The sequence below is a fragment of the Crotalus tigris genome, unplaced genomic scaffold (assembly GCF_016545835.1).
Source record: "Crotalus tigris isolate CLP2741 ecotype Arizona unplaced genomic scaffold, ASM1654583v1 scf7180000021329.891317, whole genome shotgun sequence".
In the NCBI taxonomy this organism is placed as follows: domain Eukaryota; kingdom Metazoa; phylum Chordata; class Lepidosauria; order Squamata; family Viperidae; genus Crotalus; species Crotalus tigris.
The window spans coordinates 348,171-492,349 of record NW_024098456.1 but is presented as its reverse complement, the minus strand read 5'-3'; the positions used below and the strand labels follow the sequence as shown (position 1 = coordinate 492,349).

The window sequence follows — 144,179 nt, the reverse complement described above, 5'->3', positions numbered from 1 at the left end:
GTATTATAAATTGTACTAGATAATAGTGGGATAACGAAAGGTACAACTCTACTTGTAATTTTATTTTTTAACATTAACCCTAAGAATAACGTTCTATAAAGGTATTATAGTCATAAATATTGATACATAATTATATATATATATATATATATATATATATATATATATATATATATATATATATATATATATATATATATATATTTGGTTGTTCGGGTTTTCTCCCGCATAAAATTGGAAGTGTCTTGGCGACGTTTCGACGAAGTCCCATTCGTCATCTTCAGGCTGGTGTTTTCAGCTTCGTGCTTCGAGCAGCAATGTGTGGTCTTAGCTGTTTCTTCCTTTTAACTGCCAGTGGGGGTGTGAACTGATTGGGTGGGAGCTTGGCTGTGTTCTGATTGGGTGGAGGTCTGTTCTGATTGGTTAGGGGCTTGGCTGTGCTCTGATTGGCTGGGGGGTTGGCTGTGCTCTGATTGGCTGGAGGGTTGGCTGTGCTCTGATTGGCTGGGGGAGTGTTCTGTTTGGTTGTGCTCAGGTTAGTCTGAATTGCAGAGGGGTTTAAGATTTTGGGCTGCCTTGCTATTTTTTGGCTTCGCGTTCGTGGTCGTGCCTCCTCTTCATGGAGGGTGTCAGTTTGCTTCATGTATGGATTGGAGGGGTTTAAAGTGGCTAATGATGCAGCTGTGGTCTGGCTTCTGGTTTGTGGTCGTGCCTCATCATCGGTGTGGCTTTGGGTTTGTTTTTTGCGTCGATGTGTGGTGGTGACATCCTGTGTGGTTTTTGTGAGTGTGGGTCTGGTATCATTTTTTGTGTTAGGGAGTCGTTTGTCAATAAGGGCGGGTTTCCAAATGGCTGGTAGGTGGGAGGTATCATCATATATATATATATATATATATATATATGTTTTCTGAGGTTTTCGCGGGTATTTATATAGGTCTTTGGTTGTTCGGTTTTCTCCCGCGTAAAATTGGAAGTGTCTTGGCGACGTTTCGACGAAGTCCATTCGTCATCTTCAGGCGGGTGTTTTCAGCTTCTTGCTTTGAGCAGCAATGTGTGGTTTTGCTGTTTCTTCTTTAAAAGGAAGAAACACTAAAACCACACATTGCTGCAAGAAGCTAAAAACACCAGCCTGAGATGACGAATGTGACTTCGTCGAAACGTTGCCAAGACACTTCCAATTTTACGTATATATATATATATATATATATATATATATATATCTGAGATTTTCGCGGGTGTTTGTATGTAGGTCTTTGGTTATTCGGGTTTTCTCCCACGTAAAATTGGAAGTGTCTTGGCAACGTTTCGACGAAGTCTCATTTGTCATCTTCAGGCTGGTGCTTTCAGCTTCGTGCTTCTAGTAGCAATGTATGTGTCACATGTTCCGACTAATGAAGCACTTCAAAGAACTTTCAGGCATGTTTCCTAAAGTCTTTATTTGCAGAGCTACAAATTTTGCCGGTCACCATGTTGGACTAATTGGTGCCAGAATCTGAACTTCCGGTCGCTGGCATCAAGCTTTCCTTGCTCAACCCCTCCCTTCTCATGCAGTCACAGGTCACATTATCCAATTAGTGAGAAGGTCAAAAGTTTACTTCCTCTTTCTTTCCCGGGCTTTTTCCCCCGCCCAGTCTAAGCTAAGTATTAACAATATGCAAACAGTTTTGCATATTGCCAAAGCAAGAATATACAGTATTTGCAGCATTGACATCCGGCCCCCCTTACAAGAAGGACAGAACCTGTAAAGTAAACAAAAGCATATGTTAAGGGTTATCTTTCGGTTTGTTGGGGTGTTTCACATGAAACCTTTTGTTCAATCTGTCAGCGTTCACTTCACTAGATTTCACCCATGTGGCTTCAGACAATGGGTCTCCCTTCCATTGTACCAAGTACTGCAATTCCCCTACTTTCAGGTAGGTCCACTATAAGGTCCATAGCTATTTCTTCCCAGGGTTGAGAAGGGTCTGCCACAGGTTGCAGTAACCCAGGAGTTTTCCCCGGGATTCTTTTCATTGTAGCACGTACAGTACAACTTTTTACAAAGTTTTCCACGTCCTTTTTCAGCCCCGGCCACCAAAATTGCCGGCAGGTGAGGTGTAGGGTTTTCAAATATCCAAAGTGTCCAGCCTGCTTTACATTGTGGCTGTGTTTGAGAGCATTTAGACGGAGCGCTTCTGGCAAATATAACTTCCCCCCTTTCTAAGCCAAGCCATCCCTGCATGTTAGGGACGCTTGATTATCTTTGAACCATTGGTCAGTGAGGAGCTCTCGTTTTATTTTCTTCACTCCAGGGTCATCCGGATTGGGGACCCTGCGAGGTGTAAGTTGAGTGACAGTTTGTGGATTGGGAATAATTGCCTCGTTAACCTGCTCTCGTTCACTTTTGTACTGGGGTAACCGGGATAGCGCATCAGCTAGAAAGTTCTTTCCTCCTGGTATGTACTTTAGAGTGAAGTTGAAGCGGTTAAAGTACTGTGCCCACCGTACTTGCTTTGGTGACAATTTGCGAGGAGTTTTCAGTGCCTCTAGGTTCTTGTGATCAGTCCATACCTCAAATGGCACCTTGCTCCCTTCTAGATAGTGTCGCCAGTTCAATAGCGCCCACCTAATTGCGAAGGCCTCTTTCTCCCAGATTGCCCATCTTCGCTCGCTCTCAGTGAATTTCTTAGAGGTGTAGGCACAGGGTTGCAGGATCCCATTTTTGTTCTTTTGAAGTAACACTGCTCCAACCGCCACATCGCTGGCGTCGGCTTGAATCACAAAGGGTTCCCCTGGGCAGGGGTGCTTTAGAACCGGTTCAGCGGCAAATAGTCTCTTTAAATTCTCAAAAGCTGTTTGACAGCTCATTGTCCATGCTAGTGGTTGGCCCGGTTGTGGCTTCCCTCCTCCTTTTCCTGTTTTGAGTAGATCTGTAAGAGGAAGGGCAATCTCGGCAAAAGAAGGGATGAATTGACGATAAAAGTTGGCAAAACCCAGAAAGCTTTGGAGCTGTTTGCGAGTCCTTGGGGGTTGCCATTCGATTATAGTTTTTACCTTGGCCGGATCCATTTCAATACCCTCATTGGAAATTCGGTAGCCAAGATAGTCTAATTGGGTTCGGTGAAATTCACATTTTGACAATTTGACATAAAGCTTGGCATTCAATAGTTTCTTTAACACTTCTCTCACTAGTTTTATGTGATCATTCATGTTTGTGCTGTATATCAGGATATCATCAAGATACACCAAAACCCCTTTGTACAAGTGATCATGTAGAACCTCATTAATCAACTGCATAAATACGGCTGGGGCCCCCTGTAGTCCAAATGGCATGACTTTGAACTGATAGCTCCCCATAGGGCAGTTGAAGGCAGTTTTCCACTCGTCTCCCTCTTTTATTCTCACCCAGTAGTATGCCTCTCTTAGGTCTAACTTAGTGAAGACACTCCCCTTAGCCAGGTGGGTCAATAAATCCTTTAGGAGGGGGAGGGGGTATTTATTTTCCACACTTACAGCATTGAGTCCCTTGTAGTCTACGCAGAGACGAAGAGACCCATCTTTTTTCTCTTTGAACAACACAGGGGCTCCCACGGAAGATTTGGCCCGTTCAATAAACCCCCTCGCTAGGTTCTTGTTCACATATCGCTGCATCTCCTCCATTTCGAGGGGGGACATAGCATACATCCTCGGACGTGGGAGTTTGGCTCCGGGCACCAGTTCGATGGAGCAGTCATTGGGTCTGTGAGGGGGTAGGGCATCACATTCTTTTTCACTGAACACCTCCGCCAGGTCCAAGTATTCTTTGGGGATGACTGGTTCACCTGGGGTCAGTGAGGCGGCCATGTGCGCTCGCTCATTGGGTGGCCTAAGATGCCCAGTAACATCTGTTGAATCAGTGGGGGGATCAGGTCCTATAGGTAGTCTCACAATTCTCATTCCTTTCTCCCACCAGATAAACGGCTTCCATTTGTCCAACCAGGCTAGTCCTAGGATCACTGCCTCGGTCATCTTTGGAGCCACCAGGAAACGAATAAACTCCCAGTGTGCACCTATTTCTAGGTGTAAAGGCTCAGTTAATTGTGTAATAAGAGTCCCTCCCATCAGGGAGCCATCGGCTTGCTCAAATCTCATCGATTTGGAAAGCTGTTTTGCCCTTATGCCCATTTTCATGGCAAACGCCAGACTAATAATGCAGCGGGTACATCCCGAATCAATTAGTACGTTTAAGTCTATTTGTGCCCCAGACTTAGGGATTACAAGTTTGGCGGGCAGTGAAAAAGGCAGGATTTGTTGACTCACCATTGGGTCATTTTCTCCTTCTTCGTCGCTATCAAAGAAGGGAAGAGCAGGGGCAGGTCCACCTGGAGTCTTGGCATTCTCCTGTGTGTGGGGTGTAACCTGGGCGACTGGTTCTTGCGTGGGTCGATTAGATTTTTCTCTTGGTAGCCGTTGAGCAGGTTTCTTTTGCATCGCCGGTCCTGGCTTGCTCTGCAGTCGAGGGTAGGGGACTGGACAGGTGGCCGCTCGGTGTCCTCCTTGTCCACACCGGAAACACTCGAAGGAAGGGTGTGCAGGTGGCCTGGGTCTCTCAGCCCTTGCAGTGGTTGAAGGCTTTCGTGGGGGTGATTGCTGTTCAGGTAGCTCTGGTTGCTGTTCGGGTTCCTGTGGGGGAGGCTTTTTATAGCGAGAGAGCTTAACATCCAGCTTCACGGCCGTCTGGTACCACTCCTGCAGCCGATCAGGTACTTCTCGATAGATGCAAGCCTGGGAGAGGTGATCATCTAATCCCTCGATGAAGTGATGGATGAGGGACTGCTCAGGCCACCCCTCTATTCGACCTGCCATCTTGCGGAACTCTCGCACGTACTCTAGGGCAGGCCTCCCTGCTTGTTTTATCTTGTGAATTTGTCCTGCTGCTTTGAGGCCGATGGATGGGTCTTCAAATCGTTCTCTCAGTCCTAAGAGAAAAAGATGGGGATCCTCCAATTCGAGGGCTTGCTCGCTATATAGATTGTTCAGCCATTCAGATGCTTCTCCCTCCAGGTTGGCCCCAATGATGTCAACCATGGCCCCTGGTTCCGGATAGAGATAGGCCCAGCGATTTAAATGAGAACGCACTTGGTTGAGGAAAAAAATCAGCTTCTCTGGGTCCCCATCGAATGTTGCATTGAAGGGTGGTGCAAACACAGGCTGCTGTGGCCCCCACTGGGGCTGGTTCCATGGCTGCTGGCCAGCGGGGTTGGATGGTACCCCCTGCTGCTGTAGGCCTCCCAATGGTGGCTGAGCAAGGGGGGTTGTAGTGGTCTTCTCTGTTGTTGGACTGCAGGGGGTGGTGGTGCCCTCTGCTGCTGCTGATCATTCATCTGCTGGGGAAACCCATCTACCCATTGCTGCAGATGCCTCAGACTGGAACTCACCCTCTCTTCAGGGTTGGGGTCTCTGGCTGGCAAAGGCAGGGTCTGACAGGCTTCCTGCTGGGCTCCCCATCGCTCTTGTGGCCACCCCAGTTGCTGTAGGCCCCAACCTGGCTGCAGATTTATGCCCAGGGGTTGCACGTTTGGGGGCTGTGGCCAACCTCCTTGCTGTGGCTGTTCTCCCCCCAGCTGCTGATTTCCTGGCTTCTGTACCACCCCAAGACATTGCAAGGCCTCTATTGGCTGTGGTAAGTTCAGAGGACATGGATCAGCCACTTGCTGGGGAACCCAATTTCCCCTTTGTTGCAGAGGATTCAAACTGGGATTCTCTCTCTTAGGGATGAAGGTTTCACTTTGTAGGGACTGTTTTCTGTTTCTCATTTCTAAGTTTTGAAATCTTTCCAATGACTCACCCATAACTGTGTTATCTGTCCATGCTGCTTTTGAAGTCTTCGCTCTCAGCTGGGAAATCTGCCAAATTTCTCCCTCCCCCGGCTTGCTGGCTGTCGCTTCCCCCCCCCCCGGGGAAACTGCTGCAGCTATGGGGCTGGTTTCAGGCAATTTTTTTTTCTCCATAATGAGATCTCCCCCGAGGCTGCTGTTGATAAATCGGGACGTAGATCGTTTGAAAAGAGTGTGGATTCTGGCATGATGTCACATGTTCCGACTAATGAAGCACTTCAAAGAATTTTCAGGCATGTTTCCTAAAGTCTTTATTTGCAGAGCTACAAATTTTGCCGGTCACCATGTTGGACTAATTGGTGCCAGAATCTGAACTTCCGGTCGCTGGCATCAAGCTTTCCTTGCTCAACCCCTCCCTTCTCATGCAGTCACAGGTCACATTATCCAATTAGTGAGAAGGTCAAACGTTTACTTCCTCTTTCTTTCCCGGGCTTTTTCCCCCGCCCAGTCTAAGCTAAGTATTAACCCAATAAATGCCAAACAGTTTTGCATATTGCCAAAGCAAGAATATACAGTATTTGCAGCATTGACATCATGATTGTAGCTGTTTCCTCCTTTTAACTGCCAGTGGGGGTATGAACTGATTGGATGAGAGCTTGGCTGTGTTCTGATTGGATGCAGGTGTGTTCTGATTGGTTAGGAGCTTGGCTGTGCTCTGATTGGCTGGGGGGTTGGCTGTGCTCTGATTGGCTGGGGGAGTGTTCTGATTGGGTGGGGGCTTTGTTGTGCTCAGGTTAGTCTGAGTTGCAGGTGGGTGTGAGATGGTGAGCTGCGTTGCTGTTGTTTGGCTTCGCGTTCATGGTCGTGCCTCATTTTCATGGTGGATGTCAGTTTGCTTCATGTATGGATTGGAGGGGTTTAAAGTGGCTAATGATGCAGCTGTGGTCTGGCTTCTGGTTTGTGGTCGTGTCTCATCATCGGTGTGGAGTTGGATTTGCTTTTTGCGTGGACGTGTGGTGGTGACCTCCTGTGTGGCTTTAGTGAGTGTGTGTCTGGTATCATTCTTTGTGTTAGGGACTCATTTGTCAATAAGGGCGGGTTTCCAAATGGCTGGTAGGCAGGACGTATCATTTCATTTATTCATGCTGTGTGGGCATTTTTCTATCTCGATGGCTTCTCTGATTATTCTGTTATTAAAGTGTTCAGTTTTGGCGATAGTTCTGGTCTTTTTAAAGTCAATTTCATGTCCTGTGATTTTAAGGTGTTGGACCAGGGAAGAAGTTGGTTCCTCTTTTTTGACTGAGTTCTTATGTTCTTCAATGTGTGCACTTATTCTTCTGTTGGTTTGTCCAATATATGTGGTGGGACAAGTGGTGCAAGGTATTTCGTATACTCCTTGATTTTCTAATTCAATTTTATCTTTGGGGTTTCTTAGGATGGTGGATATTTTTCTGTTTGGGCAGAATGCTGTCTTAATGTTGTGTTTGTGGAGGATCTTACTGATTCTGTCTGTGGTGCCTTTTATGTAAGGGAGGAGGGCTTTGCCATTTTCTTGTTCTCTGTCTTGGGTTTTAGTGGGGGTTTCTTTTTGGATAAGTTTGGTAATCTTATTTCATTGGAATCCATTGGATGTAAGTACATTAGTGAGAGTGTGTAGTTCGGTTTCTAGGTGTTGTTCATCAGCTAAGTGTTTTGTTCTAGAGATGAGTGTCCTGGCTACGGAGTTGATCTGTGCTGGGTGGTGGTGTGAGAGAGCATGCAGATAACGCTTTGTGTGTGTTTTCTTCTGGTAGATGGTGTGTCCTAGGGAGCCATTGGATTTCTTGTAGACTAAGACATCCAGGAAGGGAAGTTGGTTGTTAGCTTCTGTTTCCATGGTGAACTGTATTTTGGGGTGTAGGCTGTTGAGGTGTATGAGGAAGTTGTCCAGTTTTTCTTTCCCATGTGGCCAGATTATGAAGGTGTCGTATACGTATCTGAGCCAGAGTTTGGGTTTGTGATCCAATTTTTCTAGAGCTTGGGTTTCAAAGTGTTCCATGTAGAGGTTTGCAATGACAGGTGAGAGGGGTGATCCCATGGGTGCTCCCTCTATCTGTTTGTATTTTTGTCCATTATAGATGAAGTATGTGTTGGATAGGCAGTGGTTGGTCAGATCTAGGATGTGTTTGGGGGGATTATATTTGTTTTGGATAGCTGTCAAGGCTTCTTTGATTGGCACTTGGGTGAAGAGGGATATGACATTGAAGCTCACGAGTAGGTCGTTGGGCTGTAAGTTTTGTTTCTTTATGATCTCTAAGAAGTGGAATGAGTTTTTTACGTGTGAGGTGATGGATTCTGCATAGGGCTGTAGTTGTTTGGCGAGAAATTTGGATAGGTTTTGTAGAGGTGAGCCTATGGAGCTGACTATGGGTCTAAGTGAGGTTCCTTCCTTATGTATCTTGGGGAGACCATAGAGTTTGGGGCATCTGGATGATTTCTCTCTGGGAATGATTCTTTGCTGGATCTCTTCACTAATGGGGAGGCTTTTATTTTGGATCTGGTGTTTTTTTCCAGGTAGGTGGTGGGATCTGTGTTAGGGGTATGTATGTGGAGTCTTGGAGTAGGTTGCACCAGCCTGAAGATGACGAATGAGACTTCGTCGAAACGTCGGCAAGACACTTCCAATTCTACGTGGGAGAAAACCCGAATAACCAAAGGCCTATATATATATATATATATATATATATATATATATATATATATATATATATATGGTTTTCTCCTGCATCAAATTGGAAGGGTCTTGGTGACGTTTTGACGAAGTCTCATTTGTCATCTTCAGGCTGGTGTTTTCGCCTTCGTGCTTCTAGGAGCAGTGTGTGATCGTAGCTGTTTCTTCCTTTTAACTGCCGGTGGGGGTATGAACTGATTGGATGAGAGCTTGGCTGTGTTCTGATTGGATGGATGTGTGTTCTGATTGGTTAGGAGCTTGGCTGTGCTCTGATTGGATGGGGGGTTGGTGTGCTCTGATTGGTTGGGGGACTGTTCTGTTTGGGTGGGGGCTTGGGTTTCAAAGTGTTCCATGTAGAGGTTTGCAATGACAGGTGAGAGCGGTGACCCCATGGGTGCTCCTTCTATTTGTTTGTATTTTTGTCCATTATAGATGAAGTTTGTGTTGGATAGGCAGTGGTTGGTGAGATGTAGGATATGTTTGGGGGGATTAGACAGATGACTGTACGCTTGGACCTTTGTATTCTTAATGGCTCCACATGGGATGACTACCCAGCAGATTATACTTATCAGGGAACAAGAAGAACATCCACAGTTGATTATTGGATAACATCATACGGCCTCCTGAAGTTCCTGGCGAACATGGAAGTAGACCCGTGACTGGAAAGCGATCATGATCCACAAATCCTTACTTTTACATTACATGAGAATCTGTAAGGGCTTGCTCAACCTATCTATCTAGGTTAGAGAACCAAAATACCCAGATAAAAATTAAATGGTCAGAGAAAAATGCAAAGGAAGTTACTGAATGGATGTTAGCCCTAGAAACCATAGAATTACATACATCTCTATTAAGGAATAAATTTGAAGGATCATACTTAGAGGGTTCTGAAACTTTAATTTTAAATTTGAAATTGGTTCTCATTAACAGAATACTAGCTCACCCCAAAAAGCCGGTTTTAAAGAATAAAAAGATGGTTTGACAGGGATTGAGTGCAACTAATATATATATATATATATATATATATATATATATATATATATATATATATATATATATATAATGCTGTATGTTACACCCTGTTGCCCAAATATGGGAGAAAGAAATCTTTTGCCTTGTATCAGCTCAAACTAGAGCCATCCACAGGCAGCAGTCACAACTGTGACATCATATACATTTCTAAAATTTGGAATGCTAGCAAAGAATTAAGGGAGAACTGGAATAGCTATTTCGAACTCTTTAGCTCTTTTCAACCAGACATACCCTTCTGAGATTCGAACCTGGGCTGTCTGCATGTTAGGCAGCTGTATTAAACCTCTAGGCCACAGGCTCTTTCTCACTTTTGCCAGCTGTGTTAGGGAGGGAAGAAACAGGGGAGGAGTTATCTAGAATGTTGTATGTTACACCCTGTTGACCCAAATACGGGAGAGAGAAATCTTTTGCCTTGTATCAGCTCAAACTAGAGCCATCCACAGGCAGCAGTCACAACTGTGACATCATATACATTCGAAATAGCTATTCCAGTTCTCCCTTCCTTAATTCTTTGCTAGCAATCCAAATTTTAGAAATGTATATGATGTCACAGTTGTGACTGCTGCATATATATATATATATATATATATATATATATATATATATATATATATATATATATATATATATATATAAAAAACAAGGAATACAGAAAAATTAAAAATGCCCCTTCTGAGGATCACACTCACTGCTTAAAGCAGTTGAAGGCACAATATAAGTTCTAAAAGAAAAGAAAAGGGTGGCTCTGAAGGAGCATAGACTAATTGTATCAGTCAGGACAAAAAATACATCCCTTTTTTGGCACACCCTACCACCAACTAATCAGGTACTGATTGATGCCTGAGAAGAATATTTTAGAGAGCTATATGCAGACCCTGACTATGTAACTAATGAGAGCCAAATTAATTTGGACCAAACTCCTTATTGCCCCCCTGTTACACCAGGCAAGATATCCCGATTGATTGGAGCCCTCAAGGCTAATAAGGCACCAGATGCTGACAATGTCCTGCCAGAAATAATAAAAAATAATTCCAGTTGGTGGGCTCTACTTTTAATATCTCTGTTTACATTTATAGATAGAACAGGTCATATGCCAAGAGATTGGGGATTAGCAATTATCTTACCAATCTATAAAAAAGGTAGTAGAAATGACCCAGGAAATTATAGATCCACTAGTCTTCTGAGTGTTATTAGTAAAATGTATGCCAAACATCTAAGCTATAAACTTCAGGATTGGCTAATTTTTTGGGGGGGGATAATTAAAGATGAACAAGCTAGTTTTAGAGAAGGAAGATCAACAGTGGATCATATCTTGGTACTTCACCATCTAGTACAAAAATACACATATAAAAAAAAATCCTCTCTGTTTGTGGCCTTCCTCGATTTTAAACAGGCCTTCGACTCAATATCTGGGAACACCTTATGGGAGAAATTAGAAGGCACTATTATTGATAAATGCCTCCTTTTCTCATACAAAAATTGTATGTGAATTCCACCTTAAAAGTGAGGTGTAATCCCCAAGGGACTTTAACCAGCTTAGTAAGGGTGCAAAAAGGGGTACGGCAGGGTTGCATCCTGTCTCCCTCCCTTTTTAACTTCTATATCAACCCCCTGATCAATCTCTTACAGAACCCTGATCTGCATCCGCCCAAATTAGCACATCACAAAATCCTATTCTTCTCTATGCTGATAATGCGGTCATTATTTCGCAAACTCCTGTAGGACTGAAGAGAGCAATTAGACTGCAGACAGAACAAGTTGGTCCTTAACTTTGATAAATCAAAAATTTTACTTTTTGCTAAATACTCCTGGAAAATAGGACATAGTTTAGAACAGGTTAGAACATTTAGATACCTTGGGGTGGTTTTCCACTCGCAAGGGACATGGAAGACACACCTGGATCATACATTGCAAGCAGCCAATAGGTCCTTAAATGCAATCAAACATTACTTTTACACATGCAGAGGTCAATTAGTACCTGATGCCTTAAAACTTTTTGAGGCCAAAACATTGGCGCAAATTCTATATGGGGCACAAACAGGAATCCTTGCAAAGAAAAACTTGCTGGAAACCATACAAACCAAATTCATGCAAGCCATCTTAGCTGCATCCAAAGGAACCCCAAATGCCCAATTAAGAATTGAGACAGGAATACCCCAAACCCAGGTAAGAGCCTGGAAGATGATGATCATTCACTGGCTTAAAATGCATTTCTTTCCAGAGTGATTGTCCCCATTAGTGTTAACTGACAACTTTCCTTCCCCCTGAAAGCAGGTGATAGATCATAAACTAGGCTCTTATGGGCTCTCTTCGATATTCTTAATGTCCCTAGGCTTTGACCAAGCAAATCAAGTAATATCCAATAGAATAAAGGACATGGAGTTCCAAGAAGAACTAAATAGGTTGCCTTGCCACAGTAGAGATAGAATCAAACAGGATATGTGGGAATCGGCAAGATATCTGAATGATCTGACCTTCCCAAAACAAAGAATAGCTTTTTTCAGAGCCACATTTAACATTCTTCCTTCAGCACTCCTACAGGGCAGGTATAAGAGAACACCAATAGCAGAATGCGTATGTATATGTGGTAAAGGAGAAGTCGAAGATATCTCACATGTTTTATTGTGAGTTATACCAATTTTATAGGACAGCATATATTCTCACCTTATTAGAGAGATTGCCAGGGAGGGCAGACAATTTTTATGTAGGCTTTCTCCTCCAAGATTCAAACCCTTCTATCATGCATGCAATGGCAAAATACTGTGTTGAGGCAATGTCCACAAGAAAAAAATTAGTTACAGATTTATAGTTGTCAACTTGTGCCAATTTTTTGTAGATATCTCTAATAATGTTTGGAACATTATATTTACTCACACATTAATCGGCTATCCACTCATGTAAACTAGGGAGTGACCCTAACAGTTTGAGAACATGTATTTCCTTAACAGGGATGTTATTATTATTTATTATTATTATCGATCATCGCACAGTCAGCCAGATGTTCAGACTGGATTTGGCATTTTGTCTACCTATCGAGTCCTTACCCAGGACCTGGGATAGGCAGATGTGGATGTTTGATGGTATTACAGATATCGTCGCAGGATGGAAGCAGTTCCTAATAAGGCCGCCTTTTGCAATTGACTAATAGCGAATTTGTCAATGCCAATGGTGTTCAAGTGGTGCTCCAGTTGTTTTGGGATTGCACCCAAGGAGCCTATGACTATTGGTACTACCCTTGCTTGCTTTTGCCACAGTCTTTCTATTTCTATTTGTAGGTCTTTGTATTTTGTTATCTTCTCCAGTTCTTTCTCTTCTATTCTGCTATCTCCAGGCACTGCCACATCCACTATCCAGACTTTTTTGTCTTTCTTATCGACAATTGTTAAGTCTGGGGTGTTATGTTGCAGGTGCTTGTCTGTTTGAATTCTGAAGTCCCAGAGCAGTTTAATTTTATCATTTTCTATGACTTTCTCTATTTTATGATCCCACCAGTTTTTGCTTACAGGCAAATGATATTTTTTGCAGATCTTCCAATGCACCATTGTTGCTACTTTGTCATGCCGCTGCTTGTAATCAGTTTGTGCAATCTTCTTGCAACAGCTTACCAGGTGGTCCACTGTTTCTTCAGCTTCTTTGCATAGGCGGCACTTACTGTCTGTTGCTGTCTTCTCAATTTTGACTTTGTATGCATTTGTCCTTAAGGCTTGGTCTTGTGCAGCCAGAATTAGTCCCTCGGTCTCTTTCTTCAATTTTCCTGCTCTTAGCCATTGCCAGGTTTTATTATTATCTGCTTTCCCAGCTATTTTTTTCATGTATTGGCCATGTAGTGCTTTGTCTTCCCATGCCTCTATTCTGTTCTTCATTTGGTCTTTCTTGTAGGCCAGTTTGGTCTCTCCAGTAGTTAGTAAGCCTTCCTGATATACTAATTTCAGTGCATCTTCATCATTGTTCTTCAGATATTCTTCCAAAGCCATTTTTTCTTCTTCAACCATCTGATGTACTTGTAGCATTCCACGCCCACCTATTTGCCTTGGTAGATAAAGTCTATCAATGTCACTGCGTGGATGAAGGGCATGATTCATTGTCATTATTTTTCTGGTCTGCCTATCCATTGCTTTTAGTTCTGCTTGAGTCCAGTCCACTATTCCAGCTGTGTACTAATGACTGGGATTGCCCAGGTGTTGATTGCCTTTATGGTATTTCCTCCATTGAGTTTGGACTTTAAGATCTTCTTCACTCTCTTGATGTATTCACCTCTAATCTTTTTCTTGACTTCAGTGTGCTTGATGTTGTCAGCTTGAAGGATACCCAAGTATTTGTAGTAATCTTCCTCATCCAGACTCTTAATATTATTTTCGTGGGGCATCTTGATTCCTTCAGTTTTCACTATTTTTCCTTGTTTGATAGTAAGTGTGGCACATTTGTCCAAGCCAAACTCCATTACAATATCTTGGCTATATATACGGACAGTGTTGAGCAGCGATTCTATTCAGATGATGTTTTTCCATACAGCTTCAGATCATCCATGTAAAGGAGGTGGGATAGTCTGGTAGATGTTTTTGATGTTTGATAGCCATGTCCTGAGTTATTCAGTATTGTTGACAGAGGAAACAGTGCAATAACAAATAGTAATGGTGATAATGAATCTCCTTGAAATATTCCTCTCTTGATATTAACCTCTCCCAGCCTCTCACCATTGATCTGCAACTGTGTCTTCCATTGTGCCATCGATCTTTGCACAAATTTTCTGATGTTTCTACTGACTCCTGTTATTTCTAGGCACTTTATTATCCAATCATGTGGCAGAGAGTCAAATGCCTTTTTGTAGTCAATCCATGCCACATTCAGGTTGGTCTTCCTTCTCTTGCAGTTTTCCAAGATCATTTTGTCTATTAGGAGTTGATCTTTTGTTCCTCTGCTGTTGGGGCGGTTTCCTTTTTCTGCTCAGGTGGAAAGAGATTGTTTTCAACTAGATGCTGTTGTACTGCATCAGCTACCACACCAGTTAGTAATTTGAAAGTTGTTGGTAAGCAGGTAATTGGCCTGTAGTTACCTGGTGTTGCCCCTTTTGCTGGATTTTTCATTATTAGGTAGGTTTTCCCAGTTGTTAGCCACTTTTCAATTTCTCCTCCTTGTAGTATATTGTTGAACTGCTTGGCAATGAGTGGGTGTATAACAGTTAGATGTTTCAACCAAAACCCATGCAGTTCATCTTCACCTGGTGCTGACCAATTTTTGATTTTCTTTGCTCTTTTTTCTACCATTTTTGTTGTTATTACTAGTTCTTTCATTTCAACTTCTGTTTTATTTTCATCCACCTCTTTTAAACCAAGCCGCATCCTTGTTGTATTTCTTTGGGTTATCCCATATCTGCTTCCAGAACTGCACTGTTTCTTCCTTATCAGGTACTGACTGATTCTTTGCAGTTTCTCCATTGATGGATTGGTAGAAACGTTTCTGATTGGATTGAAATTGGAGGTTCTGCCTATAGTTTGCAATTCGAGCTTCATATCTACTGATTTTCCTGGCTATAGCTGTTATTTGTTGCTTTATTATTTCCAGTGCTTCCTTGATCTTCCTTGTTTCTAAGTGGTATTTCTTGATTAGGTATTCTTTGGTCTTCTTGTTCTTCAGCTTCTTTTCTTTCATCTGTTCTAGCTTGCTTGCATGTGATCTTAACTTGCTGATCTTATTTTCTAGTCTAACCTTCCATTTTTCTGGTGCACTGTTTGTTTGTTTTTCTTCTTTGTTGATTTTGCATCCCAGGTATTCTGTTATAACTGCAGCTGTGCTGTACATTAGTTGGTTTGTTTCTTGCAGTGAATTGGTGCTTATACTTGATATTGCAGTATTTGCATCTTTTAATGCTTGTGCTAGCTGTTTCTTTGGAACAAGCTTCAATGCAGGTAGCCTTATTCTGTTGTTTTTGTGCTGTTCTAGATGCTCAGTTATTCTTTGTTTCAATTCTTTTATTTCTTTAGTTAGAGGGTTTTGTTCTTCCTGAGGTAGAAGTGCCTGGTTTCCAAATGAGAACAGTTGTATATCTCTGCTGGATTCCTTCACTGCCAACTCCCCCTGGTTTGCCTCTACATTCTGAATTACTTCTGGTAAGGCTTTGATTTCTTTGCCCTGGGTAAACCTTTGCAGTTCGTCCAATTCTGTTTCTGTGAATATTTTATTTCGTGTTATAAATCGGCGTTGATCTGCTAGTCTCTGTTCTGTTATTTCTGATTCTGGATGTTGTTCTTTCCAGAACTGGTGCATTCGTTTTAGATATCCTCTTCTTGTTGGACTTGATCTGTAGTAACAGATCATTATTTCTTTGTTTTCAATCACTGTGTATCTGCGACGGGTAAACACTTTTCTTCCAGTAGTTCTGCAGCTGCTGGCCCTGGTTGCTCAGCCAACAGTCCTGAGTCCTGTAACCCATTTTTCACCAGATATCCAGGAACTCCAATATCTAGTGCGGACCTTGTTAACCCGGGCGACGTCCGAGCCGGTATGGCATTCTGAAATTTACGTCTCACCATATTTTTTATGGGAGAGACACTCTTTGTCTGACTCCTCTGATGAGACCTGTCCAGTATGGTTGAACCTCTGGCATAGCTCTCATCTTCCTCAGAGTACACAAGCCCCACAACCACGTCAAGGTAGTGCCTCACTGGGGGATTATTATTATTATTATTATTATTATTATTATTATTATTATTATTATCATCATCGCACAGTCAGCCAGATGTTCAGACTGGATTTGGCATTTTGTCTACCTATCGAGTCCTTACCCAGGACCTGGGATAGGCAGATGTGGATGTTTGATGGTATTACAGGTATCGTCGCAGGATGGAAGCAGTTCCTAATAAGGCCGCCTTTTGCAATTGACTAATAGCAAATTTGTCAATGCCAATGGTGTTCAAGTGGTGCTCCAGTTTTTTTGGGATTGCACCCAAGGAGCCTATTACTATTGGTACTACCCTTGCTTGCTTTTGCTTTATTATTATTATTATTATTATTATTATTTAATATATTGTAAAAAGTGATGGCTATTGCTGGTCTACGACCGTAATAAAGTTTATTATTATTATTATAAACTTCTTACATTTGAGAATTATGGAGGCCACTATTCTCTTGGGACCTTCAGTGCAGCAGAAATTTTATTGTAGCCTTTCCCAGATCTGTGCCCTGCAATAATCCTGTCTCTGAGATCTTCAGGCAGTTCTTTTGACCTCATGGATTTTGCTCTGCTACAATATGCATTGTCAACTGTGAAACCTTCTATAGAGAGATATGTGCCTTTCCAAATCATGTCCAATCAATTTAATTTACCACAGGTGACCTCCAATCTAGGCCCAGAAACATGTCAATGATGAGCAAAGGAAATGGGAGGTACCTAAACTAAATTTCAAGTATTGTTGCAAAGGGTCTCAATACTTAAGCAAGTGTGATACTTGTTTCTTTTAATAAATTTATAGACATTTTGTCATTATAGGTACTGAGGGTAGTGAAGGAAAAAATGAATTTCAACAACTGTAGAATCAGGCCATAGTATAACAAAAGTGACAAAAGAGCTGTGGATACTTTCTGAATGTACTATGTATAGGAGGCTATTTTTGACTCCCCAAGTCTGCATTTTGTCATCCAGCATTAATGTATGACAACATAAACAGATAAAGATTTTTTGAACAATGCTGTTCAAATAATTCTCCTTGACACAGGGGAAGAAATATTGCCACTCTCCCATGACAACAGAATTGCTGCACATGGGCCAATATTTAAACATTTACATTGTGAGCTCAGAGAATTCAGTGGTTGAACATAAGAGAAGATGACAAGGAGCCTGTTTCATCCTCTCACACCACTACAAGTACAAGAACAGCTAGTTTACTTCAACCATTTAATTCTGATATTTTCCCTGGGACAAAGGGAAACTCTGATGGGCTTTCAAGATTCTGCTATTGTGCTTCAGAAAGTAGAATTTCTGAAATTATTGTGCATCTCTTTTCTTGATGGTTTAACTTGCAGGGATAACACATTGACTGGGTTTTTGTTTGGTTGTTTTGGATATAAAAAACATTACAGGTTGCTTATCTTCATGGTGGGTGTCAGTTTGCTTCATGTATGGATTGGAGGGGTTTAAAGTGGCTAATTATGCAGCTGTGGTCTGGCTTCTGGTTTGTGGTCGTGCCTCATCATTGGTGTGGGTTTAGGTTTGCTTTTTGGGTTTAAAGTGGCTGTGTGGATGTGTGGTGGTGACATCCTGTGTGGTTTTTGTGAGTGTGGGTCTGGTATCATTTTTTGTGTTAGGGAGTCGTTTGTCAATAAGGGCGGGTTTCCAAATGGCTGGTAGGCGGGAGGTATCATCTCGCTTGTTCATGCTGTGTGGGCGTTTTTCTATCTCGATGGCTTCTCTGATTATTCTGTTATTAAAATGTTCACTTTTGGCAATGGTTCTGGTATTTTTAAAGTCAATTTCATGTCCTGTGGCTTTAAGGTGTTGGACCAGGGAAGATGTTGGTTCCTCTTTTTTGACTGAGTTCTTATGTTCTTCAATGCGTGCACTTATTCTTCTGTTGGTTTGTCCGATGTATGTGTTGGGACAAGCAGTGCATGGGATTTCATATACTCCTTGATTTTCTAAGTCAATTTTATCTTTGGGGTTTCTAAGGATGGTGGATATTTTTCTGTTTGTGCAGAATGCTGTTTTGATGTTGTGTTTATGGAGGATCTTACTGAGTCTGTCTGTGGTGCCTTTTATGTATGGGAGGAGGGCTTTGCCGTTTTCTTGTTCTTTGTCTTGGATTTTAGTGGGGGTTTCTTTTTGGATTAGGTTTGTAATCTTATTTCTTTGGAATCCATTGGATGTTAGTACATTGGTGAGAGTGTGTAGTTCAGTTTTTAGGTGTTGTTCGTCAGCTAAGCGTTTTGTTCTGGAGATGAGTGTCTTGGCTACAGAGTTGATCTGTGCTGGGTGGTGGTGTGAGAGAGCGTGCAGTTAGCGGTTTGTGTGTGTTTTCTTCTGGTAGATGGTGTGTCCTAGGGAGCCATTGGATTTCTTGTAGACTAAGACATCCAGGAAGGGAAGTTGGTTGTTAGCTTCTGTTTCCATGGTGAACTGTATTTTGGGGTGTAGGCTGTTGAGGTGTGTGAGGAAGTTGTCCAGTTTTTCTTTCCCATGTGGCCAGATTATGAAGGTGTCATCTACGTATCTGAGCCAGAGTTTGGGTTTGTGCAATGACAGGTGAGAGGGGTGATCCCATGGGTGCTCCTTCTGTTTGTTTGTATTTTTGTCCATTATAGATGAAGTATGTGTTGGATAGGCAGTGGTTGGTCAGATCTAAGATGTGTTTGGGGGGGGTTATATTTGTTTTGGATAGCTGTCAAGGCTTCTTTGATAGGCACTTGGGTGAAGAGGGATATGACATCGAAGCTCACGAGTAGGTCGCTGGGCTGTAAGTTTTGTTTCTTTATGATCTCTATAAACAAAAATCACATTGATAACAGCAGGTATAAAGTAGTCAGTCTCCCGACAAGATTTGAAAGTTGCGCCTGTCAGCTGTTAGGCGCGTAAGCCCAGTCTCACTTATCAGCTGTTAGGTGCGAGGTTCTCAGGTCTCTGCATGAAGTCTTGTGCCAGCTGGATTCTTTCCGTGAAATGCAGCTTGGATGTTCATCTCGCTGTCTCACGTGCAGGTGCTTTGGAACCGGATCTGCAGGGAGAGAAAGCAGATGACCTTGTGGGGCATGTAAGTGGTTTGCCTGCCCTTGGTCCCCCTTTTTTTGGATGCTTTGAAATCGTAACTGTTTAGGAGCCAGTCTTTTGGATTTTATAGTTTCTTTAGTGCAAGGTTGCTGTGTGTGTATGTCCTGTTGGGTATAATCGTTTGGAATGTTTGTGTGTGGTTGTTTGTTATGTTTGTCAGTTGTGGGTGGTTTTGTGGGATTTTGGAATTGGGCTATAACAGCTTTTTTAATTGAATGTGATAAATCATGTTTTATTTCAGGAGTCAATTTTGGTCTTGGTCTTAATATTCTGTTATTACTCAGGTGTTGTGTATGTATGTTTTGTTGTGTGCGAGTGTCTTGTGAGATTGTTGAATTTGTGTTTTGGATGTTTGTGTCATGGATGTTGTGGTCAGGGGTGTTGTTTCTCTGTGTGAGAATATCATAAGGTGGTGTGTTGGTTGTGTGAGTCATCATGATTGTGATAGAGTTGTGTTCTTTATTTATGTTTGATGAAAGGATGTCTGTTGAGTTGCTTTGGGGTTTGGTATGTGGGTGGGGTGGTGTTTTTGGGTTGTTGTTGGTTGAGTTGAAATGTTTAGGTATTTTGTGTTGTTGTAAATGTCTTTTTAGGGTTTGGTAAGGTGGTAGTAGGTCAATGTGTCTGTTAATAGAATGATAGTCAGAAAACCAACCTTCTTTTAAAAGACGGCTGCTTTGGTGAAATCTTGAGCAATGACTTTTGCTCCTTTAAAGTTGAAAGTGTGGCTATGTTTTTGAACATTGGAATCCCGCGTATAGACATTGAAATGATAAAAAACAATGAACTCCGGGATGTAAGGCAAAAGGCTTTTTTTTAATTGCTAAGCTTTCATTAACAACCTGTTAACATCATCAGAGCGAAGGGCTAAATGACAAGGGAGCATGTGCATAAATTTACATAACAGTTAAAAGCGGCTGCAGTGGTAGTCAACCTGGTCCCTACCGCCCACTAGTGGGCATTCCAGCTTTTTTGGTGGGCGGTAGGGGTTCAATCGAGCCATTTAAATTTTCGGATCCATTGAGCCCTCCGATCGGCTCACAGAGCTTTCCAGCAGACGCGGGGTGTTAGCCTCAGCTGTGCGACCACCCACGGAGCTCTCGGAGACCAGAGAGCCTCGCCAAAGCATGCCGTCATCACGAGGCTCCCATCGACTTTCTCGACAATCCGGATCGCAGCAGAGGCTGCACAATGAGATAAAACTGCAAGTGCCTCATTTTCGGCTCCGGGGGGTGGAAATTAAAGGCACAACAAACAACAAGCTTCCCCTTAGGGCCCCTCAAGGCTGGAAAGGCCCAGCCCAAATACAAGCGGCCGCTAATTTTGGCGCGGCCGCCATTTTGAGAGCCGCACAGAGCCCTCAGTCATAGAGATTTCATCTCTGGCAAGAACCAGGCTCTCTCTTCATCCTGCTGTGACAGGCACGGATCGGGGGCAAACCAGACTCCACTGGGCATTCCCTCAAGACCAAGGTAGAGGCCATGTCTCAAAAAAAGAAATACGCTCGTGGCTATTTGCCAGAGTATCTGAAGATGGGTTTCATAGAATCTGTTGTAAATAAAAAACACCCAATGTGTCATAAAACATTATCCAATGAGGCAATGAAGCCAAGTCGATTGCGAGAACATCTTTCTACAAAGCATCCAAACGATAAGGACAAGCCCATTGAATATTTTCAGGAAATATATAAAAAATTTCAAAATCATTCAACAATCGTTGCATCATTTAAGAAACAACATGCAGTGAACGAAGATGGATTAATTTGCGCTTATCGCATTTCACAATTAATTGCAAAAAGTGGTAAAAGCTTTTTATAATATTGGAGAAACAGTAATAATACCCTCTATAAAAGAATTTATTTCAACAGTAATGCATCCGGATATACCTGAAAATTTAAAAACGTTGCCCCTAAGTGATAGCACAGTAAAGCGATGAATTGATGAAATGGCAGTTAATGTTGAAAAAAAACTGATAAGTATTCTCCAAAACACTTCATTTTCTATGCAATTGGACGAGTCTACCACTGCAGATAATAATGTTTTATTGATGGCATATGTACGTTATTTTGATGAAAACAATACATTACAAGAAGAAATGCTATTCACAATAAATCTCATTACAGATACAAGAGGATTATCTATATTTAATACTGTGAAATCATACTTTACAAAAAATAATATTCCTTTGAATAATATTGTTGCATGTGCTACTGATGGAGCACCATCAATGGTAGGTTGCTATCGTGGATTTGTTGCTTATTTGAAGGAAGAAGTGCCAAATGTTTTATGTATTCATTGTGTGGTGCATAGACAACATCTTGTAGGAAAATATCTAAGTACAACTCTCCATTCATCATTAAATATAATAATTCAAGCCATAAACAAGATCAAATCCAAACCAAAAAACGATAGAATGTTTTGACAGCTTTGCCAGGACAATAATGAAGATTTTATTACGTTACTTTTGCACACAGAAGTTCGGTGGCTGTCAAAGGGTACATCTTTGGCTCGTTTTGTAGCATTATATGATAGTGTCATACAATTTTTTGAAAGTAATAGCTGTCAAAGGACACCAGAAACAAAATTGTAGACCTGCACCAGGCTGGAAAGACTGAATCTGCAATAGGCAAACAGGTTGGTGTGAAGAAATCAACTGTGGGAGCAATAATTAGAAAATGGAAGACATACAAGACCACTGATAATCTCCCTCAATCTGGGGCTCCACGCAAGATCTCACCCCATGGGGTCAACATGATCACAAGAACGGTGAGCAAAAATCCCAGAACCACACAGGGGGACCTAGTGAATGACCTGCAGAGAGCTGAGACCAACGTAACAAAGGCAACCATCAATAACACACTACACTGCCAGGGACTCAGATCCTGCAGTGCCAGAAGTGTCCCCCTGCTTAAACCAGTACATGTCTGGGCCCGTCTGAAGTTTGCTAGAAAGCATTTGGATGATCCAGAAGAGGACTGGGAGAATGTCATATGGTCAGATGAAACCAAAGTATAACTGTTTGGTAGAAACAAAACTCGTCGTGTTTGGTAAGTAATTATTATTATATGCTTTAACTTGCTATAACTCTGCTTTATAAATTTTATAAAGTAAAGTTACTTCCCTACTTTATAAATCACCATTATTGTGGAATCGGTGGGCGGTTAGAAAATTTTACTACTAACAGAGATACAAAAGTGGGCGGTAGGTATAAAAAGGTTGACTACCCCTGGGTTACAGTGTGGCATTTTTGAATATTAGAATCCCAGGAATAGACATTTAAAGTAAAATGATAAAAAACAATGAACACACTCACACACACATGCATACATGATGTACACAGTGTGTATATACATATAGACATAAACATGTGTGTGTGTGTGTGTGTGTGTGTGTGTGTGTAAAACCAAACAAATAAATGTGAGCACCAGGGAGTGCTAAAATTTTTTAATAAAATTTAGTAAAATGTCAATAAAATTTCAATAAAACCAATAAAACGACTAGCTTTTGTCAGTAACTGCTGACATCATCAGGGCTCAAAATGCCTGTCAGTAGGAGAGTCCTCTTTATAGATTGGCCAGAGTCTGCACCCGGCTCCTAGATCTTGTCATTGGGCCTGATGGAATAGGCTGTTTCCCGGTTGCCGGTTTCTTATTAGCAATAATTGCTTTCTTGCATTTCTTGCTTGTATAAATGTCATCGGGTGTTTTCTCTTTGCCAAATTCGGGGTTTGATGGAACGTCCCCCCTCTTTTTTTGCTTTATTGCCACACCCACTTTGTTTAGTTGCACACCTCCATCCCCCCTTCCCCGCTCCGTTCTGATTGCCCCGTTGCAATGCACTGTCTCTTATTTTCCTTGTGTTTTCCCCAATCATGGTCTCCGCAGATGTTATTCAAGTTAATTGCTATCACATCCCCTGTTTCCTCCTTGCTCCTTGCTTGCATGGTGCCGTCTTGAGGTTCTTCCATGTTGCCTGTTGATTCGGGCAGATCGGCATTGCGAGGTGGGGTGGGCGGGTCGTATTCACCAAACATGCTAATGAGGCTGTTTCTCCCCTTTTCGAGTACGATCTGGTAGTTGTTGCTCCCAGGCATCTCCTCTCTTTATCTCCGATTTTTATACATCCCATCCTAGTTTTAACTAATTCGCCCTGGATGTTCTCTATATGACAGTCAGGGACATCAGCCTTCACTGCTCTCTTCCCTCCACTCTTGGTGTTCCTCCCCTGTGCATCTTCATCGGGGTCACTCCACACTTCCCGTTGGCGCATTCGGGTCGGTACTGCTGAACGGGGTGATTGAGTTGTTACAGGCAGTGGGGCTGGAGAGGCTACCCTTTCCCCTCCCAAATATGGCAGGCAATTCAATGCCCCCGCCAAGGGTGTTTTAAATATGGATCTCTTATTAGGCGATGTTTTCCCCTCTGGATATCCCGGAGTGTGTGTGCAAACCTCTAGTCCACACATTGATGTTCCTGCATCTCTCGACACTCCTTCAGATGCTCAGAGATGTCTGACCATTTTGGGAGGGGGGGAGGTTTCAATCGTTGTTTGTGTTCCATCTGGATATTCCCGGGCTGTGGATGGTAAGAGGGGGAAGTCTTCTCTATAATTCTCTCCATTGATATATTCGGTGTTTCCTTAGGCTGTCTCCAATGGGCTCCAAGCTCTCAATGTTAAGTGGGCTGGGCAAAAATCGATATGCCGATTAATTGAGTCCTTATTGGATAGCCATGCCTCTTTAAGCAAGCAGCCCCCTTTCGTATTGTCACTGGTCAAGACATGTACATTTTCAAAGTCAAAATGGTGGCCTGATTCAGTCATATGTGCCGCAATCTGAGAGTATTGTTCACCTCTTTTTACTGCTAATTTGTGTTCATGGAGCCTGGTTCTTACTCTCTTGGTGGTCTCCCCAACATAGTTACTGGGGAAGTCCTCACAGTCAATTCTGTAGATGACTGCTGACTTATCCATGGTGGGGAGTGGGTCCTTGGGGTGCATGATTGCGGCACGTAGCGTCTGATTGGGTCTATGGGCTACCTTAACATTGTATGGTGCTAGTAATATAGCAGTGGAATCATGAGCAATGACTTCTGCTCCTTTAAAGTTGAAAGTCTGGCCATGCTCAGCTATATGGGTCCAGACTTGGGAGCATTGTTCTTGTCTTCTTACTGCCAAAATATGCTCATGTATTCTGGTTTTTAAGTCTTTTTGATGTTTCTCCAATGTTGTTACATTGGCATGTGTTGCAGTTGATCTTGTATACGGTGGAGGACAAATCACTGGTTGGTAATGGTTCAACATCCTCAACCTCTTAATATACCACACAACCCAAAAGGCACGACATCGCAAAACAGAGACACTTCAAAGAAAAACTGAAAGCTTAATCACCTCAAACAAGAAAGAAGTCCTTGAAAAATTGGTACACAACCTTTCATCTAGGACCTTGACCAGTCAACAAACTTCACTGTTACAACATGATGCTGGTACCAACCTTAAGGATGCCAAATACCTTGATTTTGCAGCTTCATTTTAACTAATCATTCACCGCATTGAAAGCAGTGAAGACATTAAAAACACCATCAGACAACGAATATCAGGACTACTTATCAACCACAGAACATACCACATGTTACCAAAATCTGAAAGCAGAGCTTTAGAGTATCTAAGAAAAGACAAATCCATCATCATCCTCCCAGCTGATAAAGGTAGATCTACAGTAATTTTAAATAAACATGATTATGACCATAAAATCCTTGATCTACTTAATGACAAAACTGCATACCGCATCACCAACAAGGATCCTATGACATCACTCACCAATAATTTAACAACACTTTAAACAGACTCAAGAGGTAAAACAGAATAAAAGACGAAGACCACAGATTCATTCAAGCCAGAGACATGGCCATGGCACATATATATGGGCTCCCCAAAATCCATAAGGTAGCAGTTCCTTTAAGATCTATCGTATCTTTCAGAGGTACACCCACCTATGGCCTAGCAAAGTGATTAAGCTTAAAACTCAAACACCTGATCAGCGACTCCCTAACCACGGTAAAATCCTCTGAGGATTTTTTGATGAAATTATGTACATTAAAGATTAGAGATGATGAAAACATCATCTCATTTGATGTAGTATCCCTGTTCACATCCATTCCCCAAAATCTAGCCATCTCTATTTTTAGAAACCTTCTGCAAAAAGGAGGAAAACAACACCCCAATTATCTTAGCACAGAGGACTACATACAATTACTGGGTTTCTGCCTTCAAACTTATTTTACTTACAAAGACACAATTTATGAGCAAGTGAAAGGCACACCATGGGGTCACACATTTCAAGCATCATTGCTGAAGCAGTACTGCAGGATCTAGAACGTGTTGTCATGGCTGATTATCAACCTAGTTTTTGGGTTAGGTACGTGGATGACACCTTTGCAGTCATTAAGCGATGTGATATCACCAAATTCTTACAGAAACTGAATTCATTCCATCCAGACATCTAATTAACAGCAGAAGAGGAGGACAACAACACCTTACCCTTCCTGGATGTCTTGATCCATCGCCTTCCAGATGGCAACCTATCAACCACCGTCTATCGCAAAACCACTTATACTGATAGAATTCTCCACTACCAAAGCAATCACCCTATATCACATAAAATCAGCTGTTTAAGAACTTTATTCAAAAGAATCAAGACCCACTGCAGCACAGAAACAGCAAAATCTAAAGAGAAAGCATATCTTCTCAGCATATGCAAACAAAATAATTACCCACCAAGCTTCATCAAACGTTGCTGCAAAGATAAAACTACAATGCTCCAACTTATACAACTTGGGCAACAATCCCATACATCAATGGAGTCTCAGAAGCAACCACCAGGATCCTTGCCCCATACAATATCAACATAGCACATAAACCCAACCAAACGTTACGTTCCCAGTTGATGTGACCCAAAGAACCATTACCAACCAGTGATTTGTCCTCCATCGTATACAAGATCAACTGCAACACATGCCAATGTAACTACATTGGAGAAACATCAAAAAGACTTAAAAACCAGAATACATGAGCATATAGCTGAACATTGCAACACTTTCAGCTTTAAAGGAGCAGAAGTCATTGCTCATGATTCTACCCAAGGAGGCCATCTTTTAAAAGAAGCTTGGTTTTCAGACTGTCATTCTATTAATAGAAACATAGACCTACTACCTCCTTACCAAACCCTAAAAAGACATTTACAAAAACATAAAATACCTAAACACTTCAACCCAACCAATAATAATACAAAAACACCACCCCACCCACTTATCAAACCCCAAACCAACACAACAAATATCCTTTCTACAACACAATCCTTTTCATCAAACCTAATTAAAGAATATAATTCTAACACAACCATGACAACTCACACAACCAACACACTATGTTCTGATATTCTCACACTCAGAAACAACAACCCCCCTGACCGCAACATCCAGGACACAAATATCTAAAACATAAATCCTGCACCCTCACAAGACACTCACACACAACAAAACATACACACACAACACCTAAGTAACAACAGAATATTAAGACCAAGACCAAAATTCCCACCTGCAATGAAATATGACTTATCACATTCAATGGAACAAAATATCACAGCCCAATTCCCAAACACCACAACTAATAAGCATAACAAACCCCCAAGCTACACCTCACGGAAGGAATCCAGCCGGCACAAGACTGAGCACAAAGCCCTAAGAACCTCGCGACGAACAGCTGATAGACACGACTTTTGAAAATAGTCTTGAGACTGCTCTATGCCTTTAAGAGCTTCTTAAGCACGTTATGTGCACATGCCTCACTGCAACCGTTTTTTAACTGTTATGTAAATTTATGCACATACTCTCCCTTCTCATTTAGCCCTTTGCTCTGATGATGTTAACAGGTTGTTAACAAAAGCTCAGCAATTAATAAAAAAGCCTTTTATCTTACATCCCAGAGCTCTTTATTTTTATCTGATTGACTGTGTGTGTGTGTGTGTGTGTGTGTGTGTGTGTGTGTGAATGTATAGTTATATATATATATATGAAAATTAGTTTCAATTGATACTTATTAGTATTTTACTGTTTGGGGAAATAAATTAATACAGATTTTCATATTCAGATAATACTGGTTTGTTCCCCCATTCTAAATCATTTGAAAGGAATCTTAGATACTTTTAATGATGTATAAATGGGCACAGATCTGAATATAAATGTATAAGGCCAAATTTGTTGGGTTTAGAGGAATAGGATAATGAACAATGGAAAATTATAAAAAAAATAATGAAACTCAGAGCAACTTGATTAATTTGTGTATTTTGGTAGAATGATAATTAGAGATAGGAGAAAGTTGAAGTATTTTTGAGTAACACAAATTTTGGCAAAAAGAGACTGAGTAATACATGGTCATTCATGTATGTTTATTTAAAAAAATAGAAATGACAGTTTATAAGAATATTGTCTTTCATTAAAGGATGCATTTTCTTAAATGTAATCTTTATTCATTTGGGAGTCATTAGAAGCTTCTAGAGAGTGTATATTTCAGAATGAGAAGAACTGCTATAGGACTTGGTTAAGCAGTATACGCTTTATTGTGTTCTTCAAGGAATGACTTTCTAAAACACAACAGAAAACAGAGAAGATGCAATGTCTTCCATTTTTGTAGCAAAGGTATTTTTTTGCAAAAGTCCATTTATTCTCTAGGAGATTGGCAGAATTATCTTGGAAGCAAAATAAACAGAGATAAGTAGAAATATCTATTTACTCATCTAGCGCTCAGCTTTGTTCAGTTACATAAAAAAGAAAAATGTTGAATATCTTGCAGTGGATGTTTATTTTAAGAAAACATTGACATGTTTTGTTTAATATTGCTGGATTAAAATATATTGCACAAATATATACAGAAATGTGGTTACTATAAATTATATTCTAAAATGATACATTTTATTATAGTAATTTCTGACATTTGGGAGAAGATAATATACAAAATTATGGATAGTTATTTATAAAAAGCCTGACAACAGAGCAAATTATCATTTCTAATTAAAGCAGAAATAACCAGATAATTGTTGTGTTAAAAGATTTGAGGAAAGAGAATTAATGGAACAATATTTTTATTTTCAAAAATCTTTTTATTGTCTGTTATGCATTCATGCAGGTTAAAATTGGAATAGTCAGAATGTGATTTAGTATATACACAATTATTTTCAAATAATGACAACAAATTGGTAGTTTATGTTTTTTTTTTCTTGTAATATGTTTCTTTCCAGTTCTTGTAAGTATAAAAATAAAAAAGAAAGTCTGGTTCATTAATGTTGCTATACTATGTGGTACTAGGATTGAAGAAAAACAATTTGAAAAAAAATATGAAACTGACTTGCAGGTCAAAGTTTAATGTTTATGGGGGAAAATCTATTGTTACCATAATTCTGATTGGAACCCTTGGTGGAACATTTAAAGGACTTCCTCAGTACTTGAAATATTGAATTTATCACTCTAATTATTCAAAAAATCACCTTGCTTGGAACTGCTATTTGTTTAGATACTTCTTTAATATATATCAGGTTTTTGGTTAGTATTTCATTTATTAAATTTTCACCAAAACAATGAATTTACCTGTGGATTAACAAGAGAAAATAAATTTGCTTATTTTATGTAATAATAATATTTCTTGAGATAGTCTCAGGCTAACAATTTTAACTTTCATTTGTAATGATGCAACTTGAAAAAAAAATTGATTTTAAGGAAGTATTTTAAGGATTTATCAAATTAATTTAGAATAATTTATTGGACATACTGAGTAAATATTGACTAGCAGAATATGATCCTAAATATATAATATCAAGAAGGGCATATTCTGACATAAAACTAAGATGACTCAGTAAGACTATTATACTCTTTAGTCTGCAATCCTATATTCATTTATCTGTACTGATAACACAACTTTTTCTTCAGGTGTGTTACTTCTATTAATCTCAATTCATAATTTTTTTTTTTCTGCTTAGAATGATTGAAAGAACTAGAATGGCTAACCAGTCCACTGTGATGGAATTCCTTCTGATGGGATTTTCTGATGATCTTGATGTACAACTTCTGCTCTTTTTCCTGCTTCTCTCCATTTACTTAATAGCTTTGGTTGGGAATTTATTCATTGTGTTTGTTGTGATTCTGAATAACCACCTCCACGTACCTATGTATTTCTTTTTGGTCAATTTATCCTTGACTGATATTTGTTATATCACAACCACAATCCCCAAATCAATGGCAGTTTCATTGACAGATAACAAAATGATTACTTTTCCTGGATGTATGGCTCAAGTTTTTTTAATTATTGCTTGTGTAGGTTCCGAGGTTGCCTTGCTCACCATCATGGCTTATGATCGTTATGTAGCTATCTGCCATCCTTTGCGATATAGTCTCATCTTGAACTGGGATGCATGTAGCCAAATGGCACTTGCTTCTTGGATTAGTTCCCTCATTTATTCTATGTTGCTAACCACCATAACTTTTCAATTGCATTTCTGTGGATTGAACATCATTGGACAGTTTTTTTGTGATGTTCCTCAGCTACAAAAGATTTCTTGCACTGATACAAAATTTAATCAAATTCTCATGTGGATAGTTGGATTCATTGTGAGTTCATTTTGTACCGGATTTGTTTTTACCTCTTATGGTTACATCTTCTCAGTAATTTTAAAAATTCCATCCACTCAGGGTAGATATAAAACCTTCTCAACTTGCAGTCCACACTTGACAGTCTATTCTTTATTTATTATCACATCTAGGTTTTCATACTTAAAACCACAAACTCTTTCTTCTCCTACAATAGATTTATTGTCTGCTGTTTTATATGCAGTTTTGCCTCCAGTTCTGAATCCCATAATTTATAGCTTCAGAAACAAGGATATCCAAGAAGCTGTGTGGAAAGTAATGTCAAAATCTGATATGGGACGTTGGGCATTCTGCAAGTCCTGTTAGCCAAGGAATATCAGCTGACTAGAGCTAGGCTTATTTTGCTGCTGTAGCCCTTGTCCTTTGGAATATCCTTTCTTCAAAAATTAAAATGGACCCAATCTTTTTAGACATTTGTAAGGCTTTAAAAACCTGGCTCTGTACATGGTCCTGATTTTACTGACAATCATTAGGGTAATTTTCTTGGCTTACATATATATATATATATATATATATATATATATATATATATATATATATATATATATATATATATTTCCAGTGTTGGAGCATTCACCACTTCTGGAGGCAGGTTGTTCCACTGGTTAATTGTTCTAACTGTCAGGAAGTTTTTCCTTAGTTCTAGGTATATATATTGTACTGTTTTTAATTGTTTTAGAACTGTTAATCACCCAGAGTCACTTGATTGAGATGGGCCAGTATAGAAATTAAATTAAAAAATAATACATTAAAATGAAAATAAACTTCCAGATTTGGTTGATCCATTTTCACTATGAAAGATACTGTGTATTATTAGGTCAATGCGACCTTGGCACAGGAAATCTGAATGATTTCTCTATTTGCATGTTCCTATGGTAATGTTGGTTAATGTTGTGCACCCCTCTGATTGTTATAAGTGATTTACATACAATGCAGGCAGAGAAGTTAATTGAAGAAAAGCATGTGATATTTAATGCATTCATTGAACAAAGTCCTACAGAGTTTATTCTTTATTATTTTTTCATCAATACAATAATTCTTTATCTACTGGAATCCTTTTGTTTCTGTATGATTAGAGTTTACCATTCTCTTCAATTAATGATTTCATTTATTTGCATTTTGATGGTATTAAATATTGTTATAAAATATGTACCTTTGGATTCTTTGGGCCTTCACCAAATGCAATCAGCTACTCTAAGGTATTTGTCTATTTTTATTTATTTATTTTAGGGGGAGAATCAAAGCTGCTGCCAAAAATTCACCTCTTTTCAAAAAGAGCTGTGGTCAAAGACATTCTTGAGATTATGTCCTCAAAATCATTGGATCTCATCCTTCAAAAGAGATTTTATGTATTTCAACCATTCTGTTTCACATATGTATAAAGCTAGCACCCAACCATTTGTCCTTATGGTTGCTCCTTACAAAATGACTACAAATGGCAGGGCTTTGGGAGGGGCTGGACATGAGGGAATTCACCATAATTGCTCCAGCCACAAACAGAACCATTTCAAGGGACTTTGTGCAATTTCCTTACTAGCTACTTTCAGAAGTCACTAATGAACTGCTTCAAAGAAGTTAGACATCTTAAAAGTGACAGGACTGGAAATACCTTGTTAAGTGTCTTCAATCCTTAAAATAAAAAAAAAATGAACACTATTTATAATTATAGTTTATAATTTTTAAGAATTTAAAATAAACAGCAATAAGCAAGGCAAAGTTTTAGTTACAGAAAAATTTAAATGGACTAAGAAAATGTTGGAATACTGTATTTTGAAGATTAAGACTTTGAAATTATTGAGTGGTAACATTATTAGTGGCAGTATCAGTGCTGCTATTAGCACTAATGATGTTACCTAGTTTGGGTAATGAAACATCTGCAAGAAAACAACCAAACTCAGAGAGCACCAAGGACCCCTAATTTCAATCCCTTAGTTACAGATGTTCTCCTTTAATGGTTTGAAATTACTTTTAAAAGATAAAGATGTCCTGTGATCAATAATAATATGTTCTGAATCTTTGTCTTCAGGTCTGAATCTGTATGGAACAAACATATTTTGATGTTCTCATAGCTGTTCCATTTTTGGAAAACATTACTGTCAGGATAATAATAATAATAATAATAATAATAATAATAATAATAATAATAATAATAATAATAATAATAATAAACCCCAGTGAGGCACTACCTTGATGTGGTTGTGGGGCTTGTGTACTCTGAGGAAGATGAGAGCTATGCCAGAGGTTCAACCATACTGGACAGGTCTCATCAGAGGAGTCAGACAAAGAGTGTCTCTCCCATAAAAAATATGGTGAGACGTAAATTTCAGAATGCCATACCGGCTCGGACGTCGCCCGGGTTAACAAGGTCCGCACTAGATATTGGAGTTCCTGGATCTCTGGTGAAAAATGGGTTACAGGACTCAGGACTGTTGGCTGAGCAACCAGAGCCAGCAGCTGCAGAACTACTGGAAGAAAAGATGTTTACCCGTCGCAGATAAACAGTGATGGAAAACAAAGAAATAATGATCTGTTACTACAGATCAAGTCGAACAAGAAGAGGATATCTAAAACGAATGCACCAGTTCTGGAAAGAACAACATCCAGAATCAGAAATAACAGAACAGAGACTAGCAGATCAACACCGATTTATAACACGAAATAAAATATTCACAGAAACAGAATTGGATGAACTGCAAAGGTTTACCCAGGGCAAAGAAATCAAAGCCTTACCAGAAGTAATTCAGAATGTAGAGGCAAACCAGGGGGAGTTGGCAGTGAAGGAATCCAGCAGAGATATACAACTGTTCTCATTTGGAAACCAGGCACCTCTTCCTCAGGAAGAACAAAACCCTCTAACTAAAGAAATAAAAGAATTGAAACAAAGAATAACTGAGCATCTAGAACAGCACAAAACAACAGAATAGGGCTGCCTGCATTGAAGCTTGTTCCAAAGAAACAGCTAGCACAAGCATTAAAAGATGCAAATACTGCAATATCAAGTATAAGCACCAATTCACTGCAAGAAACAAACCAACTAATGTACAGCACAGCTGCAGTTATAACAGAATACCTGGGATGCAAAATCAACAAAAAAGAAAAACAAACAACCAGTGCACCAGAAACATGGAAGGTTAGACTAGAAAATAAGATCAGCAAGTTAAGATCACATGCAAGCAAGCTAGAACAGATGAAAGAAAAGAAGCTGAAGAACAAGAAGACCAAAGAATACCTAATCAAGAAATACCACTTAGAAACAAGGAAGATCAAGGAAGCACTGGAAATACTAAAGCAACAAATAACAGCTATAGCCAGGAAAATCAGTAGATATGAAGCTCAAATTGCAAACTATAGGCAGAACCTTCAATTTCAATCCAATCAGAAACGTTTCTACCAATCCATCAATGGAGAAACTGCAAGGAATCAGTCAGTACCTGACAAGGAAGAAACAGTGCAGTTCTGGAAGCAGATATGGGATAACCCAAAGAAATACAACAAGGATGCGGCTTGGTTAAAAGAGGTGGATGCAAATAAAACAGAAGTTGAAATGAAAGAACTAGTAATAACAACAAAAATGGTAGAAAAAAGAGCAAAGAAAATCAAAAATTGGTCAGCACCAGGTGAAGATGAACTGCATGGGTTTTGGTTGAAACATCTAACTGTTATACACCCACTCATTGCCAAACAGTTCAACAATATACTACAAGGAGGAGAAATTGAAAAGTGGCTAACAACTGGGAAAACCTACCTAATAATGAAAAATCCAGCAAAAGGGGCAACACCAGGTAACTACAGGCCAATTACCTGCTTACCAACAACTTTCAAATTACTAACTGGTGTAGTAGCTGATGCAGTGCAACAGCATCTAGTTGAAAACAATCTCTTTCCACCTGAGCAGAAAGGAAACCGCCCCAATAGCAGAGGAACAAAAGATCAACTCCTAATAGACAAAATGATCTTGGAAAACTGCAAGAGAAGGAAGACCAACCTGAATGTGGCATGGATTGACTACAAAAAGGCATTTGACTCTCTGCCACATGATTGGATAATAAAGTGCCTAGAAATAACAGGAGTCAGTAGAAACATCAGAAAATTTGTGCAAAGATCGATGGCACAATGGAAGACACAGTTGCAGATCAATGGTGAGAGGCTGGGAGAGGTTAATATCAAGAGAGGAATATTTCAAGGAGATTCATTATCACCATTACTATTTGTTATTGCACTGTTTCCTCTGTCAACAATACTGAATAACTCAGGACATGGCTATCAAACATCAAAAACATCTGCCAGACTATCCCACCTCCTTTATATGGATGATCTGAAGCTGTATGGAAAAACATCATCTGAAATAGAATCGCTGCTCAACACTGTCCGTATATATAGCCAAGATATTGTAATGGAGTTTGGCTTGGACAAATGTGCCACACTTACTATCAAACAAGGAAAAATAATGAAAACTGAAGGAATCAAGATGCCCCACGAAAATAACATTAAGAGTCTGGATGAGGAAGAGTACTACAAATACTTGGGTATCCTTCAAGCTGACAACATCAAGCACACTGAAGTCAAGAAAAAGATTAGAGGTGAATACATCAAGAGAGTGAAGAAGATCTTAAAATCCAAACTCAATGGAGGAAATACCATAAAGGCAATCAACACCTGGGCAATCCCAGTCATTAGGTACACAGCTGGAATAGTGGACTGGACTCAAGCAGAACTAAAAGCAATGGATAGGCAGACCAGAAAAATAATGACAATGAATCATGCCCTTCATCCACGCAGTGACATTGATAGACTTTATCTACCAAGGCAAATAGGTGGGCGTGGAATGCTACAAGTACATCAGATGGTTGAAGAAGAAAAAATGGCTTTGGAAGAATATCTGAAGAACAATGATGAAGATGCACTGAAATTAGTATATCAGGAAGGCTTACTAACTACTGGAGAGACCAAACTGGCCTTCAAGAAAGACCAAATGAAGAACAGAATAGAGGCATGGGAAGACAAAGCACTACATGGCCAATACATGAAAAAAATAGCTGGGAAAGCAGATAATAATAAAACCTGGCAATGGCTAAGAGCAGGAAAATTGAAGAAAGAGACCGAGGGACTAATTCTGGCTGCACAAGACCAAGCCTTAAGGACAAATGCATACAAAGTCAAAATTGAGAAGACAGCAACAGACAGTAAGTGCCGCCTATGCAAAGAAGCTGAAGAAACAGTGGACCACTTGGTAAGCTGTTGCAAGAAGATTGCACAAACTGATTACAAGCAGCGGCATGACAAAGTAGCAACAATGGTGCATTGGAAGATCTGCAAAAAATATCATTTGCCTGTAAGCAAAAACTGGTGGGATCATAAAATAGAGAAAGTCATAGAAAATGATAAAATTAAACTGCTCTGGGACTTCAGAATTCAAACAGACAAGCACCTGCAACATAACACCCCAGACTTAACAATTGTCGATAAGAAAGACAAAAAAGTCTGGATAGTGGACGTGGCAGTGCCTGGAGATAGCAGAATAGAAGAGAAAGAACTGGAGAAGATAACAAAATACAAAGACCTACAAATAGAAATAGAAAGACTGTGGCAAAAGCAAGCAAGGGTAGTACCAATAGTCATAGGCTCCTTGGGTGCAATCCCAAAACAACTGGAGCACCACTTGAACACCATTGGCATTGACAAATTCGCTATTAGTCAATTGCAAAAGGCGGCCTTATTAGGAACTGCTTCCATCCTGCGACGATATCTGTAATACCATCAAACATCCACATCTGCCTATCCCAGGTCCTGGGTAAGGACTCGATAGGTAGACAAAATGCCAAATCCAGTCTGAACATCTGGCTGACTGTGCGATGATGATAATAATAATAATAATAATAATAATAATAATAATAATAATAATAATAATAATAATAATAGTTCGAAGGGACCTTGGAGGTCATCTAGTCCAACCCCCTGCTCAGGCAGGAAACCCTATACCATTTCAGACAAATGGCTGTCCAATCTCTTCTTAAAAACTTCCAGTGTTGGAGCATTCACCACTTCTGGAGGCAGGTTGTTCCACTGGTTAATTGTTCTAACTGTCAGGAAGTTTCTCCTTAGTTCTAGGTTGCTTGTCTCCTTAATTAGTTTCCATTCATTGCTTCTTGTCCTGCCTTCAGACTCCTTGGAACATAGCTTGACTGCCTCTTTTTTGTGGCAGCCCCTGAGATATTGGAACACTGTTATCATGTCCCCCCACGTCCTTCTCTTCATTAAACTAGATGTACCCAATTCCAGCAGCCTTTCCTTATATGCTTTAGCCTCCAGTCCCCTAATCATCTTTGTTGCTCTTCTCTGTGCTCTTTCTAGAGTCTCAACTTCTTTTTTACATTGTGGTGTCCAAAAATTTAAAATGAATGACTGAGCTATAAGAATTATCAAGTTTTATTTCTGAGAAAGAGATGGCAATGGATTTAACATGATGATTAGAATTTTAGCATACAAAGAGAGAGAACCTTGTTAGATATTTAGCAATTTTCCAGATCATTATGGTTTGAGTAGCCAACAACTATTCAGAGGAATAAGGTTATTTAGTACAAACAATATTCTTCTGAAGTTTTGAATCCAAAAGACTTGGTAGGGACTATGCAGACAAGTGAAAATTAATTGCACAACTTCATGTTATTTTAGGATATCCATCTTGATTATTATAAGAATTGTCCTGTTGAGGAAGAGATGAAGATGACAATGCTCAGGATGGGGAAAAAATATTTTATAAAGGTGTTTGGATTTTTTGTTTGTTTTTTTTTTGGCAGGGAGAGACATATTCATAATTTATGTTTAAATATGAAAACAGAATATGAAGGCCAATAAAATTTTATTTCCATATGGGCTCAAATTAAATTGAAAAATTATGAAGAAATACTTGCTTAAGAAAGGACAATAATTATTGTTCCTATTATGTTAGTAAAGTACATGCTTTGGGATCTTTAAATCAGAAGCATCTATATGCATCTATGAATACTTGAAAACTATTCCATATTAGCCATTTCTATTTTTCCTGGCTCAGCTTTATTATTTTATTTAAAGTAAAACCCTAAACACAAAACTCAATAAACCCCTATCCCAATTAGTGGGATTAAGATCTTCTCAGCAGTGCTGATATAATTGTTAAAATGGTTCCTATGGAGTTGCAGTTTGGGTATGGCTAATTTCCCACTAGTAGGAATTCCTGCCTCATTAAAATTTTTAGTATGTGAATGACTATTGCCTTGCTGAGATCTAGTTGCTCTAATTTTGTCAGCTCAATTACAATTCCTTTAAATCAGGGGTGTCAAACTCACAATATCATGTGATGTGACGCGACATAGCGTGACTTTTTTGCTATTGCCGGCAATGGGGTGGGTGCGGTTTCACTATGATGCATCCGGCCCGCGGGCTGGCAATTTGACACCCCTGCTTTAAATCAACAACAGTGGCACTGGGCAGGTTCTCTTGATGTTGTAGTAAATTCTGCATTGAGCACAGAGTTAAATAAGATGACTTTTACTATATAAATCATTTCTAAGTTGTTTAAATTAGTCAGCAGAAAGAATGAAAATCAGTGTAAATGTGATACAATGAACCACAAGCTGGTGTCTGAGTACAGCCCATAATATCAATATGAAAGAAATACATCACTGTCTGAAATGCTTTCCTGCTTGAGCAGGGGGTTGGACTAGAAGACCTCAAAGGTCTCTTCCAACTCTATGATTCTATATTATTTTATGGTTTAATATGTTTAGTATTCTAATTGTGCAACTAAGAACCATATATGATTCCACAATGCAACTTCTAAGACCAGTGGGAACAACAAGGCTTCATCATGGAATTGTGATGGTCCTCAAGCAATGACTCTCTAAAGTACTGCAGAAAATAAGAGTGATAAAATATTTCTTGATCTCTGCTACACATGAATGCCCCAATAAGATCACAGCCAAGAAGAATGGTATACTGATCTTCAAAGATAACAAAGGTAATTACAATATTTTTAGTTTATCTCCAAGAATGAGTAGTTCTAAAGGTGTTCAATCTTTTGGTTCTGAGAGTAACATTGAGCTTAAGTAAATTGTTAAGAATCTATATAGTGTATAACTTTAAAAAAATGTTCTCTTTTAAATATGAGTACAATATAATCCATGTATTTTCTTACTGGAATAGGGGTAACCTATGTTATCATTATTATATTTATATATTCCGTTATATATTCAAGATGGACAATATTTAATATTTATTTGCTATGTATATGTAGGGTTGTGGGTCTATACATTCCGCCGTATAAGACGACTTTCTAAACCCTGAAAATCTTCTCAAAAGTCCAGGATCGTCTTATACGCCGGGTAGTAGAAAATAGTAGAAAACAGTAAGCTATATAAATTAAGGACATTACATCTACAAAAAAGCTATATAAATTAAGGACATTACATCTACAACAAAAAAAAAAAACATTTGATTTACTTCTTATACCTATAGCAGCAGTCATGAATATATGGAAAAACTTTTTGATTCAGCAAATCAATTGATTAAGAAAGATACTGGTCAAATTAAAATTAAGAAAATAGATGATGGGATCTACCAGAGAGAATATTTAAAAAAGAAACATTTGTTTGAATATGGTTAAAGAAACAGAAAATATTCTGAATACATATGTCATTTTAAGAGAGATGAATTCCTTAAATAATACTGCATGCTTCCCCCCCTTTTTATTTTATTTCTTGATATAAGTAATATAATACTGCTGAAATGGCCTAGATGAAGTAAATGTTTAGATAATTAAATGTGTCTGAATTTAAGGAAATTATAATGTATAAAAAGGAAAAAAAAATAAGACCAAAAGGATTAGATGACTAGGCACATTAAATGAAATATTTAAAGATTAAATATATTTTATCAAAATAATAAGAACTATATTATTTCAAGGTTTGCAAAGAAGATATTTTTGGGAAAAGGGGAAATCAACTAAATGTACTATGTGGATTATAGATTATAGAAACCAATTGTTAATGATTTTTCTTTACAAATGTAAACCCAGCAAACACACTGTTTACCAACTATTAAGGGATTTATGTTTTAAAAAATCAATAAAATATATGGGGAAAAAATACCAGCTGAGTTCAGGAAGCATTAGGGAAGCAGTGGTGGGCAACACTCGCTTTCTAGCAGCAAAGGAATGGAGCTCCTATTGTACTCATCTATAAACAGAAATTCAATATTGTACCGTATTTTCCAGCGTATAAGACAACTTTCTAAACCCTGAAAATCTTCTCAAAAGTTGGGGGTCGTCTTATATGCCAGTGGTCTTATACGCCGGAATATACGGTATGTTGTTCATAGTATGTTTAGGTATGTGTCATGTATATATTTCACTTTGAGAGCGGGCAAATAAATTTCATTTTTGATGTGTGCCATTGTGCCCACAGTATAAAAATGACAATAAAGGTTATCTTATCTTATCTTATCTTATCTTATCTTATCTTATCTATCTTTATATATTTTAATAGTATTATGATACGAATGTGGACATCTATCTCTGCAATCTTATGTATAGAACTCTCTCAGTGGTGAATTAAAGGCCAGATATATTATCATTTTAGTAGTAGCAGTAGTATTTAATACATTTCGTATCTGTCATAAAATAGTACCTTCAAAGTCATATCTATCTTCATTCTACCTACTTACTCCCTACCTATCTCACAGGAAAAAAAAGAGATAGTAGAAAAACTAACCTGAGAAGCAAAAATAAATAAATAAATAAATAAATCATCCAATGTTCAGAGAAAGCCCAGGTAAAAGACATATTTTCAACAATATGTTTTTTTTATTAAAAGTTTTACAAATTACAATATAAACCCACTCATCCCCTCCCCCCTTCCCCACTTCCTAGAGCTGATTACAGGGTAACAAATAAACAAACATACTCTAGCTAAAATAAACCAACTAAACTATCAATCAAGACCATAATACACTTTAACTCCTTCTCAAAACAAATATTAACAAATTAAGACAAAAATAATAATACCATTAATACTATTAATAATTATCTAAAATCTATTCAAAAGCAAGATAATACTTTTCAGTTTCATACTTCTTCTGAATATAATCAATCCATCTTCTCCAAACCATAATATATCTTTCTTGTGAATGATCCTTCAAATAGGCGGAGATTTTCACCATTTCTGCTAAATTAGACACTTTAAGTATCCATTCTTCCAAAGTAGGCAATAAGTTTTTCTTCCAATATTGCCCCACCAATAATCTTGCAGCAGTTATAAGGTTCAACATCAAATTAGTTTCTTTAACATCCAAATCTACAATAATACTCAACAAAAATAATTGCGGAGTAAACTTTATCTTTTTCTTAAAAATCTTTTGAATATTCCACCAAATCTTAATCCAAAAAGCTTTAATATCTTTACGAGTCCACCAAATATGAAAATAAGTTGCATCTAAATTTCCACATCTCCAACATTTGGGCTGTAAATTCGGATACATGCGGGACAACTTTTGGGGATCCAAATGCCATCTATAAAATATTTTATAAACATTTTCTCTTAAATTTTGTGCTTGAGTAAATTTTACATTTCTAATCCAGATTGTCTCCCATGTATCCAATAAAATTGGCTCTTGGATATTTTGCGTCCATTTAATCATACAATCTTTAACTAACTCCGTTTTAGAGTCCAATTCTTACTCCCTACCTATCTCACAGGAAAAAAAGAGATAGTAGAAAAACTAACCTGAGAAGCAAAAAAAAAAATAAAATAAAATAAAAATAAATCATCCAATGTTCAGAGAAAGCCCAGGTAAAAGACATATTTTCAACAATATGTTGTAATATGTTTCAAAGGAGAGAATCTTCCAGGCTGAGCAATTAGAAGATAAGTAGTGTACTATACTTATGATAAGTTCTCCTTAGATGATTTCAGCAATAAGTACAGTCTATCAGAAATCCTAATCCTAAATTGTTTGAACCATAATTTAACTGTATTCATTAGGTCAGGATCTTTAAAAAGTATAAGGATGTCAAGCAGTTCCTGCCATCCAACGCTGGAATCATAATACAATCAGGTTTCTTATTTGTTTGTTTGTTTTTAAAATGTATTAGCTTCCCATCTTGTCACTAGATAACTCTAGACAGCTTGATAGTCTGTCATTCATACTGCCTTACATCAGAGGTTACCAAATTATTTACCTCATTGACTCCTTCATCGAGTTTCAAATTGTTCATCAATCCCCAAAAATGTATTATATGAAAATAATTTAATAAATGCTATTTTAAGTAATAGTGTCCACTGACAGTTGGGAATCTATCTTGACCTCTTTGGGGAACTCATCTTAAATACTGTAACAAAGCAAATTCTGTCAATTTAAAATATGAAGATCAGAAAGAGGGTGGAGTGAAGATTTTCTTCCTGGCTTCATGTATACTTTAGAAAACAAAGTTGCCATCTGAGTATTTAAAATAACTATTAATGTTTTTGGCAGGTTGGATTGTAATTGATAGAATCAGTGTCACAGGCATAGGTACATCAGTTGTACTCATTTCTTTCAATAGCTATAAGAGTGTCTGAGCCTAGATCTCAATTGATCCATATTACATATTTCAATATTTCACTTTTTCCTACTTAAAAGCAGTAAAGTCGCTAAGGAGATTTTTTTTTAAGAAAATGCTCCATTTCCATAAATCAATGAATTCTGGAAACTTGATTAAAATATGCTAGCTGTGAGAAACATAATATTAATATTCCAATTTACAATATTGTTCGAAGAGAAATGTATAAAATGGTATGGAAAATGTTATAACAATTATATTCTTCAGTAACTCATGTAACTACTTTCCACAGATTCAAATACATGAAATGGCTAACCAATCTTCTGTGAGAGACTTTGTTCTGATGGGATTTTCTGAATAACCAGATTTGCAAATGTTGCATTCTGTGATGTTCTTTATTGTTTACATAACAGTTTTAACAGGGAATTGTCTCATTATAACAGCAGTGGCAGCTGACCACCACCTTCATAGTCCAATGTACTACTTTTTGGTCAACCTTTCTATTTTAGATATTTGTTCCATCTCTACAACAGTTCCAAAATCCATAGTTGTTTCATTGACAAATAACAAGAGGATTTTTTTGGCTGGTTGTATCATTCAGACATTTTTAATAGTTACATTTGTTGGCTGGGAACTTTTTCTGTCAGCCATCATGGCTTATGACTGTTATGTAGCTATTTGTCATCCACAATATAGACTCATCATGAATTGGAATGCCTGCATTCAAATGGTAGCAATCTCCTTTGTATTCAACCTGATCCATGCAGTGTTAGAAACTTGTTTGACTTTTTGATTAAACTTCTGTAAGTCCAATGTGATTCGCCAATATTTCTGTGATGTTCCTCAGTTACAAAAGATTTATTGCACAGATACAAAAATCAATGAAATGTTGATCCTTGTTGGTGGGTTCTTTTTGGATTCTTTTATTTTTGCTTCCATCTTTGCTTCCTATACCCATATCTGCACTGATGAAAATTCCATCAGTACAAGGCAGGCATAAAGTTTTTTCCACCTGCATTCCCCACCTAACTTTTTTTTCTTTATTTATCATCACTGCAGTATTTTCTTATATGAGACTCAAATCACTCTCTATTCCATCTGTGGATTTGCTTTCTGCTGTCTTGTATACAATCTTGCCACCAGTTTTGAATCCTATTATTTATAGCTTCAGGAACAAGGATCTACAAAAGGCCCTCATAAAAATACTTAAAATTAATCATTTTGCAGCATGATTGTAATCACTGATGTCTTTATAAAATGATAAGCATGGTACAATTATACTGCAATTAAGCATTCACAGTTTAATTTCTTTGCATTCATTACTAATGTTTTTCATTGAAACAATGATTTTAATTTGATCATGGCTTCTTTTATTCTATTGGCTTTATAGATGTTTCAACTACCTAGTTACAAAATTATTAAATACCAAACTGGTTCTTTTTGAAATGAAAAATGGTGTGGACAATTACAAGTTATATAAAATGTTGAAAAATTATTAGTTGATTAATGGAAATTCATTTGGCCAAGTACAATCAGGAAGGTTTTTTGGTAACATTCCTCCATTACAAAAAAATATTGCACTGTTCCCAAAAAAATCACAGTTTTTGTCTACATCAATGGATACCACTGTGGATTCATTTTGTATTCGATTCATTTTTGGTTTTACTAGCTACATCTTACCAGCTATGTGCAAGATTCCATCAACTGAGTTCAACTTGCAGTCGTTTTTTTGGAGGTCTTGTATTTATCATCACAGCTGTGATTTCATACATAAGGCCACAAACTTTTTGTTCTCCCACCTCCCTTTCCCTATCCCATCATCGATAGCTTATGGAAGAAGGAAATCCAAAGGAATATAAGGAAAACAGCACCAAAAAGAAAATCCTTAGCCTGACTAATCCATCTTCAATTTGATTTGTGTAACTATAGGTATAACTTTCAGGCCACAAGCAGAATGTGAATGTTTCTCCTTCTGTGCTTTTTTCTGTTACTTATAGACTTCAAGTGGGTCTCTTAGCCCTCCACTCTAGATTTTACAGGTGATTGCATGTGATAGAAAAACACACAACTAAATAAAGTGGGGGATGCAATGAAGCAAAAAAAGGGAGAAACATTCCATCGGACACCGAATCTGGCAAAGAGAGAACATCGGATGCCATTTACACAAGCAGGAAATGAAGAAAGAGATAATTGCTAGTAAGAAACCAGCAACCAGAAAACAGCCTATTCCATCAGGCCTGGTGACGAGATCTAAGAGCCGGGTGCAAACCCTGGCCAACCTATAAAGGGGACTCTCCTACTGACCGGCATCTTGAGCCCTGATGATGTCAGCAGTCACCGACGAAAGCTAGGCGTTTTACTGAAGTCTTATTGAAATTTTATTGATGTTTTAATAAATTTTATGAAAATTTTATAGTACTCCCTGGTGCTCACGTTTATTTGTTTGGTTTTAAATATGGATATACCCAGGGATCATATTTTAGTGTAATTACTAATGTACGTGTGTGTGTGTGTGTGTGTGTGTGTGTGTGTGTGTGTCAAGAAAACTTCAAGGACTAATAGTTTGGAAGTGATTTGGAAACTGCAGGGACTAATGGTTTGGAAAGGTTTGCCCTTGCTTCCTTCCTAGGCTGAGAGTGACTGGTCCACGGTCACCCAGCTGACTTTGTGCCTAAGGTGGAATCAGAACTCTTGATTTCTAGGTACTTGAATACTACACCAAATTGACTGTCATAAAAAAGAATTAGGGTCTGTTACTTTTCCTCAATGATTAGTATGTTTATATAAATAAATAAATAAATAAATAAATAAAATATTTCTTTTGGTTTTTTTTGAAACACCTGGGAAGGAAGCTATAGCTATTTCGAGCTATTTAGCTCTCATCAGCCAATCATACACTTCTGAGATTCGAACCTGGGCTGCTTGCATGTTAGGCAGCCACAGGCTCTTCTCACTTTGTCAACTGTGTCAAGGAGGCAGGAGACCCAGGGAAGAGATATATATTGTGTTTTTCTTTTCTTTTCTTCTTTTTTTTTTTGAAACACCTGGTCTACCCAAATATGGGAAGGAAGCTTTTGCCTTTTTCAGCCCCAATCTAGGAGCTATCCCAGGCAGCAGTTGCTACTGCAACAAATAATTTTTATGTTAAATTTGGATTGCCAACAAAGAGTTAAAGGGAGACTAGTATAGTTATTTCAAGCTATTTAGCTCTCATCAGCCAGACATACCCTTCTGAGTTTTGAACCTGGGCTGCTTGCACGTTAGGCAGCTGTATTAACCTCTAGGCCACAGGCTCTTCTCACTTTTATCAGCTGTGTCAGGGAGGGAAGAGACCCCCCCTTTAACTCTTTGTTGGCAATCCAAATGTAACATATAGCGGGAGACTAGTAGAGCAATTTCAAGCTCCTAGATAGGAGCGAAACACAGAACAGATTGATTTATCCCATACTTGGTAGACCAGGTGCTCCAGCCAACACACGTGTGTGTGTGTGTGTGTGTGTGTGTGTGTGTGCGCATGTATGTGTGTATATATATATATATATATATATATATATATATATATATATATATATATATGTTTTCTGAGGTTTTCGCGGGTGTTTGTATGTAGGTCTTTGGTTGTTCGGGTTTTCTCCCGCGTAAAATTGGAAGTGTCTTGGCGACGTTTCGACGAAGTCCCATTCGTCATCTTCAGGCTGGTGTTTTCAGCTTCGTGCTTCGAGCAGCAATGTGAGACACTTCCAATTTTACGCGGGAGAAAACCCGAACAACCAAAGACCTACATATATATATACACACACACACACACACACACACACACACACACACACACACACATATACATCCTGATAAAACAAGATATCAAGCCTATCTTATAAAGTAGCTGTACTTAAATTTACAAAGCATATTTTTCTGAATTTCACCCATTGAACTATGTGAAGTTTAAAGCTTAATAAATCATAAAAATATTTATTTGATAAAATACATTTCATGAAATTCAAACATTCTTTTCAAATACAGATAAAATTAGTGTCATGCTCTGAAAATTAAGTCCTTTTTAGTCACAATAAGTCTATGAATAAGGGAAACAGAAGAACTTCTCAGCTGGATTATGGATTGAAGTTGAACCTTATCTGCAGCACCTTATGTTTCATACCAACAGAACACTGAGATATGGCTGTGTTTATAGAGATAGCACCTTCCCCAAATGGATGTGAAAAGTATGGCCAGAAATGTACAGTTCATGTCAACAAAAGTAGTATTATATGGTAGTTATTCCATAGGTCATTGGCAGAGGAATGTGATTTCACTGTTGAGAATGAATAAGAAGATAATTAGTGAGGAGGAAAAAAAGGACTAAATTAATAAACAAATAGACAGCTGTACTTAAGAAAATAGGAATACAGCTTTCTGCTTCTGTTTGGAAGTTCAGTCCCATCTTTTCTTAGTAGACATTGAAAGAAAAGGGACACGAAATAGACATCATTCAATTTGAAATTTTATTCAACTGCACTTGTAGTTCCCATTAAGAAAAAAAAATATTGGGAATGAGAAGTAACACACATTTCTGCTCACATCACTAACTGAAATATCAAAATCAAATCAAAACATTGTTTCAAATTTCCCAGTCCCTGGAAGTAAAGAAAAAGAGCACCTGGCTTCAATGTTTTCTTTAAGGAACAGAAATAAGGAAGGGTTAGTTCAGTTTGAACTGAAACCTTCCATTGTGTCTCCAAGGATATATGCCTGAATTATCTTTTGGCTAGTTCAGTGGTTCTCAACCTTTCTAATGCTGTGACCCCATAATACAGTTCCCCATGTTGTGGTGACCCCCAACCACTTATACATCATCATGTGCGAGGGGCATGGCCAAAGAAAAGGGGGAAAAATGGCGGACAGCCTTGTTTGGCGACCCCCGTGAAATGGTCGTTCGACCCCAAATGGGGTCCCGTCCCACAGGTTAAGAAACACTGGGCTAGTTGGTCCTTATTTAAATATATTTACTTAGTGGAGAAAAACACATTATAAAGAATATTTTAGGGAAGGGGACATTTTTATAATTTATGTTCACATGTGAAAACAGAATATTTGTTTATTTGTTTGTTTACTCGGTTTTATAGCCACTTAACTCAATCAAGTGACTCTGGGAAACTTACCTTTCCATGAAAAGCAATACTTTTGTGTTTCCAGATATGTGCCCTCACTGGTTTGAAGTTAACATTTAAAATTGAAAAATTAAAAAGGAACAATGGCTTAAAAAGAAAAAATAATAATAAAAAGCATTGTTTATCTCACTATAGTAAGCGATTTGAGATATTTAAATCAGAAGCATTTATGGACATGTATGAATACTTGAAGTCTATTCCAAATGAGTCATTTCTGCTCTTGAACATGTAGGATCTATTGATGTCGGGTAAAAGACTAAAGATCATAGGTCTCCTCAGCAAAGTTGAAATAATTATTGTACAGCTTTCTCCTAAAGTTTGTAGCTTGGGCATAGGTAATTTCCCACTGACAGAAATTCCTATCCTCATCACAGTTTTCAGCTTGTCAGTGTCTACCTCCTTGCTAATATCTAGTTGCTCTAATTTTCTCAGATTATCACAATTACTTTGTATCAACAACTGTGGCAACTAAGCGTGTTGTGCAACTAAGAAAGCAAGTGGGATTTCATAATCACTCCTAAGAGAACTCCTAAGACCGGTGGGAATAACAATGCTTCCTGGAATTGTGGTGGTCCTTAAGGAATGATTCTCTGAAGTACTGCAGAAAAAAGAACAAAATATTTTCAATTCTTTCTCTAAGATCACAACCAAGAAGAATGGTTCACTGATCTTCCAGGAAAACAAAAGTAAACACAACTTTTTTTTAGTTTATCACCAAGAAGGACCACTGATTTTATAAGTGCTCACTTTTAGTTTCTGGGAGTAACATTGAGTTGAATGAAATTATTTGCAGTTTATGTAACAAGTAAGTGTAAAAATACCTATATTTTAATTATGAATACTCTGTAAGTATTGCATTGTATTGTCTTCTTGAAATAAGAGAAAGCTACAATATGTTGGTGTTAATGTTATATTTATATTGTTACATATTAAAATTGTGCTACATGATAGGGTGTGGACAACTGCTATTTCTATTGTCTTATATAGAGAATTATAATGGTGAAATAAAGGTCAAATACACTATTATTTTTAGTACTAGCATTGGCATTAAGTGCATTTCTTACTTCTTCTTATAAGGTAATACCTCAAAAACATTAAAACTGTATTCATCTACCCCCTACTACCTACCCACTTAACAGGAAAAAAGAGATAGTAGAAAATAACTTCAGAAGTAAAAACAATTCATCCAAAGTTCATAGTAAGTCCAAGTAAAGAGATAGGCCTTCAACGGGATTCGTTAAGATTTAGAAGTCTGGATCTAACATATTTCAGTGGAAAGAAGCTTCCAGACTGAGTAATTGCAAGATAAATAGCTTACTATACTCCTTAGATGATTTCCACAACTAATGCAATTTTTAAGAAATCTTTATCCCATATTGTTTGGACAATAATCTAATTTTAATTTACAATCCTAAAGAATCTAATGAGGGTTAAGCCCTTCTGCCTCTCTTTGATGATTATGCCTCTCTATTAAGATTGCTAGATGGAATTGTAGTAGAATCAGGATTTTATAATTCATTCAAATTGTCTTAAAATAGGAGTTATCAAATCTTCCAACTCATTGACCCTTTCTTGAAGTTTCAGGTTGCTCATTGACCTCAAATATTTATTATATTAAAACAATTTAATCAACATTACTTTAATATTACCTATTGACACTTAGAGATCAATTATGAACAATTTGGGGAACCCATAAACTACTGTATAAACATATTTAGATCATTTCTGGCAATATCTTATATGAAGGAGATGGTTAAAATTGGAAGTGATTAATTAAAACTTTCCTTTCTAGCCACAGAGAAAAGTACTTATATGTACTTTAGAAAACAGTTCTGTCATCTCAGTAGTTAAAATAATTTCTACCATTTCCAGCAGATTGGATTGTGATTGGTAGAATCATTGTCAGAGTAATACTGTAGATACATCAGTTATATTTGTTTCGATGGATAGCTATAAGATTGAATGAGCCATGGTCCAAAAAGAACCATAATACATATTTCAATTTACAGTTAGGAATATAGGCAGGGAGAAGAATTATCTTTAATCTATGCAGTAGATAAATGAACAAAAGTTCATTAGAAATTGCTAGCTGTGGGATCCACACTATTGACATTCTAATCTTGCAATATTGTTATATGAGGAATTTATTAAAAAGTTAGGGAAATATTATAAAATTTATATTCTTCACTAATTGACTAATCATTTAACTACTTTCCACAGATTCAAATACATGAAATGGCCAACCAATCTTCTGTGAAAGACTTCGTTCTGATGGGATTTTCTGATGATTCAGATTTGCAGATGTTGCATTCTGTGATGTTCCTTATTGTTTACATAACAGCTTTAACAGGGAATTGTCTCATTATAACAGCAGTGGCAGCTGACCACAACCTTCATAGTCCAATGTATTACTTTTTGGTCAACCTCTCCCTTTTAGATATTTGTTCCATCTCTACAACAGTTCCAAAATCCATAGCTATTTCATGGACAAACAACAAAGAGATTTCCTTTGCTGGATGTGTTACTCAGACTTTTTTAATGGTTATGTTTGTTGGTGGTGAACTTGCTTTATTAACTATTATGGCTTATGACCGTTATGTAGCCATTTGCCATCCTCTGCAATATAGGCTGATAATGAATTTGAATGCCTGTATTCAAATAGTAGCAATTTCCTTCGTATGCAATCTGATCCATGGGATGTTAGAAACCAGTATGACTTTTCGATTAAACTTTTGTGCATCCAACACAATTGACCAGTATTTCTGTGACATTCCTCAATTACAAAAGATTTCTTGCACAGATACCAAAATCAACCAAATGTTGATACTTATTCTTGGGTTCTTTTTGGATTCCTTTATTTTTACATTCATCTTTGCTTCTTATACTCACATATTCTTATCTGTGATGAAAATTGCATCTGTTCAAAGGAGGTATAAAGTTTTTTCTACATGTGTTCCCCACCTAACTGTTTTTTCTTTATTTATCATCACAGCTGTATTTTCCTATATGAGGCCCAAATCACTCTCTTCTCCTTCTGTGGATTTACTTTCTGCTGTTTTGTACACAACTTTGCCACCAGTTTTGAATCCTATTATTTATAGCTTCAGGAACAATGACCTACAAAAGGCTCTCAAGAAAATACTGAAAAAATTAAACAATTTACAAAATTGATTACAAAAATTGAATTCTTTTTAAAATGGTAATTATGGTACAACTGTGATGTGATTTAGAATTTGCACTTTTATTTCTTTTCATTCATTTCTTTGTATTCATAATAAATGAGATCCCTTGAAACAGACTACATTTGCTAACTAGTGTGTGTCTATTCCTACATCCTTATTTACTTATATCAATGTCACAGAATGAATTAATAATCCCAATATTTAAAATGGAAGATTGAACAAATCCTGCTAACTTTCACCCAACAGGACTCATTGACAATATACAATGTTTCTTTTAAAGAGACTGATTAATTTGGTGGATATTAGGCAGATGGTAACAGAAGAAAAAGCAGGCTTCCAAAAAGAACATAGTAGTACAGATCAGTGTTTCACTTTACAACATCTGATTCACAAATTATCTTCAGGGATGTTTGGAGGAATTTGTAGAACACCTGACAGACAATCAAATCAGTTTGTGGACCAGGTCCATTAGAGTTGCCTAGATAATAGTTTTATCAAGTTAACCTTCAAGATAGTGACGACCATACGGGTTCAGACAGTGAGAAATTCCTCACTGCATGAAGGGCTGTTTCCAGCATTTTTAAATAAGACCTTTGTTCAGCCACTCCTTAAAATAAAATTCTAAATTGTCCACCTATCTGGACAACTTTTGTCCAGTTCCCATCTTCTCTTTTTAGGGAAGGTGATTGAAAAGGTTGTTGCATGGCAGCTTCAGAGGGTCCTGAATGAATCTGGACCCCTTTTGAGGCCTGATTGTGGGACAGAGACATTAGTTACATTTGTCAAAAATCTGTGGAATGAGAAGGATGGGGGTAGTATATCCATTCTTGCTCTCCTTGACTTCTCAGTGGCCTTCAGTATCATCAATCATGGTATCCTTTTGAGTGCTTATGGGAACTGGACTGGATTGGACTCCTTTCTCTATAGCCTGTTCCAATTGGAACTGATAGGATTGAAGGTCCAGACCACAAATATGGCATGTCACAGAGCTCAGTACACATCTCACTCCTTTTTAACATCTACTTGGAGTGCTGTGTGAAATCATTTGCTACCACATGATGAGGTATCATCAGTATGCTGGTGATATCCAACTTTATATTTCTATTCCAGGTAATCCAAATGGTGCTGTTGCTGCTGGAAGATGAGATAGCACTGTCCCAGACAGGGAGTGCTTTTTCCTAGATCAGGAGTCTTTGTCTCAATCACTCAGGCTCCGGTCATCACTTTCCTGGATCAGGAATCTTTGTGCTCAAACTTTTGCCTGGACTATGCAATGCAGTCCATATGGGGTTACCCTCAAAGAGCATTTAGAAGCTACATCTGGCTCAAAATATGACTGTGTGGACAAACTGGGGGTCCCTAGGATAACAAAGTAACATGTCTGTTATGTAAGTTGTATTAGCTGCCAGTTTGCTTCTGAATCCAATTCAAGTTATTGGTTATTACAAGTAGACTCATTTATTGCATGGTTCATGCCTATCTGAGGAACTGACTCACCAATGAGTTTGGCTAACTCCTCTTGTGCCAGCAGAAACAGCATGCTGCATACCTCATTGGTCAAGGAATTTCAGCTGTTGGAGTCTAGGAGATGAGTGTTTTCTGTCATGATATCTGCCCTCTGGAACATCATATCTTGCAAAATGAGTTCTGCCCCCAACTTTATAGCTTTCCTTAACTATCTTAAAACCTGTTGATTGATCTGGTACCCAGACAGGAGTATGCCATAATGGAGGTGGTTACTGGATTAGAAGATCCTACCTGCATTCTATTGTATACCCCCACTATCTTAGCTATTTCCTTGTATTCCTTCCTTATTTTTATTGTATTTTTTCTTACTATTTTAAACTTCTATAATATTGTTTTTATCAGATTTGAAGTCACATGTCAGCAAGAAGGGCAGCAAATAAATTTGTTAAATAAATAAAATAATACATTAGTAGCAGTTGTACCACTATGTCACATCAACCTGCTGTCAGATCTTCCTGTGCACCCTTACCTAGCAGAGTGTAGGCCACCTCAAATACTACTATACTTATGCCCTTTGCAAATTTTAGCCATCTTCAATAGATCTGCGTGTATATAAAAATGGTCACTTTATTGAAGCAAAATGGTCCCATCTTGATGCTTTGTTTGATTCAAGGTGTTGAAGCAGAGAAACTCAGTTTGTCAGAACTCCTGAATGGAGTGACACATTCATTTTGGAAACATTGGTAACACTTGAGTGGGACTTGGAGATGAGAAAGGTCCATGTGAGAGCAATTCTGTGCCTCTTATTCATCTGCAGACACATGTACTTCCCCAATTTCCCTCATCTATAAATATATTTCATAACTGATATTTACATACCCCACATGGAAATTTAAAGTTGATGTACTATATTTGCCCTATTCCAATATATTCTTCTCTGGAGAACTACAGGGTTCTTTGATGAGTTTTAGTCACCTCTCATAAATGCTTGTGATCATGTACAGAAAACAAAGCTGATTTCCAAGATTTAAGGATGGAAATATTGATGGTGTCTTTGTATGTATAGTATTTTACTTTTTTCCCAACTGTTCAAGTTAAGTAAGGCTATTTCACATGCAAGTTGTAATTATAAAAATTGTGGGATACAAATGTATTTATTTGTTAATACATATATGCACACACACACACACACACACACACACACACACACACACATATAATTTCTGTATCATTTATTGATATTAAAGAGAATTCTAACATGCATTCTTCTGCCAATCTGAATCACATTTGAAGGTTAAAAATTAGAGGTTACCTCAGCAGAGAAGGAAGTGATGTAAAATGATTAGCTAAATTGCATATTTGTTAGTAAAACTCTCGATAATGTTGTGAAACAAAGAAAGCCTCCAAGGAATAATTCCTTGGAGAATCACAGAAAACTATTAAGAAATAAAAAAAAATACTGTTTGCTTTAATAAGGGTCATATTTAATCACAGCAATGCACTGTCTTCTAAAGAAAATTTAAATAAGTACAAACCTCTGTATTTTTTCTGAAGAAAGGTAAGAGTGGCTAGGATGCTCAACAAATGAATCAGTTCTAAAGTAAGTGGGGCATTGTGATAAATCTTGTTTTCGAAATGACTGCTTTAAAGTTAAAAGATTTTCTAGAGAGAAGAATGTAATGGTAAAAGGGAGAAACTTTGCAAGTAAAGATTTATTTTGTATTGTAAAATGACAATGAGCTTTGTAGAAAAACCACAAAATATAAGGATGAAATAAGCATGTATTTCATTAAGAAGTTAATGCAAGTCACTAATGTTCTGAAGAGAAAAGTGTTGTTCATCTGATTCCAAGGACGATGAAGACTTCTAGGATAGTAAATAAATAAATAAAGTTCTCCGAAGAGATTGAACTGTAACCAGTATGATATGAAATCCAGTATTACCAAACACTTTTTAAAGGTGACATTTATTTTTCAGATTGGAGAATATAGGACACAATTTAAAAATATATACTTCCTTTTCATGTATCTGGCTTTTAAGTGAACTATGAATAATTCTAAGATAGTCAAAAGTGTAAGTAACTAATATAAAACTTCAGCTGATGTAATATATTGATTATTCTTATTGATCCTTTCATGCCCAATCATTATTGCTTTCTAAGCATTTCTGGAAAACCTCAGAATTCTGTGCATTAGTTTCAAAGTTTTGAAAAAGATCCATAAATTTATATATCACAAATACTATACCTTTCCTAAACAATAAGAACATCTAGTCATTATGTTTTGGACAAACATGGGAATGAGGGAGGGTTGCTTTTTTGTTTTGTTTTTGTTACAAATAAGAATGCCAACATTTTGAAAGCTTAATTTTCAGATGCCGTATATTCAATTTTATGTTTTCTGACTAAGTTAACATATCTTATTGCACTGAATTCCTATTTTGTATGTGAATAATACTGGAAAAATATTGTTAGCCTAGGGTATGGGAACTGTTTACATCTGAGCCTTTGAAGTGTGAGTGGGATATATGGAATATATCATCTTGCAAGGGAATGGGAGGGATATTGCTAAAGGTGTATTCTTCACCTCTCATGATCTTGTAACTTTTTTTTTTTAGGAGTAAATAATTGGAATGACCAACCACACTTCTGTGAGATATTTTGTTCTGATGGGATTTTCAGATGACTGGGATTTGCAATTTTTTTCATGTTGTGATATTTCTCTTTATTTACTTAATCACTTTAATGGGGAATTGTCTCATTATAATGGCAGTGGCATTTGATCACCATCTTCACAGTCCGATGTATTTCTTTTTGGTGAACCTTTCCTTGGTAGACATTTGTTCTATCTCTACCACACTTCCCAAATCAATATCTGTATCTCTCACAAACAACAGGGAAATTTCTTTTGGTGGATGTGTCACACAGACCTTTTTAATGGTCACATTTGTTGGAAGTGAACTGGTTTTGTTAACCATAATGGCTTATGACCGTTACGTGGCCATCTCCCACCCTCTGCAGTATAGGATGATCATGGACTGGAATGCCTGCATTCAAATGGCAGCTGCCAGCTGGATTTGCAACCTGATCCACGCAGTGCTAGAAACAGGGATCACCTTTAGATTAAACTTCTGTGATTCTAATAAGATTGGCCAATATTTCTGTGATATTCCTCAGTTACAGAAGATTTCTTGCACTGATATTAAAGTCAATCAAATTCTGATACTTGTACTTGGGTTCTTTTTGGACTCCTTTTGTTTTGCACTCATATTTGCTTCGTATGGTTATATCTTCTCCACTGTAGTTAAAATGCCATTGGTCCAAAGCCGACATAAAGTTTTTTCAACTTGCACTCCTCACCTGACAGTTTTTTCTGTATTCATAATCACAGCTGTGTTTTCATACATGAAGCCAAGATCACTTTCATCTTCTACGGTGGATTTGCTTTCTGCTGTTTTTTATACCATTTTGCCACCAATTTTGAATCCCATCATTTATAGCCTCAGAAATAAAGACATCCAAAATACTGTCTTGAAACTACCACAAAATGTCATATACAGTATACTGTAGACTGTTGGCAAAGTATCAGGTTTTTATAAAGATTAAGCATATCCTCTTGATTATCATCCCCTGCAGTCCAAGTCCTTCCTAATGATCTTCTGGAAAGCCTTAAACATCTGACAATTTTTCCAGTTCTGTAGCAGAGTGACTGTGGAACTCTTATCATAAATATTTCATGTATGACATGGAGTTTTTTTCTGTCTGATCATGCACTTTTTTTTGTTCACGTGCTTATTGTTTCTTATTCTTTTGTGATATAAGCCATTCTGAGTCATTTTGGAGATGGGTAGATTTAAATATTTTCAAATTAACAAATTCTATCTACACAGATGAGGTAGGATGAATCAAGAATCTTTTGAATTAACACATTTCACAAGTATCAAGATAAAAATGATTTAATTATGTAAAAGTCTTTTTCCAAGTTAAATGTGATTACTTGTCATTATTTTAAACAGTTTCTTTTAAGAAAATTATTTGAGATATATTACCTGACATAAATTCTGCATTTCCTTCACAATGTTCTTCTCATTTGCTACTTGATTAGTTTTTAAATGCTGCGGTCTGGGTCAAGTTAATTGTTCTGCTTGCCCATTGATAAATTTTGTTTCTGAGTAGTATTCTAGGCAATAATATGATTTTGGTATATTTATCCTGAATAGCGTGCTACTAATACACACACACACACACACACATATTTTTTTTTAAAAAAGCATCTGCACATTTGATTTTAGTTTTTCATATTGAAAGTTCTTTTTTCATTTTAATCAAACATAACAAAATATTTTGCACTTGCAATCACATACATTGACCAAATGTTATCTAGCAATTATCATATGAGATAATTATCTTTTCGGAGATTAGAGAAAAACTAAAATATAAGCAATTCTTGACATAAAAATTAAAGGAAAATAAAATATATCTAGTTTTACAACAATTAATTACATAATTATAATTACCTTTTTATTCAATCTGTTGTTATATATAAGAATTAACAACAGATTAATTAACGACAGATTAACACTTTCAGATGTTAATCAGTATTAACATCTGAAAGTCACCTCTTAACTTTATATTCATGAATATTTTCTTGAATGTCCTACAGAAGATCAGAACACAAACTCTCTTTTTTCTCTTTTCTGTTTGACATTTGATAACATTTTGTGCCATCAGACACACTAAGAGATAAGGAATTAGTAGCCCATTGTCTGGTGGTGGGATTCAGCTGGTTTGCACCACTTTGGCAGAACCGGTAGCTATTTTTTTTATTGCCCAGGTCCATAATGAACTTCCAGAAGTGGCATCAACACAGAGAACTGGTTGTTCACATATTTGAATCCCACCACTGCCTTTGTCTCTTCCTTTTAAACCATCAGAAAGCTCCAAATATGATTTGAAATTTCCTGGAATTTCATGTACTCTAGGCAGGTGGCTGAACTGAAGGTTACATGTCATTGCCATGTCAAAAACTGTTCATTGCTTAAATTAGACAAAAGATCATAAAGTTTGTTCAAATTATTATAAAATACAACTTTATGATGTAACTTTACAGAACATCATTGGGAATAGTATCAGTTCCTTTTGCTTTATCCAATATATGCTTTGGTAAATAAAGAACACACTGAGAGATATACTCTCTTCTTCTAAAGGCATTAGATACTGTTTCAGGTACAATTTTAGTACAGATTTAAACTTCTAGATTTTATTTCTAAATAGAAAGGTGTGAATTGCATAACACAGTTTTTAATATTAAGGTATTAGAAATGGTAATAGCTTCCCTGCTATCAGCCCCCTCCACCACAAAGATCCTGCAGGAAAAGGGCAGTGTGGACAACCATGGGATCTGGCAGGGTGAGAGCTGTAAACCATAAACATGAAGCTGGACAACAGATACAGTGCCCTTGCTGACCTTAATAGAGACATTAAGGAGACAGGTAAAGGTATTTGTGATGATAACTCAAATGAGCAAGGGATCGTGTTCTGAGATGAAGAACTTGTTTTCAACAGGGAGAAGTGCGAATCAAGTATTACACAACAGTCATGCAAGAACAGAAAGGCATCCAAAAAGAGAAGCCGCCTTCTGGTTGGTGATTCAATTATGTTGGTGATTCAATTATAAGGACACAAAAGTTTCGAAAGAGGTCAGGTGTCTTCCAGGTGCTACTGCCAGTAGGGACAAAAAGTGTATTTCTAAAATAATCAAGAATTCCAGCAAGGACTGTGATGTGGAGGCTGTTGTATATCTTGGCACTAACGATCTGTCCCAAAAAGATGCACTCTCTGTGCAGAATGATTTTCAGAGCTTGGAGCAGGAACTTAGCAGAATAGGCGGTAGGCTTACTTTTTCAGAAGTTTTACCAGTGTATAAGGAGTAAAATGGAAAAGGCCAACATATAGCAGAATTCAATAAGTGGCTAAAGGAGGTGTAAAGGGGAAGGCTTTGGTTATATTAGTCACAATGTCTGTAGCTGGTCCAATGAAAAAATGTACAAAAGAGATGGTTTGCATCCATCAAAGAAAGGGACTGAGTTACTTGGCAATAAATTCACAGATTTTCTGGAGGAATATTTAAACTAAACAGCAGGGACAGTGAGTTAATTGATACAGAACATCCCTGTCCCCGGCAATCTAAAAATTATAGGGCTATCAGTGTAAGTAATATAGATGTATGTGTGTACAAGAATATCAACCTTGCTGTCAAGCAAAATCAAGCTCTTAATAGTGTGTGCCATAGAAAGTGCACTAACCAAATAGGTGGTTAGAAAATAGGGGAACTCAGGTATCACACAGGTTGTGTAGAAAGTAAACACAGGGTCAGTCATAAAGGACTCAAATGTCTATAAACCAATGCACAGAGTATGAACAGCAAACAGGGTGAACTAGAAATTCAGGTTAAAAAGGGCAGATATGATATTGTTGCCATTACCGAAACATGGTGGGATGAAACCCACAAATGGAACACACAGCTAGAGGGATTTAAATTATTTAAAAGAAGCAGACCAAATAAAAGAGGAGGTAGAGTTGCTCTCTATGTAAGAAATAGCTACATCTCTACAGAAATAGAGCACAACAATGATGAAAACTGTCCTGAATGCATTTGGGTCAATATAAAAGGGGGAAAATGACATTACCATAGGTGTATATTATTGGCCACCCAACCAAACAGAGGAAATAGATGAACTTTTGCTAGTCAGATAACTAAGGTATGTAGGAAGCACATCACAATAGTAATGGGGGACTTTAACTACTCTGACATCAACTGGGAGACAAACTCTGCACCAAGTGGAAGATCAAACAGATTCCTGACAAACCTAGCAGACAACTTTGTCTCCCAAAAAGTAGAGAAGGGAACTAGGGGATTAGCCATTTTGGATCTAATTCTCACTAACAGAGATGAAATATAGAATGTGTTGAAGCCACAGGAACCTTGGGAGGTAGTGATCATGCAATATTGGAATTCAACATTATGGAAGCACAAGCAATAGAACACAATCAAACTAGAGTCTTGGACTTTAAGAGAGTTAATTTCAATGAACTTAGAGAGGGCTTGGGAAGGATTCCATGGATGAGAATCCTCAAGGGGAAAACAAGTCAAGAAGCTTGGGAAATTTTGAAAAGTGAAATAATAAAAGCCCAGTCTAGCACAATAATAACAAAGAAGAAAAATAACAGCTCTAAAAAGAAACCAGCATGGCTCCATAAAGAACTCTCTGATAAATTGGAAGATTAAAAAGGACAGGTATAAAAAGTGGAAAGAGGGGCACATAACCAAGGCAGAATATCAGCAAATAAGATACAGGATGATCTGGACAGATTTGAACACTGGGCGCTATCTAACAAAATGAAATTCAGTGGTGAAAAAAGTAAGGTTCTACATTTAGCCAAGAAAAACCAAATGTACAGGTATAGTATAGGGAGTACCTTGCTCAATAGTAGTAACTGTGAGAGGGATCTCAGAGTCCTAGTGGACAATCACTTAAATATGAGCCAGCAGTGTGCTGCAGCTGCCAAAAGTGCTAGGCTACATTAACAGAGGGATAGAATCAAGATCACATGAAGTATTAATACCACTTTACAATGCCTTGGTAAGGCCACACCTGGAATACTGCATCCAGTTTTGGTCACCACGATGTAAAAAAGACTCTAGAAAGGGTACAGAGAAGAGCAACAAAGATGATTAGGGGACTGGAGGCTAAAACATATAAGGAATGATTGCTGGAATTGGGTATGTCTAGTTTAATGAAGAGAAGGATGAGGGGTGACATGATAGCAATGTTCCAATATCTCAGGTGCTGCCACAAAAAAAGAGGGAGTGAAGCTATTCTCCAAAGTGCCTGAAGGCAGGACAAGAAGCAACGGATGGAAACTAATCAAGGAGAGAAGCAATCTAGAACTAAGGAGAAACTTCCTGACAGTTAGAACAATTAACCAGTGGAACAACATGCCTCCAGAAGCGGTGAATGCTCCAACACTGGAAGTTTTAAAGAAGAGACTAGACAGCCATTTGTCCAAAATTATTATTAATAATAATAATAATAATAATAATAATAATAATAATAATAATAATAAAAAAGCAAGGGTAATACCAATAGTAATAGGCTCCTTGGGTGCAATCCCAAAACAACTGGAGCACCATTTGAACAACATTGGCATTGACAAGTTCGCTATTAGTCAATTGCAAAAGGCAGCCTTACTAGGAACTGCTTCCATCCTTCGACAATATCTGTAATAACATCAAACATCCACATCTGCCTATCCCAGGTCCCGGGTAAGGACTCGATAGATAGACAAAATGCCAAATCCATCGCTGACTTTGCGATGATCCATAATGATGATGATGATGATGTAAGTTTAAATCCATGTTCTTATGCAACTCTGTAGACAATTGCTGCCATATTAAAATAATAGACTTTAATAGATATAACATTTTAATGTAATTTAAGAAATGGAAGATAGATAGGAGAAAGATAAAGAGATTTTTTTCAGTATAGTAAAATATACAAAGAGAGGATGATATCCTGAGTTCAAGCAGCCCATTTACTTCTGCTGCTCTTTCACCAGGAGCCTGACTTTTTCTTACCCTTCTTTAGCACATTACTTCTGTTTTTGCCTATTCTCTTCTGATTTCCAGCTTGATTACCTATGATTAGAAATTGCATGTTCTGGATCTGTGACTTGACATAATATGCATACCCCAGCTCTGATTCTTAATGAAGACTCCTGTTTTGGTGTTATCATAGCTGTTCCATGTTTGGAAGATTTTACATATTACAATCCAGACTCTATTTAAAGGGAATAATTGACTTGCAAGAATGGTTAAAATTTATTTCTGAGAAAGCAGTGTTTAACATAAGGAATAGAATTTTAGTATACAAAAGGAGGAAAGCTTTTTAGACATTTAGAAATATTCCAGAACAGAAGTCTTATTGGGAGAGTAAACAATGGGTGCAATGGCTCAGTGGTTAAAGACTCTGAGTTGTCAGCTGGAAAACGTACAGCCTAGGTTCAAGACCCAAGTGCTGTGTGATGGCATGAGCTCCCATTACTTGTTCCAACTTCTGCCAACCTAGAAGTTTGAAAGCATGCAAATGTGAGTAGATAAATAGGTTCCAGTTAGTGGAAACATGACCATGGAAGTGTCTTCAGACAACACTGATTCCCTCAGCTAAGAAACAGAGATGAGGACCACTCCCTAGAATCAAACATGATTGAACAGGGGAAATCTTTATCTTTAAACAATGATTATTTTTCTGAGGAAAAAGATTACTTGTACAAATATTATAGTTATGCAGTTTGCTTAGTAGGAACCAGGCAGATAAGGTGCAAAGATTTAATGAAAGACAATTGACTTACAACATTGTGATATTTCAGGATGTCCATCTTGATTAAGATAAGCATAGTCAGAATGAGGAAGACTTGTAGATGCCAATACACAAGATTGGATTTAAAAGCAATATTTAGGGATTCCAGCACACTCTGCTCATTCAAAGGGTGAAATAATAGTGAGATTTGTTGACTTGAAGGAAATAAACATTTAGATAGATATCTGAATTGTTGTCTTGGTCATCTCCTAGATTTGGAGGAATTTATGGTTAACTTTGCTTGCTTTAGTGGCCTTTGGAAAGCAAGTAATATTTCAATAAAAAATGAAACTAATAGAACATGTATTTCCTTATCTGTGCCTTCATTAAACTGAAGTAAACTTTTAAATTGAAAAATTAAAAATAAGCAATTGCTTAAGAAACAATAATAATTATTGTTCCTGTTATGTTACTATAGTAATTTTCCACTGCCAGGAATTCCTGCCCTCATCACAGTTTTCAGCTTGTCAATTTCTGCTCCTTGCAGAGATGTAGTTGCTCTATTTTTTTCAGCTCAATCACAATTCATTTCTATCAACCAGAGTGGAGATTCCCTTGATGTTGTAGTAAATTCTGCACTGAGCAGATCTAGACAGGATAACTTTACTTCTTTATTGACAAAATGCTCTGAGGTTGTTGATGCTAGAGAGCAGAAAGAATGAATGTAAATGTGATATAGTAAACCAAAAATTGATGTCTAAAAACAGCCACCCCGTGATATTATTTTATGGTTTAATGTGTGCTATTCAACTAAGAAACCAAGTGTGATTCCACAATGCAAGACTAGAGTGAACAACATCCCAACAACATTCCAAGACTAGAGCGAACAACAATGATTCTTCATGGAATTATTATGGCCTCCAAGGAATGACTCTGAAATATTACAGAAAACAACAATGACAAAATAGTTCTTCTTCCCTGCTAAATATTAATGCACCAGTAAGATCAAAGCCAAGAAGAATGTCATACTGATTTTCGAAGAGAACCAAGGTAAGTACTATCTTTTTTAGTTTTTATTTTTTCTCCATGCTTGACATTTTGGTTCAGTTTAATGTAATTATTAAGATTATACCCGATGAGAAACTTTAGTGCTCTATTTTAAATATAAATAAAACATGAGGCATTTATTGGTTTACTGGGATAGGGAAAATCATTATTAGATTTATATTATTATATATTTAACTGTGTGAACAATATCAGTCTCTGCAGACATGTGCAAACCTGTCTCAAAAGTGGATTAAAGGCCATATACATTATCATTTTCAGTAATAGTAATAGTATTTAATGCATTTCATACCTTATATTATTTCAAAAACTTCAAAATCATAACTATCTACCACATGCATACATACATACATACATAAATACATACATACATACATAAAAGGAAAAAAGAGGTAGTAGAAAAACTAAATTCAAAAACAAGAATAATTCATCCAATATTCAGAGAAAGTCCACATAAAGAGACAGGTCTTCAAAAGGAGTCCTTAAGATTTAACGGTATGTCTCTTATATGTATCAGAGGAGAAAAGCTTGCAGACAACTTACTGTACTAACAGTAAGTACAGTCTATAAAATATCCTGATCTCAAGTTCTTTGGATTTGAATCTAACTGTAACCATGGTTTAAAAAAAAGTGTAAGAAGAATCAAGCATATCCTGCATCCCAATGCTGGATTCATAACACAATGAGAATTATCTAATGATCATTCACACTGCGTTAAAACAGGGATAACTCTTCTGCTCATCAGTCCTTTCAGGAAGTTTCAGAATGTTCATCAAATTCCTTAATTTTATTATAGGAAAAAAATTTAATACATGCTATTTTAATTAATAGTACCCAATGACACTTAGGGATCCATACTGGCCACTTTGGAGAAGCTTGCTTTAAACACTGTCACAAAGCAAACAGATAAGTTCTGGCAGTATAAAATATGAAGGAGATGGTCAGAATAGGAAGTGTAATAGGATGAGAATAATGATTTTGAAAGATTCCTTCCCACCCCTAGAAAAAAATCACTTATATGTACCTTAGAAAACAAAGTGGCCATTTGATTATATAAAATAATTTCTTTTCTTTCCAACAAGTTAGTAATAATTTGTATAATTACTGTTAGAGTCATGGGTACATCAGATATAATTGTTTTCATGGATTGTATGAGTCCAGGTCCAGACTGATCCATATTACATATTTCTTTTTTTTTCTATTTTTTCTATTTACAAGGAGAAGGGTCAACAGGGAGAAGATGTTAAACAATCTATTGCAGTAAACCATGGATTCTAGAAAGATGGATTAGAATTTGCTAGCTGTGGGACCCATATTATTGATATTCCAACCTTGCAACATTGGTAGATGAGCTATTATAAAATTGGATGGCAAATGTTGTGAAATTTATATTCTTCACAAATTGACGAATCATTTAACTATTTCCACAGGATTCAAATACATGAAATGGCCAACCAATCTTCTATGAAAGAGTTCATTCTGATGGGATTTTCTGATGACCCAGATTTGCAAATGTTGCATTTTGTGATGTTTTTTATGGTTTACATAACAGCCTTAATGGGAAATTTTCTCATTATATTAGCAGTGGCAGCTGACCATCATCTCCATGGTCCAATGTATTTCTTTTTGGTCAACCTCTCCCTTTTAGATATTTGTTCCATCTCTACAACAGTTCCAAAATCCATAGCTGTTTCATTGACAAACAACAAAGGGATTTCCTTTGCTGGATGTGTTACTCAGACCTTTCTAATGGTTATGTTTATTGGTGGTGAACTTGCTCTATTAACCATTATGGCTTATGACCAGTAGCCATCTGCCATCCTCTGCAATATAGGCTGATCATGAACTGGAACACTTGTATTCAAATAGTAGCAATTTCCTTCATATGCAATCTGATCCATGGTATGTTAGAAACCAGTATGACTTTTCGATTAAACTTTTGTGCATCCAACACAATTGACTAATATTTCTGTGACATTCCTCAATTACAAAAGATTTCTTTGGTTGATACAAAAATCAACCAAATGTTGATACTTGTTCTTGGGTACTTTTTGAATTTCCTTTATTTTTACATCCATCTTTGCTTCCTATGCCTATATCTTCTCCACAGTGGTGAAAATGCCAACAGTTCAAAGCAGGTATAATGTTTTTTCTAGCTGTACTCCCCACTTAACTGTTCTTTATTTATTTATGACTACTGTAATATTTTCCTACATGAGGCCCAAATAACTTTCTACTCCTTCTGTAGACTTGCTTTCTGCTGTTTTGTACACAACTTTGCCACCAATTTTGAATCCTATTATTTATAGCTTCAGAAACAAGGACCTACAAAAGGTTCTCATAAAAATGCTGAAAAGAAAAGGCATTACATGGCACAATTGCAACTAACTTTTTAGAAAATCATATGCATGATACAACTGTGATGTGATTTTACATTTGCAGCTATGTTTCTTTGTATTCATGACTAACATATTTCATTGAAATAACTTGATTTTAATTTGAGGGTGACTTCTGGTATTCAAAAATTTAATATATTTTATAAATATTTCAGTTGTTTAACTACTAAACATAAACCCCATCATTCTATCAGGAACCGGCAGGTGTCATACATAGTATTTCTGCCTCCTGTTTTTCTCACAAAATCAGTGGTTTTAAGTAGATTTGGGAAAGAAAGAATGATTGATCTGAAGTCACCCAATAAGCTTTCACAAATGAGAATCAATCTGAATTTGGATCTCCCACCTTATCTAACATCTTAATTATTCACTATACTTAAGTTAGTACCTTGGGAACCTCCCTTTGCCTTTGTTAAAAAACTTTTAACAGGTTTAATTATTTTAGCCTCCTTAATGAAATTTATATTTTTAACTCAAAATTTTAACTTTAGCATTTTAACTGTTATATCGTGTTTTATATTTTCATGTTTAATTATACACTGGTCAAATTCTTCTTTGAGAAAAAAGGGGCTATTCAGAAATATAACAAAATATTAGAGAGAGAGAGAAAGGGAGAGAGAGAGAGAGAGGGAGAGGGAGAGGGAGAGGGAGAGGGAGAGAGAGAGAGAGAGGGAGAGGGAGAGGGAGAGAGAGAGAGAGAGAGATGGATAGTTCTGTTCTGTGTTACATTGTAAAAAGATATTTACAGTTCTTAAAAAATGACAGACCTCTTTATGTTTGTAATTCAAATGTAGGGATCTAATTAATATATTAATCTCTCCTTCCTCCTCTCTCTCTTTGTCTATCTATCTATCTATCTATCTATCTATCTATCTATCTATCTATCCATCCATCCATCCATCCATCCATCCACCTACCCACCCACCCACCCACCCACCCACCTATCTATCTATCTATCTATCTATCTATCTATCTATCTATCTATCTATCTATCTATCTATCTATCTCTTTCTCTCTTATGAGAGAATTTACTCATAAGCTATGGAAATATGCATCAACATCTAAAATGTCTTCATATATCAGTAAGATCTGATTTTAGCTTTAATTTTGTCATGGTTTGTTCCCTGTTTGTTATTCACACCATCTTTTATTTTTCAGTTGTTTCTTTTAAAAGTTTTATTGCATGTGAAAAAAGTACAAAATACAAAAAAGTACAAAGTTCAAAAACCAAAAAGAAGCTAAAATGGAAGAAAAAGAAAGGAAAAAAAGCAAAATTGGGGGTGCAATCAAAAAGGGGAAAGAACTTGTAAAAGAGAGTAACGTGACTTTCTTCAGTTCAGATACAAGCAAAAAGTACAATAAACTTCTCAATTAAGTTAAATCATAATGTACATGACCTGTAATCAATAAATGAATCTAGTTATCAAATTGCAAAGTTAAAATTTCATTTCTTTCCATTTCACCCAAATAATCTGTGTTTTCCAGGTAGACATGAAGCTAGAGAGTTGGCATAGAAATTTGACAAATACATTTGATAAACAAATAGAGATATATTTAACCTGATAATCATCTATGGAGTATAATTCAGTTCAAGATTTGCTTCCATATACAGACATAGTTTTTCTTAAAATCAGAGCTCTGTTCTCTTTTTTACAGTAATTAAACATCAGTTTTGAAACTGCTAAACTATTATGAAACTGTTTTTAGAATTGTTTTAATTCAAGCTGATACATAAGGACAAAACTGTGAGGTTTCTTCCAGGCATCTATATTTTCTTTTCATTTTTGTATTATTCAACCAACAATTGCATGAAATATCTGTATTTCGTAATTTCTAACTATTAGTCTTTGTTCTGTTTTCATAGAATGCTAGGATTGGAAGGGACCTCAGAGGTCAGCTATTCCATCTTAAAATTTAAGATAATAAAGTTTTTTTTATTTACTTGGTAATATGTTTCCACTATATCAAGAGTTCCATGGATACATTTTATTGAAAGAGGCAATTCTGAAAATACATAGAAACCAATCTTTTGAGACCTTATAGGTTAAATTCATACTCAGAAACATACTGCTGGTCCAGAGAACTTCATGTAGTCCTTGAATTACAACAGTTCATTTAGTGCTTGTTCAAAGTTACGACATCACCGAAAAAGTAATTTTGACTGTTTTTCACATTTGTAACCATGGTAGCATTCCCATGATCACATGATAAAAATTCAGACACTTGGCAACTGACTTATACTTATGAAGGTTGCCTTGTCTAGGGATCATGTGCTGACAAGCAAAGTCAATGGAAAAACTAGTTTCACTTAACAGCCATATTACTAATTTACCAACTGCAGTGGTTCACTTAATAATGATAGCAAGAAAAGTCATAAAATCAGGCAAAACTCACTTAGCAACAGAAATTTTGGGCTCAATTATGGTCATAACTTGAGGATTACCTGTATTCTTTCTGTAGTTGCCATTATCTTCCAACAGATGAGCAGTTACATTTTGTATAAATTACAGTTGCTGAATAGTGCTCCAAAACATGGGTCATGATAACAGCACAAATTAATGTTCTCTGGATCTCCAGCTCAAGGTATGACCTCAATAGATGCACCAGCCAAAGTGAAAGAACATCCCCATGCTGGTGCCACCACCTGAAAATCCACAATTGTTGTGAGTTCACAATGACTCCCATGTGATGGGCCTGTATTTTTTGGGAATGTCATTCCATTCTGAATTGAAAATGGTTTCTGGTGGAAGAAATTCCACCATTTTAGATATTTATCAATATTCCAGAACAGAAGACTTATTGGGAATGTAGACAAGGAGAGTTATTCAGGAGAAAAAGTAAAACTTTGAACTTAAACATAACTGAAAATTTAAACAGTAATAATTGTTTAAAAAAGAAGAAACATGGATTAACAATAATTATTGATCCTATTATGTTACTACAGTATCTGCTTTCAGATACTTAAATTAGAAGGATTGATATGCACTTATCAATACTTCAAGACTATTCCATTGGAATCATTTCTACTCTTCCTGATTCAGCTCTGCTTTGTGCAATGGGTGATCTATTGATGTTCAACAATAGAGCAAAAGACCTCAGGTCTTCTCAATAATGTTATAGAGGTTCCTCTGAAAGTTTGTAGCTTGGGCATGGGTAATTTCCCATTGGCAGGAATTCCTGCCATCATAGTTTTCATTTTCAGTCAATGTTTACCTCCTTCCTGAGGTCTAATTGGTTTAAACCACACTGGAACCATGTTGGTGCAGTGGTTAGAATGCAATGGTTAGAATTCCCATCCCAGCCAGGAGTTCAGTCCTGACCATTTCAAGGTTGACTCAGCTTTCCAACTTCTGAGATCAGTAAAATGGGAACCCAGATTGTTGGGGCAATATGCTGATATCTGTAAACCACTCAGAGAATGCTGTAAGCACTATGAAGCAGTATATAATTCTAAGTGCTATTGCTATTGCTATTAATTTTCTCATAATTCCTTTGTATCAACATCAGTGGCAGGGTGGAGTATTGTCTTGATGCTGCAGTAAATTCTGCACTGAGCACAAAGTTGGACAAGACAATTTAACTATTTTCCTCATTAAAGCTCTCAGATTTTTTAGGCTAGAGAACAGAAAGAATGAAAATCTACCTAAATCTGATACAATGAAGCAAAAAGTCCATGATATTTTTCATGGTTTAATAAATGTTGTGCAATTAAGAAACCAAGTGTAATTCCATAATGTAGTTTCCAAGACCAGTGGGAAAAACAATGCTTCTTCATAGAATTGTGATGATCCCCAGTGAATTACTCTCTGAGTTATGGCAGAAAAACAAAAGTGACAAAATATTCTTGCTCTCTGTTACATTTAAATGCACAAGTAAGATTATAACAAAAAATGGTTCATTGATCTTCCAGAACAACACAAGTAAGTACAATCCTTTTTATCACCAAGAATGACCAATGTTTAAGGATATTCAACATTTTTTTCCAAGAGTAACATTGAGTTTAATGTAATTATTAACATTTATTAACAGTAAACTTGTAACATTTAAATTTAAAGAGTGCTCTATTTTAGGTATGAATACAATATGAGCATTGCATACTTTTACTGGAATAGTAATTTAGTAATATTTTGTTAATATTATCTAAGTGTTCACTGATTTGTTGTTTGATTATCTTTTCCAGAATCTTCCCAGGTATTGAGGTCAGGCTGATAGGTCTGTAATTTCCTGGATCCATTTTTTTCCCCTTTTTTGAAGATGGGAGTTACATCAGCTCTTTTCCAGTCATCCAGTAGTTCCTCAGTGCTCCAGGATTTTTGAAAAATATAGTTCAATGGTTCAGAGATCACACTTGCAAGTTCCTTAAGAACCATCTGATCCTAGTAATTTGAACTCATCTAGGCTGGACAGGTGCTCATTTACCATTTTCTTACTTATCTTAACTTGCGTTTCTATTCTGTTTTTTATGGCACTATTTTTGGTAGATTGTGTAAAGACAGATGCAAAAAACAAGTTAAATAGTTCTGCTTTCTCCCTGTTGCTTGTCACCTTCTTGCCACTTTCACCCACTTATGGACCATGTATACTGAGCCATATATACTTTTACTGAAATAGGAATAACCTATTTTGTTAATATTATCTGTTCACAACTGCCAATGATAGATAGATAGATAGAGAAAGAAAGAAAGAAAGAAAGAAAGAAAGAAAGAAAGAAAGAAAGAAAGAAAGAAAGAAAGAAAGAAAGAGACAAAGTGTGCATGAGAAATGATGGTTCAAATCTATCTATCTATCTATCTATCATATGAAAGTAAATAAAATTTCATAAATAATATTTAATTAATAGTAACTTTGAAACTTAGGGATAGAAATTGAACACTTTGAGGACCCTTGCCTTAAACAATGTAGCAAAGCAAATAGTCCTGGCATTATAAAATATGAAAAAGACAGTTAGAATTTGAATTATAATAGGATGGGAGTGATGAATTGAAACTTTTCTTCTTGGTCCACTTATATATATAATAGAAAAATTGAGTTGCCACCTGAATATTTAAGTTCTAATCTTTCAAGCAGATTGAATTCTGATTGGTCAAGTATTATACAAAACAATTCTATTGTTTACATCGAAAAACTATAAAATTGTCTCAGCCTGGGGCCAAATTAATCAATATTAAACATTTCAATATATAATTTTATTTTCTACTAAGAAGCAGTAGCGTTGATAGTGAGAAGAACTGTTTTTAAAGTACTGCAGATAAGTGATTTATATGAAAGTTCATTAGAATTTGTTGGCTATGGCAGGGGTCCCCAACCTGTGGGCCGTGGCCACTAGAGGGCTGTGAGGGGTTTGCAACTGGGTTATGGAAATGGCCGGTGAGTGTGTGCATTAGTACATGAATGGCAGGCATACTGTATGTGAATACTGCTCATGCAAATGGAACTGCACATGCATGTTTGCCGGTCTCTTACATGAACTATCCCTGCCAGTCCTCAAAGCTGGAAATGTTGGTGAAATATGGGCTATAAGACACTGACGGAATTCATTGTAACAATGCATTTCATATTACAAAACTACAGAATTAATCAGCAGTAAATGGCAGTGCTTAGCATCTATTTTATAGATCTATGGTTCCTTGATGTTCTGATGAGAGTTTCCTGAGACAGTTGTGAAAGTTAAAAACTGTTAAGATGTAAAGCACATGGTGACTGTACACTGTACATTTTACTTGAGCTCAGTGACTACGTAACTATCTTCTGCTGCAGTTTCTACATAATAAAAAATAGATTTTACATCAGATGCACTATTGATATTCCAATATTCCAAATTGTTAGATGAGAAATTTATAAAATGGAGGGAGAAATGTTATAAAAAATATATTCTTCACTAACTCATTTAACTACTTTCTACAGGATTCAAATACATGAAATGACCAACCAATCTTCTATGAAAGAGTTCATTCTGATGGGATTTTCTGATGACTCAGATTTGCAAATGTTGCATTCTGTGATGTTCCTTATTGTTTACATAACAGCCTTAACGGGGAATTTTCTCATTATAATAGTAGTGGCAGCTGACCACCACCTTTATACTCCCATGTATTTCTTTTTGGTCAATCTCTCCCTTTTAGATATTTGTTCCATCTCCACAACAGTTCCAAAATCCATAGCTGTTTCATTGACAAACAACAAAGGGATTTCTTTCACTGGATGTGTCACTCAGGTCTTTCTAATGGTCACATTTGTTGGTGGTGAGCTTGCTCTGTTAACCATCATGGTGTATGACCATTATGTAGCCATCTGTCGTCCTCTGCATTATGGGCTGATCATGAACTGGAATGCCTGCATTCAAATGGTAGCAATCTCCTTCATATGCAATCTGATTCATGCAGTGTTAGAAACTAGTGTGACTTTTAAATTAAACTTTTGTGGATCCAATGTGATTGTCCAATATTTCTGTGACATTCCTCAATTACAAAAGATTTCTTGCACAGATACAAAAGTTAGTAAAATGGTGATACTTGTTGGATTCTTTTTGGATTCTTTTATTTTTGCATTCATCTTTGCTTCCTATATACATATCTTCTCTGCAGTGATGAAAATGCCAACAGTTCAAAGCAGGCATAAAGTGTTTTCCACTTGCACTCCCCACCTAACTGTTTTTTCTTTATTTATTATCACTGCAGTGTTTTCCTATATGAGACCCAAATCACTCTCTACTCCATCTGTGGATTTGCTTTCTGCTGTTTTGTACACTGCTTTGCCACCAGTTTTGAATCCTATTATTTATAGCTTTAGGAACAAGGATCTACAAAAGGCTCTCATGAAAATACTAGAAAAATAAGAATTAAATGACATTTTTGCAGTCACTCATCTCTTTTTTTAAAAAAAATAACAACTATGGTACAACTATGATTTAGTATTTGCAGCTATGATTTCTTTGCATTTAATATATTTGATTGAAATAACTTGAGTTTAATTGTAGTGTGACTTCTTGTATTCAGAGATTTAATAGTTTTTTTTTAATGTCTCAATTATTTAATTACCAAACTAAACTCCATATGTTCCTGTTTCCCGTTTCCTGTTTTTCCACTCCACAATCTTTGCAGGTAAGTTTGGCTAAGAGAGAATGATTGCTTGGAAGTAATTCAACAAACTTTCCAAATGGAATGAACTCCAATTAGTTCTCCCCAGTTCTGATCTAACAAGTATACACTAGAGATCTCTTTAAAGAAATGATAGATTTTATATTGTACCATAAAAAAAAATCACAGATAGATAGATAGATGGATAGATAGATAGATAGATAGATAGATAGATAGATAGATAGATGGATGGATGGATGGGTGGATGGATGGTCAGAAAGACAGACAGACAAAAGTTAGGTAGACATAGATATTCCTTTTCTGTGAAAGACAGAATAATATCTGCAATTCATAATAATATTAAATCTTCATTTTAAATTTAGTAATCCAAAAATAATCTAATTAACATGTTTTCTATTTAAATCTATCTCTTTCTGTGTGTCTCTGCCTTTCCCTCTCTCACTCTCTTGTAATTGTGTCAAAATATTTAAGTAAATATTGTGTCAATGTATCAATGTTTGATAAAGTTTGAATTCAAGTATATATTGAGATCATTTTGATCAGATTTTTAACTATGCAAGATATGCAAGATAGATTTATAAGATTTCTCCCTGTCATGAATGAATAATATCTTTAAAATCCTGGACCCAATTTATCATTTCTTATTCTGGTCTGCCAATTCTGTAAAAATGAAATTTCAACAACAGTCTTCCAGATTATTATTATTATTATTAATAATAATAATAATGTACATATCATTTCTAAAACACTATCATGATGGACTGATAAAGGAAGGAATGTTGTCCAATGATTTGTGACCATTTTATCATTGGTCAACATAATCAATGGGACACCAGCAAATAGACCCATTTGAGCTATTATGAAAAATATCCAGTTGTTAAAATGCTGACATGCAATACCATTTTGATTAGTTTAAATATGTATATATAAATACCCTGCATTAGTTTTACATATTATAATTGCTGCTATAATGCTTTGTGTTTTTTTTTTTACTTGAAATCAGGCTTAAGTCCTTTATTAGAAGATTGACCTCTTAAAATATAAGAATATGTATCAATGTCTAAAATGACTTCCTGCACCAGAAAAGTCTGATGTTAGCTTCAGTTTTGGCAAGAAAGAGTAAAGACCCTTTCTTTTGTTTCTGTCTGGTTTGTCATTCACGCCATGTTTTACTTTTCAATTGTTAATTGTATTTCTCTTGCTTTAGTTATTGTAAACCACTCAGAGTTATTGGGAATTGGGTGGCATACAAATTTAATAAATAAATTTGATAGATAGAAACAAGTTTAATCTGGAAATTGTCTGTATAGTCTAATTCTAGAGCAAGTCCAATTTGTTTAGATTCCACTTTAGCCTATTTTGTCCTCTTCATTTCCATACACTGTTTCAAATGTAGACCTTGAAGAATCAAGACATGAGTAAACTGGAGTGCTTTTATTAGCATTCCAAATTACTCATGTCTTGATTCACACCAGTATGTTACATCAGCTTTCTGGTAGATCTTCCTGTACATTTTTATCTAGCAGGGAGTAGACCATTTTAAATACTACTATATTGATGCTTAGCTGAACAGATTTCAATGTGCTTCCATACACTGATGTATATGAAAATAGCTATTTTCAATCAAACAATATATATATTTGAATCAAGACATAATAAATCAACTTAGATATATGTATGAGTGTGTGTGTGTTTGCCTGAACTGAAATAAATGGGTTTGGTTTGCAGAAGATATTACTTTTCCTAAACTAATTAGATTACTATAAAATAGAAAATTCTCACGAAGAGCAAATTTTACTTTGCAATGTTTGCCACTTCCAGTGTACACCAGAGATTCCCTCCAGTCTGTGTTAGAACCAAACAACAGAGACAAGTTCTTAACAGCTGTGTGTGTGTGTGTGTGTGTGTGTGTGTGTGTGTGTGTGTGTGTTCAATAGTATACAATCTTCAACTCCGGGAGGAATATAAATCAGCTGTTTATTGCTAAAAAGTTTAAAACAATAAAAACAAATATTTACAATATTAAAACAACCTTAGCTTTTGCTGATCCACTGTCAGCATCTTCAGAGTGAAGTGTTGGGGGTTGGGGAGTTCTCTTATAAACCTTGCTAATCTAGTTGCTTACTCATTGACCATGTGATAGGGCCATTCGTCCTGACTGACCATAATTGCCTTAATATGTTCAGAAAAAGGAGAAGGAGAAGGAGAAATGAGCAACCGCCGACCCGGTATAGCCGGAGGGAAAGTATTTGCAATTAATCTTAATGAGCATTATATCGCACCAGTCCCACCATATTGCCATTTAAGATCCAAATGTTCAAAATTACCCAGTAAAATATCTTAATTTATATCTCATGCTATTATAAATGTCTATACTGTGGTTATTTGTTAAGATTTTTTTTCTTTCATGCATGTTTAACATATATCTGAGCTTTTATATGTGTATTGCTGCTTGAATCTTTATTTTTTTGAAAAAAGGAAGAACAGCTGAGACCAAAAGCAATTTACAGCAACATTTGAAGTTTTGACAAATGTGGAAAGAGTGTGCTTGATTTAGTTCAATAATGAAAAAAAAATCTAATATGGAGAAATAAAGACAATTCCATTAATAACAATAACAATACCAATTAGAAGAAAAAAACCTAGATCATAATTTGGGAATCTTCTACCACTGGAACAAAGATAACATATCTTTTTATTAATCATCATCATTTATCTATCTCCAGACCCCAACTTCTAGTTTCAGGAATTTTTTTTACAGTTATGGGGTTAATCAAAACTGACATCAATATGCTTCTACCCAGAAGCTTTAAAGAAATCAATTTCCACTATTGTATATCTTTCATTATTTGCTCTGCTTCAATTGATTTTCTCCCACTTTTATTTCTAGCAAAAGCAGAGCCTGCTAATAGCATTTCTTAGTTGAAAAACATGATTCATCACAATCATCACCCCAACTTCTTCCTCCGCTGGATTCTGACTTCTTTATAGAAATCAAATAGTTAAACATAAAATAAAATAAAATCTCTCATCACCTATCTCTGAGGGAGATGGGCATTTAAGAAATATGAACATCCTAGAGAATGTTCAGCTAGGTTCAATGGATCTGAAATTAAAATTGATTCATCCAAATGCATTAATTTATTACATTTCCCTAATCCTCTAAATAATGTTTTAAAGATGGACATCATATTTCTTTTGTTAGAGATACAAAAATAAAAAATGAGAGTTCATTGAAAGGTTCTCAGGTTATGAACTGCTTACAGTTTAATTTAGAAAACAGCCATTTTCAAAGCACAATATTATGATGCAACTCATAAAACACTTCAGGGAACAGACTTGATTCCTGCTGCTTTTTCAAATATAAAATATATAAAAACAAACCAGAGGTACATAAGCATCTCATTTTCTAAAAGTGTTGACTGCAGACTGAGGTAAGCAATTTTAAAAATGACAGCCAGGACAGATTTGAAGTTTTAGATTTTTCTAACAAGGAAAGGAGGGAATTGTATGCAGAAAACCAGTAATAATGTAGCAGTTTGAAAACATAGAGAATATATTTAAACACAAGTCCTTCTTTTACAAGTCTGCAAATTAGTTTTGCTAAATTAATTTTTCATTTAAAATGTGATAATGGTTTAGTTTAAAAAAGAAATTTAGATGTGTGCAACAACTCAGGAGCATAGAAAATACATTAGTGTGAAACACACACACACACACACAAACACAAAATGTATTCTTAGTAAGACTTTCTTTTATGGTTGAATGGAGGGATGAGAAGATGGATGCAGTATAGATGAACAGAGTGATGCATAAATCACTCAGATTTAAAAGCAACTGTCAGAGCTTTTTAGTTCATCATAAGAATTAATCATCTGAAAATCATTTCATAAAAAAAAGGGATTTTTCAAAAAGGGAGAGAGATAACCTAACAGTATATGATGTGAAGATGAAGCTAGGGTTTGATGTAACTTTGGAAGAACACTGGAAAAAGAAAATAATTAAATGTAAACATACTACAACCTTTAATCATGTAGAACAAGTAACAAATTATTTGTTACAAATTATTAATATGTATAATTAATATTTGCATGAAGATATTAATGCAAACTATCAATTAATTGATAATATTGTTATGCTGTAATAACTATTTTTAACCCATTCTTTACAGATATACTGAAATAAGTGTAATGGGCAACAAATCCATTATGACAGATTTCCTCCTAATGGGGTTTTCAGATGACCATGATATGCAACTTTTCTATTTTTTGATGTTTCTCTTTGTTTATTTAACAGCAGTAGTGGGGAATTTTTTCATCATCTCAGCTGTGGTCCTCAATCAGCATCTTCACACACCCATGTATTTCTTTCTGGTCAATCTATCATCTGTAGATGTTTGCTACATCTCTACTACAGTTCCCAAAACAATAGCCGTTTCAGTTACAAACAACAAAATGATTCCTTATGCTGGATGTGTTACACAGGTCTTTTTAGTTATTACATTTGTTGGGGCAGAGATTTTCTTGCTTACTATCATGGCTTATGACCGGTATGTTGCCATCTGCCGTCCTTTGCAATACAGATTGATTATGAACTGGAATGCCTGTATCCAAATGGCAGTTATTGCATGGATATCCACACTGGTCCATGCAGTGTTAGAAACCAGTTTGACTTTTCAGGTGAACTTTTGTGGATCCAATAAGATTGGGCAGTTTTTCTGTAATATGCCTCAGTTACAAAAGATAGCTTGTACTGATTCAAAAGTTCATAAAATTCTAATTTTTCTGATTGGAGTCAGTGTGAATTCATTTTGCTTTTCATTCATCTTGACATCTTATTGTTATATTTTCTCTTCTGTGTTGAAAATTCCATCAGTTCAAGGAAGACACAAAGCTTTTTCAACTTGCATTCCCCACCTCACTGTTTTTGCCTTGTTTATTATCACAGCTGTTTTCTCATTCCTGAGACCAAAGTCCCTTTCCTCTCCCAATGTGGACTTAATTTCTGGAATTTTATACACAATTTTGCCACCTGTTTTAATCCCGTAATTTATAGTTTGAGGAATAAGGATATTCAAAGAACTGTGTGGAAAATATCACAGAAATTAAGAGAATTTATGGATTGAATGTGAAAATTCTTATAATGATATAAAAGGAACCCCTAATTATGTAACTGAGTGGGGATTGTAGAAGATTTGTAGAGGAAACTGGTCCAGAAGATGGCCCATGGTAAATTCAATGATGTTCTTGTTACTAATAATTGACTTTACATAAATAAATGAAGGCTGCACTGCTTTCTTTCCATTTGCAGTGTCTTTTCTTTATAAATGATGAAGTATAGTTAAATGAATGAATGAATGAATGAATGAATGAATGAATGTTTTGCAATGGGTGGACAGCACTTAGTAAGTGCCACAGTCATTCTATTTCTATTTGCAAGTCTTTGTATTTTGTTATCTTCTGCTGTCTCCATGTACTGACTCATCCACTATCCAGATTTTTTTGTCTTTCTTATCAATTATAATTTATTATTGCCATCACCATCTTCTTCATTATGTTGATTTGCAATAGACACCTTTGAGTTTTCTTTGAGTTGAAGTGGATTGGATTCTTTGTTGGAAAGCTTTGATAGAGGCTTGTAGCATAAAGCTGATGAATAGAACTTCAAAAAAAATATATTTTACTAATATTTGCTAGCAATAGTACTAGGGAAATCCCAATGAGGGAGAAGCAATTATCTTAATAAGGATAATCAGTGTTCAGAAGTTAAATCAATAAGTAAGCATCTCTGGGTATGTACTCACAGATCCACAATACATTACCATGGGGGTGATAGATGGAAATAATAGGTTGTATTGTAGTCATCATGTTTCTATTATATAGCAAAGCTAAAGAAATCAAAAGGAAGGAGACAATACTCCTTTCAAAGTCTGTTGGCATTATCAGCTACATTTGATAGAGGAGCATAAGACAGACTATATCCTTACCAATATTTTGCTATCCAGATGTTTAGACCATTGCTATTTCTGTCCATATTGCCTCCATTGACATGCAAATTAAATACCAGAAAATGTCTAATAAGTAAACCCATCCATATTCCACATGAGTGGTATCAACCAGGTAACTTTCTCATTGGTGGAATTGGTTCTCAATTAATTTATATTTCATCTCCAGAGATTTCCTATAAGAAACATCCTTCTCTTGATGAGATTGCCATTCAGATGTAAGTAAATAATGACAAACATAGAATGTCTGTCTCTGTCTGTCTCTGTTTCTCTCTCTCCTCCATTTACATACATACATAAATACATGACCCTGTTTCTTTGTGAATTTTTTACCTTTTTTTCACAGTATGCTGAAATTCTTCTTTGATAATAAAAGGAATGTCATGATATATTTATGTGTACATGATGTGGAAATAGATTTATATAAGAGTATGACATCTGATGAATTAAATAAAGAATAGCTTAAAAATGAATCTTCAGATATCATGCTTCCAACTTAAACATGATCTTTATAGAAACTTTCTGTAGATTATTTATCAGACATATATTCCAGCTGTCTCCAATGAGTTTCCCTGCAGCTCAACCCCTTTTCTTGAGGAGTATCCCTAATACTCCTTCTTTTCTTACAAAAATAATATGATGTTGGATGGAGGGACAGTAGGAGGGAAGAAGGAAGGAAGTTTACATTTTATATCTTAGAAGCAAGTTCAGGCTTGAATGAGAGGTTTTGTTCAAATTTAAAAAATTTTTAGATAGGAATAGTAGGATATCTATCTATCTATCTATCTATCTATCTATCTATCTATCTATCTGGAATTAATTATCAGAATATTATTTGTGTGTGTGTGTTTAGCCACTTTTTGGAGAAAACAAAAGTAAGTAAAAATAACAAACATTAACTTCCCTATGTGGATGCAGACTTGCAAAATGACACAGTATCACTGTAAGGGGCTAGTCAGACCAATATTTAGACAATATATACAATATCTTGTATAGATGCACAATTCTTAAATTACTTATTACAAGTTCATATCTCCTAGGCTTTGTTCTGCTCAGTGTATATTTGATTAGTTGGGTTTTTTTGCCTTTACCCTGTAATTCTTCTTTTCCTTAAATATTCCTTCCCTCCTTCCCTGTAACAATGGTAATATATGATGCTTTAAAATTAATTTGCTTCACTTAAAGATGGCATAGATGTAGTGCATGGATTGTAGGGCTTTTTTCCTATGCAATTGAACATTAACACTTTACTTGCAGTGTTATACCAAAATTATATCAACACATCCTTGCCTTGGCATTTGCTATTAAGGAGATCAATGAGAACCCAAAGCTCTTGCCAAATGTCACACTTGGGTTTCACATCTATGACAGCTATTACAATATGAGGTTGACCTATAGGACCACTCTCGATCTCCTTTTCAAATTAAACAGATTTTTCCCAAACTACAAATGTGATGGCCAGAAAGAACTAGTAGTTGTCATTGGGAGCCTTGGTGCTGATGCTTCTTTCCATATATCAAAGATAACAGGTCTCTATAAAATTCCACAGGTAGGATTCTTTATATAGAAATACAAGTAGTGTGTTTTGTTTGCAAATCAAATTGTTTGTTACTGTGGTTTGCATGGCCATAATTTGCAAGTGTCAACTTGATTAAGGAATACATTGCAGGGATTAATGACTTCAGATGGGGGAAGACAAGACAAAAATGGATCTGATATTTTCAACCATTATTTCTCAGAGATTTTGTGAATTGTGCTGTTAAACTAGGCTCAGATTTATCCAACTAATGTTGGATTGGGATTTATGTTTTATCTTCACCTGAAATGCTTTGTGCTAATGTGACATTATTTTTTTTTTCTTTTTACTAACTTTTGGGAAAAAAGTGAGTCAAAAATATTAAATGTCCTTAGTTTAACATCAAACTAGAAGAATAATGTTTTTCAGTTTTTCTCTGAATTTGCAAAGTTATGTTTTGCAAACTGACAGAAAAGAAATTCACTAATATATTTTTTTACTAATATCTAAAATAAATTTACTTCTTTATATAGTTTACTTATGGGTCTATTGCCACAAGGAATAGTGATACAATGGAGCCACCATCATTTTATTGCATGGTACCCAATGAACTTCACCAGTATCTCGGAATTATTCAATTATTACAATATTTTGGATGGACCTGGATTGGTATGTTTGCTGTGGATGATGATAGTGGTGAATATTTCTTACACATGATAGAACAATTATTTTACCAAAACAGTATATGCTCAGCCTTCACAAAGAGAATCCCCAAACAAGCCTCTTGGCATACCAAAGACCAAATGAACAACATGGTCTCAAATATTTACCAGCTCTTAACACATAGCACAGCCAGTACATATATTGTCTATGGTGAAACCATGATAATGTCATGGTTGGTTCTCATACTAATTTTTTTGCATGAAGAAAATATATCATTAAGAAAAGTGTGGATTATGACATCTCAAATTGATTTTGCATTATCAAGCCTCCAAAGCAAAACAGTTCTGCAAGTGTTCCAAACTGTCATTTCTTTATCAATACACTCACAAGAGCTCCACAACTTTAAGGAATTTCTTCAGAATATAAAGCCTTGTAAGATGCAGGAAAGTGCTCTGTTCAAGGAATTTTGTGAGCAAGCCTTCAACTGTGAGTTTTCAAAAGCTCAAGAGCCAATGGAATTGACTGGAATGTGTACTGGGGAGGAGAGGCTGCAGGATCTTCCTGGGTCTCTATTTGAATTGTTTGTGTCTGGACACAGCTACAGTATCTACAATGCTGTCTATGCTGTAGTAAATGCCTTAAATGTAATGTATGCATCTAGAACCAATCATAAAATAATAATGGAGAGTAGAGGATATCAGAATCTTTGGCCTTGGCAGGTAATAACTACAGGATAAATAATTCATGTCCATGAACATATCAGTATACTGTAGAATAATATCAAATTGTCTCTTATAGAATGCAGAACCAATGATATAATTCTCCACACCATATTCATATATTGAAAGAAATCTTTTAAAATTGGTGTGTAAAATTGAAGCACCCCTACAATTCAATTCAGTTTTGATTTGAAGAAACATAAAAAGTTATATAAATCTCTTTGCAAAAAAAGTTTGTAAAAGTTGTTTCTATAATAAATAATTTACATTTTACTAAAACAAAATTAAAATGTGAATAAAATTATTCAGTGTTCTCAGATCACTGCAGTTATATTTAAAATTCACATCTGCTGCTACTGCTGCTTTGAAGTGAAATTGGGGAGTAATTGTGTGAAAAATACAGCCAGTTTGCTGTAACGGTTGCAATACCAGTCTAGAAAGTAGGAGGCTGTGAGTTCTAGTCCTGCTTTAGGTACAAAGCCAGCTGGCTTAACTTGGGCCAGTCACTTTATATCAGTGCTAGGAAGGAGACAATGGCAAACAATTGAAATCTGGCCAAGAAAACTGCAGGGATCAGAAGTAAACATTGACTCAGAGGAACAAAGAAGTGAGGAAATTTAGACCATTTGTTTTAAAATATAAGTTTATATTTTATACATAAATATAAAAAATATATAATTTTAAATATAGTTTTAAACATTTATTCCTTCAAATGCAGTTTTGATCTCTGGAGAGTATCAGAGTTTTGCAAAATGTATAATTAATGCCACTTATCTACAACTCCTTTCTTCTTGGACTGCTAGGAATTTTGTTCAACAAATCTATGTGGTGAAAATTTCCCTATCTTTAATGTTCATTAGATCTTCAGCTTACAAATATACAGAGAAATGTGTCTTATTGATAAAGATAAAAATAAGTTATTTATTTATTTCATTTTCTTTTTTACCTTTTTGCAACTAGCTTTACCAATTACTTGATCAGATCATATTTAACAACTCTGTTGGAGAAACAGTTTCCTTTAATATAAATAGAGAAATCAGAGCTGGATTTGACATCACCAATTTGGTAATATTCCCAAATAATTCACTGCATAGAGTGAAAATTGGAAAGGTGCAACACAATGTTCTAGCAGAAGAAGAATTTGTTATTAATGAAACCTTGATTGTGTGGCATAGAAATATTAACCAGGTGCGGTCTTTTAATATCTTTTGAGAGTATTTTATTCAGTAGATGAATACCAGAAACTGCAAAAATCTGATCTTATCATGAACAAACAAATTTGATAATATATTTAAAGTTTCACATTACATTCAGATTTTTTTTTTAAAAAAAAAAGAGTTTAAAGAGCTAATTATTTTACAAAAGATATAAACATTTCATCACTGCTATGTCAAAGAAATGACATTTATGGAATTTTAGACAATGATTTGGGGTCTCAATAAATTTGTTTGCTATAATAGCCATGCCTAGTACTCTTGTATAAAGCAATCGTTTGAATAAATAACATTTGTGGCACACTCTGAAGTTATCCATAATCAATAATAGATTGTGCAAATTCCAATTGTTATATTAGATTTTGCAAATTCCAATTGTTAATTCCAATATAACAATTTGAATTTGCATGATCTATTATTAATTTATTATTACTTATTAATTTTAACTAAATGTTAATTTAAAAATATGTTTTAGATTTTAATATTTCATATGAATAGTTCAGCTGTTAATCTTCTGCTCTCATTTTCCCCAACTTGTGCTTGTTAACAGACAAAGCCAACATCATTTTGCAGTTACTCCTGCAATCCTGGTTATCAGAAACAAAAGAAGGAAGGAAATAAATTTTGCTGTTATGACTGCATTCCATGTCCTGAGGGGATGGTTGCAAACAAAAATGGTTGGTGATATAGCATGTGCACATTCATGCATGTACATATCTATCAGTCAGTCTGTCTTTCTAAGTGTCTGTGTGTCTGTTAATCTGTCTGTCTATCATCTATCTATCTATTTATCTATCTATCTATCTATCTATCTATCTATCTATCTATCTACCTATCTATCTTCTATCTATCTATGTATTATCTGTCCATCTATCTCTATGCATCATCTCTTTCATATAATAGGCCACAAAAATCAACTGAGCAACAATTATTATCTAGACTTACATACTGTTTCATAATGGTTTACAACACTTTCTAAGCAGTTGACAGAATCAGCATATTGCCCCCAACAATCTGGGTCTCACCTTTGAAGGCTGGAAAGCTAAATTAATCTCAAGCCGATCAGGATCAAACTCCAGACTGTGGGCATAGTTAGCCTGCAATATTGCATTCTTATCACTGTGGCACCAGGGCTCTTTCGGAAAACAAATAGGAAAGGGGCTTCTATTCCAAAGGATGGGGTCAGTGATTGAGGAGTCATACTTACATGGACTTTGCAATGACAATCTCTAATACATGAGATAAGTTATGGACCAATTGTAGTTTCTGAATGCCTTTTAAGACCAACTCCATGGAGTAGTCTAGTGAAGACCCCAAAGTTTTTTTTTTCAAAAGACAGCTAGACTTTCTTGTTTTTCTTTGCAGATGTTTTGCTTCTCTTCAGCTCCGACTGGATAGTGGGGAATGGAAATATTTATATTCTTTGCAGAAGAATCCATCTGCATTTAAAAGAAAAAGGCCACTCTTTTGAAGACAGCAAAGTCCACATTTTGGACAGAGAGGACTGCTGGTTTGACAGAGGGGTCAAAGGGGCCCCTTTGTCAAAACTGAACAGCCTTCTCTCAACAAAGGGAGAGGGATAAATTATCTATCTCCTGTCTACAACACAGTCCTTTCAGCAGTTCCAAGAAGGCTCCACTCCTATTTGCATTATTCAGGTGACCTTAGGACACAGGTCGGCAACCTGTGGCTCCGGAGCCGCATGCGGCTCTTTGAGCCTTCCCCTGCGGCTCCCAGCCTCCTCTGCCTTTGCAGAGAGAGACAGAAACAGAGAGAGGAATTGCACTTCCCTGCTTCTCTCTCTCTCTCTCTCTCTGTGTGTGTGTGTGTGTATAAAAAAAAGAGAGTGCACTCACAGTGTTCTCCGAGGAGCTGAAAAGCTTACTGGGCGGAGCTCTTCCCTTTGCTGCAGGAAGCAGGAAGGGCAGGAGAGAGCTAGCTAGCCCAGCTAGGCTGACTCAGGAATTCTGGGAGTTGAAGTCCATGAGTCATAAAAGAGACGAGGTTGACTACCCCTGATCTTGTTGGACAACAGCCTGAAGCTTGTCAGGTGAGCAGCAGATAGGAGAGGGGGGGGAGAGAGAGAGAGAGAGAAGAGAGAGAGAGAGAGAGAGAGAGAGAGAGAGAGAGAGAGGAAAGAGAGAGAGAGAAAGAAAGAGAGCGGGGGAAGAGGAGTGGCAGACCAAGGGCAGATAGAGAGGGAGATTGAGAGAGAGAGAGAGAGAACCTTTTGACATCTAAAATGAAGATAACACTGCATATATCCTTTTTTTACCTGTGTGTGTGTGTGTGTGTGTGTGTATGTATATAAATATATATACATACATACATATACATATATATACACACACACACATATACATACACAAACACAAACACACACACACAAACACACACAAACCTATAATAAAGGTAAAAAAGGATATATGCAGTGTTATCTTCATTTTAGATATCAAAATGGTTTTGCGGCTCCCAGTGTTTTGTTTTTGGTGGGAAACGGGTCCAAGTGGCTCTTTAAGTGTTTTGGGTTGCCTACCCCTCCCTTAGGACATGGATAAACCTCAAAGTGACCTCAACAACTCTAAAAAATGCAAATGACCAGATGTCTGCCAGGAATATAAATCCTTCCATTTCCTACCATCCAGTCAGAGCTGAAGAAGCTTCTTGGAGGAGAAGAGAAAATATCTTCAAAGAAAAACAAGAATACCTAGTTTCCTCTTGAAAAAGTACTTGTGGGACAACCATGACTTGGAAGTCTAGTGAAGAGTTACACATATAGCCATAAAATATATTTACAATGAATAGCCACAAATTTTAGTAAAATGACCATTGCTTTTATCTATCTAAGAGTTCTCAATCATTTTCATTCATTTACTCGGATTAAAATTGTGGTTGCTCAGCACAAAGTTGCTCAATCAGAGAAACATTTGTATATTCAGCTATGAGAGATGTAAATTACTGTATCGATGCAGTTGCCTGAGTTGGTTGATGATGCAAGAAGAATACTTTACTTTATCACTTAGAACAAGTATATTTAGAAATAGCTGGATATCTTCAGAAGATTAAAGGAGAGCTAATTTGTTCGAGTTTCTCCAATATGAAGTTCTGGCTGTTATTAGCAAATATAACAGTGTTTGTTTACAGCATTCCTTTGTTTATTAATACTAATTCTACAAAGTAGAAACTCTTTTTGAATAAAAAGCAATACCTACAAATTCTCCACATTTCATTATCTTTAATTTCTTTAAATTAGTTCTTTAATTAGTTATCAATCTTTTATTTTTTTTACACAATATAAATAGGTTGGTGATTTGTTAGAATACCCCATCACCAGAAAAAGAACTTCTTTCCCTCCCTCCCTCCCTCCCTCCCTCCCTCCCTCCCTCCCTCCCTCCTTCCTTCCTTCCTTCCTCAGGTCATCAGTTCATACCTGAGGTCTGGTGAGAACTAAATTCAATCAGGACATTCCAAAGAGCCAAACTTGGTAATCTCTACATAGCTTGATATCTATTAATATGCATTTTTGAAGTAATTAATTCATAAGGAAATGCATAAATTTCCTTACAACAGTAAATCAAATTTCCTTACAACACTAAATAAAATCTACTCTTGAAGTTGACAAAAATTCCCACGTGTTCACACATTAATTATTGCAAATCTGTTCTCCAAGATGCAGAAAAATGTTTCAGATGCCAAGAAGATCACTATCCTGATAAGAACCAAGATCAATGCATTCCCAAAATTGCAACCTTTTTGTCCTACAATGATCCATTAGGAATAAGTTTAACTGCAGCTACAGGATTTTTTACCTTGATCACAGTCCTTGTGCTAGGAATTTTTATTAAGAAAAAAGACACTGCCATTGTCAAAGCCAACAATTTGGTCATCAGCTACATTCTTTTGATTTCTCTCCTGTTTTGTTTTCTCTGTCTTTTGTTTTTTATTGGACAACCCAGAAAGATGACCTCTCTTTTTCAGCAACCTGCTTTTGGTATAATCTTCTCTATAGCAATTTCTTGTGTATTGGCAAAAACTGTTACTGTAATTATAGCATTCATGGTCACCAAGCCAGGATCCAGAATGAGGAAATGGGTGGGGAAAAGGCTAGCCACATTTATTATTCTTTGCTGTAATCTGAGTCAGGGAGTAATTTGTGTAGTGTGGTTAACAAGCTCTCCTCCATTTTCAGATATTGATAGTCAATCTTCAGCCAAAAATATCATATTAAAATGTAACGAAGGGTCCATTGCTATGTTCTACATTGTCATGGGCTATTTGGGCTTCTTATCCATTATAACTTTTACTGTAGCTTTTATAGCCAGAAAGTTACCAGATTGTTTCAATGAAGCTAAGTTTATTACTTTCAGCATGCTCATCTTTTGCGTTGTCTGGATTTCATTTGTTCCTACTTACTTAAGTACCAAAGGCAAATATATGGTAGCTGTAGAAATCTTCTCAATTTTGGCTTCAAGTGCTAGCTTATTGGGATGTATATTTTTCCCTAAATGTTACATTATTTTAATGAAACCTGAACTGAACATTAGGGAGCAGTTAGTAAAGAGAACATATAGGAAAAACTAAGAATGCTTTACATGTATCCCTTATGACAGTCCATTTTTTATTCATACAACCAAAGGAAATATAACCAATATGTACATAAAACAATACTGAAAGCCTATGATGAATAATGCATATGTTTATTTCCACCAATTTTTCTGTTATCTATACATGACTCTATTGTTACTTTACTACCTTGGGATGCTTACATAATCTGTTCTTTTGTAAGTTCACTAGAAGTTTAGAAGTTTTAATAAACAAAGAGACAACATCATAATAAATAAATTAAGAAGAACAAAAAGAAGAACAAAAACAACTCTGCTTCTGACTCTAGTTTCTTGGAAAAAAATATTGGTAAAAAAGACCCTCAAAATGGCAACCAAGTTCTGATAAACTTAAACACACACACATACCTCTTCTGCCTTAAATCTAGAGCAGGAGAAAGGTCAGTAAGAAATAAATAACAAGATCAAATTAATTTCTTTAACATCACAATCTACAATAACGCCTAACAAAAATAACTGTGGTGTAAACTTTATCTTTCTCTTAAAAATCTTTTGAATGTTCCACCAAATCTTAATCCAAAAAGCTTTTATATTTCTACAAGTCCACTAAATATGAAAATAAGTTGCCTCCAAGCTACCACCTCTCCAACATTTGGGCTGTAAATTAGGATACATACAAGACAACTTTTGTGGATCCAAATGCCACCTATAAAACATTTTATAAAAAATTTCTCTTAAATTTTGAGGCTGAGTAAATTTTACATTTCTAACCCAAATCGTCTCCCTTGTATCCAATAAAATCAGTTCTTGAATATTTTGACCCCATTTTACCATACAATCTTTAACTAACTCCGTTTCAGAATCCAATTCTATTAAAACATTATAAATTTTCTTTATATGGGCTCAATTTTGATCTTTAATCTGTTTTATCAAATTCACATCCTCTAAAGTAATACCAACCTTTTGATCTAGATTCCACCTAACTAACAATTGGTTATATTGAAACCAAGAGTGTACAATATTTTCTTGTTTCAACTCAACTAAAGATTTTAAATGCCAATCCTTCCTTACCAAACTAAGCAATTCCTTATAAGAAATCCTCTCCAAATTCACACCCCTAGATACCCCCTCTATTGTGTGTCTGGGAATCCCCCAAATTGGAATCCAAATCATCTGCAAGAGCTCTCAATCTATAATAATTTTTATTTATTTTTATTCCCTCTATTTTAATTGATTCACAAATTTTAATTAATAAAATTTCCATTATTAAAACAAATAACAATGGGGATAATGGACACCCCTGTCTTGTACCCTTTTCAATTTTAAATACCTCTGTTAATCCCCCATTAACTATAATTTGAACCGATTGTTGTTGATATATAGCCTTAAGAGCATATAAAAACTTATCCCCAAAATTCATTTTCTCTACAACTCTCAATAAAAATTGCCAATTTAACTGATCAAAAGCTTTTTCAGCATCTAAAAATATCAAAGCTGCAGGAATTTGATTATTCTTATCCAAATACTCAATTAAGTTAACAATTTCTCTTACATTATATTTCATATATCTTCCAGTTATAAATCCAGATTGATCACTATGAATCACTTGTTTCAAAATATACATTAATCTATTTGCCAATATTTTTGAGAAAATCTTATACTCTGTATTCAAAAGAGATATCGGTCTGTAATTCTTAGGCTGAGTAAGATCTTGATCCTCCTTTGGAATCAACGATATAAAAGTCCTTCTCCAAGATGGAGGTACCTCTGCTCCGAACAAAATACTATTAAAAAGTTCCTTTAATGGTTCTAAAATTTCTTCAGATAACATTTTATAATACATTGCTGTTAGACCAGGAGCTTTACCAATCTTCAATTGTTTAATAGCCCAAATAATTTCTTCAGAAGTAATTAAACCATTCATCTCAGTTCGTTGATCATCTGAAAATCTAGGAAAATTTGCAACTTGTAAATACTTATCTATGTCTGAAACTTGTATGTTTCCACTAGCATATAACTTTGTATAAAAATCTAAAAAATTCTTTTTAATCAAATTTTGTTGATGAACCTCTTTATAAACTATTTTCTCTATAACCCTTGATTTCTGTTTCTTCCATAATTGGTAAGCCAACCACCTACCAGGTTTATTTGCATTACAAAATGTATTATGTTTCATATAACTTAAATTAATTGCAACTTGATCAGCCATTAACATATTAAATTGCTCCTTAAGCATATTTATAGAAACTTCTAAACTATTATCTGATGGGTTCAAAATAAAAGCCTTCTCTTTCATTTTGATCTCTTCTTCCAACTCTTCACGTTTTTTGCCTGTTTACGCCTATGTGCATTGTTCATATGGATCAAAACCCCTCTCATATAAGCTTTACTAGCATCCCACATCATAGCCATTGCATATTCAAAACAAAAAATTCCTTCAAATATTCTCTACATTTCTGAGAGATCCCCTCATATCTAAATAAATTCTCATTCAACCTCCAGGATCTTCTATTCCCTTCTTCAATAGATAATTTCAACCAAACAGGACTGTTATCTGACAAAGTCCTAGGAAAAATCTTGGCATTCTTTACCCTAGAAAAGAGATCAGTAGTAATTAGAAAAAAATCAATTCTAGAAAATGATTGATGCCTATCCAAAAATAAAGTGAAGTCTCTATCTTCCATATTCCGCTCTCTCCAAATATCTCTAAATTCCAAATCATCCTTCAAGTCAAAAAAAACTTTAGGTAATTTAGCTTGATTAGAAGATTTAATAGATCCTCTTTTATCCTTACTTGCATCTATAACTCCATTCCAGTCATCCATCATAATAACAGATTTATAATCCAGTTGAATCAGTTTCTGATGTATCAGCTTATAAAACTGTTTTTGTTGTTGATTAGGAGCATACAATCTAATAATAAGAAGTCTCTTGCCATATAATGCTAAATCAATAATAACATATCTTCCTTGTGGATCAGAATCAATTAATTTAGCTGATAAGTCTTTCCACACATAAATAACTACCCCCCTTTTTTTCCCCAGAGCAGGGGCTATAAAATGTGATCCCAGCTGAAAGTTAATCAAATATTTTTGATCCTTTGAAGTAATATGAGTCTCTTGCAAGCAAACAACATCATTCTTGTGTTGTTTCAAATAATGAAATACTTTCTTTATTTTCTGTGGTGAATTCAGGCCATTAACATTCCATGTCAGAAACTTTGCCATTTTTAATGGCCTGAAGCCTCTGGAACACCGCTTGAAGATATGCTGTAGATGATCTCTTCGGTCTTGTCCCTCCCACAGGCTCTGAAGTAGTCAAATCTTGTGTTGTAGATCCAGCCTCTGCTTTTTGCTGTTCTTTTTCTTTGCGTCTATGAGCTGCACGAGTCATTCTCTGTTCCTTTGGAGCCTCTGTTATCTCCAAACACTGTTGAATAGGCTCAAACTGTACATCTCCTACAACTAATGACGTTGTGCCTTCAACTAGCTGTTTTTCCAACTTATCTTCATCCCTCTTAGATTGTGGAAATGATGGTGAACCTGCCTTCAGGACAGAAGTATAAAAATCTTTCGGTTTTAAAATTGTATTAAGCCTATAATGTGTCCCAGCATATTCACCACTATTCCAACAGGAATCTCCTATCTAAATTGAACCTGTCGCTTTTTAAGCTCCTCAGCCAAAAAAGCAAATTCCTTTCTTTTGGAGGTATTTCTTTTAATATTATAACATCTTAAGCTGCAATTTGAAATCTCTGCTTATAAAAAACTTGTATAATTTCATTACGAAGCGATCTTCTGGAAAAATAAATAACCACATCTCTTGGTAAATTTCTCTGCCTAGCGATCCATGAATTAACCCTAAAACTTTTTTCTATCTCTCTCAAAATTTCCTCAGGTTCACATCCAAAAATTACAGTCAAATCTCTGGCTATATCCTCCTTCAAGTCCTCTTGCAAATTCTCCTTCAACCCTCTTATTCTCAAAGCAAATTCCGTGTCTCTATATTGTGACATAATAATTTCATCCTGTGTCATATCAACCTTAATTTCAACTTTATCAACTCTATTTTCTAATCTTTCAACATTTTCCACAACATCATCCACATGCTCATCAAGATGCTCTATATGGGCTGCAAGTCCTTGAAATGCAAACACTATGTCTTCCCTCATCTCCCTATTTTTACTCTCAAGAAGCTCCGCCATTTCTTCTTTGATCTGTCGTGCTGTTTGCCCCAGGGTGTCCCGTATATATTTAAGTGTAAATGCAAGCAATGGGGGAGAAAGTGGTGGAGATTTAGGCTTAGTTTGCTGTACAGCCTGAATTACCGGAGAAGAAATTGAGGCTTTAGGAAGAACCAAAGTTCCAGGGCTTTTTGAAGCCATTTTCAAGCTATTTTAAAACCACTTCTTATAATCTTATATAATCTTAAAACCAACAATTAGAGAAGAAAAAAAAAGAGGAAAAGTAAAATCCAATATTTCCAAATAAAAAAGGATTCTTGCTTTTTGGATAACAGCCAAAATCCATTACATTGTTTAAACTTTGTTGCCAGATAAAAGTGAAAGTCCATCTTAACAATGTCTGTTCAAGCAAAAAGACATCATTTCTGTGCCATTTTCTGCTCTTCCTTTTGTTAAGACTAATAGATGGAGAAGTTTCTTTAATTCTCCTGAGTTAAAGTCCCAAATTCTCACAATTCTAATTCCTCCTGATCAGCTCCATCTGCATTTAATTTACTCACAGTTTCCTCTAAGAAGCAGATGTGGAAGCAGTGTCTAGCTTTGTTCTTAGAAAATCAGAACAAAGACATCATGGGATGCGGAGAATGCCATGGATTCTGAGGGAGTTCTCACTCTCCAACCTCCCAAAAAAGATTTATGGATGTCTTGGGGAACTCGACCTCTATCCAGGAAAACTCACCTCCTCCTCTTCTCCTGAGGAGAGAGGCTTCAAGCCTCGAAACAGCTGATGTCCGCCATCTCTGCTGGCTTTAACACATTCCCAGGGAAGACGGTTAAAGAAAAGCCACCATTGTCACGGATTTCACCAGAAGTCCAATTTGATGTTGAATTTAATTTGATGTTGAATCTTATAACAGCTGCAAGATTATTGGTTGGACAATATTGGAAGAAAGATTCTTTGCCCACTATGGAAGAATGGATGCTTAAGGTGTCTAATTTAGCAGAAATGGCAAACATTTCTGCTTATTTGAAGGACCACTCACAAGAAAGATATATCTCACTTTGGAGAAGATGGATAGATTATATTCAAAATAAATATGGGGCTGAAAAGTTTCATTTACTTTTTGAATAATGAGTATTATTATTATTATTATTATTAGTAGTAGTAGTAGTATTACTATTATTATTATTAATAGTTTAGTATAGGGGGATTTTTATTATATTGTATTGTTTAAGAAATAGGATATTAATTTGTTTATGTTATTATGCTTACTTCGAATTTGTTTATTTTATGTTAACAGGCAGTTAAAGTGCATTATGGATTTGGTTTTTATATAGTTGGTTAATGTTAGTTAGATTATGATTGCTATATTTGTAACTGTGTACTCAGCTCTGGGAAGTGTGGGAGGGGGAGGGGGTGGGGGGGTTGGGGTTGTCTTTTTTTTCTTTTGTAAACTTTTGTAAAACTTTTTAATAAAAAAAGAAATAAATAACAAGAGAACTGAAGAATAATTATGCATAGCTGGTAACAGTAAGCAAACAGTGTGGGTATGTGAGGGAAGGATAGTAGATTGCCCAACTTTATTGAGAAGACAAATATATTTGTTAGTTCCACCGGTGAATACACAAAGAAAATGAAATTTATTTATTGATTTATTTTTAAGCAAATGAGATATAGACCTGTTGGCCCGAAACTTTGCATTAAAAAGCATTTTAAGAAAGATGAATGTCAATATCCAGAAGAATAAGAGGTTAACCAATCCTGGCAATTTGAAAGAGCCATATTCTATGATGAGCAGGATCTGTGACAAAATTGGATGGTGTTTGTATCTCTGAATGGATCATTCTTTTTTTTGCCACTATCTCTTCTCCAAAGCACAATTTAATGAAATAAAAGTTTGGAGACATGGTATTTAAGGAATGGATTCAAACTGTATTTGGAGATCTGCTCAGGTTTAGCATATTTTGTCATAGATACACCTCACCAACAGGTTGCTTGCTGCTTAAACTTAAATAAAAGTTAAATATAATTTAACTCCTTGAAACTCCATGAAACACTCTTGGGAATAAAGGTGGTTTATTCCAGTGGTTCTTAACCTGGGCGATATTGCCCCCCAGGGGGCGATTTCATTTTTCAGGGGGGTGATGGAATGAAAAGGGGTGATGTGGGGGGCGAAGGAACAAAAAGGGGGTGATATGGGGGCGATGGAGCGAGAAGTTTTGGGGACACTTTTGAGACTTTTTCGTACAGTGAATCACTGTATATCTGTTGTACAAAAACATCAGATTGCTTGCTATTAGTGGATTGAATTGTGTTTTTAAATGTTCCTCCAGCTAACTTCAGTACAGAACGCCATACGTGAATACTCATCGGCTTCGTTTTTGAATTTTTGTTGTGCTCTATAAAACATGTTGTGTGTCTCTTTGTACTGTATTTTTTTAGAGTGCACTCCAGTTCAATATTATATTTTCTTTGCGTCTTTTTAATCCTTTTTACAGTGTGCATGACTATATATACTTTCCTCGAATCTTAATTTAGTTTCAGAGTTTTCGTCTTGAAATTCTTAGTTCCTGCATTGCGGTTTGTTCTTGTTCCCTTTTTATATTTCTTTTTAAATTTCATTTGTAATTCAATCATTAAATGTTACTGTTTTTCTTTTTAGGCATTTCACTTTCTTGCAATTGAATTTTGTTTTCAGTGGTCATTACATTTAAGTGTCTTGAATAAATAAGATAATGAAATACTGTACTTTCCGGCGTATAAGATGACTGGACGTATAAGACGAGCCCCAACTTTTGAGAAGATTTTCATGGTTTAGAAAGTCATCTTATACGCCAGAAAATACGGTACATGTGTCATGAAGTTTGGGAATAAAATGACAGCTGGCACCAAAATTTTTCACACAGTTGAGATATGGGAAAAAGACTGGAAATAAATTATTTGCATCGATATGTCCTGATGACAATTTTAAAGAAAACAAAAAAAGTGTTTGCATAAATTGAAGAATTATTTCCTATGAGAGGTTATGTTGGGGGAGGGGAGCGATGACAACTTCCTCATTGGCTCAAGGGGGCAATTCGTTCAAAAAGGTTAAGAACCACTAGTTTATTCTACTCTTTCCTGTGTGTATTTGGAGAAAAATAAAACCAGACTCAAGTATACATCTTCATTTTCTAACAGCCCTGATTTCAACTAGAGGTGAGCAGTTTTCTAAATCACATTCAGTACAAGCTTAAACTTCTGTGTTTCATTTCTAAATTTAATATGGTAACTATATAAGGAAGTAGTGATACTGAGATATTTTTAAAATTAAGGTAATGTATGTTTATGCTTAACATTCTAATAAAGCTTCTGTGCAAATCTTTTTTATGAAAAGAAATTAATTAAATGTACAGTAGATGACTGAAATTTTGCCAGATTTATGCAAGTATCAATGGGTTTAGTAAAACAAAAATACTTTATCGTGCTTATTTTGTTAAGTATAGGTTAATGCCTGCATCTTTTGATATTTACGTCAGATATTCATGCAAGGCTTTCATGATATTCTGATAGGAATGGGGTTTTTAATTTACAAAATCATTATATCCATGGTTGATTTGCACTGTGTTCAATGGGATGTATTCTCATGTAGTGTGGAAAAACTTACTATCCTTTTAAATCTGAGAATTTTGTTGACAGGTTACTTAGGATATTTTCATAGTATACAAAAAGATGGTATATGTATATGGAAAAGATCACCAGAAAATCTGCTATTGTTACTTTTTCCTATTTTAGCTAGGAGATTTTTTTTTCACAACAGACATAGGACTTTGACATTTTTCATTATGAAATCTTCAGTACACTTTGCCAATATTTAATCTTATAATTCCTTTCAGCAGGAAAACTCTACTGCTTTAAACAGTTTAGGATTTTTCCTAGTAATTTATTTCTTGAATGGCTGGGTGAGAGGATGGGGAAGAATGGATAAGAGAAAGAGAGAGAGAATAGAGATTTTTTAAATCTATTATTATTATACATATAGGAAATATATATGTGGTTATACATTACAACTAATGCCCATTTATCCATGTGTCTCAATATGGGATGCAATAACATAAATTAGGTTCTGTATGATGATGTCTTAAGCTTATATCACCGTAATCCTAGGAATATCTGCATGCATGCCAGTGTGAAGAATGCATATAAATATCATCCTCAACAATATATTGATGCTGAAAATAAATTCACTATTTAATAGTGGAACAACATTTAGAATGGGTAAGAGAAATAAGAGTTAACATAGACCAATATTTACTGATGTTTAAAGACTCCCAAATGTTAAAAATTATGTTAATGTTAATAAATCTGTATAATAATATTATTGGTCCCACATGTGTATCCTGCATTAACTGGTTATTTTTCACCCACTGTTTCCAAAAGAGTTGAAGTAAGTATGATGAGATTACAATTTAATTCAAGAGAGTTGATTGTAAAATAATTTATCATTGATTAATCTCAGAATATTTCAATTAAGATTCTCAGATGATGATATTGTTAATTCTGGAAAAAAGATTTTTCTCTAAATGTATATCCTTTCCTGTAAGAAATCATTGACCATTCTGTAATCTACTCTTTGCAGAACATTTGGAATAAATGAAATGGGCAACCAATCCATTGTGACAGAATTCTTTTTAATGGGATTTGCAGATGACCATGAAACACAGATTTTGCATTTAGTGATGTTTCTGTTTATATATTTAACAGCTGTAGTGGGAAATCTTCTAATCATCATGGCTGTCACCCTAGACCATTATCTTCACAATCCTATGTATTTCTTTTTGGTCCACCTGTCATTTTTAGATCTCTGCTATATTTCTACTACAGTTCCTAAATCCATAGCCATTTCAATTACTAAAAACAGAGTAGTAACATTTGCTGAATGTGCTGCACAGCTATTTTTAATTATTACTTATACTGATGGTGAACTTTTTTTGCTCACTGCCATGGCCTATGACTGTTACGTAGCCATCTGCCACCCTCTACAATACAGTATGATCATGAACTGGAATGCCTGTATTCAGATGGCAGCTGTTGCCTGGATAAGCAGCCTAATTTATGCAATATTAGAAACCAGTCTCACTTTCAGAGTGGATTTTTGTGGATCCAATAAAATTAGACAATTTTTCTGCGATATGCCTCTGTTGCAAAAAACGTCTTGCATTGATTCAAATGTTCACACATTTCTCATTCTCACCCTTGGGATCATTGTAATCACATTTTGCGTTGGAGTCCTGTTTGCTTCTTATGGGTATATCTTTTCAACAGTGCTAAAGATAACATCAGTTCATGCAAGAATCAAAACTTTCTCAACCTGCACTCCTTATCTGACTGTATTTTTCTTATTTGTTATCACAGCTGTATTTTCATATATGATTCTAAAAACCTTTCTACCCCAATTATGGATGTGGTTTCTGCATGCCTGTATACACTTTTGCCACCGGTTCTAAATCCCATCATTTACAGTTTAAGGAATAAGGATATACAAAAATCGGTGTGGAAAATATCCACCAGATTAAAACATTTCCTAAAATGATTGCAAACATTCTTAGAAGGGTTATGCAAGGAACTTATTATTTTATATCAGGGCCCATCAGCTACTATGTGGATACCAGAGATTTGAAATGGTTGTATTTGTTGACAGACAGTTCTTCTAGAATCCAATATGTAGAATATTGGCCTATCTCCTTTCTCCCCCCACTTCATCACTTACTTTCTCTCTTTTAGAATTGGAAATTAAAAATTAAAGCAATTTGAATTTCAAGTACAGCCTTGGATGGTCCATTAATTTTAAATGGTTTTTGTCTGATATTTTTCACTTGCAAAAGGCAGCTTTGGTGTAATTATAAAGTTCTCCAAATGATCTTGTTCTGAAGCTGAGTGAAGGGAAAGATACAAAATGTATTCTTTAAAACCAAAAATCTGATAACTACGTGATGAGAAACCATTGTAGTTAAATCCCATGCTTCCAAATTACAGATAAATTCATACATAAGAGATTTAAAACAGGGATATCAGTGCTGGCGATTTTAGAATGATACATTTTTGATGGCAACGTTTAGATTCAACAAGGGAATTGATTGTAAAAAAGCAAAATTGTTTATTAATTTCAGAATATTTTAATAGTGTTTTTCTGATGACCATAGTGTCATTCTGGAAAATCTGTTTGTTTGTTTATTTTTTCCAGAAGATTAGAAGATTAAAACAACTTCTTTCTAAGCTATTAATTCATTCAAAGGGGTTCTAATTCATTCAAAGGGGTTCTCAAGACTGGGAAGAGTTTTCTGGATAGAAAATTGCTTCAGAGCATCAGAATCTCCCTAATTCTAAAGGTCCCTACAGCAAAATGCTGGGCATTCCATATGCTGCTTAGATTTCTATCAAGACTATATTTGATTGACATTACACAAAATTCATCAGGAAAGTTTCACTTAGTATTACTGATTTAAGTAGCAAAGTTTTTATCCCCTGTCCCCAAGGGTTAAAATATAAACGTTTAACACAAACTATTTAACATCTCGTCTTCACATCTACAAAACTTTTTTATTAGATTTTTAACTTTAATTTTTACTATTAACAAAAAAAATGTACTTGGAAAATAGTTTCCACACTAAAGCAACTTCTTGGAAAATTGCAAATCATATTGTAGTAAACTTTTAAGGAGCTTCTTAGATATGCTCCTTAATATACTTTTTCAGAAAAAAAATATTACCTGGTGGTTTCCTGTCCTTTCTTTCCTTCAACTTATTACTATTTGAAATTCAAATCTTTTGCTTTCGATATGAATTATTCTGGACCCAATAAAATTTTTATAATAAAAAAGAGAATGGGTGTTTTGCATTATTTCAAAAGATAATACAAGGATCTTGTAAATTTATTTTGATTTATTTTCTTCTTGGTACATTATGGCTACACTTTCTTCACGGTGAAGATTCTCTTAGCTGAACAAACAGAATTTTTTGCTCAACCTGAAATCTACTTAGCATACTTTTTTTAACCATTATTATAATTATCTTTACTCTGTTGTTTTTCATGTACACTTAGTTTCTGTATCACAGACAAATTCCTTGTGTGTCTAATCACACTTGGCCAAATAAACCTCTTCTCTTCTCTTCTTTTCTCTTCTCTTCTCTTCTCTGCTGTGTTATGCTATGCTATTTTCATAACTAAGACAAAACAAAACAAAAAAATCCCTGCTAAAATGTAGCATGGATTTTTTTTCTGCAGTTCTTTACTATGTTTGAATCTTATCATTAACAACTGGAAAAATAAGGATATTTGGAAAATATCCTCTACACTGAAAGATTTTGGAGGATGATTCTTATAACAGTCATAAAAGGAACTTTTAATCATATGACTCTATTGAGGGTAAATAGCTCTATATGTTCTCTGTATTTAAATAGAGGGATACATATCAATGCTTTCTTTTTTTTAATTATTTTAATTTACATAAGCTATTAATAGAAAACCCAAACATTCATGAAGCACAGAAAATGTAACTTTCACTATTCAAAACAAATAATTTTTTTTTATTCCAATTCCAAATTTCTGTTCATTTTTATATGTTTACTTCATGGTACACTTTTATTTGTTTCTGAATCAGTATAAGGTATATATGCTTATTTTCCCAGTTTTTCCAAATAATCCATTTTGCTACTCACCACAACCTTTTTTTTTTATTGAAAAGTTTTATACAGTATATAATATCCCAAAACCCACCCACCCCTAACTCTCCCCCCATTTCCCAGAGCTGAGTACAGGCTTTCTTATATGTATTGGCATTTATGAAATATTTTGTTTCCTCAGTAATGAGTTATCATTTTGGCTACCATTATATAGCACCATGCAGCATCTCTATCAGGTAACAAAATCAGTACAGGATGAGACTTATATAGTATTTTTCAATTTATCTACTTTCTAACCCACTATAGATAGAAGATAACTGTATCAATCCCTCATTCTAAAGGCTTCTAGGGAGAAGGACTTAAAGTGAGAGGGAAGTTTCAGGTTTACTAACTATTCCACAGAGTGAGTTTGATATAGTCATTAGAGCACCAAGCTGGAAACCAGAAAACAGTGAATTCTGGTCTCACCTTAGATATGAAAACTGGCTGGTGACTTTGGGTCAGTCACTTGGTCTTAGCCCAACCTCCCTCACAGTGTTGTTGTTGTGGGAAAAGTGGGAAGAGTAAGAAGAAAATTTTGGTGCTTTGAGTTATTTATAAAAATAACAAAAGTGGGATAAAAATAAATAATATCTTTGTTTTCAACCTTTGTATATTTGCAACAAGTAAACACCTTTTCTTTCAGTAGTCCTGAATATACTGTTACAATTTTGCTCTATATATATTTGCTTGAAAAACAGCTGGTAAATAAACAAACAAACAAACAAACAAATCTAGGAAGTAAGGCCACTATAAGGCAATTTTTCTCGGTAACTGAAAGGATAAAGAATACAAGTTATCCATGCCACCTTAGAAATGGATTGACTCTTTGCATAATTTATTGGTTAATTTGACTTAGTCTGTTAATCTCATGAAAAAGAAAGTACTGTATGTACTTATTCAGTTAGAGAAATTAAATCTGATAAATTGTAATGTATTTGGCTGAAATGTTTTAATCCCAGTGCATATCTATCTATCAGGTGCACAATTTTTCCAGGTATTTATTTTTGGAGGGGAGAGGTTTCCACTAAGTGTGTAGATCCCTGGTTCAATAGTCATTTGAGATGGAAGTTATTTATTTGGCCAATGATCAGCAAAAGAAGAAGCATATTAATACTATGGAAATAATAGGCACATTTTCCGCCCAAAAGGGAAACAGTTCAATTTTCCTATGCAAGGTAGAAGTAGCATACATATCTAAAGAGGAATAAAGCAAATAACTTAGTTGTTCCTTTCAATTTCTTTATTTCAAGATTTGTTTAATATCTTGCTTTGGAATTCTGTTGAGACACATGTACAACTCTAGGTAATAGTTGTTTAAACTCCAAATTTGTCAATTTATAAATACAAATCAGTATATTCTACCAATGCTTAGTTCTATTAGCTATCTGCTCTGCAAAGTGAAGAGGTGTGTGATAGTACTGCATACTTTATTTTTTAAAGGATGATTATTTTGACTTAGTCCTCAGGATTTTTCAGTACCAGGAAGAGAAGAATGCTGGAACATAGTCCTGTTGTACAAATTCCCATTAACATGAGTTTTTTGTACATGTTGAACTCCCTATTTGTCACAATGCTTCCTAATATTGTGACTTTTGAAGATTCTTAAGGTTTCATCAGGACTCATGTTCTAAATAAGTCTGCAGTTAACCAATCAGATACTGAAAGTATGAAAGGCATAGGCTAATAATAAATATTGAAATAATATTCTAATATAATTTACAATATTTAGAAATTAAAATGTATTTGTTTGTTTGAGAATCTATATATTGGTGTATGAAAAAAGATGAATAAAATAAAATAAAATATGTGATATAGCCTATGAATGTTGTATCCATACTGATACTGATATGTTGACAGATATGAAAAAATGTAGAGACAATGGAATGAGAGACAAGTTAAAATTTGGTTGATAAATCTGTTTGGATTAATGTATATTTAATACATGTTACTAAATACTTTTGGATGGCACAATAAAATAGATTCATGGGATAACTAAAATGCACTATCTTGTATTTTGGCATCTCCCAAAACTGAAGCATTATGGGTATGAAACTCACTGGCAAAAATAGACTGATTATATTTTTTAGAAGTGGTTTCTTTCCTTATTTGTTTTATCAAATTTATAAAGTTACCTATCTTAAAAGGATCAAGAATTCATCATTCCTGGTTTTGGCTATTACAGTGAACTGGATTTATACTGTTGAATGGCGATAAAAAAAGTAAACAGCATATTTTTAGGACTGGTAGTTATATGCCAGCTCCTGCAGTGGAGAAAGGGGCATTGTCTTACCTGAATGCCTTTTCTCAGCATGATGATGGAGAATCCACGGATGGGTTGTCTTAATCTATCTGCTCCAATTAGACTAAGTCTGAATCTTAGTACTGCCCCCGCTGTGCCAATTGTACCCCAGTTTTAGGCTAAGGCGATGCTCAGACTTTAGTCCGACGCGTCTGATCAATATCAGAACCAGGCCAACTGACCTTATGGGAGGGAGTGGATTCTCCATCATCATGCTGAGAAAAGGCGTTCAGGTAAGACAACGCCCCTTTCTCCAGCATGATTGGATGGAGAACCCACAGATGGGACATACCAAAGCCCTGTGTCCCTAAGGGTGGGAATTAATTTGAGCCTGGGTCCCATCCAATGTTAATGTGTGTTCTAGTACCTTGCGGCCAAATGAAACCATAGAAGAGGCATATTTGTCCATCTTGTAGTGACGGACAAAGGAAGAGGGCGATGCCCATGTTGCTGCTCTACAAATCTCCTCTATGGAGGCCTGGGTAGTCCAAGCAGCTGTAGTAGCCACGCCTCGGGTGGAATGGGCCGTGATATGTCTAGGAGCTTGCAATGACTGAGTCTGGTATGCCAGAGAAATACAAGCTCTAATCTATCTGCCTATTGTGGATGAAGAAACCTTCTGTCCTAGTGATGAAGGGTGAAAGGACACAAATAGAGCCTCAGTTTTGCGGAAAGATGTGGTTCTCTGTATATAACAATGTAAGGCCCTGTGCACACCCAACTTGTTCCACTGTACTTCTATGTCATTAAATGGATTAGGACAGAAGTCAGGCAAAACTATTTCCTGTGACCTATGATACAAGGAATTAACCTTGGGCACGAAGGAGGGGTCTAGCCTAAGGGTTACCCTGTCATTATGGAAAGTACACAGGTCCTTTCTCACTGAAAGAGCAGCCAGCTCAGAAACTCTTCTGGCTGAAGTTACAGCAATATCGATAATGAAGTTACCACTTTCATCGATAATTGTTTAAACAAACAAGTGTCAATAGGCTCAAAAGGTGAAGAAACAAGAGCCTGTAAAACCTGATGAAGATCCACGAGGGGTATCTGTGTACAGTTGGTGGTCTGGCGTTGTTAGCTCCCTTTAGGAAGGAGCGTATCATGGGGTGATGTGTCAAAGAGTCATTGCCACAAGTAATTACCGTGGCAAGTGCTGCTACCTGTCTACGGATGGTGCTTGTGGAGAGCCCTTTGTCCAGGCCATCCATCAGGAACTGCAAGATAATTGGCACTGAAACGGCCAAAAGGTCAATTTTGTGATCTGAACATCAATTACAGAAGCTCTTCCACGTGGCATCATATATTCTATTCGTCGAGGGTCGCCTGGATTGCTGAATCATGGCTATGACCCTTGACGAATATGAGTCTCAGCCTAAGGCCTGCCTCTCAAGTGCCAGATGGTTAACTGGAGCCACTGAGGGTCCAGATGGTATATTTCCCCTTGAATGAGGGAGATGCGACTTGCTGGGATCCTCCAAGGAGGGGAGGCGGAGAGCTCCATCAGGTTGGCAAACCATGAACGTCTCAGCCAATGCGGTGCAACCAGGAGGACCTCTGCCCGTTCGTGAAGAATCTTCCAGATCGTGGCGTGAAGAAGCGGTAAGGGAGGGAAGGCATAAAACAGTTCCCTGGGCCAAGGACTGCAGAGTGCATCCGTCCCCTCCGCTGATGGAGACGGAAACCTGGAAAGGAATCTGGAAAGTTGTGAGTTGGTTGGGGAGGCAAAAAGGTCTAAGGTTGGGGAACCAAACCTGTCCACAATCTCTCTGAACACCTTTGGGTCCAGTTGCCATTCGGCATAGTCCATGGTGGTTCTGCTCAGTGAGTCTGCTTGTTGATTTGCCACTCCGGATATGTGCTCTGCCCTGATGGAAGCAAGATTCAATTCCACTCAATACCCCAGCAATTTGGCCTCCTGCATGAGAGGCCTGGATCTTGTTCCCCATTGTCTGTTGACATGGGCCTTGGCTGTAATGTTGTCGTTAGAACCAGGACATGTTGGCCCTGTACTATCCTGCTGAATCTCTTTAGGGCCATATATATGGCTCTGAGCTCCAGCCAGTTTATATTGTTCTTTAGATCCTGATTGGACCACCGACCTTGAGCCCAGTGTGTCTGGAGGTGTGCCCCCCACCCAAACAGGCTTGCATCTGTTGTGATGGTAATCCTGTCTGGTTCTTTGAATTCTGCTCCCCATGACAGTGCCGGAGAGTCCCACCATCGAAGGGAGTTCAACACTGACTGTGGAACTTGGACCTTCTGGTGGGATGGGCTGGTGTGAAGTCTCTGAAATAGAAGAAGAAGCCACTGTAATTCTCTGGCATGGAGACGTGCCCATGGCACAATTTGCACTCAGGACACCATCTTTCCCAGTAGCTGTGATACCAAGACCAATGTTACTACTCTGTCCTTTCGGATCCGATGTACAAGGGTCTGAATAGAGTTCCGTCGGTCCTGTGATAGGTAGACTGTACAATTGTTTGTGTTTATAATAGCACCCAGATTGCGGAGCCGAGTTGTTGGTACAGTATGGCTTTTCTGGAAATTAACAGAAAACTCGTGCTCCTGAAGGGTCTTGATGGCTACGGCGAGGTCTGACTGAGTGTTCTGGAATGATGGTGACTGTATCAATATGTCATCTAAATAGCATTGAACTCTAATTGGAATTTGTCTAAGGTGGGCTGCGAGCACTGCCAGTACATTTGTAAATACTCTCGGTGCTGATGAGAGGCCAAATGGTAAGGCTCTGTACTGGTAGTGGTGTTGGGCATAGCTGAATCTGAGGAATTTGTGGTGGTCAGGAAAAATAGGAATGTGCAAATATGCCTCAGTCAGGTCTATTGAGGTAAGGAAGTCTCCTTGTCTCCTTGCTAGCCAGGATTGATTGCAGTGATTGCATCTTAAACTTCCTATACATCAGGTAAAGGTTTAGACCTTTTAAGTCTAAGATTGCCCTCCAGCCCCCCGAAGTCTTAAGGATGACAAAGAGGTTTGAGTAGAACCCTCGTCCTTCTTGGTCTTGGTACTGGTTCAATTGCTTGTATTTGTAATAGATGAGCTATGGCCTCTGACATAAGATCCGTTCTAGTCCTATTCCTGGGAATAGGGCAAGAGCGGAACCTGTCAGGTGATCTGGACCAAAACTCTAGTCTCAGACGCTGAGTGACGGTGTCTAACACCCATGAGTCTGTAGTAGTGGCTGCCCAAGTGTTGGAATAAAGGGTCAGCTGACCTCCTATAGGAGGTGACACTGTGAGATCACTTGCCTCATTTAAAGGAACGACCCCCTGAGCCTCGAAAGGGCCGCTTGGTCTGGACCTGTGATCGGCTTCTGTATGCTGAATGATCCTGCTGTTGTTCTTGTCTCTGAAAGGAAGAGTGAGATGCCTGGGCCCAGTCCCAGGATGGAGCTGGCCGAAAGTGCTGCCTTCGGTAATTGCCCTGCGATAGACTGTTCCCTGAACGCTTATCTCCTTTCCTTGCTGAGTTAACAAGAGTTTTGCGTTTGTCCTTACCTTCTATTAAGTAAGGTTCTAGGGCCTTACCAAAGAGATGTCCACCTGTGTAAGGTTTAGAGGCAAGACCTATTTGGCCTTGGTGTCTGCTCCCAATTCCTGAGCCAAAGGAGCCTTCGTGCTGAGATGTCCGCAGCGATGGTCCGGGCAGTGTATCTGGCTGTGTGCAGAGAGGCGTCGGCCAAGTACTGGGATGCAGCAACCAACTTACCCAGATTTTGATGAGCTCTGAGTTGGTCTGGAGGAATCATGTCCTGGAGCTCAGGTAGCCATAGGACTGAAGCCCTGGCAAAGAAGGCCATGGATGTTGATGCCTTTGTTGCCCAGGCTGACGCCAAATGGAACCTGCATAAGGCAGCCTCAATCTTTTTATCCTCTGCCCTAAGTGCCTTGTTAATATCCCCTGAAATGCTAGCATTGGGGAACAGTGAATTTAGGGGTTCATCAATCTGGGGAATTTCCAATAAGGAGGCCAGGGAAGGAGCCACATTGAATAGTGTCTTTTCTATGGCTCCAGGGTTTGAAAGAGATTCTAAATTCTCCCATTGTTTCTGAACTATGTTGAGAAAAAAGGGAGGGCAAGGAATATGATTCTGAGAGACCAAGGGTTCAGCATATATGGCGTGAGGACCTTTGGATGTTGTAGGTGGGGTCTCCTGTTCCTGAGGAAGGTTTGCAGTTGTGCAAGCCTTGAGTAATAAAGAATTAAAAGCCTTCATCATCTGACATAATCAGGCCTGATGGTTCAGCCCCTGTTGATTCTAAGTCCGATGAGGCTTCATCAATGATATCTGGAGATTGGGAATGATATATGGACTGTGGGGGTGCTGTGGGTGGCTGTGTAGTGGTAGAAGCCATGAACTGAGCCACGGCTTGAGCTATCATGGCCTGAAGTTGCTCAGGATTTAAGGTCTGAGCTTCAGGAGAGCGGAGCCCCGCTGCAGTGGGAGTGAATGTAACCTGAGGTCCCAAAGTAATAGTGTCCTAACCAGCTGCACCTTGTGTCTCTGGAACAGCCCTTGTGACTGATTCAGATTGAGAACTTCCCCTGGGGGAAGACCAGGCCCCTGGGGCTGAGGCACAATGTGAGGAAAGGGGTTCAAAGATGGACCTTCCTGTTGTGGTGGTGCCTGCCTGACCTGGGGAAACTGCCCTCAATCTGTGGGACTCATCCTCCAACATATGCTGACTATTGGTTTCCTTGATTGACTTGGCTCGTTTTGAGGAATTTGTCCCCCCTGCCTCCGTAGCATATTTCCTTTTGGCCAGTTCGGTGGAAGCTTTTTCTGCCATGTTGAATATACCTTGAGGGCTCAACCTCAGCGAAAACACCTCCCCCTCAGCATTGTAATATCACTGAGGGAGCCCAGCAGAGACAATCTGGCCCAGGTGGGGGGGGCAGTGGGGGTTAATGGTAGGCAGTGCGTCCTTCTGGAACGAGCTTGCCCTCACCAATTCAATCAGGGTTCGTGAGAATGACAGTAGTCAGTCAAAATGGCGGCCGCAGCTTCAAACACGTCAAAAAACTGTCCTTTGGAATGTTCCTGCAGGCAGTTAGGCCTCAGTGGTTGTTCAAAATGGTGGCCGCAGCTGCCTCAAAATGGCGGCCGCAACCGTCTGTGTGCCAAAATGACCGTTGAGGAGAAGGCCTGTGAGGTCTGAAGCCTTATTTGCAATGAGCCCTCGTTCCGAAGAAATGCTTGGGCTCCTAATGCAGCTGAGGGTAATTAAGATGATCAGCTGGGCAACAGTGCTGAAATAACTGGCAGCTTGCCGTTTGCAGATCCCCCCTTTCTGGTAACGTCTGCTGTAGCCGAGGGACCTTAAAATGATCTCTCCAGGCCTGACAACATGCGTCGCCGCTTGCAGATCCCCCCTGATGATCAGCAAGGCTTACCCTCGTCTCCGGATTCCCGGGAGGTCAGCGAGGCTTGTCTCCGTAAAATGGATCTTCTGACGAACAGCTGACTTTGAGGGAGATTGTCTGGGCGGCAATTTTAAATTCGTAGGCTCCCGAGGAAGAGCTGGCTGGTGGGGATCGTGAAAACGGCTGTTTAAAGCTGTTTAATTCACGAAGTGAAAGTTCTCTGAAATGAGTCGAAAGGGAAGGGTACGCAGGAAGGTGCCGAGCCTGTCAGCCCAGCTGGGCAGCCAGGCTTGAGGAGGAGTTAACTCCAGATAATGGGAAAAAAAGGTTAAATATATAAAATAATCAATAATGAAATAATTAGTCTAAATCAAAGTGAATGAGAAATTACTGCAGTCTTCTGCTCCAGGAGCGAAGAAAAAATGTGTCTTTAGAGCAAAGAGACAAAGTCTAAAACTGGGGTGCAATTGGCACAGCGGGGGCGGTACTAAGATTCAGACTTAGTCTAATTGGAACAGATAGATTAAGACAACCCATCCGTAGGTTCTCCATCCAATCATGCTGGAGAACAGAATCTTAATGCTGATGGATGGAAGACCTAAATACTTTACTTTCTGTCTATGTAGTGCTAAAACAAAGAGAAGACGGACCATACATCTCTGGAGCACTGATACTGGAAATTCTGTTTGTTTCTACAGTGTTTTTTGTTTGTTTGTTTGTTTGTTGTTTTTTGCTGAAAGCAAATGTTAAAACAAACATTTGTAGCTGAATTCATCCTCCAAGGATTTTCTACTGCTCAAGAGTTACAGATTTTATAATTTGTGGTGTTTTTGTCCCTTTATTTAGCAACTATGGTGGGTAGCATTCTCATTATCATAACAGTATCCCAGAGCAATAATCTTCACAATCCCATGCATTTTTTTCTGGCTATTCTCTCTTCCATTGATTTCTTCAACTACTATTCCCAAATCTATGGACAATTCCTTGATGAACAACAATGTCTTCTCATTTTCTGGGTGTGTCACTCAGGTTTTCCTTGTGGTCTCCTGTGCTACTTCAGAGATTTTCTTGCTTACTCTTATGGCATATGATCGCTATGTTGCAATATGTCATCCTCTGCAATACAAACTAATCATGAATTGGAATGTTTGTCTCGATATTACATTAATTGTTTTCGTGTTTGGTGTAATCAATGAAGCAGGTCATGCTGCAAACACCTTCCATTTAGAGTTTTGCTCATCCAATATTATCAAGCAATATTTTTGTGATATCCCTCAGTTGTTAAAAATATCTTGCACCAATACAGAGATCAATGAGAAAATTACATTTCGCTTGGTACTAAGTGTAGGTTCATTTTGCTTCCTATTTGTATCTATTTCTTATCGGTGTATCTTCTCAACAGTTTTCAAGATTCAATCTACTCAAGGACAGTATAATGTTTTCTCTACTTGTGTTTTTCATTTGACTGTATTGTTTGTTTTACTGTCATATTTTCATACATGAGACCAAAAGCTTTGTCCTCACTATCTCTGGACTTTCTTTCTGTTGTTTTGTATACAATTTTACCTCCACTAATGAATCCCATAATTTATAGCCTGAGGAACACAGAGATTCAAATGTCTTTAAGGAAGATGCAAAAGAAATATTTCAGATTTCATGTGTTAATCTGACTATACAGATGTTTTATTTTTTTTTTCAGACCCTAAAAGGTTAGGTACAAAAAAGAGAGATTCTTTATGTGATCTGTCTTGGTAATTAAAAAACAATTTTCTGTTAAAATTCCAGGTTTGTTTGTTTTTTACTGGAAATATATACCTGAGTAAACATTTTGAATAGTAATCCTCACTAACAGATGTGTTAATAAATGCTGTGGTCCTAGTGCCAGTACTGAAATAGTTCCTCTATCTTTTTCAAGAAAGGATCACTAAGAGTCAATATTGAATTATGGCATTTATGAAATCAGGTTTAATTGATTTTGCTCTTTAGAATAGGAGGTTAAAAAAAGATGCCAAAAAAGATAATTTCTTACTGGATTGTCCATAACTAAGATTCGTATTTCATTATACAGTGGTACCTCAGTACTCGTCATTAATTGGTTCTGGGAGGTGTAATGAGCACCAAAAAGGATGACTACAAATTTTTCCCAGAGGGAATATTATAAATAAATTTATCAGATTCCCAAACAAAAAACAATGCACATTTTTAAAGCAATATGTAAAAAGATAGGATTGTATATCATTACTTTACATGAGAAATGAACCTAAAATTAATAAATACTTAGATTAAATAAAATAAAAATAAAATAAATAAAATAAAATAAAAAGTTTACTTTACATGGACTGACGAGGAAAAACGTGCAAATATATACAAAATGGCCACAGAAGCTACCATGTGACTAATGTGTTACCCTTTGTTTCTGCTGGAAAGGGTAGAACTGACAAGTTCTAGCTTGCACATTGAGTACCAAATCAATGACAAGTATTGGGGCAAAATTTCCTCATCAAAATGCATTGGATATCAAACTCAATAAGTTTCAAAGCAGTTGAGTACTGAGGTATCACTGTATATTTTATTTGATTTTCTGGACGTCACCATTATTATCCAGGACCAATACTTCCCTAATTTGTTCCATTTATCTTTGTGCAAACTGTTCTTTGTAGATATCTGATACATTTTCATCCTACATTTTATCCATAATGGTGCAGTGGTTAGAATATAGTACTGCAGGATAACTCACTGCTCACTCCAAGAGTTTGATTCTGAATGGCTCAAGGTTAACTCAGCCTTCCAAAGTTGGTGAAATAATGACCCAAATTGTTGGGGACAATATCTTGCCTTTGTAAACCAATTACAGAGGGCTATAAAGACTATGAAGTGGCATATAAGTCTAAGTGTTTTTGCTACATTTCCATCAGGCTAATTCTTTGATAATCAATAATCTTTTCATAATCCCCAGTAGTATAGTCATACTACACCATCTACAAATCATCTAAACGTAAGATCAGCTGGCTATTTCTATCTAGTATCTTCACCATCTATATGTTTAAAAAAAGTAAAATCAAGTCATGTCATGAATGGGGTGATATTATTTATGAGTCTGGAACTCATAGAAGACAACTTCATCCAATCTCTGCTCAGGGTAAACTAACCAAATCACTCACTTTGTGTTTCAGTTTTTTCAATTCTTGAGCACATTATCTGCCTGTCAGTAGCTTTTGTCAATTCTTTGCTATTTATTAATCTCATTTCTCCTTTTATTTTTATGGGAGAAATTGGAATGTGGGATGCACATTTAGAGGGAGAAAATTGAAATAATGCATATTTAAATGAATGCCTCAAGCCTAACACCTTTGACAATTTTGGCCTCTGATCGCTGTTCAACTTGGATAAACAATGGCAAATTCCAGAGAAATGTCACCTCATCATGACTCATTATTAGACTGAATATGCTGGTTATATAATTTATTATCTGCCACACCAGTTTTCTATAACTCCATGAACTATCCTTCAAAGAAATTAAGTAATAGTGGGCTTCTGGTTCCTGATTGCAGTGCCAGCGGATGCACGGAGAGAGCCCTCTCTCCGCTGTCCAGGTTCCCTTCATCAAGAGACCCTGGAAAGGGTCAAAAGTTGCCCTGGAGGGGCAACCACCAGTGAGAGGACCCTCGTTAGATCGCGGAAGGGCAGATGCCTTTTCGTTTGATCCGATGCAGCTCCTTTGGATCAATAAAAAAAAGATTGGCCATTAACATGGCTGATCATCTAGCCACACCAGCCAAAAGCCAAAAGCACTACTAAGCACAATGAACACCATGGAAGATCTAGGTGAGATCCTTCCTTACCTTTCTTTTACTCTAATTACCTTCCTGTGAAAGCCTTCTGAAATTTCTCCCCCGCTCTTAATACAGTGGTGTTTGCATACTTAGGAATCTAAGCTTTGGAACAACCCCCCCCCTAATTTTTAACAACTAAATAACTGGATTTTCATTTTTTTTCTTTATTTTTTGAGACTTGGGGGTCCCCAAAAATTCCTATTATAGAGACCTAGCATTTTATCTATGCACTAAGTTTGAAAAATATCTTTTTTTTCCTCTTTTTAACTGGATAAAAGTCTAACTGGCATCTGGGAAAAAAAGTCTTCATAGCCTACTGGGACATCTTGTGACTAAGCCTGGTACAGCAATTGAATTTCTTTGACTGTGTGACCTGTTGATTCCTTTGATTTGTCCTTCATATTATCTAAGGAAAAGATAAGAATTGGAAACAGCTGGGTGGTGAACACAACTTATAGAAATTGTGGAGGTGGACATTGGCTGACTTTTACTAAACATAGCCTCCACTAAAAGACTGTCTCTAATCACTATAGAAATGGAAGAACCTTACCCACAACTTAACTATAAACTCATACTTGAAAAAATTCTTGAAGCCACTGAGTAATGAATGCCAGAGTGAAAGCCAAAGATGTTACCCCGAAACTACAAATTGAACCCCAGACTCCAACTGATCAACTTACAAACCAAAAAATAACAGAAGAGGAACAAATTAACATCAAAGAGGATGCTGCACAACAATATCTACAACCTATTGAGAATTTTGAGAATCAAACACTGACTTCAACTAAAGTACCTGTAACTCCAAAAGCAACAGGAACTGATAAACAAATATAATATATTGAGAACCTAGACAACTTAGACAATCAAACAATAATTACAACACCAGACATTCTAGTCGGACAAAACTGGAAGAACAAGAAGACCAGATTGAAGTGATGATAAACATTTCAAACCAAACATGGATAATTGAATTATTAGGACAATAACCTAATAACTATAAAAGGGCCAGTTCCTTTGAAAAATTGACAACTGAATGTTCTCCCTTGATTCAAACAACATGTGTAGGAATGAAGGGAGACCCATCTGAAGATTTAAAGGCTCTGGTATGGAAGCCTGCTTGGCACAAAAAGAAAGCCACTTAGTTAGATTTAAAAATGGGACTTAAAATTTCACTTAATGGTTAAGGAGATTTTTAGAGATATTGATTGATGTAATATTTAGGATTTAGATTTATAATAGAAATGAAAATTAGTTAGATTATAGCTTGAAATTGTAATATGGAAATGGGTTTGTGACAATGAAAGATATTTTATTAGTAAATGAGGAGCTATCAGGATGAGAAATAGAATATATTTGTGAAATAAAGTAAGAATGTAATCCTTGGAACAATATGTCTACTCTAGATATGATAAGTATCTTGTAATAAAATGAAGGGAATTAGGGTTACCTGAAGTTTAAATATTACGGTTATTAAAGGTTAAATTGGAATATGATAATTGAAATTAAGTAAAACTTAAAAACAGGATTTGGATATATATAAGTAAACTGCTATTGATAAATGTATTGACTGTTTGAGCTTTATCTAGAAATGTATTAATTTGAATATGATATAATAATTAAGGAAAATAGAGAGGCAACCTTACTGATGGAGATTTTTAGAGATATTGATTGATTTAATATTTAGGATTTATATTTATAATGGAAATGAAAATTAATTGTTAGATTATAGCTTGGAATTTTAATAGGGAAATGGATCTGTAACAATGAAAGATATTTTGTTAGTAAATGAGGAGCTACCAGGATGAGAAATAGAATATATTTGTGAAATAAAGTAAGAATGTAATCCTTGGAACAACATGTCTACTCTAGATACGATAATTATCTTGTAATAAAATGAAGGGAAGTTTAAATATTATGGTTATTAAAGGCTAAATTGGAACATGATAATTGGAATTAAGTAAAACTTAAAAACAGGACTTGGATATGTATAAGTAAAATCTTAATGATAAATGTATTGATTGATTGAGCTTTATCTTGAAATGTATTAATTTGAATATGACATAATAATTAAGGGAAATAGAGAGGGAACTTTAATGATGTAACCTGACATATATATGAATGATTTTGTTATTGGATTATTGATTACCCTATCAACACGCTGCTTTCTAATTACCTGATGTAAAAACTGAAAAATTTAATAAAACTTGTCTTTAAAAAAAGAAATTAAATAATAGTTTTGATGATGAAAATGTGGTGTAGTAGTTTAATACATAGGGCTATAAACCTGGCGATCATGGATTCTAGTCATCCCTTAGGCATAGTAGCCAGTTGAATGACTTTGGATTGGTCCCTCACTCTCAGCCCTAAGAAGAAGACAATAATAAACCACGTCATTTTTTTAAAAAAAATCTGCAGGTACTTTTCCAGTCACTAGAAATCAATTCTCTCTCTCCTCCCTCCATCCCTCCCCCCCTCTGTCTCTCACACACACACAAACACATACATGCACACATACACAATGTAGACAAGAAAAATTTATTTTTTCCCCTCAGATTATTTGATTTTACCTCCTTCTCTCTCAATCTCAAACTATTAAATTAATCAAATAAATACAATATAAAGGTAAAGGTTTCTTTGTCGGTCATGTCTGACTCTAGAGTACAGTGCTCATTTCTTGACCAAGAGAATCTAGTTCCCCACAGAGATTCTTTAGATTCAGTTGACCGAGGAGGCATTACTGGGAATGTTTATATATGAAGGAAACTAATGAATATAAAGGTACAATTCATAAAAAATGAAAGGTAACAAGTAATAATCAAATTAGCTAATTTATTATTTAAATTGATTTAATTTGCATTACAGCTATGTTTACCTATTGATAGTGAAGTTGATAGATTTTAATTTCTCAATATTTAAATAATAAAAGGAATGTTTGATGAATAATAGTGATGATTCGTGGTGATTTTGAAACAAAAACATTTTCAGAAAATTTTATCCCTATTCTTTTAAACATAGATTCAGACATTTGAAGAGTAATAGAGGTATTCATAATTAAGAAATAATTTTGTTATCTCCCAGTCACAAATCATCACATAGATATAATTTGAATTAAATTTGGTGTATTTCAGTTAATATACAATTTATAGCAGAATATCAGTGTCAATATGTAAAAATTTCCTCACTCTTTTCCTTTGAATTAATATCTATTCCTTTAATTAATTAGGAGGTTTGACTGGAAGATATACTCAATTATACAAGAAATTATGTATACCTTTAGCATATGAATAGCTGGTCTTTTATTTTACTTTTTACTTTACTTAGTCAAGTGTGATTAGATACACAAAGAATTTGTCTCTGGTACAAAAACACTCATTGTACAAACAACAGACATCATCGTCATCTGTACAGCCAATAGAACTAACAAATAATATAAGGGATAAATATACATACACAGTTTAAAAACCCAAGTAACTGGTGCTGGATAGAAAATGAGTGGAACAACTTCACTTGGAGCAGAAAATCATTCCTCAGGATTATTTTTATGGTGGGAAATAGAAGGCAGATGTATTAAGTATGTTTGCCATTTTGAAGTGTGCATATATGTGTCTCTGTACAGGATAAATCATAATAATAGTAATGCCTATCCCACACCCTGGAGAAGGATAAAATAGGAGAATAAAAATACCAATCATTGGGCTGACTGTGTGATGACCCATAATAAAATAATCTTTTTTTATTGAAAATTTTTAAGTTTTACAAAAAAATTCCCTTCCCCAAACCCTCCCAACCCTCCCCTACCCTCCCCCAACCTTCCCAGAGCTGAATACAGGCTTAATTAAAAAAAAAATTAAAAAAATCTTAAGACACATATAAACCATAAGCAAATCTAAATACATTAATTAAACAAATTATAAAATAGTTAACAACAATATATAAAAAATACAAGAAGAAAGAAAAAAAAGAAACAGAAAAAGAAAAAAATCAAATAAAAAAAGAAAAATTAAAAAATTAAAAAATGTCTATGAAATATCTTAAATTTTAAATATAAATTATTCAAAAACTAAATAATATTTTTATATCCAACTTATATTGTATAAAATCTATCCATTTTTTCCATACCAGGAGGTACTTCTCTTGCGATTGGTCTTTCAAGAAAGCCGAAATCTTTGCCATTTCCGCCAAATAAGAAACTTTAAAAAACAACTCTTGCAATGTAGGCAAAGATTCCTTCTTCCAACATTGCCCTACTAACAACCTGGCCGCTGTGATTAAATTTAACATCAATATAGTCTCTTTACTATCACAATCAGAAACAATACCTAACAAAAACAATTGTGGGGTAAATTTTATCCTTCTTCTAAAAATTCTTTGAATATTCCACCATATCTTAATCCAAAAAGCTTTTATATTTTTACATGACCACCAGATATGATAATAAGTAGCATCCAAACATCCACATCTCCAACATTTAGGCTGCAAGTCAGGATACATACGAGACATTTTTTGTGGATCAAGGTGCCATCTATAAAACATTTTATAAAAATTTTCCCTTAAATTTTGGGCTTGTGTAAATTTAACATTCCTCACCCAAATAATCTCCCAGGTATCTAATGGAACCGGTTCATCAAAATTTTGTGCCCATTTAACCATACATTCTTTAACTAATTCTGCTTCTGAATCCAATTCTACTAACACCCCATAAATTCTCTTAATATGAGTTCGTCTTTGATCTTTTATTTGTTTTAACAAATTCTCATCTTCTCTAAACAAACCCACCTTACGATCTATCTTCCACCTCTCCACTATTTGTCTATACTGAAACCATGAATAAATAATATTTTCTTGTGTTAAATCTTCCAAAGATTTTAATTGCCAGTTTTTACCATCCCATCTAAGTAATTGTGCATAAGAAACACTATCCATCTTGACTCCTCTCCTTATCTCTTCTATCGCATGCCATGGTATAGCCCATAGTGGAATTTTAAAATCACTTCTATAATATTTCTTCCAAACCCGAAGTAAAGAAATCCTTATGATATGAGATTTAAAAACCCTATCAACCTTTTTATTAAAAATTAAATAGGCATGCCATCCAAAAAGTAAATCCCAACCCTCCAAGAGGAGTACTTCTACATTTGTTAAATTAACCCAGTCACTAATTAATGTTAAAACCGCAGCATCATAATACAATTTCAAATTCGGTACCTTGAGTCCACCTCTCTCACGAATATCTTGTATAATTTTAAGTTTTACTCTTGGTTTTTTCCCTGCCCAGATAAATTTATTGATACCTTTCTGCCATTCATTTAAATTAATCTCATTCTTTAAAATGGGTATCATTTGAAATAAAAAAAGAAATTTTGGCAGAACATTCATTTTAATTGCTGCAATTCTCCCCAAAAGAGATAATTGCAGCTTCTCCCAATTTTCCAAATCTCTTTGTATTTTGACCCACAGACTTTCATAATTATTTTTATACAATTTTGCATTAGAAACAGATAAAATAACCCCCAGATATTTTACCTTATTAACAACCTCGAAATCTGTCAACCTAACCAGGGTCTCCTTGTCCAGATTGGTCATGTTTTTAGGCAATATTTTAGTCTTATTATTATTAATTTTGAAACCCAAAACCTGTCCATACTGATGTATCAATTGTAATAGCTCTATTACAGAATCAGTTGGTTGAGATAAAGTAACAACCAAGTCATCTGCAAAAACCCTTAATTTATATTCTTTTTTATTAACTTCTATTCCTTTTATTTGCTGTGATTCTCGAATTTTAATCAACAAAATTTCAAAGTTAAAACAAACAGCAATGGTGACAATGGACAGCCCTGTCTAGTCCCCTTCTCAATTGAAAATACCTCTAATAAACAAACCCCCATTAACTATAAGTTGTGCCGTTTGCTTTTGATAAATAACACAAAGAGCTTGTAAAATTTTTTCTCCAAAATTCATTTTCTCAATTAATCTTAACATAAATTGCCAATTCAGCTGATCAAAAGCTTTTTCAGCATCTAAAAATATCAATCCTGCAGAAACTTGATTGTTTTTATCTAAATATTCTAATAGGTTAATAATTTGTCTAACATTATTCTTCATATACCTTCCAGTTATAAAACCCGTTTGATCCATATATATTACATGATGCAAGACCCTCTTAAGTCTATTAGCTAAAATTTTCGAAAAAATCTTATAGTCTACATTTAAAAGAGATATAGGTCTATAATTCTTTGGTAAAGTGAGACCTTGGTCTTCCTTTGGAATCAAAGATATAAAAGCTCTACCCCATGACAAGAGGGTCTCTAAACCCTGTAATATATTATTAAAAAGCTCCCTTAAAGGTTGAATCAACTCTTGTACCAAAGTTTTATAATAAATAGATGTCAAACCGTCCATACCCGGTGCTTTACCTAATTTTAATTCTTTAATTACTATCTCAATTTCTTCACTAGTAATCAGGCCATTAATTTCTTGTTTCTGATCTTCTTTTAGTTTCGGAAAGTTAGCATCTTTTAAATAATTATCTATATCTGAAGCCTGTACTTTAGTACTCATATATAATTTTTGATAATAATCTAAAAAAGATTTCTTAATCAACTCCTTCTGATATACCAATTTACCATTATAATTTATTTTATCTATAGTTCTCTGTTTCTGCTTCTTTCTCAATTGATAAGCCAACCATCTCCCTGGTGTATTGGCATTACAAAATGTATTTTGTTTCATATACAATAAATTAGTTGCAGTTTGATCAGCCATCAACATATTAAATTGTGATTTAAGCAATTTTATAGATTCCTTAATCTTCTCATCTGTGGAGTTTAAAATCAGAGCTTTTTCTTTTAATTTAATCTCATCTTCCAACTCCTTATGTTTCTGCACCTGCTTCTGTCTATGAACCTTATTCATTTGTATCAAAATCCCCCGCATGTAAGCTTTACCTGCATCCCAGACCATTGACACTGAAGTTCCCGTATACATATTTAAAGCAAAGTAATCCTTTAATTGCTCCTTTAATTTTTGAACATTCTTTTCTTGTCTAAATAAATTTTCATTCATCCTCCAAGATCTCCTCTCCTCTTTTTCATTAACCAATTCCATCCAAACTGGACTATGTCAATGTCCTAGGAAAGATCTTAACATTCTTTACCCCAAAATATAAATCCATTGTAATCAAGAAAAAGTCAATTCTTGAGAAAGATTGATGTCTGTCAGAAAAAAAGGTAAAGTCTCTCTCCTCCAGGTTATGTTCACGCCAATAATCTTGCAGCTCCCAGTCCTCTTTCAAATCAAAAAAAGCTTTAGATAATTTAGCCTGTTTAAAAGAAATAGAGGGTCCTTTTTTGTCTCTTTGTGTATCTAAAACACCATTCCAATCTCCCATTAATATAACAGATCTATAATCCAACAAAATTAGTTTTTGATGTAACAATCTATAAAATTGTTCCTGTTGTTGATTTGGTGCATACAAACCCACTATGAGTACTTTCTTACCATACAAACCCATTTCAATCATAACATATCTCCCTTGGGGATCGGATTCTACTAAACAGGCTGATAAATTTTGCTTAACATAAATAACTACTCCCTCTTTTTTCCCGGGAGCAGAAGATACAAAATGAGATCCCAAATGAGCATTAACTACATATTTTTGATCTTTAGAGATAATGTGTGTTTCCTGCAGACAAATAATATCATTGTTATGTTGCTTTAAGTAGTGAAATATTTTCTTTCTCTTTTGGGGGGAATTGACACCATTAGCATTCCATGTCAGGAGCTTTACCATCTCCCTTGACCAAAAGCCTGGAGAAGACTGCTTGAAGATCTGCCATTGAAGAATGTACTGCAGAGTTCTTGGGTCTTGCTCCTCCCACAGGCACCGAAGCAAATTCTTGTAAAACTTTTTTAACTTCTTTCTTCTGTGGTTCCTTTTCCTTATGTCTATGGGCTGCCCGAGTCATTCTTTGCTCTTTAATCTCTGCTTGTTGCGACCACTCAGCCTGTGATTTTCCAACATCCATCAATACTACTTCTTCAGACTGCTGTTCCACCTCCTTGCCATCCAAGACTTTCTGCATCATAGGTGGTGATGAGCCTGCTCCCAGGACCAACTTATAAAACTCCTTTGCTTTAGAAACAGTGTTAAGTCTATAACGCGTCCCCGCATGACTCACCACGATACCCATCGGAATCTCCCATCTGAATGGCATCAGTCTTTTTTTAAGTTCATTGGCTAAGAAAGCAAACTCTTTTCTTCTTTTTAAAATTTTAGATGGAATCTCCTTTAAAATAATGACATCTTGAGCAGCAATCTGAAACCTCTTATTATAAAAAGCTTGTATAATTTCATTACGCAGCGATCTCTTCCCAAAATAGATTACCACATCTCTTGGCAGGTTTCTTTGCTTTGCAACCCAAGAGTTAACTCTAAATATTTTTTCAATTTCTCTAAATATTTCCTCCTTCTCTCTATCCAGAATGGCAGCAAAGTCATTTACTACAATCTCTCCCAAGTCTTGTTGCATGTCTTCTCTCAGCCCCCTGATTCTTAAAGCATACTCCATTTCTCTATATTGAGACATAACAATATCATCTTGTGAAATTTCCGTCTTTTTTTCCATGCCTTCAAATTTATCTTCCAAAATCTCCATCTTGTCTGCAACTTCTTCCACTCTAGAATCCAACTTCTCGACCACAGAAGCAAGTCCTGTTAAAGCCATAGCTATATCTTGCCTCAAAATAATATTATTCTCCACGAAAAGCTCTTTCACTTCCCCTCTGATTTGAGATACAGCATTTCCCATTATGTCTTGCATATCTTTTACCGTTACTGCTGGCAAAGGGGGAGAGGGTGGTGATGTAGCTTTAGGTTGTTGTACTGGTAAGTTCGCAGGAGAAGAAGCCACTTTAGGTACTGTAGATGTTGCTTGCCGCTTTGAAGCCATTTTCAAAAAGAAAAAGTTTTGTTTCTTCTTTCCTCCTTCTTTAAAAAAAGAAATAAAAAATACAGAAAAAAGAATCCCTTAAAAGAAAAAAAAGATAGCAAAAGAGAGTTTAACAAAAAAGAATCTTCCCAAAACACAAATCCACCTTAAGAAAAAAATTTTTTAAAAAAGGAACAACCTAGTCCGTTACATTCCGTTTCACTCGCTTTTTTTTAAAAAAAAAAACTTTCCAATTGCCATTTTACTTTCACTCTCACAAAAGGAAAAAAAAGAGAAAAAAGAAGGGAAATAAAAATCAGCCTTTCAAACTAAAGTCCAAATAAAATCCAATAAAAAAAATCCTTTATCCAGCTCTGTCCGCTTTTAAAAGTAACTCACCCGGTCTCTTTAAGCGCGGAGGTGGGAGCAGCATCTTGCTTTGTCCCCGAGGGACAAAGACAGCTGGGAGGTGGAGGCAACCCAAACTCCGAGGGAGCACTCTTTTCACCCCCCAAAGAAAACTTCCTGGGGGATCTCAGAGGCTCTACCTCTATTCAGGTGATACTCCCCTCCCCCCCTTTGCCCGGGAGGGAGGTTTTGAGCCGCGGAACAGCTGGTGCCTGCTGTTCTCTGCGGTTCTAACGCTTTCCCAGGAGGACGGCTACAAAGTAGCTGCCATCACCGATGCTAATCCACCGGAAGTAGTCCCATAATAAAATAATCTTTGTCAGTACACATGGAGAAGATTTTTTTAGCTTACTGGTATTTGTCTATTGTTATACTTTTACCAGTGTTATTGTGATTATTTTACTTTTCAACATTTCTATTGTAATATTAGTATGCTGCCAATAGACTGGAACAAATCAATTTTAAGGGATGGCATGCAAAATCGTAAAATAAGGAAATAAAACCAGAGTGCCTTATTTATTTCAGCAGCTGCCCTACTAAATCTGTGGAAAAACAATAGGAAATTTGGCATGTAATATGCTTACTGATATAATGCAGAACAGTATCTAAATAGATAAAGAGACTTCACTAGCCATGGAAAGATACATTTATAAAATAACAAATCAATTTTAGAAAGTTATCTCTAAATCAATTTTAGAAAGTTATTTAAATTTAAAAGCTTGAATACAGCAATCTTTATTTCCTTATTCCTCATGCTATAGATCACTGGGTTCATCATAGGTGGAACCACTGAGTATATGACAGCAAATACCATATTGGTTTCTGAGGAGACATGAGGTATTGGTCTTAAGTACACAAGCATTCCAGTGAATAGGAACATTGAGAAAACAATGAGATGAGGAATGCATGTAGAAAAGGCCTTTTGTCTCCCTGTTGATGAGGGCATTCGAACCACTGTTGTGAAGATCTGCACGTAAGTCACAACTATAAACAGAAAGCAACCAAATGCTATGGTAACACTTAGAATAAGAAGTACATGTTCAACTTGGTATAAATTAGAGCATGAGATTTTTAGTAGCTGTGGAAGCTCACAGAAAAACTGGTCAACTACATTGGAACAGAAAGTCATGGTAAAGGTAGTGCTGGTGTGCAAGATGGCATAAAGAAGTCCACTGAACCACGCACTGCTTGCCATCTGGATGCAGGCTCCTTTGTTCATAATTATTTCATATCTGAGTGGGTTACAGATAGCAATATATCGGTCATGAGCCATGACTGTGAGGAGAGTATAATCAGAAGCTACAAAGAGGAGGAAGAGAGAAACTTGAAAGATGCAACCAACATATGAAATCAATCTGGTGCTCATGAGAGAATTTGACATGGATTTCGGTATAGTGACAGAAACAGCTCCAAGATCAGTTATAGCTAAATTCATGAGGAAGAAGTACATGGGAGTATGTAGTCTGTGATCAAGAATGACTGCAGAAATGATGATGAGATTTCCAGAAATTGCAGCCAAATAAAAAACCAGGAACACAACAAATTGCAGAATCTGTATTTCACGGATATCTGAAAACTCCAACAGCAGAAATTCTGTTATGAAAGTTTGATTGGACATATCTTTCATTTCTCAAAGTTAAATTAAGTATAGTTTCTGGAAGGTAAAAAAGAAGAAATCAGGAAAAAACAGAAAAGTTTATTTCTTCATAACTATTTCATATATTTGAACATTTTTACTGTTATCTGAACAGTCATATTTGAAAAATAAAATAAATGCTCATTATCCTCATTAGTGCAATCTATTAGAATTTACTTATACTGGCACTTAATGGATCTTTGAAAACATTTGTAAAGCTTAGAATATAAACAAGACTGTAATTCAATGTCTGGTTTCTTTCTGAATTTGTTTAGTTCTGCCTCTGACTTGTATGCTACAGAAACCAAAGAAGTGCAGCTATAATAATATTTTCATGGAATATTATTTTCAATCCATCCTCTCTAAATTTTTATTTGAATTTATGCCATTGAGAATTGTGACAAAATAGTGAAAAAATCAAATTTGTAGAAAATGATGATGACAACAACAACTCATCATGGGGGTTAAGATAATGATAACATATTCTCAATTTTTAAAATTATATTCATCAACATAAAACTTTAATGCATCTTCCAAATGTGGAGACCATATTAGTGTACTGTATTTACAACTCTGAAAAGTCAGACTTGATAAAGCTATATAATCAATGGGAAGAAGACTGAGGGAAAAGGATTGTAATATTTCTGATGAGTTCAGGACTTAATATATGTTTTAACTACTATGATACAGCATAATAACTTTCTAACAATTGATAGGGCAAGGAGTGAAGAATTTTTTTTTTAATGAAAGAGCATGTTATAAAAAAAATAAGCCAAATGAAAAATACTTACTTTGTCATTTCTGCATTTCTGATTAAAATCTCCTGCTAAATAATGTGCACAAATGCATTACAACTGCAATTTCATCTCCTTCTGAGCCAGGCACAAAACATGCTGGAAATAAAAGAGATATTTATTAATGTCTCTTTAGAGTTTAATGGTCTCAAGAGTCACACAGAGTTGATTAGAAGAATCAGAAATGCAGATTCACACAAATTTTTTAATTGATGGCAAATGTGTTGTACTTACATAGAATACAAATATACATTGATTTAGCTGGCAAACTATCTCACTATTTAATCATTGATTTTTTGGTATGGAAATTTTTTTTGTATTACTCTCTACTGATAATATAAACAAAATATTTACTCCTACATTCATGTTGCCTAAAATTAATTAAATTAATTTGACAGGCTGATTAATATATTCACAATACTAATTTAGTAGTCAATAAATGATCTAAATATATAATTATATGTAATATAATATATATGTGATTATCTGAAAATGCAGCATGTATTAGATAGGTACAATATGTTTAATATGTACAATATGTGCATAGCAATATGCCATATATGCATCCCTTTCACAATTGTGACTGACAAATAGTAACACAGAGAGATAGTCCTCTGTATGTTTGAAATTGAACCGACCCCTTGGGGTATGGAGATTAGGCCACTAAGAAATGGCTTAATAAAGTCTCATAAAACATGCTTAAGCCACCATGTGGTAATGAAAATCAGCTAACCCTATTTAAAGAGTTAAATTTCATTGCTAGTCTTATTCTAACTCAGCGGTTCTCAACCTGTGGGTCGGGACCCCATTTGGGGTCAAACGACCATTTCACGGGGGTCGCCAAACAACGCAGTCCACCATTTTTTTCCCCTTTTCCTTAGCTGATTTCAAAAGCCAATAGGAATTGTCCAGGCTGTCTCTGCCATGCTGAGCCCGCCAAAAGTCCCATTCTGCAAATGGTGCTGCAAGTTGTCTGCAGCGAAGGTGAGTTGTCTGTAAGTTTTCACCCCTCCCTGCTGAGCAACTACTAAAAATGTAAGTAAAAGAGGGCCATGGGTGGGAGGTGGGAGGCCGGCGGGTGCAGGGAGAGTTGCTGGCGTGCATGGGGCCTGGTGGGTGCCTTACCTCCCTTGGGCTGGGCCAGCTGGTGGCCCAGATGGTGGTCGGCCTGCATCGTCTCTGTCGCTTGCCAGCTACGCCTTGGCTGGTGCAGGGGGCGGCACCATGCATGCGCGGCGCTCCCGGGCAGGGAAAGTCATCAACTTATGACCAGTTGGGTAGTCCTCGACTTACGACTGTTGGGTAGTCCTCGACTTACGACCGGTGGGAGTCGCGGCATTAAAAAGGTTGAGAACCACTGTTCTAGCTAATAAATTATAAGTGGTGAATTGTAGCATAAGGTTTTAATCAACTCTTATGTGACTGCAGACATTCTCTCAGTGGCTATTAAATTTGTGGATCAACTGAAGATTTTAAAGATTCTTAAAAAGTAGGAGGATGAAGATGATGCAGACTGGAAGAAACTAAAGCAAAATTGAGTGAACTTTCTTCAGTTAGTTTCTACCATTTTATATTGGAGTGAGACTTGCAGTAGGAACAGAGATAATTTTTTAAATATTTTTTCTGCAAAGAAAATGGCAGGAATTCTTGTCTCTATTCCCTCCTACTTTGCCATTAAAATTGATCAGTATGATTTCTACAATTCCTGAAACTGGCAAAAAATAAATAAGAATAGTGGCTTCAGGATGAAAAGAAATGCCCATTTCTGAACTAAGGCATGTGTTATTGAAACAGGCCTGATCTTTCCCCAAATAGACAAAGTTTAATAATCAACAACTTAGGACAAGCATTCTTGAAAACACTCAGTAACCAAGGTGTCTTGATTCAAAGTCAGCTTTTTGATGATCTGCAATTTATATGAGTTTTCAAAACAATGTGTAAGCTTATTTAAGGAAGTGTTTCTTTGTTGCCTAGAAGACTCATTGACTAACTTTGAATAAAATATAGTTCATTGACTCACACTTGGTCAATTTTTTTCTGATGATAAGAGGGGAGGTGTTAAGTCCTCGAGTTAATGGCGAAAGAAGAGCACGCATTCTGTAGCCAACAACTTCTTCTGCTCACTCCAACACAACCCAGAGGCTTGCAGGCCTCTCTCTAATTATATAAATTCCTGGGCAAAAAGGTTACAATGATAAAATGGGTGCTTTTCGCGCCTTGCGCATGCGCTCAGGCTGGTGCCGCTTAGTCTGGTCCTGGGCAGCTTGCAACAGCCTGGGACCATAGCAATATCCCGAGCCTGCTTTTGCAGGCTCAGGACACAACACCCCTTCCCCCCAGATAAAGCTTACTCTATTCATATATACGACCTCTCTGAAGGGACGTGGTATTCTCATTCAGCATTGAAATGCATGGACTGTGGATGTTATTCCAGGATCACACTCCTGTATGGTACCGTGCTATCATTTTGGAATTATGTGCCTGACACTCACAATTCCAACTACACCATTCAGGATGGTATAGCTGCTTTATTTTTCCCTTAGCTTGAAGCAATGTCACAAAGTCTTTAAGGTATTTGGGTATTAAGGTATTAACCTGTTGCAACCTCCTCGGACCTTGGGAACACCCTTGGCTTCTCTGTGCACTTACTGGAGTTGGGTTGCCCCCTCTTTGTTGCCCTGGTGGTCCCCATGACCTGGATTCTGGTGCCTGGTCTGCTTGCTCGCCCATCGGGCTTGGCAGACCAGGATTTTTCTCCTCCCTGAACCTAGTTGATCTCCTGAGTTTAGGCTGCCTGGACCCTCTGAGTCCCTCCCAGTATTTTCTGGGCTTGTGGTATTCTCCAGGTCCATAATAGACCCATCTTAGGAACACAGTTCCTCACTCCCAAGCCCAGTAGAAGGGTTGTCTAGGGAATCTATGGTGCCCCAATATCCTATTGCCCCCCATCCAGTGCTGGAGGTACCAGAATCAGGATTCACCTCTCTGACTACCCCCTTTTTTAGTGATTTCCTTCTGGGAGCAATTGCAGAATTGGGCCAGTTTCTTTGGGTGGATGCCAGTTCTCTTATAGATTTTAAGTTGTTTGAATGACCCCGGTTATTCTCCCTGTCTGGAGTGCTGTAGTGTGTTTGTGAATAGTGTGGGTACCCCCTGTGTGACTCCCTGGCTGGAGTAAGTAATGGTGTGTCCATGAATTCCTGTTGCAACCTTGGGAGAGGTCTTCCCTTGCCTCTTTATCTGCCCTTGACTGCTGACAGCGACATTCCCTTTGCACACTATAACCCTCCTCCCCCCTCAGAGAAAAACCAGGAGTGGAAGATGAAGAGTCCAGTCTCGTACGCAGCTGATCTATGTGCCGCCAGAGAACACAGCCGTCGTCCAAGGACACCTTGTAGGACAAGGGACCAGTGACCTTGCAGACCACAGCTGGAATCCACAGATGACGGGGCTCTTTTCGTGGACTTTGGTCCACTGCCAAACTGCCTGCTTGTCTAAAAGCCTATGTAGTGATTCTGCTACAGCAGCTTTGTGAGGTAGGAAAGCATTGTAAAAATTCAAGAGACTTAGGAATGCCTGCAGTTCACTTTTAGACTTAGGGCTAGGAGCTTGCTGTATAGCCTTTAATTTAGATTCAGCAGGGTGAATTCCTTGGGCATCTATTCTGAATCCCAAGAAATCTGTAGAAGTGACTCCTATCTTACACTTGTCTTTTTTTACTTTTAGGCCTGCTCTTCGGAAATGAAGCAAAACAGCCCTCAATCTCTCTGCTAAATTCTGAGTAGATGCTCCAGCAATAAGGACATAATTGAAGTAGGCAAACTCCAGGAATACCCCTAAGTGTACTCTCCATGACACTTTGGAATATTCCAGAGGCTACATATACCCCAAATTGCAGTCTCTTGACCTTGAATGCACCCCTATGAGTTACAATGGTCTGTGCTTCAGCAGCTGCTTCATCAACAGGTAACTGTTGTTATGCCTGTGCCAGATCGAGCTTTCCAAAAATTTGCCCCCCTTTGAGGGAGGCCAAAATATGGCTGACTACTGGTACGGGGTACACATGCTGTTGCAGTGCCTTGTTTAGTGTGCACTTGTAGTCTGCACATATGCGTATGTCCCCATTAGCCTTGAGAGGCATGACTATGGGGGTTTCCCATGGACTTGAATCAACAGGTCCTAAAATACCTTGCTGGATCAATTTATCCAGCTCAGCATCAATTTTACCTTTTAGTGCAAAAGGTACTCTCCTAGCTTTAACCTTAATCGGTGTGATGGTAGGGTCAAGCCTCAAAGAAACTGGAGGCCCCTTGTAGGACCCAAGCTGTGGACTAAACACATCTGCAAACTCCTCGCAGACTTCTGCTAGGCCCAACATTTGCAAATATTGCAGCCCAGTAACCTGGATTCCCAAGGCCTCAAACCAATCAAGTCCTATAAGACTCGTTCATTCACCCCCAACAACCAACACATCCAATGGACCTTCAAAATCCTTGTGCTGCACTGTAAGGGTGGCCTCCCCCTTTACACACACCTTGGAATTTTGAAAATCTGTTAAGATTATGTTGGATGGCCTAAGTTTGGCCTGGAACCCACTGCTGTTGCAAATCTTCCTAAATGTATGAATGGAAATGATTGAAAGAGCAGACCCCGTGTCCAGCTCCATGGCCAAAGGAACTCCTTGCAACCTCATCTTAAGTGACAGCTTCTTTTTAAGTGGTTTGTGTGTGCCTATTCTGCAAATGCTTCTGTGCAACGCACAGAAACTCACCCTGTTTTGCTGGGGACCCTGGTACCTTTCAAATGCAATTCTTCTCGAGGTTGTGCCTTCTGACGACCCAGACATACAGATGCTATGTGGCCTTGCCTTCCACACACTCTGCAGATGGCGGAATGGAACCTGTAGTCGGCTCTCTTATGGCGACCTCCACACCCAAAGCATTTGGATGCTGCTGGAGCTTTTTCTTTGCTTTCCTTCTGTTTCCTTTCCATGGACTGGTAAAGCTGATCCACCTCTTCTTCAGGATCTTCCTCCGAGCCTTCTTGGACACCCTCATGGTGCACGGAGACTGCTTCTGGATTGTTCCTGATGGGCCGCATGTTCTTGACTGCCCCACCTGCTGCCACCTCAGCCATTACCTCTCTCAAAGCATCTTGGAATGAAATATCTTCTTTTGCAAAGATCCTCTGTTGTATGTCTCTGTTTCTTAAACCACATACAAAATGGTCTCTCAGCCTCTCTTCTAAATCTTTAAATTTGCAGCGTTTGGCTACTCTTCTCAAGGCTGCAATGAATTCCTTGGCTGATTCACCTGCCCTCTGGTCCCTCTGTTCAAACGTTTGTCTCCACGCAATAACAGACATCTTGGGCTGGAAATGTTCTTTTAATAGCTTCTTTAAGTCTGTGTACGTTACAGACTCTAGAGGAGCAGGGGCCACCAAATTTTCCACAATTTCAAATGCGTCCTGACCACAGACACACAACAGAGTTGCAGCCTTCAAGCCATCTTCTCTTATTTAATTCACTCTAAAGTAATTTTCTACTCTAGCAACATAGGACTCCCATCTCTCTGGGTGAGCAACGTCGAATTCAGACAAATGCCCTATCTTCACCATCCTTGCTTCTATTTCTAGGAAGGAGACTATCAGCCGAGCTTATCTCCAGCAATGCTTTACTGGCAGGCCGAATTTAACGCTGTCTTCCCTTCCTCAAGGACTCCTTGGGTAAGTCTTATAGCTTTTCTTCTTTCCGCTTGTAAGGCATCCCACCTTCGTCGCCAGTGTTAAGTCCTCGAGTTAATGGCGAAAGAAGAGCCAACAACTGTAACCAACAACTGTTTATTCTTCTTCTACTCACTCCAACACAACACAGAGGCTCGCAGGCCTCTCTCTAATTATATAGATTCCAGGGCAAAAAGGTTACAATGATAAAATGGCACGCTTTTCGCGCCTTGCACATGTGCACAGGCTGGCGCCGCTTAGTCTGGTCCCGGGCAGCTTGCAACAGCCCTGGACCATAGCAACGTCCCGAGCCTGCTTTTGCAGGCTCAGGACACAACAGGAGGAGTCTATCAACAGGTTTGTCTTTTTATTTTATTTATTAAAGAGGATGGATAGCCATCTCTCACTAATTCCTTAATTCCTCCATATAATTCTTCTATATTGCACCCACAGACTCTTCCTGATTTGTGCAATACCTCATGTACACCCCATGTGCCATTCTCAATCCTGTTTCCATTATGTTTATTCTGTTTAGGTAAGGAAATATGTCTGAAATGATGACCAATAGGTTATCTAGAATATAAATAAATATAAAGAAGCAAACAACCAAATAAGTACAATAAATAAAGTAAAATAAATTTAATTTTTTAAATAAATTTCTCATTTATCCAGTCGTAATGTTGAGATACTACAAAATCAAAATACATATACAAAGATACTTCAATACATTTCTCATTAGATTATTTTATTATGTACAATTTACAAGCAATTTTCCATAAAGCAAGCACATTAGATTATTTTCAAATATATTTAATTAATGCTTCCATATATGTGTTTCAGTGTATGTGTATATAAACACACAGAGATATAAACAGAGACATAAACACACACTTTATCTAACACCTCAATATCTGAAATACATAACATTCCATTCAATTATTTAATATAATTTTCTGAATTCTAATTTCCTATATTTAGGTAGATCTTAGTTCAGATTCTATCTTGAGAATTAAAAGAGTATACAAAAGACATAATTTTTAGTTAAGCTACAATTGGAAGAGATTACTCAATTTCACAATAAAATAAATTTAAAAATAAATAAATAAATCAACTGTAGTATGAGTCCTTAATGTAGCTTTTTGTAATGTGTAAGATTGTGTGAGATGTTTTCCAAAATTTTATTCCTGCTTTTCTCTTAAAATAAAAACAAAGTAATTGTTTTTTAAAGAAATAAAAAATGACTTCAAAACTCAAGAATACTTAAAAGACTTAAAAGAACAATATTAATGTCCTGATAAAGATTAATGAATTTAAAATGAATGCAATAATGGAATAGAGAATTATAATTATGAAATCAAAGGGCAATGGAATGTCAGTTTGTGTGGTGACTAAGAAGCATGTGAGTTTAAGTTCTGCTTTAAGCATGAAAACCAGCTGGATGACTTTGGGTCAGTCACTTTCTCACAGCCCAATCTTCCTCATAGTTGTTTATTAGGAAGTCAGTAAAATTAGTCATGATTTTGTAAATATTTCTCATATAGGTCATTAGTACGATATTCTACAAAACAAAACAAAAAACTAAATTAAATTACTGTCAAATTCATTTCATCAATCCTTTGTTTCACTAAATGTCAGGACAGCAATCAATTATGTACTATATGAAATTGGTTCTTTCTGACCAAGAAACACTAACAAATCAGCGAATAAAGGGATGTTAAGTTTTATTATTAATTCAAGCAAACAGATAATGTACAAAGCATACATAATAAGCACAATAATATAATGTACAAAGCATACATAATAAGCACAATAATATAATGTACAAAGCATACATAATAAGCACAATAATATCCAAATCAATTGCAAGCTCTCAGGAGCTCCTTAGTAAACAAAGGGTGGCCAATTTCCACAGTACCTAATGCCAGGTTCTGTGCAGAAACTCCTAATAAGCAACAAATTTAAAACCTGGCACCATGTCTTCATGATCCCACTATAATCATGAGATTGCAAGACCTGACCTGAAGCAAAATTCTGAGAAATTCACAGGTTTGCAGCTATGGGAAGATCCCCCCCCCCATTTCTTCTTTATTTAGCAAATAAGAAAGCAAGCAAGTTAACCTGGAAAAAACTCTAAATATGCAAAGTTTTCTTAATTTGAAGGCAAAATAAAAATATGTCACTAAACTTGAAATACAATTGTCTTCTGTATTACAATTGTCTTCTGCATCCTTTTTCTCAATATATACACTTCTCTCTTGATACAAGATAGATGATAGATAGATAGATAGATGGATAGATAGATAGATAGATAGATAGATAGATAGATAGATAGATAGATAGATAGATAGATAGATAGACAGACAGACAGACAGACAGACAGACAGACAGACAGACAGACAGACAGGGAAGAGGGTTTCATCCTCCAGATTAAAAGTTTTCATGTAGTCACTAGAAATCAGGGTGACAGCAAAAAGAGATATGTCTGGATATGTTAAATAGATATACAGTATGTTTAGTTATAGAAATGAACAATTATGTTTTCTAATATAAGATAACATTTGTGTTAATGTTTTATATGCTGTGTTTGTTTTTTTCTCTTTCTTACAGATTTTTTTTAAAATTCTGGCAAATGAACACTTGATGCTTCTTTAAAAAGAAATAAATCTTGGATCAAAAAACCTTGAAAGAGCAGCTTTGATCATCTTGTTTCTCATGCTGTAGATTACTGGATTCAACATGGATGGAATAATGGAATACATAATTGTAATTAGGAAGTCAAGATGAGATGGATTGTCAGATATGTCTCTTAGGTAAGCAAAGCAAGCAGTAAACAAAAAGAGGGAGAAGACTATAAGGTGTGGCAAACAAGTAGAGAAGGCCTTTCTCCTTCCTTGTGTAGAAGGAATTTTCAGCACAGCAGAGAAGATGTGCACATAAGTAACAATTACAAAAATAAAACAACCAAATCCTAAAGTAGAACTGAACATTATAATTCCAATTTCAGTTACATATAAACCAGGGCAAGCAATCTTAAGTAAATATGGGATTTCACAATAGAACTGATTGATGATGTTAGAGCAGAAAGGAAGAGTGAATGTTGCAGTAGTGTGTAATGTGGCATTGAGAAAGCTGGCAATCCATGCACTGCCAACCATTTTGGTACAGGCTTTTTTGTTCATTATCATTTCATATTGTAAAGGATTACAAATGGCAATATATCGATCATATGCCATAATAGTAAGGAGTGAAACATCACAGGCCAAGAAAAAGAAAAACAAAAGAACCTGAGAAACACACCCAGAATAAGAAATGTATCTTATATTTGTAAGAAAATTTAAAATAGTCTTAGGGATAATGACTGAAACTGAACCAATGTCTTGAATAGCTAAATTCATCATGAAGAAATACATGGGAGTGTGAAGATGGTGGTCAAAGACAACAGCAATGATAATAAGAAGGTTCCCAGTTAATGTTGTTAAATAAAGTATCAGGAATAAAGATAAGTAAATAATCTGTACCTCCCAAAGTTTTGAGAAATCCAAAAGAAGAAACACAGATGTGTCATTATCCATTCTTAATTACAATAATCTTAAAAAAGCAAAGAAAAATTAATGGAAACCCTACTTAGCTTGAAATATTTTGAAAACTAACTGATCAACTTTAATTGAACATTACAGTAAATCTTGATCATACAACATTTTGAATAACACCATTAGATTTTGATTTGCCAATTATCTTACTTATTTTTAATTTCAGAGTAGTAAACCTTAGACCTTAAGGCATTGTTATATTTCTTGGATTTGGAGATATTTGAGAATGCATCTAGAATTTTAAGATATTCCTTCGGTATTCATATGTAAGGTCTGATCAGATTCAAAGTTTTGGTTTCTTTGTTTTCTTTTTAGAGTCAAATTAATTCAGATGAAAGTATCCAAATTCAATCAAGTTCCTTCTGTCTGAAGTGATTAAAATGATAGAGCCAAAGAATGCCTGGAGAAAAAGGCTTTGCATAAGTTGAAGCTTTTTAATCATTTAAACAAATCAAAGTTAGTGACTTTGGTTTAGAAAGCGAATGAAAATGCCTTTTGAGAGAATGTTCATCTTGAACATTTACAAAGCCCTGGCTTCTAAGAACATGTTAAAAATGAAAATGAGGGCATAAAGGGTAGTAAACTGAATATAGATTATACAAAGATAATGTAAAACTCCAAACTCAGTTGATTCTTAGGCATTGACTTCAGTGGATTTCATTCAATCAAGACAATGTACATCTTCCTTCCTTCTTCTCCAGCCTTGTGATTTTTAAACAATTTTAGGTCCTATTATTTATTATTGTAAAGTTTCATACCAGTGTTTTATTAGTTGTAAGCCACCTAGAGTCATCTCTAGGTGAGATGGGCAAGATGATTGTTTAATAAATAAGTTCAAATAAAACACAAGACAAGCTTTGGCTGAATAAGTTCAAAATCAAATAAGTCAATGTCTCACCCTCTTTAGCGATCTATTGATCTATTTCTTTCTGCAGCTATCAGTGAGATTTACTGTACATTGTGCAGCTAGTGCTAATATTTAATCCAAATATATTTCCCCAGAGATGTTTTTTACAATACTGTCTCCATTGGGAGGATAAAAAAGGCACTGTAGAATGTTTTTCCTTTTTTACTCATAAGATTATTTCCTTAGAATAGGTACTATTTAAAGCGGGATGAGGGGAAAATAATTTGCAGGCTCAATAATGAGAAAGGTTATATTAAAGTAGATGAACACTAAATATAACTCTGTCAATTTTCATGTGATGAAAAATTTGTTGTCATTATGCAGGATATTTAACAGGTGTCCTTAGAAATAAGATGCTCTCATTTAAATAATGACAGAGAATAATGGTGTAAGAATTTTTCTGATTTTCATTTTCATTTCTCAGTCCTCTTCAAACAAATTTCCTGTATTATCCTGAAAATCAGGGGTTGGCAAACTTTTTACTATACAGAAGCTGTACCTAGCTATTTTCTGGAGAAGTGAAAATCCCAATGGGAAAATTGGTCATGCAAATTCCACAGAAATATGCTTTGTTTATAAGTGAAGTGATGCATTCATATTTTCCCCTTATTTTACAATATAAAGTTTGCAATATTTGCCTTATCTACTGCAATATCTATTGTACACACAAACACACAATTTTCTAATATACCCTATAGAGTCAGTAGAAGAATAACATTTATCTAGTTCTTCAATAAAGTTTGGAGTCGGTTTGATTGATTATATGTTATCAAGTTGTATTCACTCTTACCAAACATATAGATTTTCTCTAGGGTAATCAATTAATTCCTAACATGGTCATTCATATTTCAGCTGCAATTGGGTTCACACATATCTTGCTAGTCATCCTCTTCAACTTTTTCCTTCTACTTTTCCCAGCCGTACATACTTCTTCAGAACATTATGACTTGGCATAAGGTGCCCAAAATATGAGAATTTGAACCATTTGTATCTGGCCATTTATACCTCATCTGAGAATTCCTGATTGTTTTTCAATGATTTATTTGTTTGCCTTCTTAGCTACCCATCATATTTTCATAATTTTTCTCCAACACTTAAGTGAAAAAAAGTCAATATTCTTCTCTCAAGTCCAAGTTTGTTACATGAAGATCACTAAGGAAAATGAATGTCTGCACATTTCTGATCTTTGCAGATGTAGATACATCCCAGAATCCATATTTTTTTCAAACCCTTCATTGCTGGTTTCAGTACAGGTAGTCTTTACAACCATTTGTTTATTGATCTCTCAAAATTAAATAGCACTGAAAAAGTGACTTATGAAAGTTTTTCATACTATGACAATTGCAACATCCCTATGGTCAGGTGATCAAAACGTGGCAACTGGCATATGTTTATCACAGCTGCACTGTCCCAGAGTCATGTCATCACCATTTGTAACCTTCCCAGCTGGCTTCTGAAAAGCAAAATCAATGAGAGAAGTCACATTTGCTTAATGAGTACATGGTTCACATAATGACTGCAGTGATTTGCTGAAATACAGTGGCAAAAAGGTTAGAAAATGGGGCAAAACTCACTTAATAACTGCCTTGCTTAGCAATAGAAATTTTGGGGCTCAATTGTGGTCACAAGATGAGGACTACCTGTACAGTTGAACTGTCTGCCTTTTTGGATCAATTCTTTACCACTTCAAGATTTTCACTGTTAATTTGAAAATAGGTTATTCATGTTGGCTTTGGTTTGTTATTCTTCATATTAAATCATCTTTCTACTGTGGTCCTTGCCTTTCATTCCTAGAAGTTGTTGATCACATGCTTTTTCAACTTTCAGGCTAGCACCATCAGCATGTTGCAGGTGATTGGAGAGTCACCCCATAATTTTAGAGCCATGTCCTTTTCTTCCAATAAAGTTTCCTTCAATATATATTCTGTAAAAAAGTGTACACTATTAATTCTAAAATAGGCTTTATTAATTAATAAAAATTGACTGAATAAATTTCACTTTTACATAGATTTTATAATAATTTTAAAAATGAGAGAAGTGTAATTTATATTATTAAATGAGTAGATGGTATGTTTAGGTGATTTACATCAATTTGATAAGTTAATTCTTGGAAGGATTTTTACATCTTTCTTATTTGTGTTTATTTTTATGTATTATTTTGTCTGGATATTATACCTTAATAAGTAATTAATTTGATGAATGTGTCTACATTATTGTTTGATATATACATTTGTTTTTGTATTTATATTTGTATTTCTCTTTGAACTGAATTGAAATTGAATAAAGAGAGATACAGATAGAGATGATAGAGTGGAAGGAAGGAAGGAAGGGAGGAGTAAGTTTCATTAACCAACCTGATTTTTTTCCACTTTTACTAAAGACATGTGGAATAAATCCTTGATATTATCTCATGTAAAGATTACTATAACAAAGTTTAGAAGAAAAGGATAATGAACTTTTAGATATTATTTCTTCAAAATTTATATTTTCCTTTATAATTATTTTATAATTTGTATTATTTGAATCAGTCCTGAGATTATGTTTATTTATAAATGTGAAGTGCTAATATCATTTGGGAAGATATACTAACATGCACGCATTACAATTTCAGGGAAAGGTTAATTGAATGATACATTAAACTTGTCCAGTTAATTAATAGAAGAGTTTGCATAATCTCTTTGCCCTTATCTTAACCATACTTGTTGTTTCTATAAATTAAAATGGCATTCCTCCATTACTGCTAATACTAATTAATATTTGGAATTTTGATTGTAAGCTGTTTCCAGATTCTCATTACCAGTGAAGACCATAGAAGATCAGCTTCCAGATTGGTTTAATTCCTACTAAAAAGTTGGAACATGGTCTAACCAATTATGTTATGTCAGTTTTCTTACTTTCTTGTTGAAATTTGAAAATAAGTGGATGCATAGATCATTCTCTTAAAAAAAAAACTTCTGTCCAAAAAGCCTTAAAAAAGCAACTTTGATATCTTTATTTCTCATGCTGTAAATTAATGTTCAACATAGGTGGAATATTGGAATATGTTATTGATGTTATGAAGTCTGAATGTGATGCACTGTCAACTCTAGGTTTTAATATGCAAGCAAGTAGTAAACAAGTACCTTAACCATGTTTTCTTGAAGAAGTAAACAATGTTCCAATAAATACTGTAGAAACAAAAACTACTTAAATCCTATTCAAGCCAACTTTATTTACCTCCCTGTTTTAAACAGTAACTTTTAATAGATGAACTTTTTTGCATAAAGATTGGATTGACCATGCTTATTTGATGCTTTAAAAAGTAGGAGATGTCTTTATATAAAAACATGCATGCTGTCTAGACTTACTATGGAACTGAGGAAGTATATAAATGAATACATATTTTAACTTATAAAAAATGAAAACCTCAATAAAAAGGGATGGTAATTAGCTCATGTGTATTATGTTTCTCATTAAAGATTTGTTAGAAATTTCACATCAATATTCATAGAAATTTTAAAACATTTTTCATATGAAATTCTTCAACACTATTTGCAATATTTTTTTGTAAAATACGCAAACAGAATTATTTATTTTCAAATGCTTTTTCCTAATAAATACATTGTTTATAGATTTTCTGTACTGCATCCATATTGGAAATATGTAAAATTCAATTCAATATTTCATACAATTCTAATTTTTTATCTGTTAACTGTCTTTCGCAGAATAATTGTTGTGAAAATTATCTCTGACACTTTGGCATCAAACAAAAGATACAAACTTTTGTCTAAATATTCTGAAGAGACAACCAGTGTCATATGATGGTTAAGTCAAAGAACTGGGAAAAAAAGAACATGGGTCCAGCACTACCCAACTAGGTGTCCTTGCAGGAAACTTCCTCCCTCAGCTACTATTTAAAATGCTGGCAAGAAAATTGAACATGTACTGTATGTCTCTGTAGTCATTAACAGTCAGAGAAGATTCATGTAAATGGGGATTTTACAGAAAACTTCAATATTAAAAAGGGCACAAGACAGGGATGTCCACTATCTTCATTACTATTCATATTAACATTGGAAATACAAAATAGAAACATTAGACAAGATATAGAAATCAAAGGACTAGAGATAAAAGATGAAAAATATAAATTACAAGCATTTGCAGATGACCTGATTTTTATTCTTGAAGATCCACTGGAAACAAGCACTAACCTTCTGGAGAAAATATAAAAAAATTAGAGAAGTGGCAGAATTGACAATAAACAGAGAAAAGACTAAAGTGCTAACAAAGAATTTAACAGAAAACAAAAAAAAATCAACTAACAAAAAAAATCTTCAAATAATTAAAAAAGTCAAGTACTTGGGAATTTATTTAACAGCAAGATGAGTAACAGTAAAAAAAAGATAATTATGTAAGACTGCTAAAACAAATAAAATTGGATTTGGAAAAGTGGAAGAACCTCCAGCTTTCAATGTTGGGGAGAATAGCAACAGTGAAAATGAATATCTTTTACCAAAAGTACTCTTTTTATTTCAAACAATCCCTATAAGCCTGGGAAAGACCTTTTTTGATGAACTGAATACAATAATATTGTAATTTATCTGGCAAGGAAAAAAAGCTAGAATCAAAGTGAAAATGCTATAAGAAGCAAAAGATAGTGGAGGATTTGGACTGCCGGACTGGAGATTATATTACCAAGCAACCATTTTAACATGGCTTAAAGAATGGATAATACTTAGAGATAAAAGACTATTGTATCTGTAGGGGCATGACCTGCAAATCGGTTGACATGCTTTTCTGTAGTATGGAAAGAATAAAATACATAGATATTGTCAAAATCATTTTATAAGGAATGCACTTCTTTCAGAATGTGAAAGAATAAAAGAAAAAAATTACATTAAGATACCCAAATGGCTTGCAACAATGGAAGCTTTTGTTTACCCAAATTTAATTAACTATGATAAAGTTGTAGCTTATAAAGATTTTTTGGACAATGAAGGAAAATTAAAAGACAGACAAGAGGTACAAGAACAAGGTATTGATTTAGCATGGTGGCCACATCTGTAGATTCAAACGAGATATGAAAAAATATGTTAAAACAACGGGATTTTATAAAGAACAGACAGAATTTGATCAGATCCTGTTAAAAACAGATGAAAAGTTGATTAAGAAACTCTATAGATTTCTGTTAAACTTAAAGATGGAGGAAGAACAACTAAAAGAAACAATGATAAAATGGGCAAAGAATTTTGGATATAACATAGAATTAGAAGATTGGCAAAAGTTATGGGAAAGAAATGTTAAATTAACTAAAGCAGTGGCATATAAAGAAAACTTATATAAACTGTTTTACAGATGGCATATGACACCAGTGAGATTAGCAAAAATGTTTAAAAATACTTCAAACAATTGCTGGAAATATAAACAGAGACCAGGTACTTATTATAATATCTGGTGGACATGCCCCAAGGGAAAAAAAATTTGGGTTAAAGTACATTTATGGTTGGAGAAAATGACCCAAAAAACAAATAGACTTTAAATCAGAATTATTTTTTTTAGGAATAATAAGAGCTAATTATGGGAAGAGTGTAGATATCTAATACTACACTTATTAACGGCAGCAAGAATGGTATTTGCCCAACATTGGAAAAATGAAAATTTACCAATTGAAGAAGTACTAATTAAGAAAATCCTAGAGTGTGCAGAAATGGATAGATTGACTTTAAAGATTAAAGAGAAAGACGATTCAGTGTACTTTAGAACATGGGATAATTTTTATCAATGGCTAGAAAAATGAGTCAGAGAGAAAGGAACGTGATATGTAATTTTGAATTTATATTAGTAAGAAGAAGGCTATTGAGTGAAGAATTAACATATTGTTTATGATAATTAACTATATCTATTATTGCTAGTTAAATGTATGTACCCAGACATTATGCTGTTTGCTAAATATTGAAAATGTTATTTGGAAAAACCCCAACCCCAACCCTAACCCTAACCCTAACCCAAATCCCAACCCTCATCCCAACCCTACCTTACCCCTAACCCTATAAAAACTAATAAAATCTATACAAAAAAACCTGTCAGAGATGATTCAGTGCACTACAAGTTCAACCTTAACAGAGATAAGTCAAATTTCATAAATGAATTTTAAAAACCCTTTGAACTTTATATAATATATTGGAAAGTGGAAAATTGTTGTGAAAATATTTACATTTGCATCTTATTTGTATCAGCTCTCTTACTTTCTCTTATTTGAAAATAAGTTGTACAACATATTCTCCTTAAAAAAAACAATATTTTTTTACCAAAAAGTTTCAAAAGAGCAACCTTGATGTCTTTGTTCCTCATACTGTAAATTAACGGATTCAACATAGAATGAATACATTATTGTTATTATAAAGTTTGGATGTGATACACTGTCAGTTGTAGGTTTGAAGTAAGCAAGGCAAGAAGTAAACAAAAATATGAAGAAAACAACCAGATGTGGTAAGCAAGTAGAGAAGGCCTTTTTTCTTCCTAGAATAGAAGGAATTCTCAGAACAGCAGAGAAGACATGCACGTTGTATGGTCAAGCTGGAGGGCAATTGGGGGCCCTTTCTACTCTCCTAACTCTGGGCAGAAAACATCAGCAAATTCCTTACAAACTGTCGAAAGGCTCGACGTCTGCAAGCTATTTAACTCGGTCACTTGAATTCCCAATGCATCAAACCAATTGAGCCCAATGAAGCTAGTGCGGTTGCCCTCAACTACTATGACTTCCAGGGGACCCTCAAAATTCCTGAACTGCACCCTGAGTGTGGCCTCCCCTTGACTGTTATACGGGAGTTTTGAAAATCGGTTAGAATGAGGTTCAACAGCCTGAGCTTAGCTTGCTTGCTGCTATAACTACAAATTTGCTGGAGGGTCCTTTGGGAAATTATTGGTAAAGCTGACCCCATGTCCAACTTCATGTCACAAGGAACCCCTTGCAACTTGACTTTGAGATGCAACTTCTCCTTGAGTGGGTGATGGGCAACTGTCCTAAACACGCTCCTTCAACTACCCCGGTACCTTTCCAAGGCAACTCTTCTGATGAGTGTTCTCTCCTGCAACCCTTACAAAGAGCGGCAATGTGGCCTTGCTTGCCACATGCCCTGCATGTTGCTGTGCGGAACCGGAATTCCACCCATTTGTGTCGGCCTCCACACCCAACACATTGAGAAAAAGCAACTGTCTTGTCAATTGGTCATTGGGGCCTTCTTTCAGGTGGTTGCTGTAACTGATTGTGGTCTGATTTGGAGTCTTCAACTCTCTCGGCGTCCTCTTGGTGGATGGCCTCCATGCAAGGAGGGCTCTTGGAGAGCCATAGAGCCTTGACAGCTCTGCCAGCTGCTTCTTCAGCTGTGATCTCACACAATGCATCTTGGAATGAGATAGTCTTTTTTGCGACTATCTTCTGTTGAAGCTCCCGACTCCACAAACCACAAACTAAACGATCCCTCAGTCTTTCTTTGAGGCCTTTGAATTCACAAAGTTGGGCCGCTTGACAAAGAGTGGCCATGAAGTTGATGGCAGACTTGCTGGGACATTGGTCTTGCTGTTTGAAGACGTGCTGCCAGGCAATGACTGATAACTTGGGCTCAAAGTGCTCTTTGAGTATATTCTTTTTTTTTTTTATTGAAAAAATTTTAAAAACTTTTACAAAGACAGAAAAAAAACAATAACAACAACAACAAAAAAAATACAACCCTCCCCCAACCCCTCCCAAACTACCCCCTCCCTCCCCCCCCCGGAGCTTCCCAGAGCAGAATATAGGCTTAATTAAAAAAAATTAACAAAATTATAAGATAATTAAAAATAAAATATATATGAAAAAAAAATTATAATCCTTAAAAAGAGAAAGTATTTAAAAAAGAAAAACAAAGAAAAGAAAAAGAAAAAGTAAAGTTTTTATACAAATTATAAAAAAGCTAAATGATATTTTTTCAAATCCAATTTAAATTGTATGAAATTTATCCATTTTTCCCATACAGCAAAAAATTTCTCTTGCGTTTGCTCTTTTAAAAAAGCCGAAATCTTTGCCATTTCCGCCAAGTAAGATACTTTAAAAAACCACTCTTGCAAAGTAGGCAAAGATTCCTTCTTCCAGTGTTGACCTACTAACAGCCTTGCGGCTGTAATCAGATTCAACATCAATATAACCTCCTTAGCATCACAATCAGTAACAATACCAAGCAAAAACAATTGTGGAGTAAATTTTACCCTCTTTCTAAAAATTCTCTGAATGTTCCACCATATCTTAATCCAAAAAGCTTTTATATTTTTACACGACCACCAAATATGATAATAAGTGGCATCCAGGCAGCCACATCTCCAACATTTAGGCTGTAAGTCAGGATACATGAAAGACATCTTTTGTGGATCAAGGTGCCATCTGTAAAACATTTTATAAAAATTCTCCCTTAAATTCTGGGCTTGTGTAAACTTAACATTTCTCACCCAGATAGTTTCCCAGGTATCCAGTAGAACTGGTTCACCAAAATTCTGCGCCCATTTAATCATACAGTCTTTAATTAATTCTGATTCTGAATCCAGTTCCACTAGCACCCCATAAATTCTCTTAATGTGAGTTTGTCTTTGATCCTTTACTTGCTTAAAAAGATTTTCATCTTCTCTAAGCAGGCCTAAATTACGGTCCATCTTCCATCTATCTACTAATTGTCTATATTGAAACCAAGAATAGGTAATATTTTCATGTACTAGGTCTTCCAAAGATTTTAACTGCCAATTTTGACCATCCCATCTAAGTAATTGTGTTTAAGACACCGTATCCATTTTAACACCTCTCTTTATCCCCTCTATCGCATGCCAAGGTATAGCCCATAATGGTATTTATTTATTAATGCCTTTCTGCCATTCATTTAAATTAACCTCATTCTTTAAAATAGGTAAGATTTGAAATAAAAAGAGAAATTTTGGCAGGACATTCATTTTAATCACTGCAATTCTTCCCATGAGAGATAACTGTAAGTTCTCCCAATTTTTCAAGTCTTTTTGTACTCTGACCCACAACCTTTCATAGTTATTCTTAAACAATTTTACATTAGAAACAGATAAAATAACCCCCAGATATTTTATCTTATCTTATATTTCAAAACCAGTCAAATTAGCCAAAATCTGTTTATCACAAGTAGTCATATTTTTAGATAATATTTTAGTCTTATTATTATTAATTTTGAAACCCGAAACTAATCCATATTGATATATCAGCTGTAATAACTTCACTACAGAATAAGTAGGTTGAGACAAAGTAACCACCAAGTCATCTGCAAAAGCTCTTAACTTATATTCTTTTTTGTTAACTTCTATTCCTCTTATTTCCTGCGACTCTCGGATTTTAATCAACAAAATTTCCAATGTTAAAACAAACAGCAACGGTGACAAAGGACATCCCTGTCTAGTACCTTTTTCTATTGTAAAAACCTCTGACAAACCCCCATTAACAATAAGTTGTGCCGTTTGTTTTTGATATATAGCAGTAAGAGCTTGTAATATTTTTTCTCCAAAATTCATCTCCTCAATTGCTCTTAACATAAAATGCCAGTTCAATTGATCAAAAGCTTTTTCAGCATCTAAAAATATCAGCCCTACAGGGACTTGGTTGTTCTTATCTAAATATTCTAATATATTAATAATTTGTCTAACATTATTTTTCATGTACCTGCCAGTTATAAAACCCGATTGGTCCTTATGTATAAGCTGATGCACAACAGTCATAAGCCTATTAGCTACAATTTTTGCAAAAATCTTATAGTCTACATTTAAAAGAGATATAGGTCTATAATTCTTTGGTAAAGTAAGATCTTGATCCTCTTTTGGAATCAAGGATATGAAAGCACTGCGCCATGACGGAGGGATCTCTGAACCCTGCAATATGTTATTAAAAAGCTCACCTAAAGGTTGAATCATCTCTTCTACTAAATTTTTATAATAAATAGGTGTCAAACCATCCGTACCTGGCGCTTTACCTAATTTTAATTGCTTAATAACTGTCACAATTTCCTCATTAGTAATTGGACCATTAATTTCTTGCTTCTGATCTTCTGTCAATTTAGGAAAGTTAGCCTCCCTTAAATATTTATTTATATCTAAAATTTGTACATTAGTAGTCTTATATAATTTTTGATAATAATCTAAAAAGATTTCTTAATCAATTCTTTCTGATACACTAATTTACCATTATAATTTATTTTATCTATTGTTCTCTGTCTCTGTTTCTTTCTTAATTGATAGGCCAACCATCTCCCTGGTTTATTGGCATTACAAAATGTATTTTGTTTCATAAACAAAAAATTAGTTGCAGATTGATCAACATGTTAAATTGTGTTCTTAAGAACTTTATAGATTCCTTAACCTTTTCATCTGAAGGATTTAAAATCAAAAACTTTTCTTTTGATTTAATCTCATCTTCCAGTTCCTTACGCTTCTGAGTCTGCTTTTGTCTATGAAGATTGTTCATTTTTATCAAAATCCCACGCATAAAAGCTTTACCTGCATCCCATCCCATTGATGTTGATGTCCCCTTATACATATTCAAAGCAAAATAATCCTTTAAACATTCCTTTAACTTTTGAACATTCTTTTCTTGTCTAAATAAGTTCTCATTCACCTTCCAGGATCTCCTCTCCTCTTTTTCATAAATCAGCTCTATCCAAACTGGACTATGATCCGTCAATGACCTAGGAAAAAATTTTACGTTCTTTACCCTATTATATAAGTCAGTTGTAATAAAAAAAATCAATTCTTGAAAGAGATTGATGTCTATCTGAAAAAAAGGTAAAGTCTCTCTCCTCTTGATTACGTTCATGCCAATAGTCTCTCAATTCCCAGTCCTCTTTCAGATCAAAAAAGGCTTTGGGTAATTTAGCCTGTTTAGAAAGGGTAGAGGAACCTTTTTTGTCCCTTTGTGTATCTAAAACACCATTCCAATCCCCCATTAATATCACAGATCTATAGTCCGGCGAAATTATTTTCTGATGTAACAGTTTATAAAATTGTTCTTGTTGCTGATTTGGTGCATACAATCCCACTACAAGTATTTTCTTACCATATAAACCAAGTTCAATCATTACATATCTTCCTTGAGGATCTGATTCTACCAGACAAACTGGTAGATTTTGCTTAACATAAATAACCACTCCCCCTTTTTTCCCAGGGGCAGGAGATACAAAATGAGATCCCAAACGAGCATTAGCTAAATATTTTTGATCTTTAAGTAAAATATGAGTTTCCTGCAAACAGATAATATCATTGTTATGTTGCTTTAAATAATGAAAGATTTTCTTTCTTTTCTGAGGGGAGTTAAGGCCGTTAACATTCCAGGTCAGGAACTTTGCCATCTCCCTTAACCAGGAGCCTGGAGAAGACTGCCTGAAGATCTGCCATTGATAAATGTGTTGCAGAACTCTTGGGTCTTGCTCCTCCCACCAGCAATGAAGCACTTTCAGAAGAAGATTCTTTGGGTTATTTCTTCTGTTGTTCCTTTTCCTTGCGTCTATGTGCTGCACGGGTCATCCTCTGCTCTTTAACCTCTGTTTGATGTTGCCATGCCATTTGTGACTTCCCAGCAGAAATCAGACCTAATCCTTCAGATTGCTGTTCCACCTCTTTGCCGCCCGAAGATTTCTGGATCATAGATAAAGATGAGCCTGCTCCCAGGACCGTATTATAAAACTCTTTGGCTTTAGCAATCGTGTTAAGCCTATAACGCATCCCCGCATGGCTCAAAACAATACCCGTCAGAATCTCCCATCTGAATGACATCGATCTTGCTTTAAGTTCATTAGCTAAAAAAGCAAAGTCTTTCCTGTTTCTTAAAATTCTTGATGGAATTTCCTTTAAAATAATGACATCTTGGGCAGCAATCTGAAATCTCTTATTGTAATAAGCTTGTATGATTTCATTACGCAGAGGCCTCTTTGTAAAATAAATCACCACATCTCTTGGCAAATTCTTTTGTTTCACAATCCAAGAATTAACTCTATAAACTTTTTCCACTTCTCTGTGTAATTCATCTTTATCCATATTCAAAACAGAAGCTAGATCATTAAGCACCATCTCTGTCAAATCTTGATTCATATCTTCTTTCAAACCCCTGATTCTCAAAGCATGTTCCATTTCCCTGTACTGGGACATAAGAATATCCTCTTGTGAAATTTCCACTTTTCTTTCCATATTCTGGAATTTATCTTCAATAAAATCAACTTTATCTGCGACCTCCTCCACTCTAGAATCCAATTTCACAACCACAGAAGCCAGGCCTGATAAAGCTGTTACTATATCTTGCCTCAAGATAGTGTTATTGTCCTCTAACAGCTGCTTAATTTCCTCTTTACTTTCAGATTTATTCTGTTTAAGGAGGTCTTTCATCTCCTCCTTGGTTTCAGATTTAATCTGTTTAAGAAGATCCTTCATTTCCTCTTTGCTTTCAGATTTGCTCTGTTCAAGAAGTTGCTTCATTTCATCTCTAATTTGGGATACAGCATTTCCCATTATATCTTTAATCTCTTGTGCAGATAAGCCTGGCAAAGGAGGAGAAGGTGGAGGCAGTACTGATGGTGTAGTTTTAAGTTGTTGTTGTACAGTTAGAGTTGTAGGAGAGGAAACCACCTTAGAAAGTATAGAGGCCGGTTGCCTCTTTGAAGCCATTTTTCAAAGTATTATCCTCTCTCTCTTTCCTCTTAAAAGGAAAAAGGAAAAAGAAAAAAAAGTACTAAAATTCTTAAAGTTTAAAAAAAAAAAGCCAAGAAAAGTGCCCAAAACACGATCAGAAAATAAAGGAGAAAGTTAAAAGCAATAGATG

The 144,179-nt window shown here is 36.2% G+C and overlaps 7 protein-coding genes and 5 pseudogenes across 7 annotated transcripts; 10 read left to right on the top strand and 2 right to left on the bottom strand.

Moving 5' to 3' along the window:
* Positions 1-27,886: 27,886 nt before the first annotated feature.
* Positions 27,887-30,434, top strand: LOC120320362 (olfactory receptor 14C36-like). Its single transcript, XM_039369987.1, has 2 exons — positions 27,887-27,989; positions 29,324-30,434. Exon 2 carries the CDS (start codon positions 29,325-29,327, stop codon positions 30,294-30,296), a length of 972 nt encoding a protein of 323 aa, XP_039225921.1. The 5' UTR covers positions 27,887-27,989; position 29,324; the 3' UTR covers positions 30,297-30,434.
* Positions 30,435-41,797: 11,363 nt separating this feature from the next.
* Positions 41,798-42,794, top strand: LOC120320343 (annotated as a pseudogene).
* Positions 42,795-46,968: 4,174 nt separating this feature from the next.
* On the top strand, positions 46,969-50,011 carry LOC120320342 (olfactory receptor 14A16-like). Its single transcript, XM_039369964.1, has 2 exons — positions 46,969-47,043; positions 48,948-50,011. The coding sequence occupies exons 1-2, from the start codon at positions 46,969-46,971 to the stop codon at positions 49,896-49,898; spliced, it is 1,026 nt and encodes a 341-aa protein (XP_039225898.1). The 3' UTR covers positions 49,899-50,011.
* A 3,996-nt stretch (positions 50,012-54,007) lies between these two features.
* LOC120320333 lies at positions 54,008-55,029 on the top strand (annotated as a pseudogene).
* Positions 55,030-59,760: 4,731 nt separating this feature from the next.
* LOC120320341 lies at positions 59,761-64,186 on the top strand (annotated as a pseudogene).
* Positions 64,187-70,049: 5,863 nt separating this feature from the next.
* On the top strand, positions 70,050-71,072 carry LOC120320332 (olfactory receptor 14A16-like). Its single transcript, XM_039369959.1, has one exon. It carries the CDS (start codon positions 70,115-70,117, stop codon positions 71,027-71,029), a length of 915 nt encoding a protein of 304 aa, XP_039225893.1. The 5' UTR covers positions 70,050-70,114; the 3' UTR covers positions 71,030-71,072.
* Positions 71,073-75,466: 4,394 nt separating this feature from the next.
* LOC120320360 (olfactory receptor 14A16-like) lies at positions 75,467-76,535 on the top strand. Its single transcript, XM_039369985.1, has one exon. It carries the CDS (start codon positions 75,482-75,484, stop codon positions 76,337-76,339), a length of 858 nt encoding a protein of 285 aa, XP_039225919.1. The 5' UTR covers positions 75,467-75,481; the 3' UTR covers positions 76,340-76,535.
* A 2,141-nt stretch (positions 76,536-78,676) lies between these two features.
* LOC120320340 (vomeronasal type-2 receptor 26-like) lies at positions 78,677-85,988 on the top strand. Its single transcript, XM_039369963.1, has 5 exons — positions 78,677-78,844; positions 79,345-80,193; positions 81,154-81,258; positions 81,958-82,084; positions 85,078-85,988. Exons 1-5 carry the CDS (start codon positions 78,677-78,679, stop codon positions 85,986-85,988), a joined length of 2,160 nt encoding a protein of 719 aa, XP_039225897.1.
* An 8,802-nt stretch (positions 85,989-94,790) lies between these two features.
* On the top strand, positions 94,791-95,725 carry LOC120320339 (annotated as a pseudogene).
* A 9,796-nt stretch (positions 95,726-105,521) lies between these two features.
* On the top strand, positions 105,522-107,207 carry LOC120320338 (annotated as a pseudogene).
* Positions 107,208-119,390: 12,183 nt separating this feature from the next.
* On the bottom strand, positions 119,391-121,163 carry LOC120320337 (olfactory receptor 14A16-like). Its single transcript, XM_039369961.1, has 2 exons — positions 121,136-121,163; positions 119,391-120,362 (listed from the first exon to the last, which is right to left on the bottom strand). The coding sequence occupies exon 2, from the start codon at positions 120,333-120,335 to the stop codon at positions 119,391-119,393; it is 945 nt and encodes a 314-aa protein (XP_039225895.1). The 5' UTR covers positions 120,336-120,362; positions 121,136-121,163.
* Positions 121,164-128,614: 7,451 nt separating this feature from the next.
* On the bottom strand, positions 128,615-131,359 carry LOC120320372 (olfactory receptor 14A16-like). The gene has a single exon (XM_039370009.1). It carries the CDS (start codon positions 130,429-130,431, stop codon positions 129,508-129,510), a length of 924 nt encoding a protein of 307 aa, XP_039225943.1. The 5' UTR covers positions 130,432-131,359; the 3' UTR covers positions 128,615-129,507.
* Between the last annotated feature and the right edge of the window lie 12,820 nt (positions 131,360-144,179).

Coding starts and splice junctions, on each gene's coding strand:
- LOC120320362 (XM_039369987.1), top strand. CDS start 29,325: ATGATTGAAAGAACTAGAATGGCTAACCAGTCCACTGTGATGGAATTC.
- LOC120320340 (XM_039369963.1), top strand. CDS start 78,677: ATGAGGTTGACCTATAGGACCACTCTCGATCTCCTTTTCAAATTAAAC. Junction 80,194..81,153: donor AGAATCTTTGGCCTTGGCAG/GTAATAACTACA, acceptor TTTTGCAACTAG/CTTTACCAATTACTTGATCA. Junction 82,085..85,077: donor GATGGTTGCAAACAAAAATG/GTTGGTGATATA, acceptor CTGTTCTCCAAG/ATGCAGAAAAATGTTTCAGA.
- LOC120320332 (XM_039369959.1), top strand. CDS start 70,115: ATGACCAACCAATCTTCTATGAAAGAGTTCATTCTGATGGGATTTTCT.
- LOC120320342 (XM_039369964.1), top strand. CDS start 46,969: ATGTCGGGTAAAAGACTAAAGATCATAGGTCTCCTCAGCAAAGTTGAA. Junction 47,044..48,947: donor TTGTACAGCTTTCTCCTAAA/GTTTGTAGCTTG, acceptor TACTTTCCACAG/ATTCAAATACATGAAATGGC.
- LOC120320372 (XM_039370009.1), bottom strand. CDS start 130,431: ATGGATAATGACACATCTGTGTTTCTTCTTTTGGATTTCTCAAAACTT.
- LOC120320360 (XM_039369985.1), top strand. CDS start 75,482: ATGGGCAACAAATCCATTATGACAGATTTCCTCCTAATGGGGTTTTCA.
- LOC120320337 (XM_039369961.1), bottom strand. CDS start 120,335: ATGAAAGATATGTCCAATCAAACTTTCATAACAGAATTTCTGCTGTTG.